The 144179-nt window shown below is 46.0% G+C and overlaps 5 protein-coding genes across 10 annotated transcripts; 4 read left to right on the forward strand and 1 right to left on the reverse strand.

Annotated features, from left to right (window-relative positions):
- Nucleotides 1-46453: 46453 nt before the first annotated feature.
- LOC142921690 (uncharacterized) lies at nucleotides 46454-55525 on the reverse strand. 5 transcript variants are annotated; one of them, XM_076062994.1, is made up of 8 exons: nucleotides 55317-55525; nucleotides 52699-52843; nucleotides 52478-52555; nucleotides 50723-50815; nucleotides 50444-50549; nucleotides 49410-49576; nucleotides 48710-48958; nucleotides 46454-47211 (listed from the first exon to the last, which is right to left on the reverse strand). In XM_076062994.1, exons 1-8 carry the CDS (start codon nucleotides 55449-55451, stop codon nucleotides 47051-47053), a joined length of 1134 nt encoding a protein of 377 aa, XP_075919109.1. In that variant the 5' UTR covers nucleotides 55452-55525; the 3' UTR covers nucleotides 46454-47050. The 5 variants fall into 5 exon arrangements, with proteins under 5 accessions (XP_075919109.1, XP_075919111.1, XP_075919110.1 ...); XM_076062996.1 differs by lacking the exon at nucleotides 52699-52843 and having other exon boundaries at nucleotides 55317-55524; XM_076062995.1 differs by lacking the exon at nucleotides 52478-52555 and having other exon boundaries at nucleotides 55317-55524.
- A 2776-nt stretch (nucleotides 55526-58301) lies between these two features.
- LOC142921691 (uncharacterized) lies at nucleotides 58302-63191 on the forward strand. 2 transcript variants are annotated; one of them, XR_012939620.1, is made up of 3 exons: nucleotides 58302-59104; nucleotides 59715-61292; nucleotides 61789-63191. XR_012939620.1 is itself a non-coding variant. In XM_076062999.1 (2 exons), exons 1-2 carry the CDS (start codon nucleotides 58326-58328, stop codon nucleotides 60658-60660), a joined length of 1725 nt encoding a protein of 574 aa, XP_075919114.1. In that variant the 5' UTR covers nucleotides 58302-58325; the 3' UTR covers nucleotides 60661-61545. The 2 variants fall into 2 exon arrangements, 1 of the variants encoding a protein (XP_075919114.1); XM_076062999.1 differs by lacking the exon at nucleotides 61789-63191 and having other exon boundaries at nucleotides 59715-61545.
- A 2012-nt stretch (nucleotides 63192-65203) lies between these two features.
- LOC142921693 (uncharacterized) lies at nucleotides 65204-84596 on the forward strand. The gene is made up of 7 exons (XM_076063001.1): nucleotides 65204-65238; nucleotides 73543-73782; nucleotides 78572-79063; nucleotides 80198-80389; nucleotides 81233-81314; nucleotides 81424-81498; nucleotides 84494-84596. The coding sequence occupies exons 2-7, from the start codon at nucleotides 73623-73625 to the stop codon at nucleotides 84558-84560; spliced, it is 1068 nt and encodes a 355-aa protein (XP_075919116.1). The 5' UTR covers nucleotides 65204-65238; nucleotides 73543-73622; the 3' UTR covers nucleotides 84561-84596.
- On the forward strand, nucleotides 84586-101914 carry LOC142921692 (hydroxylysine kinase-like). The gene is made up of 7 exons (XM_076063000.1): nucleotides 84586-84728; nucleotides 88200-88297; nucleotides 90811-91138; nucleotides 94130-94272; nucleotides 97925-98105; nucleotides 99252-99561; nucleotides 100229-101914. Exons 1-7 carry the CDS (start codon nucleotides 84668-84670, stop codon nucleotides 100401-100403), a joined length of 1296 nt encoding a protein of 431 aa, XP_075919115.1. The 5' UTR covers nucleotides 84586-84667; the 3' UTR covers nucleotides 100404-101914.
- Nucleotides 101915-120286: 18372 nt separating this feature from the next.
- On the forward strand, nucleotides 120287-135096 carry LOC142921681 (hydroxylysine kinase-like; the record flags this gene model as incomplete). Its single annotated transcript, XM_076062986.1, has 5 exons — nucleotides 120287-120360; nucleotides 124074-124401; nucleotides 127424-127566; nucleotides 133478-133658; nucleotides 134784-135096. Coding segments are annotated over exons 2-5 (962 nt in total), but the record flags the coding sequence as incomplete, so codon positions are not given.
- Nucleotides 135097-144179: the final 9083 nt, after the last annotated feature.

The raw sequence follows: 144179 nt of genomic DNA on the forward strand, positions 1-144179 counted from the left end.
TATTATTTGTAGCGTAATGTTTTGAATTTGCTACATTTTGACCCAGACGCCAGCATGCAACGGCCTACTCGTTTTGAATGACGCAACAATAGTACGGTGTACATACACTGTTAAGCAGACGGTGCGTATTTGTAAAATAACTTCTTGTTAATACGATGTAACGTGATGCAGTCAATTTCGCTGCAGTAATTCAATGTTAATATTCCCGTCAATGATTTAGAATGAATACCGTGTCTGATTGTGTGCGTGCATGTAACATTTTGTATGAGGAACAAACATTGAATAAGTGATGTTAGGACAAAGTGTGTGTGTGTTTTGGAAGTAACCTGTACAGAGAACTCGGGTGAGACCCGTTGTTCTTGTGATACAGGTCAAAGGGTACTTTTGTGTTTCACGAAGCGTCTGCCTCTGGAGCAACTCATTGTCTTTGAAATAGGGAGCACGCTCGGATCATTCATCAGTTACAAGGCATACCGCTTAAAAGTTACACGTATAGGAGGAGGTACATTCTCTACAACACGAATTGTACTTTTGTCTTACGTGTTGACGTAGATTTTGTCTAACTGGGACTAGAAATACTCCTTGCTGATTCACGTCGGGATGTTCGTACCTATCGGTTGAAGCAAACCCCACTGCTGTTGTTGAGACGCTGTGCACCAATAAGGGTCCAACACATTGACGGCCTTCAGGCCAGGAAAGTCACAACATTTGCACACGAAGGACGCATTCACGCAAGTACCCCATGCTCCGTTTTGAAGTTTTAAAATGAAACATCTTTGAATTGTGTTGTGTTTTGAATTAGATGATTTTATTTCCTCATTAAAAGCTTGTATCAACTTACATCTGGAAGACTTCATTGAAAAGGACATTTCGTGTGAATTTTCTCTCGTCATTAAGTAGATGGCCTTGCCGGGAGTTCGGTTCGATGCGGACACAAACAGTGAACACACAATGTACACACACAGTGTATACACAGTGTACACACACACAGTGTACACACACAGGGTACACACACACAGTGACACACAGTGTATACACATAGTGTACACACACAGTGTACACACACAATGTATACACACAGTGTACACACAGTATACACACAGTGTACACACATAGCATACACACAGTGTATACACAATAATGTCCACGTTGTTGTTGCTGAGCTCACACACCCAAGGGAGGGAGCAATGGAAAATGAATCTAAATCAACTTAAACTCCAACTCTGTGACGTCACCACTCTTAATTACCTCATTGGCGTGAAACGCCAGGGTGAGGTGTACCTCGCTAGTGACGGCATGTCACCAAGGTATTCATCCTTCCCCCGTCCACCGTGCTTTTGTGCGTGACGTCACCTCCGCTTGGGTCACTGCCGATATCGTTCCAGTGGCAATCCTTATTTGGGCAAAGCTACGCCCAGTGACCGGTTGCTCATTAACATAATGTGTCCTTTAAAGCCGTCGCGAGTTTATTGCGACGGGTTCAGCGCCCACGCCCCCATCACTCGACATATGGGCCGGCGTCATTAACATAATTTATTAAATTTTTTGATTTAAAGCTTTCGTGACTGCAGTAATTCATATTCTTAGTTTTTTCGGTAAAGTCACGTTGAAGAGAAACAACAAAATAACAAAATATATATAAAACAATAAAAAATTCTCACGACGTTTCGACCATAACTCAAACGGTCATCATCAGGTGTGTCGGTTTGCATAAATTTATTTTGAAAACGGCATATTTATTTATTTATATATAAAAAAATTACGTTTGCGTCACGCGCAGCGATTGGCAGTTTGCCCAGGACTAGTCCATCTATTTTTTGAAAAGAGGAGGGGGGAGACGAAATTTGTTTTTATGTATGCTGTCTGAAAGCCACTGTAAGCGTGAACAATCAATCAAGAACTGAAATGATTTATCAAATCTTTCCAATGATTGCTAAGATAGAATCCATCTTCTCGGTTGAAATTGTCTCTGTGCTTGTATATGTGGATAGCCTCATGAACGAATCTCTCATGGAAGCCAGATGGCTTACAAAGAACCTCCGTCTTGGAAAAGTCAATGGCATGTGAGCCTACTGAATTAGAACAATGATCTGCTACGGCCGAGGTGTTGGTCCTACCGTGTTTAAGGTCTGCTTTATGTTCACGAATGCGGTCCGAGATATGGCGTTTGGTTTCTCCAATGTAACTACTACCACAGAGGCAACTTAGTTTGTAGACACCAGGGTATTGTATGTCCGGAATCACATCTTTTACAGACGGAACCAGATCACGGATTTTATGTAATGTGTTGAAACGGACCTGGATCTTGTGTTTATTCAAGATTTTGGAGATCTTTTTTTGTGATCCCAGCAATGTAGGGTAAAGTGATGGTTTTGAAAGGCTCCTCAAGAGGGTTCTTCTTCATGGTTTGAGTGATAGCTTTGCGGATTGTATAGTCGGAGTAACCATTAGCCCTAAGAGCTTGGTGTACGTGCTTGAGTTCACTGCTTATGTGTTCCTGGTCGGATATGCATTGGGCTCTATGATACAGAGTCTTGATGAGAGAATTCTTCTGTGATGGATGGTGGTGGGAATCCGGTTTCAGATAAGCATCCGTATGGGTAGCTTTCCTGTAGACAGAGTGGCTCATTGAACCATCAGGTCTCTTTTTAATTAGGACATCCAAAAAAGGTATCTTGCCATCTATTTCGACTTCCATGGTAAATCTGATGGCTGGGTGTATGGAATTGATGTGGTCGAAGAATTGGTCTAGAGCAGGCCGGCCATGTGGCCAGATGACAAAAGTGTCATCCACGTACCTCTTCCATAAGGTTGGGCGCAGAGTGGCAGTCTGGATGGCGTCAGTCTCAAATTTCTCCATGAAAATGTTAGCTATAACTGGAGAAAGGGGGGAGCCCATTGGGGTGCCCTCAGTTTGTTTGTAGAAAGTTCCATTCCAAGTGAAGTATGTATTGGTTAAACAGTGTCTCACCAGGGGGGGTACCTCAGTGTTTAGTCCTTGATGAACCAAGTCTTCAATGATTGCAATGGTGTCAGGTACAGGAACCTTGGTGAATAAGGAAACTACATCAAAACTGACAAGCAGGTCGTCTGGGGACAGGGAAATACCCTTGATTGTTGATACCAGGTGAGTAGAATTTTGTACCGCAGAGGTGGTCTTTCCAGTGAAAGGACGCAGGATTTCAGACAAAAAACGAGCTAGTTTGTAGGTGGGGGAGCTGATAGTAGAGACTATGGGACGAAGAGGTGTATCAACTTTATGTATTTTTGGTAAGCCGTATAATCTTGGTGGCCTGGCAGCAGAAGGTTTCAACGAAAACTGTTTAGATTGATCAATTAATGCGGTTGAATCAGAAATTATTTTGTTGGTTTGTGTGACGAGGCTGTTGGTGGGATCTCTTTTTATTTTTGTATAACTACCATCGTCGAGTAATTCTTTAATTTTGTTGTTGTATTCTATTTTATCCATGATGACAGTAGCATTGCCTTTGTCAGCTGAGAGAACTACAATATCATTCCTCTTTTTTAATTTATATAATTCAAAACGCTCATCTTTGCTGAGGTTGCTAGCTGGCATCTTAGCGTTTTTGAGGGTTGCAGCGATTTCAGATCTTGCTACGTCTGCAGCGATGTGACCCAGGCCCCTGAGAGCAACGTCTACTTGGGCAATTATATCATTAACTGGTATGTGTTTAGGTGTGACTGCAAAGTTTAGACCTTTAGCTAAAACGGATTTCAGACCATCGGAAATAGAACTGTTACTGCGATTAATTACGACTTTATTAACGTCTAACTTTTTGGTGTGTGGGTCCGGTCTTTTGTTGAAGAGGAGGTTAAATTTGGAAATCAGGTTTTCCTTACATTTGGTCGACATAGTAGCAGCTGAAGAGGCAGTCATATTGTCTACATGTTCCCAATCCGATGTGGACATTATTGCCGTCAATGATAAGTGTGATTTGTAGAGTGTCTTGTCTAACTGATCTAGTTCTGTGCGTATAAGTCTGATTTTTTCTGAGATAAGAGCTAAGCTAGTTTTGAAAAGAATTCGTTTCGCATTAGAAGAAGTTACAGTAGCAGAGGTGAGTGTAAATGCGATTGGGGTAATACCAATCGCATTTACACTCACCTCTGCTACTGTAACTTCTTCTAATGCGAAACGAATTCTTTTCAAAACTAGCTTAGCTCTTATCTCAGAAAAAATCAGACTTATACGCACAGAACTAGATCAGTTAGACAAGACACTCTACAAATCACACTTATCATTGACGGCAATAATGTCCACATCGGATTGGGAACATGTAGACAATATGACTGCCTCTTCAGCTGCTACTATGTCGACCAAATGTAAGGAAAACCTGATTTCAAAATTTAACCTCCTCTTCAACAAAAGACCGGACCCACACACCAAAAAGTTAGACGTTAATAAAGTCGTAATTAATCGCAGTAACAGTTCTATTTCCGATGGTCTGAAATCCGTTTTAGCTAAAGGTCTAAACTTTGCAGTCACACCTAAACACATACCAGTTAATGATATAATTGCCCAAGTAGACGTTGCTCTCAGGGGCCTGGGTCACATCGCTGCAGACGTAGCAAGATCTGAAATCGCTGCAACCCTCAAAAAAGCTAAGATGCCAGCTAGCAACCTCAGCAAAGATGAGCGTTTTGAATTATATAAATTAAAAAAGAGGAATGATATTGTAGTTCTCTCAGCTGACAAAGGCAATGCTACTGTCATCATGGATAAAATAGAATACAACAACAAAATTAAAGAATTACTCGACGATGGTAGTTATACAAAAATAAAAAGAGATCCCACCAACAGCCTCGTCACACAAACCAACAAAATAATTTCTGCAACCGCATTAATTGATCAATCTAAACAGTTTTCGTTGAAACCTTCTGCTGCCAGGCCACCAAGATTATACGGCTTACCAAAAATACATAAAGTTGATACACCTCTTCGTCCCATAGTCTCTACTATCAGCTCCCCCACCTACAAACTAGCTCGTTTTTTGTCTGAAATCCTGCGTCCTTTCACTGGAAAGACCACCTCTGCGGTACAAAATTCTACTCACCTGGTATCAACAATCAAGGGTATTTCCCTGTCCCCAGACGACCTGCTTGTCAGTTTTGATGTAGTTTCCTTATTCACCAAGGTTCCTGTACCTGACACCATTGCAATCATTGAAGACTTGGTTCATCAAGGACTAAACACTGAGGTACCCCCCCTGGTGAGACACTGTTTAACCAATACATACTTCACTTGGAATGGAACTTTCTACAAACAAACTGAGGGCACCCCAATGGGCTCCCCCCTTTCTCCAGTTATAGCTAACATTTTCATGGAGAAATTTGAGACTGACGCCATCCAGACTGCCACTCTGCGCCCAACCTTATGGAAGAGGTACGTGGATGACACTTTTGTCATCTGGCCACATGGCCGGCCTGCTCTAGACCAATTCTTCGACCACATCAATTCCATACACCCAGCCATCAGATTTACCATGGAAGTCGAAATAGATGGCAAGATACCTTTTTTGGATGTCCTAATTAAAAAGAGACCTGATGGTTCAATGAGCCACTCTGTCTACAGGAAAGCTACCCATACGGATGCTTATCTGAAACCGGATTCCCACCACCATCCATCACAGAAGAATTCTCTCATCAAGACTCTGTATCATAGAGCCCAATGCATATCCGACCAGGAACACATAAGCAGTGAACTCAAGCACGTACACCAAGCTCTTAGGGCTAATGGTTACTCCGACTATACAATCCGCAAAGCTATCACTCAAACCATGAAGAAGAACCCTCTTGAGGAGCCTTTCAAAACCATCACTTTACCCTACATTGCTGGGATCACAAAACAGATCTCCAAAATCTTGAATAAACACAAGATCCAGGTCCGTTTCAACACATTACATAAAATCCGTGATCTGGTTCCGTCTGTAAAAGATGTGATTCCGGACATACAATACCCTGGTGTCTACAAACTAAGTTGCCTCTGTGGTAGTAGTTACATTGGAGAAACCAAACGCCATATCTCGGACCGCATTCGTGAACATAAAGCAGACCTTAAACACGGTAGGACCAACACCTCGGCTGTAGCAGATCATTGTTCTAATTCAGTAGGCTCACATGCCATTGACTTTTCCAAGACGGAGGTTCTTTGTAAGCCATCTGGCTTCCATGAGAGATTCGTTCATGAGGCTATCCACATATACAAGCACAGAGACAATTTCAACCGAGAAGATGGATTCTATCTTAGCAATCATTGGAAAGATTTGATAAATCATTTCAGTTCTTGATTGATTGTTCACACTTACAGTGGCTTTCAGACAGCATACATAAAAACAAATTTCGTCTCCCCCCTCCTCTTTTCAAAAAATAGATGGACTAGTCCTGGGCAAACTGGCAATCGCTGCGCGTGACGCAAACGTTATTTTTTTTATATAAATAAATAAATATGCCGTTTTCAAAATAAATTTATGCAAACCGACACACCTGATGATGACCGTTTGAGTTATGGTCGAAACGTCGTGAGAATTTTTTATTGTTTTATATATATTTTGTTGTTTCTCTTCAACGTGACTTTACCGAAAAAACTAAGAATATAATTTATTCAGTTACATAGCCGCTCGTGGGAGGGAAGTGACGTCATACTACTTCCTGCTGTCTCGAGGTAACATGAAGCTGCCGTGTGGGCGCTTGCACTGAAATCCGAGGTGAGAAATTCTCATCGTTGTGGTGGTGGTCGTGGTGATGGTGGTGGTTCTTGTTGTTGTTTACCAAGGTAGAGCCTCTCTCTCTCGTAGGGATGTCAGTTGAGTAGCAGCGAGCATGGGAATCGATGTCCAGGTTGGAACTTTACAACGCGGGGCCTAGCCACGCGGGGCCTTGCCTCCTGCCCTCGCCTGATTGCGTTTACTTTAATTATCTCGCTTAAGTTTAATTTGTCTTCACCCGGCTCGCCACTTTGTAACTTTGTTTTATTGTCAATATTCACGCGGTTTTTATTTTCTTTTGTTACCAGGCCAAGCCCGCTTGAGCTGCTATACCGCTCTTGTTATCAGAAGCGACCTGCCCACAGCAACACAAGGTGAGGCTTTGTCAACGTGTGTGAATGTTTTGACTTAAAACTTTGGTGACTGCAGGAATTAATATTCTTGCTTCTTTCGGTAAAGTCACGTAGATAGAAAATAAGATAAAAATAACGGATACTAAATTAAATGAAAAATCATTTTTTTTTAAATTAAGCAAAAACCCACGAGGTTTCGATCGCAACACAAGTGGTCTTTATCTTATTAAATTTAATCTGTTATTTTTATTTTCTATCTACGTGACTTTACCGAAAAAACCAACAATACGTGCGTCAATGTATCTATCGGTCAAAGACGCTAAGCGCGTGCCGCTGTTGACTCTGAAGTGTGGAGGGGAACACCTTCACAGGGAGAGAGAGAGACAGAGACACGGATAGCCTCGGCTATGTTGATGATCCTCGATTCATTACTTGGTGGAGTGAGGAAGAATTAATGCTGAGCAGATGAAGGTGGCCAGGTATGGTTCTGGTCACACCACCACCTGATTACTCATGGCAGTGTGTGACAGTGTCAAGTTTGTGTTTGCAGTAAAGTCTATTAACTCTGTTGAACACGGAGGTTATATCAAAACAATAGTTTATTGTTGTTTTCCTCTGGAACTCTTACTAAGAATGGAAACAGGAGGTGAACACAGCACACACATGCAGCTGAATTCGGAACTGTTCATCCCAGCATTCAAGGACATCTGAGCCTGGATTCACACCTCTAAGTTGTGATTGAACATTAATTCATGCATTTCTGCAAAACACAAATAGTATTGTTTTCAACACCCTTTGCTATGTCAGCTGAATTTAGCTTTCATAAATATTTATTTTGTAGTCAGACAGCCAAATTTGTGTGCTGAGAGTTTTGGGTTAACATTCATCTTGGAATATATGAAGGCTTCCAGGCATATTAATGACATTTTCCCTCTCATTGTGTGCCATAGCAGCCCGTGGAGAGAAACCCTTCAGGTGCACTCTCTACGTGAAGGCGTTTGCACGTTCATCAAATCTGATGAATTTGGGAAACTTTTTCACTACATCATGAATATATTAATAAGTATAGACGTGTAAGTCACGTGTGCATTCCTCTGTACCTGACGTGTAGATGGTGTGGATATTCTTTTTTTCTGTCTGCAGCTGACGCTTCCTCTGCAGAATTGGTCTGATGGAGCAAAGGCACTCAGCGCAGCTCGGTATGACAAGTCAACAATGCGACCAGCGTGCATACAGCACGGACCGGACTGGAAATCTGACACGACACCAGAGAAGTCACACAGGAGAGAAACCCTTCAAATGTACTGTGTGTAACAAGGCATTTGCATGGCCATCAGTTTTTCAGAACCACCAGAGAACACACACGGGAGAGAAACCCTTCAGGTGCACGATGTGCGGGATGGCGTTTACACAGTCATGTAATCTTGTAACACACCAGAGAACACACACGGGAGAGAAACCCTTCAAGTGCAGTGTTTGTGGGAAGGCATTTTCACGGTCATCTGCTCTTGTAAAACACCAGAGAACACACACGGGAGAGAAACCCTTCAAGTGTACTCTGTGCGGCAAGGCGTTTTCAGATTCATGTTATCTTGTAACACACCAGAGAACACACACGGGAGAGAAACCCTTCAAGTGCACTGTGTGCAGGAAGGCGTTTGCACAGTCACCACATCTTCAAGTACACCAGAGAACACACACGGGAGAGAAACCCTTCAAGTGCAGTGTGTGCGTGAAGGCATTTGCACAGTCATCTGCTCTTGTAAAACACCAGAGAACACACACGGGAGAGAAACCCTTCAGGTGCACTCTGTGCGGGAAGGCGTTTGCAGATTCATCACATCTTCAAGTACACCAAAGAACACACATGGGAGAGAAACCCTTCAGGTGCACTCTGTGCGGGCAGGCGTTTGCACGTTCATCAAATCTTGAAGTACACCAGATAACACACATGAGAGAGAAACCTTTCAAGTGCAGTGTGTGCGTGAAGGCGTTTGCACAGTCATCTGCTCTTGTAAAACACCAGAGAACACACACGGGAGAGAAACCCTTCAAGTGCAGTGTGTGCGTGAAGGCGTTTGCACATTCATCTGATCTTGTAAAACACCAGAGAACACACACAGGAGAGACACCCTTCAAGTGTGCTCTGTGCGGGAAGCCGTTTTCAGATTCATCAAATCTTCGAAGACACCAGAGAACACAAAATCATCGGAAGATCCACAAGGAGCGGAGTCGGAGTCTGAAATCAGCTTGTGAAAGTCAAAGTGCCGCAATGAGCCCATCCCTCATGAAACAAGAACCGGACGAAAATCCCAGCTTGGACACTTTTAAAGGTATCGAGGTGAAATATGAAGAGGTGATGGTGAAATGTGAAGAAGTGATGAGCGAAGAAGTGAAGGTAAAATGTGAAGATGAAGATTCAACTCCAAAATGGGACCTTCACATCGTCAAGCAGGAGGAGAATTCTGACTGAGGCAGAGCGAAGCAACTCCCAGCAGTTTGTGGAAGTGGAGGTGTGGGTGGACTTGCTCCTAGACAATACAAAGTCTAGTGGAGACCCTGTAGATGTGTAAGCCAGACACGATGTCGCTACAATAGATGCACCTTTGTCACAGGCCTTTAATGACAAGAATGTGAAGCTGAACACTTTGTGGACCCGTGGGTTGGGTAGATCTCTAACCAGGAGCAAGAGCCAATAAGCTCCCAAGCATTCACTATGTTATAATAATTGCTTTTACATGGTGCTTGGTTAATCGCCTCAGCAACTCGGAGTTTCGTGTCGTACCTCGCCTGAAACACTCGAAGAGTATCCCCAAATAGCAGCTGCCCCTGTGTGGCACAAGGTGGTGGCCCTGCACCGGCCTGCATGTGGACAAGAGCCTGTCCGTAAGGGGCGATGATTTATGTGTAATCTCAGTTGTGTAGTTTGTAGGTAATGTTTAGAATTTGCTACATTTTCACTCAGACGCCAGCATGCAATGACCTACTACAAATTGAGTTGTACCTGCAGTGATTGTTATATCGGGGAGACGAAGCGACATGTCTCTGACCGAATTCGCGAGCACAAATCAGATTTGAAACACGGCAGAACGAATTCTTCTGCCGTAGCTGATCACTGTTACAACGCTGTGGGTGATCACGATATAATTTTCTCTGATACCAAGGTTCTTTGCAAACCCACGGGTGTTTATCAGAGATTTGTTCACGAGGCAATTCAGATTTACAAACACGAACACAATTTCAACCGAGAAGATGGTTTCAAATTAAGCAACCATTCGAAAGATGTTCTAAATCGAACCAAACATTAAACTAATTTTCAATGGTACAGTATATTTTTTCGAGTAGTGGTACCCCAAACTTTCGCAGCTTCTTAAAATTCCCTTTTCACACCATCATTATGTAAACTCCCCCTCCCCCCCCCCCCCTTGCCGGCCTGCACATGTTCACCCCCTCTACACCGTTCATCATGCTAAGTCCGCCAATTAAATGCTAATTTTTATGCTAATTACTTTGTCAAGGCACCTTAATTCCTCTCACACAGCTTAAAGGTCGCGGTCTGAGCTTGGCTGTGTTCACTCCAGTGCTGTCCTCGAGACAGTCTGGTCCCTTCACCTGATGAAGGCCACTTGTGTTGTGGCCGAAACGTCTTGATTTTTGTTTTATTTTTTACCTACGTGGTGACTTTACCGAATAGAACCAAAGAGAATGGCCTCGTTTTGAATGACACAATATAGTATGTTTTACATACACTGTGAAGCAGACTGTGCAACTTTTTTTTAAAAGCTTCTTGTTAATACGATGTAACGTGATGCAGTATATTTCACTGCAGTAATCCAATTTTGTTAATATACCTGTCAATAATTTAGAATGTATACTTGTCTGGTTTTGTGCATATCTGTAACATTTGATCTCTAAGGGTCAAACATTGAATAAGTGATGTTAGGACAAAGTGTGTGTTTGAAAGTAACCTGTACAGAGAACTCAGGTAAGACCCATTGTTCTTGTGATACAGGTCAAACGGTATGTTTTTGTTCCACGAATCATCTGGAGCAACTCATTGTCTTTGAAATAGGTGGCACACTCGGATCATTCATTAGTTACAAGGCATACCACTTAAAAGTTACACGTATAGGAGGAGGTACATTCTCTACAACACGAATTATAGTTTTGTCTTACGTGTTGAGGCCACGTGATGTGTCGAAGGCTCTCTGCCAGCTCACAGGACAGACCCATGTGCCGTGTGCTCAATAAGATGACTGACAGAGGCACCACTGCACCGACTTGGTGTGGCCGGCGCTCCGCTGGTTGTCGTGAGCGTCGCTCATCCGCCCTCCGTTGTTACTGGAGGGCGACTGCCTCCAACTGCCCAGCAGCATGCTTCACGAGCCTCCTTCACAGAGGCCGATCTTGACACCGCTGGTACCGGTCATCGGCAAGCCCACTCAGCTCCACATCCTTCTTGTACAGCATCAGTCCATACATCTTTAAGAGGGTTATCGAAATGCCATGCTACAGACAGATGGGCAGTTATGAACGAACAGAGCTAATGCATTAACATCTCAAACTTGGTTGGAAAGCGTTAAAAAGGAATGTCTTATTTGACCTGAACTGCATATTTATTGATTTGCATGTAATTTCTGAGACAATGCAAATTTGGCCCAATATGTACAAATCTTTTCCACTAAGCATACATGTTCCAGGCAACGGTTATTCACCGTGAAACGCGATGCAGTGAAGGACAATAAAAACAACTGTAATACAGAAATCGTGCACTCACATCAGTCTGGGTTAGCGCGTGAGAGGACCTGTAATACTATGATCTTTCCAGATACGGAGACATTGGCTTTAATGCAGATTTGAGGCTATGCGGATGACTTTGAACCCAATGCACCCTTCAATGGTAATGCACATAATAGAGACATGCTTTTTTCACTTTTCTAAACCCATGCTTTTAAAATAATCTCAAGCAAGTTTCTCTGCCAGTCATGTTGCCTGATCTTATTGCACTCACACACACACAAAGATCCCCCATATAGCCTTAACAGACTGTAGGGGCAAGTGCTGTTAGCAAGCACCTATGAAGGCCGGAACGGTACACGAGGGAGTGGGTGGCCAGCACCACGCCCGACTGCCTTTGTCTCCCTAGTGGCAATGTTTACACACCAGGTACTCACACACACACAAAGATCCCCCGTACAGCCTTCAACAGACTGCTGGGGCAAGTGCTGTTGGTGAGCTCCTATAAACGCCGGCACGCACGGCACTCAAGGGGGAGAGTGGCCAACACCGCACCGGGCCGCCTTTGTCTCCCCTGGTATTTACCACACTAGGAAGTCATTCAAGACTACATCGGTGTAGGGAAAACCCAGGACTGGTTTAAATATCTGCCACTGTTGTGTGTCATGAGCAGGAATCCAATTTGGGTCACCGGGTTACGGAGTGCAGTGCGATAGCCACTAAATTACCGCTCCCCACTCGTACACAACGACAAGAACAAAGATCCCCAGTAGAGCATTAACAGACTCTAGGGGCAAGTGCTGTTAGCGAGCACCTATGAAGGCTGGCACGGCACACGAGGGGGGTGGGTAGCCAGCACCGCGCCCGGCCGCCTTTGTATCCCGAGTGGCGATGCTCACATCACACTGGGTACTCATTTTTAGGCTGAGTCGACCTAGGGAAGGCCCAGGACCGGTTCAGATAATCGTCACTGGCGGTGTTGGCCGTGAGCGGGAAACGAACCCGGGTCTCTGGGTTCGTAGCGCAGCGTAGCGCTAACCGCTGCCCTACCGCTCGTACAAAGATACGTTTAAACACGTGCACGCAAATACACATTCTGTTTGACTAACACTTCTTTCAAACCGTACGTAGCCAAACATTTCCGTTGTAGAGTTTCTGGACAATGTTTGGAATTAACCACAATTTTTGACCGTGACACCAGCATGCAATGACCTGTGCGTTGTGAGTGACACAATACTCTGTTTTACATCCGCCGTGATGCAGAACAGCGCATATTGTGGTGATTGTTACTGGGGTAGCCAGGTGTGCCTGTCGGATTTGAACTTTGAACCTCTGCAACAAATAGAGAATGCGCTACCATATTCCTGGTTCTTTCGGTAAAGTCACGTAAATAGAATACAAAAAAATAAACTAAATTAAAGATTAAAAAATATACAAATAAATAAAATCAAAAATTTCAAAATTAATTGATGATAAGATGTCATGGGTCGACTGACTGAGATGACTGGCCAATGCACCGCCTTTGCCCCCCACTACACACACACAGTGTACAAACACACAGTGTACACATACAGAGTGTGTACGTACACACACACAGTGTATACGTGTACACAGTGTGTACACACACAGTGTATACACATAGTGTACATACACACACAGTGTACACACACACACAGTGTATACACAATAATGTCCACGTTGTTGTTGCTGAGTTCACGCACTCAAGGGAGGGGGCAATGAAAAATGAAGCTAAATCAACTTATGTTGCATCCCCGCTCTGTGACGTCACCACTCAGCATGACCTCATCGGCATGAAGTGCCAGCGGGAGGTGTACCTCGCTAGTAACGTCATGTCACCAAGGTATTCACACTCCCCCAACCTGCTTCCGCGTGACGTCGCGAGGTAACAGGAGGCTGCCGATCCACGCTTGCGCTGAAATCCGAGGTGGGAAATTCTCATGGTGGTTGTTGTTGTTGTTTACCAAGGTAGAGCCTCTCTCTCTCGTAGGGATGTCAGTTGAGTAGCAGCGAGCATGGGAATCGATGTCCAGGTTGGAACTTTACAACGCGGGGCCTAGCCACGCGGGGCCTTGCCTCCTGCCCTCGCCTGATTGCATTCACTTTAATAATCTCGCTTAAGTTTAATTTGTCTTCACCCGGCTCGCCACTTTGTAACTTTGTTTTATTGTAAATATTTTCTCTTGTTAGCAGGCCAAGCCCGCTTGAGCTGCTATACCGCTCTTGTTATCAGAAGCGACCTGCCCACAACAACACAAGGTGAGGCTTTGTCAACGTGTGTGAATGTTTTGACTTAAAACTTTGGTGACTGCAGGAATTAATATTCTTGGTTCTTTCGGTAAAGTCACGTAGATAGAAATAAAATTAAAATAACATAATGAACATAAATAAAGATAAATTGTAAATAAAGCAAAAAAACTCACGTTTTGAACACAAGCAGCCTTTATTTAATGTAATTGTATTAGTTATTGTTATTTTCTATCTACGTAACTTTACCGAAATCAACAAGAATACGTGTGTCAATATCTTATCGGTCAAAGACGCTAAACGGAGAGACGCGCAAACTCCAAATATACAGCAGGCGTCAGGGTTGAGATCGAACCCACGACTTCCTGTATACCAGGTGAGGTAGTTAACATCTCACCACGGAGAGCGACACGCAAACTCCAGTTAGCCTCGGATATGTCCGTTGATCCTCAATTAATTACTTGGTGGAGTGAGGAACTATTCATGCCAAGCAGATGAAGGTGGCCAGGCATGATTCTAGACACGCCACCGCCTGTTTACTCAGTGACAGTGTACAGTTTGTGTTTGCAGTAAAGTCTATTAACTCTGTTGAACACGGAGGTTATATCATAACAGTAGTTTACTTTTGTTTTCTTCTGGAACTCTTTATAAGAATGGAAACAGGAAGTGAACACAGCACACACGTGCAGCTTAAGTCGGAACTGTTCATCCCAGCATTTAAGGACATCTTAGCCTGGATTCACACCTCTAAGTTGCGATTGAACTTTTATTCATGCATTTCTGCATAACACAAATAGTATTGTTTTCAACACCCTTTGCTATGTCAGCCGAATTTAGCTTTCATAAATATTCCTTTTGCAGTCAGACAGCCGAAATTGTGTGCTCGGAGTTTTGGGTTAACATTCATTTTGAAGATATGAAGGCTTCCAGGCATATTCATGACATTTGCCCTCTCATTGTGATGAATTTGGGAAACGTTTTCACTACGTCATGAATATAGTATAGACGTGTAAGTCACGTGTTACTGTGTATATGTAGTGATGGTAGCATCACTACTGTGTACACACGCACAACTATGCGGGGGAGCGTCATGACCACGCGGGTCTACACACACGCATGACGTCATCCCGGCTGGAGGCGGGAATGACGTCAGGGCCGGTGCTGGGCTCGGGAGGCCACGAGGGTGGTGGGAGGCCGTGGCACTCTGTGACCCCGGCTGGACACGTGACTGGACCCCAGTGGGGGCCGGGGGCCTAGGGGGCACCTTGGAGGGCACGTGGACAGCAGGGGGGCTTCGAGAGGGTTCTCGAAGGGAGGTGTGGCCGGGGCGGGGCCCGGGCACGCCGAGGCCCATATAAGCAGCCTCCTCACGAGGTTCGAGGCTGCCCGTATCAAGAACGAAGATGCATCGTGAAGACGCCAAGAAGAATCAAGCCTCCAGTCAGCGGACCTGGCAGTAGCCCACCTGGCTGGGTCACGCTAGAGTATTTGAGAAGTATGTGTTAGCTAGAGTAGGTCGGTGGTCACCACCTAATGTGCAGTGTTATATTACTTACCGTTCTAATAAATCAGCGTTGCCTCCCAAGGAGTCGTGTGTGCACCTAATTCGAACCCACTACGTTTGGTGTCAGAAGTTGCGGAAAAATAAATAACGTTAGGTGTTATCCTAGTCAGTATAATATGTGCACGATTACTACAACTTACCTACTCGCTTTCACACGACGAGGAGGCGAGACGATCATCTTCGGGGCAGCCCCGGGGTTCTGCAGCCTCGGTGAAGGAGGGAGATGGCGCTGCAGGCGGGGCAGCAGCACGCACATCACGTCGCTGCTTCGCCGCCATCGAGAGAGAGAGCGACGGAGCTGGAGGAGAGAGGACGCCGCCGCTGCTGCTGCTGCGGGTGCCTGGGCGGGAAATTCGCGCGCGCATGGTGCACGCACGGCCACCATCTTGGCGGGCGGTCGGGACGCGGTTCCCGCCAAAACGCCGTTCCCGCCATTCTCAACGCCTGTGGAGGGAGATCTTGGGCCGTCTTGGTGGTATCCTGTGCTCCCCATCCAAGAGTCTTCAAGTTCCACAGTGCAGCCTCCGTTCCTCACAGCCTCTCAGGCGAGTCGTGACACAATGCACCCGGCCCTAAAACACACTTCACCCATCTTGCGTGCGCCGGGTTGCGATTAGGTGTTTTTTTTTACTCGCTGGGTTGCGAAGCGTGTTAGTTGGGTTGGGTGCGTGGCAGATTGATGCGGCGCCCGTGCGTGTGTCTGCTTTGTAACAGTGTTGTTAAGTACGGCGTCGGGATTGTTATCTTAAGGAGCCAGTTAATGATTAATTCGGCTATGTGGGGGGTCTCGGGCTCCGTTAAGATCCAGTGAATTGCCGGGTTAATGATTTGTTGACACTTTATTTGATTGCCGTTGCGGAGTCGCGATTGTTTTTCGGTAAACAGTATGGAGCTTCGCTCGTGAATGTTGTCAATGTGACTGTGCGAAACTTTGCTTGTGAGTGTTAACAATGTATAACACGTAGGCTTTCGCGACCAATATTATTCATAATAACGTTTTTTGGGTTAGATCGCGTTTATTTATAAATGTGTCGTAACCCTCCACCACCCGACACGGCCAATCAGCAAAAAAAAAGTGTCACGTTGACAAAAGACAAATAATTCACTACTTTAGCCCACCGGTGTGTTGAAGAGTGAATCCACATTTACAGTTTGAGTACGACGTTTCGCTGGTAAATACATCCAGCATCATCGGGCAATTCGCCAGAATGGTAAAGCCCTCGCTTGCTCCCGGTTTTATATAGAGCAGCAGGGTGACGTCATCACTTAACTCATATCAGGTGCAGTGATTAGAGGCGGAGGGGGGGGTATTGTAATTATATAATCGATTAGTAATCAGTCATTGGTTATGATTAGTAATGAGTTGTAGATTAGTAATTCTTTAAATCAAAATGTAATGTGTATTATTTAATAATACGCTTCCAGGCCGCACTAAGCCGGTAGCTGTCAGAGTGATTAAAGTTATTCTTGTTCCTCTCAATTTCAATGGATTCTCTAATTAGTCTTTGCCAGTAATAATTAGTTTTACACACCACTGCAACATTGTCAAAATCAATTGAGTGTCCTTGTTGACAAGCATGTTCTGCCACTGCCGACAGTTGTGTTTGAGATAATTTAATATTTCTCTGATGTTCTTTTAGTCTTACGCTGATGTTACGTCCCGACTGCCCAATGTAGCAGCTGCCACATGAACAATTAATCCGATATACACCTTCTGTTGATAGTTTAGGTAATGCGTCTTTAGTGCAAGATACTAGTTTTTGAATTTTGTGTACTGTACCAAATCTTACTGTAATGTTTTGCTTTTGCAAAACACGGGCTAATTTTCGATTTAAAGCTTTCGTGACTGCAATGATTCATCTTCTTTGGTTCTTTCGGTAAAGTCACGTAGAATGAGAATAAAATAATAAATTGATAAAATAAAATAACACAATAATATTCTCACGACGTTTTGGCCACAACACAAGCGGCCTTCATCAGGTGAAGGGACGAGGCTGTCTGGTAGGGTTGGCCTTCAAGGGAGGGCTTCTGAGTTGTGCGAGCGCGGAAAACGCGCGTGGGGCCGCCATTTTGTGTGAGCGCGGGAAACCGCAGGGGATGCGGGTCGTGCATGCGGCCGCCATTTTGTACGTGCATGGGTATTTGTGTGAACCATTTCTGGGCAAGAGCAGGCATTTTTTTGTCATGTCGATTTAACATTTTTTTACAAAAAATGTAGATACTGAGGCAACGCTGAAGTGCGACTTCTTTGCCCAGTACATGGGTCAACCTGGAAGCATGACTTCCTTGACCCGGGATGTTGTACAACATCCAACGGTTGTACCTTTGGTTGCAGCATACAGGCTCGACCTTGAAGAGTGACTTCCTTGAGCCAGTACATGGGTCGACCCTGAAGTGTGACTTCTTGACCTGGGACTTAGGGAGACGTCCGGAATGTTAAGTGGTGTTTGTAGGTGGGTGTTAGACTTTCGGTCTTCGCCCTATTGCCACCTGTGGGGTGGAACGGTAACAGGGCGGTGTGAGACCCTGCCATCTATGGGATGGTTGTGTGGTTTTGGTTTGATTTACCGGTGTTGGTTGTGCATCCAACGCGTCGGAATCTATGTATTTTTGTTTTTATTTCTTCCGCCGGGCGGAATACGATCATCTCCACTTCCCTGGGCCGGGTGGCTGTCGTGTCCGATGAGCTGAGGCGTGGGCTTGTGGTACTGTGCCTCAGGAGGTGGTTTCTTCTTGTCACAGGATTCATGCACCTGCCGCCCTTGGAGTCGCCGGTTGTGCTGACCGGATGTGGACTTGAAGGGGAGAGTGGAGCGCCCGTACGTCACTCCTGCTCATCCTGTTGCCCAACTCCTGGGGAGGGGCCGTGCCCTTTTTGGGCCTTTTTCAAGTTCCCCCAGGACCTCCAGGGAGAGCGTGCTCGCCTCCCCTGGAGGCTCGGCCACGCGAATTCGTTTGAAGACTGGCCGCTGTCCATGACTCTCACACCTTGTTGATTGCCTACACCGTTGTCAAGCAGCCACATTCATATGTCGGTGCATGCGTACAAATTCACACGGATGGGCTGTGCTGAGGGATAAGTGGGTTGACCAGTTCTTTTGGTGTACATGTGGTTGTTGTTGGTTCCCCTCATTCCATACATTCTTCCCTTCCGCCCCTCTCGGTGTGTGTACATATGTTTCTCGGGGTGATTATTGTCGGTCGCCGGTTGTTTGTTGACGTTGTTGTTGGAGGCACACTGTTTTTTTTCTGTATTGTCACAGCCGAGACGGCTGTTTTTTTACATGGGGGAGGGTGATGTAGTGATGGTAGCATCACTACTGTGTACACACGCACAAGCGTGACGTCACTATGCGGGGGAGCGTCATGACCACGCGGGTCTACACACACGCATGACGTCATCCCGGCTGGAGGCGGGAATGACGTCAGGGCCGGTTCTGGGCTCCGGGAGGCCACGAGGGTGGTGTGAGGCCGTGGCACTCTCTGTGACCCCGGCTGGACACGTGACTGGGGGCCTAGGAGGCACCTCGGAGGGCACGTGGACAGCAGGGGGGCTTCGAGAGGGTTCTCGAAGGGAGGCGTGGCCGGGGTGGGGCCCGGGCACGCCGAGGCCCATATAAGCAGCCTCCTCACGAGGTTCGAGGCTGCCCGTATCAAGAACGAAGATGCATCGTGAAGACGCCAAGAGGAGTCAAGCCTCCAGTCAGCGGACCTGGCAGTAGCCCACCTCGCTGGGTCACGCTAGAGTATTTGAGAAGTATGTGTTAGCTAGAGTAGGTTGGTGGTCACCACCTTATGTGCAGTGTTATATTACTTACCGTTCTAATAAATCAGCGTTGCCTCCCAAGGAGTCGTGTGTGCACCTAATTCGAACCCACTACACCTGTATCAAAATCGGCATCAATTAATTAATTCGCTACTTTAAAGAGATTTACATTTTGTATGGACGCCTTATTATTCATATATATTTGTGTGTAGGTCAAAAACGTCGCGGTCCCTAAACTGTGGAATCGCCTCGCCTGCTCCGTGTGAACGAGTTACGGGCACCCTCACTCCACACAAACAAAAGTTGTACATTGAAGATTGATTTATAAAATAACCAATTAATTCAAGTAAGCGTTGATGTGTGAGCAGGCGTACTTCTCGACGGTCAGTTGAACAAAGTTGTGACAAAAAACGTTATTAAACTTCATTCCTCTGTTTGATGTCGTGGTCAAATCTTGTACTCAAGATGTCGTCCACTTCCCGTTATCCAATCGAGTTCTTTACTTTTTAGTGCACTTTAAAATAAAACCGTTTTTAAAAGGAGTTTTTCACTATTCAAAAGCCACCACAACCATTTCACTGCTTCGACGTTTGGGCAATTATAATTGAGTTAATAAACATTCTTGTCATAACCATTTTTGTATTACTATCCGAGTGTCTACCCTTAATTAACTCCCGTCTGGTTCTCATGAATTAACCAAAGCAGCATTACATTTTTGTGAACAGGGCTGAGGGTTCAGAGCATATACATTCTAATCTCAAATCATCAGTGACGTCGATAACTGGAACAGATGAGTATTCTTGATTTTTTCGGTAAAGTCACCTCGTAGAAGGGAAACAATAAAATAATAGAAATATAAAACAATAAAATTCTCACGACGTTTCGACTGCAACACAAGAAGCAATCATCATCAGGTGTGAAAACCACAGCAATAATTTTTTTCATATTTTCTTGCTGTGGTTTTCACACCTGATGATGATTGCTTGTGTTGCAGTCGAAACGTCGTGAGAATTTTATTGTTTATTTTTTTTATTGTTTCCCTTCTACGTGGTGGTGACTTTACCGAAAGAACCAAGAATATGAATCCCTGCAGTCACGAAAGCTTTAAATCAAAAAATGGAACAGACGTGTTATATTATCTTGGCTTTGTGAAACAGATAAAAAGAGGCCTTCAACATTGATTGTGCCTTGTACCGACAGTTGCTGAGTGGTCCAGTTCCATCACCATCAGAATCCATGGTCAATCCACTGCTGGATGAGGTTCTCAAAAAGCTCTCACCATCTCCCGAGATCCCGAAAAGTATTAATCCACCCAGTACCTGCAGGTGATACTCATCAGCTGATATCATCCCGTCATCTCGATGGGCATCCTATTGGCCGCATTCCATTCCTTGGCTGTCATTCCATCACTATCCTCAACCAACCATCGACCAACATTCCATAACAGAATTCAACTAAGGGGAGAGTATTTGAAAGGATGTGATTAATTCACCCACCCATGGGATACGGGTCCATAATAGCAAATCATTACAGTCGCAGGCGCACGGCGAATTGTAACGATGGAGACACTACAGCACACTGTCGATTTGCGGTGCGACGAAATTAACTGAGCTCGATTTTTCGATTTGAAGCTTTCGTGACTGCAAGGATTCATCTTCTTTGGTTCTTTCGGTAAAGTCACCACGTAGGATGAGAATAAAATAATAAAATAACACAATAAAATTCTCACGACGTTTCGGCCACAACACAAGTGGCCTTCTTCAGGTGAAAGGAACAAACCTGTCGGCACGACAGAGCTTCAATGAACATTGTGTTATTTTATTGTTTTATTTTATTATTTTATTCTCATTCTACGTGGTGACTTTACCGAAAGAACCAAAGAAGATGAATGCTTGAGGTCACGAAAGCTTTAAAATCGAAACTCTTCTAGGCTTCACGCGGGCCGGACGAGCGGCATGCAGGAAAAAAAAAACCCATCACAACCATTATTAGCGCGGACGTCCAGAATAAAAAAAACTCGTTCAAAAACCCCAAAACACGGCAACCTCCCTGGCTTTGGCGTTCCTCGGAAGACACCTGTTTCATCGACAACCGCATCAGAACACCACCAGGCCGATGCGCACCCGAATTGATCCATCAGCGACTGACACGGGGACTGCGTCGCGATCGTCACGTGGACGGTTCAATCGTCGCGGGCAGCCATCGCCTCGGCGCGTCGTCTCCGCGGCGTCGATACAAAAAAAAACGACTTGGCGAGAGGTCAACGGCGTTTGTCCTTTTTGAAACACTCGTCCCTGCCGCGCGAGTGTGGAATTTCCACTTAGGTGTGAGAGGGTGCACCGACTGCCTGCCAGTGGTTTCACATTCAGTCCGCCAGGGGGCGAAAACGAATTGGGAATCAGACAAAGCGGTGCCTTCAATAGTAGGTTCGGTTCATATTCTTAGCTCTTTCGGTAAAGTCACCACGTTGAAGGGAAACAATAAAATAATAAAATATATAAAAACCAATAAAAATTCTCACGACGTTTCGACCATAACACAAACGGTCGTCATCAGTTCAGTTTTATTCAGTTTCAGTTTATTTTTATATAGCCCTGTGAATTCTAGATTTGAAGCTTTCGTAAGGATCCATACTCTTTGGTTCTATTCGGTAAAGTCACGTAGGTAAAAAATAAAACAACAAAAATCACGACGTTTCGGCCACACCTGATGAAGGCCGCTTGTGTTGTGGCCGAAACGTCGTGATTTTTGTTGTTTTATTTTTTACCTACGTGATGACTTTACCGAATAGAACCAAAGAGTATAGCCCTGTGAGCCATCCGGCTCTTGAATCGGAGTGCAACCACAACAAACACAAAAACTAAAACACGAACAAGAAAAACATCTTACAGTGACTACTTTGTGTTGACTGTGCAAAACAGAAAATCCATAGGAAAAAAAAACAGCAAAAATATTCCTGAAAAAAAATCACCGTACACCACCAACGCTGTGTGCAAAAACTCCCAGTGGGATGTAAGTCAAACAACAACAACGACCACGAGAACTTAGATTAAGGCCATCAGTACTACAACAAAAACACACATGTCCAACGAGGTTGTTGTTGTGTGTGTGTGTATGCAGGGGTGTATTACCACACGGGAGACAAAGGTGGCCGGGCGTGGTGCTGGCCACCCACCCCCTCGTGTGATGTGCCGGCCTTCATCGGCGCCACTCGATAACGGCACTTCCCCCTAAAGTGTATCAATGCTGTACAAGGGATACTTGTGTGTATCTATTATGGGGGGAGTAGTGGGTGCAGTAGCGAGACAACATCACGCTGTACCCCAGCGACCCCAGTTCCATTCCCGACCACGGCTACCACGAGTGAGGGATTCTGGTCCTGGGTCTCCCCTGGGTCTACTCGGCATGGGGAGACAAAGGCGGCAACCGGGAATGGAGTTGGCCACGCCACCCTTCCGTGTGCCGCGTGGGCCTTGAGATTCGCCGCCCACCCAGCAGCACGTCCCACCGGCCAATCGAGTCTGGGCCTGCAGGCGGGGGAGACGCGGTGGCTGTGGTAAGGGCTGACCCCGGTGTCTTGTGCGCATGGCCAAGATTTGCATATACCACGATCCAGAGGCGGAGCCGGGGGGGGTGACAGGGGTGACATTCTGCGTGTAAGTGCACGACACTCGGTCTGGCAAACTGTGCAACTGCAATGTCAGAGCGTGTCGCCAACCGATGGTGTCTAGCTCAACAGCCTGACTCTCTCTAAATCATTCTTGAAATTAACATTTGTTGAATGTCACCCCGGGCAAAAAATCCTGGCTCCGCCCCTGCCACGATCGCCACCCGCCGAGCTTAAAGGTCGAGAAGGAATTGGCTGGAGGCCCTGTCAGGACGGGCAGATTGTGTAGTACGACGGGAGGGTGGGGTGGCTGTGGGGGATGACAGGGTGCAAGTGGTCGCGTCACCGCCCCCGTTGGGTCGTCAAAGACATAATCACGTGACATTCTCTCCTGGTTTGTTTTAGTTTTAGTTTCATTTATTTTGGTTATAGCCCTGTGAGTCATTCGGCTCTTGAATCGGGTGCAACCGCAACAAACAAACAAAACTAAAACACGAACAAGAAAAACATCTTAAAGTGACTTTGTGTGACTGTGCAAACAGAAAATCCAGGAAAAAAACATTAAAATATTCCTGAAATAGCACCGTACACCACCAACGCTGTGTGCAAAAATCCCAGCAGGATGCAAGTCAAACAACAACAACAACAACCACAATAAAACTTAGATTAAGGCCATCACTCTAACAAGGCCCGTGTGTCATTGGAACACACGGGCTGCCGCGGATACACGATTGTGTTGCCGTCACGTGACACGTCCCAGCACAGTCACGTTGCAGCCCCGTGTCGAGCCATTAACAAGAAAGCAACACGTCACACGATTGTGTCACTACCACACTGCCGATGCAGCGTCACCAAATAACGAGCAATTACATGTCGTAGAATCCATTGTTGTAGCGTGATCCCTTATTTTTGTTGTTTGTTGTGGTTGCACCCGATTCAAGAGCCGGATGGCTCACAGGGCTATACCAAAATAAACTGAACTTAACTGAACCCACGTCTATGCTCCTGGCCTTCAACACAGCGACACGAACCCTACAAGTCTTGTGGGGGGGGGGGGAGACCTCCCTTGCAGTTTGCAGCGGCACGGCTGAAACGCTTTACTGAGAGGTACTCACTTGATGACTCCCACTAGCAAAGAAACCTCGTGTGCAATGTCTCTGAAGCATCAGGAATTAACGTAGCATTAGCCCGGTCAACAAAAGACGCAGATCCCCCCCGTGGTAACCTTTAACAGACTGTTGGGGCAAGTGTGTGTGCGTACGTACACACACAGTGTACGTACACACACAGTGTATACACAATAATGTCCACGTTTTTGTTGCTGAGTTCACGCACCCAAGGGAGGGGGCAATGAAAAATGAATCTAAATCAACTTAGACTCCATCCCCGCTCTGTGACGTCACCACTCAGCATGACCTCATCGGCATGAAGTGCCAGCGGAGGTGTACCTCGCTAGTGACGTCATGTCACCAAGGTATTCACACTCCCCCAACCCCGTCCACGGCGCTCTTGAGCGTGACGTCACCTCCGCTTGGGTCACTGCCGATATCAATCCAGTGGCAATCCTTATTTGGACAAAGCTACGTCCAGTGACTGCGGTTCATTAACATAATGTTTCCGTTGAAGCCGTCGGTTCAGCAGCCACGCCCATACCTCGTCATGTGGCCAGTTAACATTAACATAATTTATTCAGTTACAAAGCCGCTCCTTTTGGGAGGGGCGTGTCTCTTACCCCGGAAGTGACGTCATGTTACCTGCTTTCCCGCGTGACGTTGTCAGGTAACAGGAGGCTGCCGATCCGAGGCTGCACTGAAATCCGAGGTGAGAAATTATCATGGTGGTGGTGGTGGTTGTTGTTTACCAAGGTAGAGCCTCTCTCTCGTAGGGATGTCAGTTGAGTAGCAGCGAGCATGGGAATCGATGTCCAGGTTGGAACTTTACAACGCGGGGCCTAGCCTTGCCTCCTGCCCTCACCTGATTGCGTTTACTTTAATTATCTCGCTTAAGTTTAATTTGTCTTCACCCGGCTCGCCACTTTGTAACTTTGTTTTATTGTAAATATTCACGCAGTTTTTATTTTTTTCACCAGGCCAAGCCCGCTTGAGCTGCTATACCGCTCTTGTTATCAGAAGCGACCTGCCCACAACAACACAAGGTGAGGCTTTGTCAACGTGTGTGAATGTTTTGACTTAAAACTTTGGTGACTGCAGGAATTAATATTCTTGGTTCTTTCGGTAAAGTCACGTAGATAGAAAATGAAATAAAAATAGCAATTAAATAAATAAACGCTAATAAAGCTAAACAAAATTCATATTCTTAGTTTTTTCGGTAAAGTCACGTTGAAGAGAAACAACAAAATAATATAATATATTATATTGTTTTATAATAATATAATATATTATATTGTTTTATATATTATATTATTTTGTTGTTTCTCTTCAACGTGACTTTACCGAAAAAACCAAGAATATGAATTACTGCAGTCACGAAAGCTTTAAATCAAAAGCTAAACAACTCACGTTTTGATCGCAACACAAGTGGTCTTTATTTAATGTAATTGTATTATCTGTTATTGTTATTTTCTATCTACGTAACTTTACTGAAAGAAACAAGAATACGTGTCAATGTCTATCGGTCAAAGACACTAAACGGAGAGACGCGCAAACTCCAAATATACAGCAGGTGTCAGGGTCGGGATCGAACCCACGACTTCCTGTATACCAGGTGAGGTAGTTAACATCTCACCACGGAGAGAGACACGCAAACTCCAGTGTGCCTCGGCTATGTTCGTTGATCCTCAATTAATTACTTGGTGGAGTGAGGAAGCATTCATGCCAAGCAGATGAAGGTGGCCAGGCGTGATTCTAGACACGCCACCGCCTGTTTACCCAGTGACAGTGTACAGTTTGTGTTTGCAGTAACGTCTATTAAGTCTGTTGAACACGACAGGTTATATCATAACAATAGTTTATTTTTGCTTTCCTCTGGAACTCTTTATAAGAATGGAAACAGGAGGTGAACACAGCACACGCATGCAGCTGAAGTCGGAACTGTTCATCCCAGCGTTTAAGGACATCTGAGCCTGGATTCACACCTCTAAGTTGCGATTGAACATTAATTTATGCATTTCTGCCTAATACAAATAGTATTGTTTTCAACACCCTTTGCTATGTCAGCTGAATTTAGCTCTCATAAATATTCCTTTTGTAGCCAGACAGCTGAAATTGTGTGCTCGGAGTTTTGGGTGAACATTCATTTTGAAGATACGAGGGCTTCCAGGCATGTTTATAACCATTTGCCCTCTCATTGTGTGCCATAACAGCCCGTTTGATGAATTTGGGACACTTTTACACTATATCATGAATATATGAATAAGTATAGACGTGTAAGTCACGTGTTACTGTGTATATATGCTTTCCTTTGTGCCTCGATACTGACGTGTAGATGGTGTGGATATTATTTTTTTCTCTCTGCAGCTGACGCTTCCCCTGACGCTTCCTCCGCAGAATTGGTCTGATGGAGCAAATGCGCTCAGCGCAGCTCGGTAGGACAAGGCTCCAATGCGACCGGTGTGCATACAGCACGGATCGGACTGGAAATTTCACACGGCACGAGAGAACTCACACAGGAGAGAAACCCTTCAAGTGCAGTGTGTGTGGGAAGGCGTTTGCACATTCATATACTCTTGTAGATCACCAGAGAACACACACGGGAGAGAAACCCTTCAAGTGCAGTGTGTGTGGGAAGGCGTTTGCACGTTCATCAAATCTTGAAGTACACCAGAGAACACACACGGGAGAGAAACCCTTCAAGTGTACTCTGTGTGGGAAGGCGTTTGCACATTCATCTACTCTTGTAGAACACCAGAGAACACACACGGGAGAGAAACCCTTCAAGTGCAGTGTGTGTGGGAAGGCGTTTCCACGTTCATCTGCTCTTGTAGAACACCAGAGAACACACACAGGAGATAAACCCTTCAAATGCAGTGTGTGTGGAAAGGCGTTTGCACATTCATGTACTCTTGTAATACACCAGAGGACTCACACAGGAGAGAAACCCTTCAAGTGCAGTGTGTGCGTGAAGGCGTTTGCACGTTCATCTCTTCTTGTAGAACACCAGAGAACACACACAGGAGAGAAACCCTTCAAGTGCAGTGTGTGCGTGAAGGCGTTTGCACGTTCATCTCTTCTTGTAGAACACCAGAGAACACACACGGGAGAGAAACCCTTCAAGTGCAGTGTGTGCGTGAAGGCATTTGCACATTCATCAAATCTTCAAGTACACCAGAGAATACAAAAGCATCAGAAGATCCACAAGGAGTGGAGTCTGAAATCAGCTTGTGAAAGTCAAAGGACCACAATAAGCCCATCCCTCATGAAACAAGAACCGGAAGAAAATCCCAGCTTGGACACTTTTCAAGATATCGAGGTGAAATATGAAGAGGTGATGGTGAAGAGGGAAGAAGTGATGGTGAAGAGTGAAGAAGTGAAGGTGAAATGTGAAGAAGTGATGGTGAAGAGCGAAGAAGTGAAGGTGAAATGTGAAGATGAAGATTCAACTCCAAAATGGGACCTTCACATTAATGGAGGCAACGTGAAGCAGGAGGAGAATTCTGACTGTGAGGCAGAGCGAGGAAACTCCCAGCAGTTTGTGGAAGTGGAGGTGTGGGTGGACTTCCTCCGAGACAATCCAAAGTCAAGTGGAGACCCGGTAGATGTGTAAGCCAGAGACGATGTCGCTACAATAGATGCACCTTTGTCACAGGCCTTTAATGACAAGAATGTGAAGTTGAACACTCAGCTCCTAGGTTCAACCTGCAGAGTAAGGACGGCCAGTCTTTGTGGACCTGTGGGTTGGGTTGATCTCTAACCAGGAGCGAGAGCCAATAAGCTCCCAAACATTCACTATTTTATCAATTGCATTTATATGGTGCCTGCTTAATCGCCTCTACGTGACTTTACCGAAAGAACCAAGGAGTATGGATCCCTGCAGTCACAAACTTCAAATCTAGATTGTCTCAGCAATTCGAAGTTTTGTATCCCGTTTCAAACACTCGAAGAGCATCCCCAAGTAGCAGCTGCCCCTGTGTGGCACAAGGTGGTGACCCTGCACCGGCCTGCATGTTGGCAAGAGCCTGTCAGTAGGGGGCATTGGTTGATGTGGCATCTTAGTTGTGGAGTTTGTAGGTAATTTTTCGATTTAAAGCTTTCGTGACTGCAGGGATTCATCTTCTTGGTTCTTTCGGTAACGTCACGTAGAAGGGAAATAATAAGGTAATAAAAATAAAACATGAAATAAAATTCTCACGACGTTTTGGCTACTTGCGAACGTCGTGATAATTTATTTGATTATTATTCTCTTATTATTTCCCTTCTACGTGACTTTGTAGGTAATGTTTAGAATGTTATTAATTTTGACCGAGACGCCAGCGTGCAAATGGCAATAGTACGTTGTACATACACTGTTAAGTAGACGGTGCATATTTTTTAAAAATAGCTTATTGTTAATACGACGTAACCTGATGCAGTATATTTCACTGCAGTAATTAAATTTTGTTAAAATGCCTGTCAATAATTTAGAATGAATGCTTGTCTGATTGTGCGTGTGCATGTAACATTTTGTCTGAGGGCTAAACATTGAATAAGTGATGTTAGGACAAAGTGTGTCTGTTTGGAAGTAACCTGTACAGAGAACTCAGGTGAGACCCGTTGTTCTTGTGATACGGGTCAAAGGGTACTTTTGTGTTTCACGAAGCGTCGGCCTCTGAAGCAACTCATCGTCTTTGCAATAGGGAGCACGCTCGGATCATTCATCAGTTACAAGGCATACCACTTAAAAGTTACACGTATAGGAGGAGGTACATTCTCTACAACACGAATTGTAGTTTTGTTACGTGTTGACGTAGATTTTGTCTAACTAGGACTAGAAATGCCCTTTGCTGATTCACGTCTGGATGTTCGTACCTATCGGTTGAAGCAAGCCCCACTGCTGCTGCTGCTGAGACGCTGTGCACCAATGAGGGTCCAAGCATTTTAGGGCCTTCGGCCAGGAAAGTCACAACATTTACGGCACACGAAGGACGCATTCACGCAAGCGGCCCATGCTCCGTTTTCAAGTTTTAAAATGAAACATCTTTGAATCGTGTTGTGTTTTGAATTAGATGATTGTTATTTCTTCATTAAAAGCTTCTTTCAAGCATATTTCGTCTCTAACAGCGACTACAGGGACCACGTGATTGTTAAAAAAAATTTCTTTGATTATAACTATATTTGCCTACAATTCCTATTGTGTAGCTTATTTAGACTATAATTTATTCACTACCCAAACTGTATTGACTTGAAAACATAGGAGCTGATATTTGTAAGCAATGTCTTTGTTATTTATACGTTTGACAAAAAAATATTTGCACAAATTGAACTTGTTCAGATACAAGGTGAATTCACAAGGCTTTGTAAAAAATCCAATATTTCAGAATTTTGCCTTAACGGAGAATATTTTTTTAAAATGTTGGTAAAAATAAAGATTCAGAAATATATATTGTGCCGTGTCTACAATTTTATTGTAAAGTGGAATTGGTAAAAAAAATTGTATTTGTACATGTAGAGGCGTTGTGGTCCATAAGTCTGGTGACACAGAAGTTTAATTTATTAGGTATAGCCCTGTGAGCCATGCGGCTCATAAGTCGGGTGCAACCGCAACAAACATAAGTCTGGTGACACAGAGACGTTGTGGTCCATAAGTCTGGTGACACAGAGACGTTGTGGTCCATAAGTCTGGTGACACAGAGGCGTTGTGGTCCATAAGTCTGGTGACACAGAGGCGTTGTGGTCCATAAGTCTGGTGACAGAGGCATTGTGGTCCATAAGTCTATGGGCTGTGTTGAGTCTATGGCAGTGTTGAGTCTATGGTAGTGTTGAGTCTATGGTAGTGTTGCGTCTGTGGGTGGTAGTGTTGAGTCTATGGGTGGTAGTGTTGAGTCTATGGTAGTGTTGTGTCTATGGTAGTGTTGAGTCTATGGGTGGTAGTATTGAGTCTATGGTAGTGTTGAGTCTATGGTAGTGTTGAGTCTATGGTAGTGTTGAGTCTATGGGTGGTAGTGTTGTGTCTATGGTAGTGTTGAGTCTACAGTGAGGGAAAAAAGTATTTGATCCCCTGCTGATTTTGTACGTTAGCCCCATGACAAAGAAATGATCAGTCTATAATTTTAATGGTAGGTTTATTTGAACAGTGAGAGACACAATAAAAACAACAAAATCCAGAAAAACGCTTCGCTACGTGGCCACGAGTGACGGTGAAATATGAAGAAGGGGCGACCTTGAAGCGTGAAGGTCAGGAATCTTCTCCGGGTGCTCCTCCTCCCACGTTTGCAGGCGCCCATCAACGTCATCACAGCATCCCAATGGCAGTATTCTCGACACGAATATCTCGAGACTCAAGGAGGCTATTCTGGACAAAAATCATTCGCGTTATTCTTATGATTATTGTAATCCTCATGTGTGTATGTTGAACTTATTTCGCACAGTACGTAGCCAACCTTGCTATACTTCCTAAATAGAATAGGATAGTCATCCTATGCAGAGACCGGTGCCTGCCAATAAATGTGTAATTTTCCACCCTCGAGCTCAGATAAGAGCCGTCAAATGTATATTTGACAATGGTGACACTTTGATTTGTGTTTCTGGATAAGGTTAACATATAGGTTGCATTTTGCATTCAAACAGATGACTATACAGGAATACAGCTTCTGACCTTCAAGTGTGCATAACGTTCATTTTATTTAAGCCGAGATGCCATTCATTAATGTGAATGTAAATGAGCTTAAATAAATGTTTTATGAAAGTATACCACATTGATGAAATTTATGGTGTGCATTATTGAAGGTCTGTGAACTTTCTCACAGTCTTCCCAGGGAGTGAAGAAATTTGTCAAGAATTTATAAAACACTTTATATAAACAAGGTTAATGTTTTAATGGTATCTGTGAAAGCAGAGGATGGAGCTCTTTTTTTATCAGCGGAGTACGGTGCCCACACTCCTCTTACACAGCAACTCTTTGAGTTCATGGATCACGCAGAGATCGTAAAACTCTGCACGCCCGACTTGCAGGGCAGCACTGTGGTGTCTGTAAGAGCGTTCATTTTGATCTATGCACGTAGTCTTCAGTCTCGGTGGTGCTTTCCTGGGTAAATATTCTAATGAAATATGGATGATGAATGTTAGCAACTGCTCAATCTGCTGTGTGTGTATATATTTACATTTCTGCTCTAATTTGATGCGTGAGAAGGGGAGATCCATTTTTCACTTAATGGGAACCAGTCTTCCCGAAAAAAGACTGCAGTATAGTGGCTGTACAAATATACTTACAGCTTTGTTGAACAGCACTTTAAAATAAAACCGTTTTTAAAAGGAGTTTTTCACTATTCAAAAGCCACCACAACCATTTCACTGCTTCGACGTTTGGGCAATTATAATTGAGTTAATAAACATTCTTGTCATAACCATTTTTGTATTACTATCCGAGTGTCTACCCTTAATTAACTCCCGTCTGGTTCTCATGAATTAACCAAAGCAGCATTACATTTTTGTGAACAGGGCTGAGGGTTCAGAGCATATACATTCTAATCTCAAATCATCAGTGACGTCGATAACTGGAACAGATGAGTATTCTTGATTTTTTCGGTAAAGTCACCTCGTAGAAGGGAAACAATAAAATAATAGAAATATAAAACAATAAAATTCTCACGACGTTTCGACTGCAACACAAGAAGCAATCATCATCAGGTGTGAAAACCACAGCAATAATTTTTTTCATATTTTCTTGCTGTGGTTTTCACACCTGATGATGATTGCTTGTGTTGCAGTCGAAACGTCGTGAGAATTTTATTGTTTATTATTTTTTTATTTTATTGTTTCCCTTCTACGTGGTGGTGACTTTACCGAAAGAACCAAGAATATGAATCCCTGCAGTCACGAAAGCTTTAAATCAAAAAATGGAACAGACGTGTTATATTATCTTGGCTTTGTGAAACAGATAAAAAGAGGCCTTCAACATTGATTGTGCCTTGTACCGACAGTTGCTGAGTGGTCCAGTGCCATCACCATCAGAATCCATGGTCAATCCACTGCTGGATGAGGTTCTCAAAAAGCTCTCACCATCTCCCGAGATCCCGAAAAGTATTAATCCACCCAGTACCTGCAGGTGATACTCATCAGCTGATATCATCCCGTCATCTCGATGGGCATCCTATTGGCCGCATTCCATTCCTTGGCTGTCATTCCATCACTATCCTCAACCAACCATCGACCAACATTCCATAACAGAATTCAACTAAGGGGAGAGTATTTGAAAGGATGTGATTAATTCACCCACCCATGGGATACGGGTCCATAATAGCAAATCATTACAGTCGCAGGCGCACGGCGAATTGTAACGATGGAGACACTACAGCACACTGTCGATTTGCGGTGCGACGAAATTAACTGAGCTCGATTTTTCGATTTGAAGCTTTCGTGACTGCAAGGATTCATCTTCTTTGGTTCTTTCGGTAAAGTCACCACGTAGGATGAGAATAAAATAATAAAATAACACAATAAAATTCTCACGACGTTTCGGCCACAACACAAGTGGCCTTCTTCAGGTGAAAGGAACAAACCTGTCGGCACGACAGAGCTTCAATGAACATTGTGTTATTTTATTGTTTTATTTTATTATTTTATTCTCATTCTATGTGGTGACTTTACCGACAACCGCATCAGAACACCACCAGGCCGATGCGCACCCGAATTGATCCATCAGCGACTGACACGGGGACTGCGTCGCGATCGTCACGTGGACGGTTCAATCGTCGCGGGCAGCCATCGCCTCGGCGCGTCGTCTCCGCGGCGTCGATACAAAAAAAAACGACTTGGCGAGAGGTCAACGGCGTTTGTCCTTTTTGAAACACTCGTCCCTGCCGCGCGAGTGTGGAATTTCCACTTAGGTGTGAGAGGGTGCACCGACTGCCTGCCAGTGGTTTCACATTCAGTCCGCCAGGGGGCGAAAACGAATTGGGAATCAGACAAAGCGGTGCCTTCAATAGTAGGTTCGGTTCATATTCTTAGCTCTTTCGGTAAAGTCACCACGTTGAAGGGAAACAATAAAATAATAAAATATATAAAAACCAATAAAAATTCTCACGACGTTTCGACCATAACACAAACGGTCGTCATCAGTTCAGTTTTATTCAGTTTCAGTTTATTTTGATATAGCCCTGTGAATTCTAGATTTGAAGCTTTCGTAAGGATCCATACTCTTTGGTTCTATTCGGTAAAGTCACGTAGGTAAAAAATAAAACAACAAAAATCACGACGTTTCGGCCACACCTGATGAAGGCCGCTTGTGTTGTGGCCGAAACGTCGTGATTTTTGTTGTTTTATTTTTTACCTACGTGATGACTTTACCGAATAGAACCAAAGAGTATAGCCCTGTGAGCCATCCGGCTCTTGAATCGGAGTGCAACCACAACAAACACAAAAACTAAAACACGAACAAGAAAAACATCTTACAGTGACTACTTTGTGTTGACTGTGCAAAACAGAAAATCCATAGGAAAAAAAAACAGCAAAAATATTCCTGAAAAAAAATCACCGTACACCACCAACGCTGTGTGCAAAAACTCCCAGTGGGATGTAAGTCAAACAACAACAACGACCACGAGAACTTAGATTAAGGCCATCAGTACTACAACAAAAACACACATGTCCAACGAGGTTGTTGTTGTGTGTGTGTGTATGCAGGGGTGTATTACCACACGGGAGACAAAGGTGGCCGGGCGTGGTGCTGGCCACCCACCCCCTCGTGTGATGTGCCGGCCTTCATCGGCGCCACTCGATAACGGCACTTCCCCCTAAAGTGTATCAATGCTGTACAAGGGATACTTGTGTGTATCTATTATGGGGGGAGTAGTGGGTGCAGTAGCGAGACAACATCACGCTGTACCCCAGCGACCCCAGTTCCATTCCCGACCACGGCTACCACGAGTGAGGGATTCTGGTCCTGGGTCTCCCCTGGGTCTACTCGGCATGGGGAGACAAAGGCGGCAACCGGGAATGGAGTTGGCCACGCCACCCTTCCGTGTGCCGCGTGGGCCTTGAGATTCGCCGCCCACCCAGCAGCACGTCCCACCGGCCAATCGAGTCTGGGCCTGCAGGCGGGGGAGACGCGGTGGCTGTGGTAAGGGCTGACCCCGGTGTCTTGTGCGCATGGCCAAGATTTGCATATACCACGATCCAGAGGCGGAGCCGGGGGGGGTGACAGGGGTGACATTCTGCGTGTAAGTGCACGACACTCGGTCTGGCAAACTGTGCAACTGCAATGTCAGAGCGTGTCGCCAACCGATGGTGTCTAGCTCAACAGCCTGACTCTCTCTAAATCATTCTTGAAATTAACATTTGTTGAATGTCACCCCGGGCAAAAAATCCTGGCTCCGCCCCTGCCACGATCGCCACCCGCCGAGCTTAAAGGTCGAGAAGGAATTGGCTGGAGGCCCTGTCAGGACGGGCAGATTGTGTAGTACGACGGGAGGGTGGGGTGGCTGTGGGGGATGACAGGGTGCAAGTGGTCGCGTCACCGCCCCCGTTGGGTCGTCAAAGACATAATCACGTGACATTCTCTCCTGGTTTGTTTTAGTTTTAGTTTCATTTATTTTGGTTATAGCCCTGTGAGTCATTCGGCTCTTGAATCGGGTGCAACCGCAACAAACAAACAAAACTAAAACACGAACAAGAAAAACATCTTAAAGTGACTTTGTGTGACTGTGCAAACAGAAAATCCAGGAAAAAAACATTAAAATATTCCTGAAATAGCACCGTACACCACCAACGCTGTGTGCAAAAATCCCAGCAGGATGCAAGTCAAACAACAACAACAACAACAACCACAATAAAACTTAGATTAAGGCCATCACTCTAACAAGGCCCGTGTGTCATTGGAACACACGGGCTGCCGCGGATACACGATTGTGTTGCCGTCACGTGACACGTCCCAGCACAGTCACGTTGCAGCCCCGTGTCGAGCCATTAACAAGAAAGCAACACGTCACACGATTGTGTCACTACCACACTGCCGATGCAGCGTCACCAAATAACGAGCAATTACATGTCGTAGAATCCATTGTTGTAGCGTGATCCCTTATTTTTGTTGTTTGTTGTGGTTGCACCCGATTCAAGAGCCGGATGGCTCACAGGGCTATACCAAAATAAACTGAACTTAACTGAACCCACGTCTATGCTCCTGGCCTTCAACACAGCGACACGAACCCTACAAGTCTTGTGGGGGGGGGGGGAGACCTCCCTTGCAGTTTGCAGCGGCACGGCTGAAACGCTTTACTGAGAGGTACTCACTTGATGACTCCCACTAGCAAAGAAACCTCGTGTGCAATGTCTCTGAAGCATCAGGAATTAACGTAGCATTAGCCCGGTCAACAAAAGACGCAGATCCCCCCCGTGGTAACCTTTAACAGACTGTTGGGGCAAGTGTGTGTGTGTACGTACACACACAGTGTGTACACACACAGTGTATACACAATAATGTCCACGTTGTTGTTGCTGAGTTCACGCACCCAAGGGAGGGGGCAATGAAAAATGAATCTAAATCAACTTAGACTCCATCCCCGCTCTGTGACGTCACCACTCAGCATGACCTCATCGGCATGAAGTGCCAGCGGAGGTGTACCTCGCTAGTGACGTCATGCCACCAAGGTATTCACACTCCCCCAACCCCGTCCACGGCGCTCTTGAGCGTGACGTCACCTCCGCTTGGGTCACTGCCGATATCAATCCAGTGGCAATCCTTATTTGGACAAAGCTACGTCCAGTGACTGCGGTTCATTAACATAATGTTTCCGTTGAAGCCGTCGGTTCAGCAGCCACGCCCATCCCTCGTCATGTGGCCAGTTAACATTAACATAATTTATTCAGTTACAAAGCCGCTCCTTTTGGGAGGGGCGTGTCTCTTACCCCGGAAGTGACGTCATGTTACCTGCTTTCCCGCGTGACGCTGCCGATCCGAGGCTGCACTGAAATCCGAGGTGAGAAATTATCATGGTGGTGGTTGTTGTTTACCAAGGTAGAGCCTCTCTCTCGTAGGGATGTCAGTTGAGTAGCAGCGAGCATGGGAATCGATGTCCAGGTTGGAACTTTACAACGCGGGGCCTAGCCACGCGGGGCCTTGCCTCCTGCCCTCGCCTGATTGCATTCACTTTAATTATCTCGCTTAAGTTTAATTTGTCTTCACCCGGCTCGCCACTTTGTAACTTTGTTTTATTGTAAATATTCACGCAGTTTTTATTTTTTCCACCAGGCCAAGCCCGCTTGAGCTGCTATACCGCTCTTGTTATCAGAAGCGACCTGCCCACAACAACACAAGGTGAGGCTTTGTCAACGTGTGTGAATGTTTTGACTTAAAACTTTGGTGACTGCAGGAATTAATATTCTTGGTTCTTTCGGTAAAGTCACGTAGATAGAAAATGAAATAAAAATAGCAATTAAATAAATAAACGCTAATAAAGCTAAACAAAATTCATATTCTTAGTTTTTTCGGTAAAGTCACGTTGAAGAGAAACAACAAAATAATATAATATATAAAACAATATAATATATTATATTATTTTGTTGTTTCTCTTCAACGTGACTTTACCGAAAAAACCAAGAATATGAATTACTGCAGTCATGAAAGCTTTAAATCAAAAGCTAAACAACTCACGTTTTGATCGCAACACAAGTGGTCTTTATTTAATGTAATTGTATTATCTGTTATTGTTATTTTCTATCTACGTAACTTTACTGAAAGAAACAAGAATACGTGTCAATGTCTATCGGTCAAAGACACTAAACGGAGAGACGCGCAAACTCCAAATATACAGCAGGTGTCAGGGTCGGGATCGAACCCACGACTTCCTGTATACCAGGTGAGGTAGTTAACATCTCACCACGGAGAGAGACACGCAAACTCCAGTGTGCCTCGGCTATGTTCGTTGATCCTCAATTAATTACTTGGTGGAGTGAGGAAGCATTCATGCCAAGCAGATGAAGGTGGCCAGGCGTGATTCTAGACACGCCACCGCCTGTTTACCCAGTGACAGTGTACAGTTTGTGTTTGCAGTAACGTCTATTAAGTCTGTTGAACACGACAGGTTATATCATAACAATAGTTTATTTTTGTTTTCCTCTGGAACTCTTTATAAGAATGGAAACAGGAGGTGAACACAGCACACACATGCAGCTGAAGTCGGAACTGTTCATCCCAGCGTTTAAGGACATCTGAGCCTGGATTCACACCTCTAAGTTGCGATTGAACATTAATTTATGCATTTCTGCCTAACACAAATAGTATTGTTTTCAACACCCTTTGCTATGTCAGCTGAATTTAGCTCTCATAAATATTCCTTTTGTAGCCAGACAGCTGAAATTGTGTGCTCGGAGTTTTGGGTGAACATTCATTTTGAAGATACGAGGGCTTCCAGGCATGTTTATAACCATTTGCCCTCTCATTGTGTGCTATAACAGCCCGTTTGATGAATTTGGGACACTTTTCCACTATATCATGAATATATGAATAAGTATAGACGTGTAAGTCACGTGTTACTGTGTATATATGCTTTCCTTTGTGCCTCGATACTGACGTGTAGATGGTGTGGATATTATTTTTTTCTCTCTGCAGCTGACGCTTCCCCTGACGCTTCCTCCGCAGAATTGGTCTGATGGAGCAAATGCGCTCAGCGCAGCTCGGTAGGACAAGGCTCCAATGCGACCGGTGTGCATACAGCACGGATCGGACTGGAAATTTCACACGGCACGAGAGAACTCACACAGGAGAGAAACCCTTCAAGTGCAGTGTGTGTGGGAAGGCGTTTGCACATTCATATACTCTTGTAGATCACCAGAGAACACACACGGGAGAGAAACCCTTCAAGTGCAGTGTGTGTGGGAAGGTGTTTGCACGTTCATCAAATCTTGAAGTACACCAGAGAACACACACGGGAGAGAAACCCTTCAAGTGTACTCTGTGTGGGAAGGCGTTTGCACATTCATCTACTCTTGTAGAACACCAGAGAACACACACGGGAGAGAAACCCTTCAAGTGCAGTGTGTGTGGGAAGGCGTTTCCACGTTCATCTGCTCTTGTAGAACACCAGAGAACACACACAGGAGATAAACCCTTCAAATGCAGTGTGTGTGGAAAGGCGTTTGCACATTCATGTACTCTTGTAATACACCAGAGGACTCACACAGGAGAGAAACCCTTCAAGTGCAGTGTGTGTGGGAAGGCGTTTGCACGTTCATCTGCTCTTGTAGAACACGAGAGAACTCACACAGGAGAGAAACCCTTCAAGTGCAGTGTGTGTGGGAAGGCGTTTGCACATTCATATACTCTTGTAGATCACCAGAGAACACACACGGGAGAGAAACCCTTCAAGTGCAGTGTGTGTGGGAAGGCGTTTGCACGTTCATCAAATCTTGAAGTACACCAGAGAACACACACGGGAGAGAAACCCTTCAAGTGTACTCTGTGTGGGAAGGCGTTTGCACATTCATCTACTCTTGTAGAACACCAGAGAACACACACGGGAGAGAAACCCTTCAAGTGCAGTGTGTGTGGGAAGGCGTTTCCACGTTCATCTGCTCTTGTAGAACACCAGAGAACACACACAGGAGATAAACCCTTCAAATGCAGTGTGTGTGGAAAGGCGTTTGCACATTCATGTACTCTTGTAATACACCAGAGGACTCACACAGGAGAGAAACCCTTCAAGTGCAGTGTGTGCGTGAAGGCGTTTGCACGTTCATCTCTTCTTGTAGAACACCAGAGAACACACACAGGAGAGAAACCCTTCAAGTGCAGTGTGTGCGTGAAGGCGTTTGCACGTTCATCTCTTCTTGTAGAACACCAGAGAACACACACGGGAGAGAAACCCTTCAAGTGCAGTGTGTGCGTGAAGGCATTTGCACATTCATCAAATCTTCAAGTACACCAGAGAATACAAAAGCATCAGAAGATCCACAAGGAGTGGAGTCTGAAATCAGCTTGTGAAAGTCAAAGGACCACAATAAGCCCATCCCTCATGAAACAAGAACCGGAAGAAAATCCCAGCTTGGACACTTTTCAAGATATCGAGGTGAAATATGAAGAGGTGATGGTGAAGAGGGAAGAAGTGATGGTGAAGAGTGAAGAAGTGAAGGTGAAATGTGAAGAAGTGATGGTGAAGAGCGAAGAAGTGAAGGTGAAATGTGAAGATGAAGATTCAACTCCAAAATGGGACCTTCACATTAATGGAGGCAACGTGAAGCAGGAGGAGAATTCTGACTGTGAGGCAGAGCGAGGAAACTCCCAGCAGTTTGTGGAAGTGGAGGTGTGGGTGGACTTCCTCCGAGACAATCCAAAGTCAAGTGGAGACCCGGTAGATGTGTAAGCCAGAGACGATGTCGCTACAATAGATGCACCTTTGTCACAGGCCTTTAATGACAAGAATGTGAAGTTGAACACTCAGCTCCTAGGTTCAACCTGCAGAGTAAGGACGGCCAGTCTTTGTGGACCTGTGGGTTGGGTTGATCTCTAACCAGGAGCGAGAGCCAATAAGCTCCCAAACATTCACTATTTTATCAATTGCATTTATATGGTGCCTGCTTAATCGCCTCTACGTGACTTTACCGAAAGAACCAAGGAGTATGGATCCCTGCAGTCACAAACTTCAAATCTAGATTGTCTCAGCAATTCGAAGTTTTGTATCCCGTTTCAAACACTCGAAGAGCATCCCCAAGTAGCAGCTGCCCCTGTGTGGCACAAGGTGGTGACCCTGCACCGGCCTGCATGTTGGCAAGAGCCTGTCAGTAGGGGGCATTGGTTGATGTGGCATCTTAGTTGTGGAGTTTGTAGGTAATTTTTCGATTTAAAGCTTTCGTGACTGCAGGGATTCATCTTCTTGGTTCTTTCGGTAACGTCACGTAGAAGGGAAATAATAAGGTAATAAAAATAAAACATGAAATAAAATTCTCACGACGTTTTGGCTACTTGCGAACGTCGTGATAATTTATTTGATTATTATTCTCTTATTATTTCCCTTCTACGTGACTTTGTAGGTAATGTTTAGAATGTTATTAATTTTGACCGAGACGCCAGCGTGCAAATGGCAATAGTACGTTGTACATACACTGTTAAGTAGACGGTGCATATTTTTTAAAAATAGCTTATTGTTAATACGACGTAACCTGATGCAGTATATTTCACTGCAGTAATTAAATTTTGTTAAAATGCCTGTCAATAATTTAGAATGAATGCTTGTCTGATTGTGCGTGTGCATGTAACATTTTGTCTGAGGGCTAAACATTGAATAAGTGATGTTAGGACAAAGTGTGTCTGTTTGGAAGTAACCTGTACAGAGAACTCAGGTGAGACCCGTTGTTCTTGTGATACGGGTCAAAGGGTACTTTTGTGTTTCACGAAGCGTCGGCCTCTGAAGCAACTCATCGTCTTTGCAATAGGGAGCACGCTCGGATCATTCATCAGTTACAAGGCATACCACTTAAAAGTTACACGTATAGGAGGAGGTACATTCTCTACAACACGAATTGTAGTTTTGTTACGTGTTGACGTAGATTTTGTCTAACTAGGACTAGAAATGCCCTTTGCTGATTCACGTCTGGATGTTCGTACCTATCGGTTGAAGCAAGCCCCACTGCTGCTGCTGCTGAGACGCTGTGCACCAATGAGGGTCCAAGCATTTTAGGGCCTTCGGCCAGGAAAGTCACAACATTTACGGCACACGAAGGACGCATTCACGCAAGCGGCCCATGCTCCGTTTTCAAGTTTTAAAATGAAACATCTTTGAATCGTGTTGTGTTTTGAATTAGATGATTGTTATTTCTTCATTAAAAGCTTCTTTCAAGCATATTTCGTCTCTAACAGCGACTACAGGGACCACGTGATTGTTAAAAAAAATTTCTTTGATTATAACTATATTTGCCTACAATTCCTATTGTGTAGCTTATTTTGACTATAATTTATTCACTACCCAAACTGTATTGACTTGAAAACATAGGAGCTGATATTTGTAAGCAATGTCTTTGTTATTTATACGTTTGACAAAAAAATATTTGCACAAATTGAACTTGTTCAGATACAAGGTGAATTCACAAGGCTTTGTAAAAAATCCAATATTTCAGAATTTTGCCTTAACGGAGAATATTTTTTTAAAATGTTGGTAAAAATAAAGATTCAGAAATATATATTGTGCCGTGTCTACAATTTTATTGTAAAGTGGAATTGGTAAAAAATATATATATATTTGTACACGTAGAGGCGTTGTGGGCCATAAGTCTGGTGACACAGAAGTTTAATTTATTAGGTATAGCCCTGTGAGCCATGCGGCTCATAAGTCGGGTACAACCGCAACAAACATAAGTCTGGTGACACAGAGACGTTGTGGTCCATAAGTCTGGTGACACAGAGACGTTGTGGTCCATAAGTCTGGTGACACAGAGGCGTTGTGGTCCATAAGTCTGGTGACAGAGACGTTGTGGTCCATAAGTCTGGTGACAGAGGCGTTGTGGTCCATAAGTCTGGTGACACAGAGGCGTTGTGGTCCATAAGTCTGGTGATACAGAGGCGTTGAGGTCCATAAGTCTGGTGACAGAGGCGTTGTGGTCCATAAGTCTATGGGCTGTGTTGAGTCTATGGCAGTGTTGAGTCCATGGGTAGTGCTGAATCTATTGGCAGTGTTGAGTCTATGGGCAATGTTGAGTCTATGGTAGTGTTGAGTCTATGGTAGTGTTGAGTCTGTGGGTGGTAGTGTTGAGTCTATGGGTGGTAGTGTTGAGTCTATGGTAGTGTTGTGTCTATGGTAGTGTTGAGTCTATGGGTGGTAGTGTTGTGTCTATGGTAGTGTTGAGTCTATGGGTAGTGTTGAGTCTATGGTAGTGTTGAGTCTATGGTAGTGTTGAGTCTATGGTAGTGTTGAGTCTATGGGTGGTAGTGTTGTGTCTATGGTAGTGTTGAGTCTACAGTGAGGGAAAAAAGTATTTGATCCCCTGCTGATTTTGTACGTTAGCCCCATGACAAAGAAATGATCAGTCTATAATTTTAATTGTAGGTTTATTTGAACAGTGAGAGACAGAATAACAACAAAATCCAGAAAAACGCTTCGCTACGTGGCCACGAGTGACGGTGAAATATGAAGAAGGGGCGACCCTGAAGCGTGAAGGTCAGGAATCTTCTCCGGGTGCTCCTCCTCCCACGTTTGCAGGCGCCTATCACCGTCATCACAGCATCCCAATGGCAGTATTCTCGACACGAATATCTCGAGACTCAAGGAGGCTATTCTGGACAAATTCATTCGCGTTATTCTTATTATTATTGTAATCCTCATGTGTGTATGTTGAACTTCTTTCGCACAGTACGTAGCAAACCTTGCTATACATCCTAAATAGAAGAGTCATCCTATGCAGAGGCCGGTGCCTGCCAATAAATGTATAATTTCCACCCTCAAGCTCAGATGAGAGCCGTCAAATGTATATTTGACAATGGTGACACTTTGATTTGTGTTTCTGGATAAGGTTAACATATAGGTTGCATTTTGCATTCAAACAGATGCTTATACAGGAATACAGCTTCTGACCTTCAAGTGTGCATAGCGTTAATTTTATTTAAGCCGAGATGCCATTCATTAATGTGAATGGAAATAAGCTCAAATATATGTTTTATGAAAGTATACCACATTGATGAAATGTATGGTGTGCATTATTGAAGGTCTGTGAACTTTCTAACAGTTTTCCCAGGAAGTGAAGAAACTTGTCAAGCATTTCTAAAACACTTTATATAAACAAGGTTAATGTTTTAATGGTATCTGTGAAAGCAGAGGATGGAGCTCTTTTTTCATCAGCGGAGTACGGTGCCCACACTCCTCTTACACAGCAACTCTTTGAGTTATGGATCACGCAGAGATCGTAAAACTCTGCACGCCCGACTTGCAGGGCAGCACTGTGGTGTCTGTAAGAGCATTCATTTTTATCTATGCACGTAGTCTTCAGTCTCGGTGGTGCTTTCCTGGGTAAATATTCTAATGAAATATGGATGATGAACGTTAGCAACTGCTCAATCTGCTGTGTGTGTATATTTACATTTCTGCTCTAATTTGATGCGTGAGAAGGGGAGATCCATTTTTCACTTAATGGGAACCAGTCTCCCCGAAAAAAGACTGCAGTATAGTGGTTGTACAAATATACTTACAGCTTTGTTGAACAGCACCACTCACCTTCATTACAGTGGAGATAACCCATGTATATCAGTTCACCAACATTGATCTGTTGTTCACACATTACTAAGGTTGTGGTTATGGTGGTGGAAACAGAAAAATGCATTTGTGGGGGCTACCGTCCCCCGCCATCACCGAATTGTCGGGGCCGTTGGCTCCCGACTCCCCCGTTAAATTCATACCACTACCACAACTGCAACACCCGTTATATGATTATGCCCGTGGGTACCCGTGTACCTCACGGCGCAGCTCTACTCACGCGGTAACCACCGCCAGCAGCATCGCGTGCTTGAATTGTGTAATCTTGTTTCATTTACCTTCGCAGCCGGTCGAAAGCAACTAATTAGGTCGCGCTGCGCAATTCCCGGCACGCGCGGCGCGTGCCGTGAGCGCCGCTGCTCCTGCACGTCCCCGTACTGGCGCGGGCGAAGTGCAACCAGTACCACACAATGCAGAGGCTCACCACACCACGCACGAGCGCATTTAATGATCGAAGGACCCGTACTTTTATTCCCAGGGCGATAGCACGTTGCTGCTGCCCCGGCATGCGCGTCAAGCCCCGAGTGGACTCACCCGTGCGAGCGTAAACACGTGGGTAAAATTAATCACTCACGCGCAAACAAAAGAATCACCGCGGGCAGGCTCGCCACACCACGCACCGCCCCTCCGTACTCACAGAGACAACACGATGCGGTTTATACCCTACGGACGGTTTATTCCCCACGAATAAACGAACTAGACTGTGCGTGTCAGTACGGACCAGCAGGACAGGTCTAACCTATCTCGCTACTGCCTGATACTTAATCGACCTGTCTGCCCTCTATTTTCTCTCCCCGTGCTTCCCCAAAGCGTCCCTTTTTATCCTCCTTTCAAAGCCCTCGCACCGCCCATCCGCGGTGCATCACGGGTCAGGCCGTTAATCCGCGGTGCATCATGGGTAGGGCCGTTAATCCGCGGTGCATCATGGGTAGGGCCGTTAATTCGCGGTGCATCATAGGTAGGGCCGTTAATCCACGGTGCATCATGGGTAGAGACGCTAACCCGCGGTGCACCATGGGTAGAGACGCTTAACCCGCGCTGCCCCGCTCCCCACCTGTCTGCTGGTCCGCGTGTGTCCTAGGCATCTCCTCACTGCAGTTCTCAGCGAGTTCTCCATGGTCATTTAATTCTAAGTTAAGCCACGGCGCCGCAGTGCCATTTGGCCTGGGGGGGGGGGTGCCTGCCAATTCCCTAACCCTGAGAAACCGTGGAGCACCCCCACGAGGGGGCCTCTCGGGTAACAACTCAGGGCAGGTGCCCCCCCCCCTCCCCATGAGGCCCTACTTGAGTGTGTGTGTGTTTAGGTGGGGGGGGGCAGGGGAAGTGCTGTGATGGGAGCCAGGTGGCTTCTCGGTCGCAGCAGCACAGCGACTGCCCCGGTTTCGACGGAGCGGCTTCTCTGTTGTGGCACCACAATGGCAATTGTCATCCCGGCCGAGGGCCGCCTGACAGCGAGGGACATCCGTCGCTTCATTACTGAGAACTTCCCCTTCTATCAGAACAATGACAAGAAGCGGGGAAACTCTGTCCGTCGCTGCCTCACGTTTGAAGACTGCTTCGTTAAAGTGCCCAGAAGGCCGGGCCGGCCGGGCAGAAGCAATCACTGGGTCGTGGACCCGGCGGCTGCGAACATCTTTGATGACGGCTCGTATCAGCGCAGGAGGAAGAGGTTCAAACGGTGTGGTGTGGTGTGGGGTGAGTGGGCGAATGACTGGATGGGTAGGTGAGTGGGTGGGTAGGTGAGTGGGTAGGTGAGTGGGTGGGTGAGTGGGTGGGTAGGTGAGTGGATGGGTAGGTGTGTGGGCGAATGACAGGGTGGGTAGGTGAGTGGATGGGTAGGTGAGTGGGCGAATGACTGGGTAGGTAGGTGAGTGGATGGGTAGGTGAGTGGGTGGGTAGGTGAGTGGGTGGGTAGGTGAGTGAGTGGGTAGGTGAGTGGGTAGGTGAGTGGGTAGGTAGGTGAGTGGGTGGGTAGATGAGTGGGTGGGTAGGTGAGTGAGTGGGCGAATGACTGGATGGGTAGATGAGTGGGTGGGTTGGTAGGTGAGTAGGTGGGTAGGTGAGTGGGTGGGTAGGTGAGTGGGTGGGTAGGTGAGTGGGCGAATGACTGGATGGGTAGATGAGTGGCTGGGTAGGTGAGTGGGTAAGTGAGTGAAAGGGTGGGTGAATCGGTTGGTGGGTGAGTGGGAGGGTGGGTGTGGATGTGTACTGTGATGCATCTGCCAATTGCCTCAAGTCAGTCAACCCATGGCATCTGGGTCTGTCCCGTGACCTGTCAGCGAACTTGGCCTAAGCTCCGTGGTGATCTCACGGGTGGTCGGGGCATTTAAACTGGAGCATGATGTGTTTATTTTGCTCCCCATAGAATGTGGAGATTTTACGTGGTAACAACTTCTTTAAACACCACCGAGGCGTCGTTAAGCGTCTCTTTCAAACCGTGATAGTTTGCGAACGGTAGTTTCCCTTATCTCCAGATATATAAAAGGCAAAGTTGTGATTATGTGTGTCTGTTCAAAATGTTTAGCGTACTTCCCGACATGCAACAAACTATAAATTTGCCATGTGGGTACTTTCCAGACTGTACACCGTGCAAACATTATAAAAATACACTTTTAGCTTCTATTTTAGGGGGGGGGGGGGAGCTCAATAATGCATTTATTTTTTGCACGGCAAGTGAGCTGTGACATCAAATCTGTCACGTGACCCGCGCACGTGGAAGCGTAACGCATTGTAGTGTAGCGGTTAGCGTTGTCTGTGTCTGTCTGTGTGTGTGTCTGTGTGTGTCTGTGTGTGTCTGTGTGTGTCTGTGTGTGTCTGTGTGTGTCTGTGTGTGTGTCTGTGTGTGGCTGTGTGTGTGTCTGTGTGTCTGTGTGTGGGGGGGGGAGCGGTAGTGTAGTGGTTAGCGCTACGCTGCGCTACGAACCCGGCGACCCGAGTTCGATTCCCGCTCACGGCCACCACCGGTGACGATTATTTCAACCGGTCCTGGGCCTCCCCTAGGTCGACTCAGCCTCAAACGTGTAAATGTTGTGGTGTGAACATCGGGAGACAAAGGCGGCCGGACGTGGTGAATCCAAGTCCCGGGCGAAGCCGGGTAGTTAAAGCTCGTGCTGTTATATTCACAATCAGATGTTTTTATTTCGACTCGAGGAAAATCGGTGAAATCAGAAGCCAACGATAGGCCCCAGTTGTGGGCCCTTCTTAACCTGGTAACAAAATAATATTCTTAATCAGTGATGTCCTCACCTAAGCGTGTGAGACGAGACGGACGCACAAGACTCTAGTCTCCCTTTGCTGTACATCACTCACAGAGCACCACAGCGCCCCCCCCCCCCACCAGATCCACAACAGCGTTCGCCCCGCAAGACTAAGGCAGCTTCTCCCTGCCTCAGCTGGACCATCAACAACGGCAACATTTGTGTCAACAACAGCAGCAACAGCTAACTTGGCGCCTTTATCATTACGTCTTCAGCACGGCAGCAGCAGCAGCACGGAACAACTTCAGGGCATGACTCAGTCGCAACTCGCGTTTAAAATCGTCACGCAAGACGGCTCTCCGCGAGACGTCGCGGGCACACGGCGAGTTACTTTTTTCCCCGAATAAAACTCGGGACAACGTGAATGCGTGGAAACGAGAAACGATGTCGGAACGCAACGGGGCATCGCAAATCGTAAAGATTTTTGCGAGAGCGAGAAAGAAAAGCTTCCTTCTAGACGTCGCCGCCGCGCGCCAACGACGGCACCAGCGCGAGCAGAAGCGCCGTGGGCCAAGCGGCACCGGGGCAGCAAGACGCCTTGCTGGTGGCGGACGCCCGCCCCGCTGACGTCGTCACCACTGACGTCGTCGCCGCTGCTGATGATGCCATCGCCGCTGCAAAGGGGCAAGCGGAGAAACGAGACGTCAGTCGCCATCGCTACGATGAGAGCGATGTACGAGTACCGGGGGGGCCTCCTATAACCCTCCGCCTCCTCCTCCATTTCCACCACCACCAACAACACCAACACCACCAACACCACCAACACCAACACCACCACCAACATCACCACCAACACCACCACCAACATCACCACCAACACCACCAACATCACCACCAACACCACCAACACCACCACCAACATCACCACCAACACCACCAACACCACCAACATCACCACCAACACCACCACCAACACCACCAACACCACCACCAACACCACCACCAACACCACCAACACCACCAACACCAACACCACCAACACCAACACCACCAACACCACTAACACCACCACCGCCACCACCTCCTAGGGGATGGAAGATTTGTTGGAGGTTGTTGGTAGTTGAGACTGAAACCTCTTCCTCACTTGTTCACTCAGCCACTCACCCACCCACCCAATCACTCATTCAGAGAGACGATCCATCACACTACGTTTAAAACTATTTGGTAAATTAAAACGCCGACTGTCACATCATTGACGTCAGGTGCCCGATTGTAACTCCTCTGCGGTGAGCGGTGGACCACCACCACCACCACCGCCACCCGCGTGTCAACAACGCTCTTTGCCAAAACAGCAAACCCCTGCCCAGAGTTGCGATGCTGAGAATCGTTTTATTGTCAAAGCGTTATTTTATCTCCGTTTGACCGCAAATTGGTTGACTGCCCTCGATGTGTGCACCTCCATGAGTCCATGGGAGCCTTTAACATTTAAGTCTATGGGAGCCTTTAACATAGAAGTCTATGGGAGCCATTTAACATTGAAGTCTATGGGAGCCTTTAACATTGAAGTCTATGGGAGACTTTAACATTGAAGTCTATGGGAGCCTTTAACATTGAAGTCTATGGGAGCCTTTAACAGTGAAGTCTATGGGAGCCTTTAACATTGAAGTCTATGGGAGCCTTTAACATTGAAGTCTATGGGAGCCTTTAACATTGAAGTCTATGGAAGCCTTTAACATTGAAGTCTACGGGAGCCTTTAACATTGAAGTCTACGGGAGCCTTTAACATTGAAGTCTACGGGAGCCTTTAACATTGAAGTCTACGGGAGCCTTTAACATTGAAGTCTGTGGGAACCTTTAACATTGAAGTCTGTGGGAGCCTTTAACATTGAAGTCTATGGGAGCCTGTAACATTGAAGTCTATGGGAGCCTTTAACATTGAAGTCTATGGGAGCCTTTAACATTGAAGTCTATGGGAGCCTTTAACATTGAATCCAAGCATGAATGGAGCAAGCACTTGGGAACCCGAGCAGCCAATGGAGATTCACGGGGTGGCCAGAAACCAAGTTTTTTTAAAACCCAGGACTTTCCGCGCCGCCGATCTCATTGGGCTGACCACGGCCATTTGCATCGTCAGGGTGGTCAGACGATCCAAGCCGCCGCCCTCCCGCGTACCTGGCGAGGTAGCTAACAGCTCGTCGTCGTCATCCTCGCCCTCATCAGCACCGCCGTCACGGCCGCTACCGGCGTTGGGGGCCGATGGCGAGGACGTAGAGGCCTCCTTGCCATCGTCCTGGCCCTCCTCCTCGTCCTCCTCCTTCTCGTCCTCCTCCTCGTCCTCCTCCTCGTCTCCCTCCTCGTCCTCCTCCTCGTCCTCCTCGTCCTCGTCCTCCTCCTCGTCCTCCTCCTCACCGCCCGGCGCCACTGTGGGGGTGGTTGTGGGGGTGATGGTGGTGGTAGTTAATGGTGGCGGTGGCGGGTGTAGCGGTCTACACCGCGCTACACCGCGCTACGAACCCTGCGAACCCGAGTTCGATTCCCGCTCACGGCCACCAACACGCGGTGACGATTATCTGAACCGGTCTTGGGCCTCCCCTAAGTCGACTCGGCCTCAAACGAGCACCCGGCGCGGTGTGTGGCGAACATCGCCAGCACCGGGGAGACAAAGGCGGTCGGGCGTGGCGCCGGCCACCCGCCCCCTCGTGCGCCGTGCCGGCCTTCACAGGCGCCGCTCGCTAACGGCGCTCGCCCCCGCGGCCTGTTGAGGCTACACGGCGGGGGATCTTCGTCTTCGACGGCGGCGGTTAATGGCTCGGCGCCGGATCGGAGAGGGATTCCGGCCGGCGGGTTTGTTGCCGGCGGCGACTTTGCTCACCTTCGACGGAGAGGTGCGCCCGCAGCTGGTCGCTGTTCAGGTTGTTGGTGGCGAAGCAGGTGTAAGTGTCCGTGTCCTCGCGCCGCAAGTCCAGGATGCGAAGGGTGCCGTTCTCGAAGATCTGGAAGCGCTCGCCCTTAACTTTCAAGCTCCGGTAGTTCCTGAACCTGGCGGTGCGCGGGAAGGCGTGGGGGGGGCAGGCGGGGGGCAGGTGGGGGGCGTGAACCGTTGCGGTTTGACGGCGATGCCGTCGGGGGTTTTGAGATCCGGGGTCGGCGGCTTCGGGAGACGCGGAGGCGAACGTCCCGGGGGACGTTGGAGCGGCGAGGTTCACGCGGCCCTCCGCCGCGTTGAGTGCCCTTCTCTCGCTCTCTCGCTCTGAGCCACATCCGCGTGGCGGCCATCGACAGTCGCCCAACCCCGCCCCCGCACGCGCGAAATTATAAATGTTAGCCTATGGGAGCCTTTAACATTGAAGCCTATTGGAGTCTTTAACATTAATGTCTATGGGAACCTTTAACATTGAAGTCTATGGGAGTCTTTAACATTGAAGTCTATGGGAGTCTTTAACATTGAAGTCTATGGGAGTCTTTAACATTAATGTCTATGGGAGCCTTTAACATTGAAGTATATGGGAGCCTTTAACATTGAAGTCTATGGGAGTGTTCTATGTTGAACTTTTTTCGCTCCGTACGTGGCCAGCCATGCAAACCCGCTGGCGGCATTCACAAAACAGACTCAGCTCCCGTACCTCTTATTAGCACGGTTGGCCATGTAGGGTGCGAAAGAAGTTCAGGGCACGTACAGCCCTCGCGACAGGGAGCGTCGAGGCGCGATGACGGCATGCCGAATGAACGAGGAGCCTCTTCGTCGTCAGGGCTGTCGTTTGCGACATGGCCGGGTAGCTTCTGAAAAACAGCTGCACGGCTCGGTGGGCATCAGGCGGTGAAATAAACAAAAAGAGTCTCCAGCGAACGGAGAGCGAGAGGAGAGGCGGAGCGGGATGGACGCTCAGGCGCGGCGTTCGGTCTCACCACAGGATGGTGGCGGGCGGCCACACCGAGCACTCCATGTACACCGCCTCTCCCTCTCTCGCCCTGTACATCCTGTCTGGCTCCGTCAGCATCGACGGGGGGCTGGCTGTGTGAGGCGGTGGTGGGGGGGGCAGAGACAGCGAGCGGGCAGAGGTCGCTCCCGAGGGTGGTGGGGGGGGTCGCTCCGGGCCGAGCAAGTACTTGCAGTGCTGCACCTTAACAAACTGCGTACTCAACTGGGCCCTGTACGTGTGTGTGTGTGATGTCGCAACCGTGCACCTTTCCGTCGTGTGTCCGGAGGTTGCTGCTTTGCTGCATACACCTGATGTGAGCTTCTTTGGTACCGTACGTGGCCAGAGATGATAACCGCAGCTGCGGGCGAAAATACAGCAGAGTGTTAGTAGGGTCTCTGTGTGAGTAGTGTGTGGGTCTCTGTGTGAGTAGTGTGTGTGTCTCTCTGTGTGAGTAGTCTGTGGGTCTCTCTGTGAGTAGTGTGTGGGTCTCTCTGTGAGTAGTCTGTGGGTCTCTATGTGAGTAGTGTCTGGGTCTCTATGTGAGTAGTGTGTGGGTCTCTGTGTGAGTAGTGTGTGGGTCTCTCTGTGTGAGTAGTGTGTGGGTCTCTCTGTGTGAGTAGTGTGTGGGTCTCTGTGTGAGTAGTGTGTGGGTCTCTGTGTGAGTAGTCTGTGGGTCTCTGTGTGAGTAGTCTGTGGTTCTCTGTGTGAGTAGTGTGTGGGTCTCTCTGTGTGAGTAGTGTGTGGGTCTCTGTGTGAGTAGTGTGTGGGTCTCTGTGTGTGAGTAGTGTATGGGTCTCTGAGTGAGTAGTGTGTGAGTCTCTGTATGAGTAGTGTGTGGGTCTCTGTGTGAGTAGTCTGTGTGTCTCTGTGTGAGTAGTGTGTGAGTCTCTCTCTGAGTAGTGTGTGGGTCTCTCTGTGAGTAGTGTGTGGGTCTCTGTGTGAGTAGTGTGTGGGTCTCTGAGTGAGTAGTCTGTGGGTCTCTGTGTGAGTAGTGTGTGGGTCTCTGAGTGAGTAGTGTCTGGGTCTCTCTGTGAGTAGTGTGTGTGTCTCTGTGTGAGTAGTGTGTGGGTATCTCTGTGAGTAGTGTGTGGGTCTCTCTGTGAGTAGTGTGTGGGTCTCTGAGTGAGTAGTCTGTGGGTCTCTGTGTGAGTAGTGTGTGGGTCTCTGAGTGAGTAGTGTCTGGGTCTCTATGTGAGTAGTGTGAGGGTCTCTGTGTGAGTAGTGTGTGGGTCTCTGAGTGAGTAGTGTGTGGGTCTCTGTGTGAGTAGTCTGTGGGTCTCTGTGTGAGTAGTCTGTGGGTCTCTGTGTGAGTAGTGTATTGGGTCTCTGTGTGAGTAGTGTGTGGGTCTCTGTGTGAGTAGTGTGTGGGTCTCTGTGTGAATAGTGTGTGGGTCTCTGTGTGTGAGTAGTGTGTGGGTCTCTGAGTGAGTAGTGTGTGAGTCTCTGTGTGAGTAGTCTGTGTGTCTCTGTGTGAGTAGTGTGTGGGTCTTTGTGTGAGTAGTCTGTGTGTCTCTGTGTGAGTAGTGTGTGAGTCTCTGAGTGAGTAGTGTGTGGGTCTCTCTGTGAGTAGTGTGTGGGTCTCTGTGTGAGTAGTGTGTGGGTCTCTGAGTGAGTAGTCTGTGGGTCTCTGTGTGAGTAGTGTGTGGGTCTCTGAGTGAGTAGTGTCTGGGTCTCTCTATGAGTAGTGTGTGTGTCTCTGTGTGAGTAGTGTGTGGGTATCTCTGTGAGTAGTGTGTGGGTCTCTCTGTGAGTAGTGTGTGGGTCTCTCTGTGAGTAGTCTGTGGGTCTCTGAGTGAGTAGTGTATGGGTCTCTGTGTGAGTAGTGTGTGGGTCTCTGTGTGAGACCCACAGATACCCACACACTACTCACAGAGAGACCCACACACTACTCACACAGAGACCCACACACTACTCACACAGATACCCACACACTACTCACACAGAGACCCACACACTACTCACACAGATACCCACACACTACTCACACAGAGACCCACACACTACTCAAACAAATACCCACAAGTGTTTCGAGTACTCGGCCCCGCTTGAACGTCGAAGTGCTTCGTTGAAGCTATCATTTGCAAGAGCCGGGGCGCTTCTGAAAAAAAAAAGAGCCACGAAGCTCAGTGGGCATTGCCTGGTGAAGTCAAAAGAGTCGAGTTTAGTCAATGGCCTTTAGTGGGAGTAGCGTTGAGAGGGGGCATCGTCTCAAGTGGGGTAGCGGCGCTGTTTGCTACTCACGGTCAAGGGGCAGGGCGAAGGGGTTGTGACGGTCGCCCAGCACAACGACCAGCAAGGCCACTAAACGGGTGGTGGTGTGGAAAGTCTCCATGGGGGGGGGGGGGGGGGGTGGCAGATGGTCGGCCTGGCGGCTTCCTTCACTTGGCTAGGAGGGGTGAAGGGGAGGGAGTAGGAGGAGCAGTGGGAATGATATTTATTTAGACTGCAAGAGGAGGAATCCAAAGCGCTATGAAGCTCTTTTTTCACAGATGTCCAGCTGTGGCGCTGGGTCAGAAACATGACAACAAACACAAAACAAAAACACGGCGTGAGTGCAGAGTTACAGGAAGAGTAAAACAAATCACTTTAAAAAAATATATACTAATAAAACGAGAAACGTCAACTCCAAAGATAGAGCAGGGAGTGTCAGGGTCGGTATCAAACCCCACGACCTCCTGTACACCAGGTGACAACCATGCCGGGTTAAAGACCTCCTCCTTCACAACGGGACAATTGGATGCATGCCTAAGGCTCCCTCACTGATGGACACGTTCCTCCTGTGTTGAGCAAAATGTTTAGGTTCTCATCGTTTCGCAGAGGCTGCATTTTTTGCCACCGCAGAAAACGAACGTTGGGGGAAACGCCTCCTCGCATCGGACTCTTTGTTTTTTTTTGCTGAAGTCACGTAGGTAAAAAAAATCTATAAAATAAATAAATGAAAAAAACAACTCAATTAAAATCACGACGTTTCGGAGGCAGCAGCACAAGCTTCCGTCTTGAGGTGGAAACCGTCACAGCAAAATTGCTGCATCAGGTGAAGAGAACTCTAAGACACCCGAGATTGTATACAGGTTAAGGGGGGGGGGATAAGAAGGGCCGTGGGGGGGGGGCTAAGTTAAGCCACCTTCTGTTATGCTGCAGGGGGTTGGGGACGGAGAGATGGCCGTGTGCAGGTTGAAGAGCGTTACACACGTGAACCAGAGGCAGGAGGCAGTAGTTAAGCTGACAAACTGGTTGCCTTGCAGAGTATACTGCTGTAAACTATAAGGCTGCTAAAGTTTAACTTGGGTTTAACTTGATTTTTTTTTACCTCCGCGGCTTTACCGAAAAAAATCCAAAGAGTATGAATCCTTGCACATCACGAAAGCTTCAAATCTAGCGCCTCACATCGTGTTAGTTTGGCACCGATGTTCGTGCTGATGTTTTAAACTAGATCAATAAAACAACATTGATTACAGCCCCAGCTCAGGTTTTTTCCCATCAATGAAACAGCCCCTGAAGTGAGAGCACCTCCCAGGGTATAAACCAACACTGCCGCACATCTGTCCAAGAGCTGTGTAATAAAAACAATTGAGTTGAAAAAAATGTCAAACCGACAGGGAAAGGGGCTCCTGGCAAGTGTGACCGCCAGCCAGGTTGATGTATTGGTAATGAGAATGTGCAATTTTTTTTGTCCTTGGAAACACGGACTATGAATAAAACGAGATATTCTTAGCTCTTTCAGTAAAGTCACGTTGAAGGGAAACAATAAAATAATAAAATATATAAAACAATAAAAATTCTCACGACGTTTCGACCATAACACACCGGTCGTCATCAGGTCGAAACGTCGTGAGAATTTTTTTTGTTTTATATATATTTTATTGTTTTATTGTTTCCCTTCAACTCTGACTTTACCGAAAGAGCTAAGAATATGAATTACCGCAGTCACGAAAGCTTCAAATCAAAATTTAAAACGAGATACTCGCAGAGTTTACGCTTCTGAATGTGCACTTGTTCAAGCAATTCACTCGGCCTAAGAGGCAGACGCACGGTAAATTATTGGGCGGCACTTTGTAAGCTCCTAAGGTAGACAAAGCGAGCTTGAACGCGACGCGCTCTAGTGAAGTCTTTCGAGCGACGCATAGTTCATAGTTGATTTATTTGGTATAGCCCTGTGAGCCATTCGGCTCTTGAATCGGGTGCAACCGCAACAAACAAAAAACATGAACAAGAAAACATCTTAAAGTGATTATGTGACTGTGCAAACAGAAAATACAGGAAAAAATATCAAAATATCCCTGAAATAGCACCGTACACCAACGCTGTGTGCAAAAATCCCAGTGGGATACAAGTCAAATAACAACAACCACAAGACAACTAAGATTAAAGCCATCAGTCTAACTCCGTACTACAATAAACAAAAACATGGCCAAAACAAAAAAACTTTTCGAAATCACCAAAATAAAAGCCATAAATCCAATGTAACAGTGATCATAGGGACTGTGACCGAATTTTTAACAATAAACTACATAAATAAATTATAACACCAAAATCTAGAGCCATAATTTAGGCCACTGAATAGCAGTGGCAGCTAGGGTTGTACAACTCCTCTAGAGCACATTGACACGCGTGCATTGCAAATAATTCAAGTTTAAAACACGCAGCAAAGATTCGTTACAGAAGCCTAGCGGCAGCCTTCAGGCATCCTTTGGAAGCTTGCTAACCCACAACATAACCTAGAGACCATCTTCCAGGTCTCTATGGAGACCATCCCATGACAGCGGCATCTGTAGCCGGCCAAAGTGCCGCCTCGGCCGGCTGGGCAATCTAGCCGAGACCGGTGACACTCCCGGAATAGGCCTCAACGCGGCACTCACCAGCGCAACGCTGCGTAGGTGTCTGGGGAGGGGGTCTTGAGCTATATCCTCCTTCGTGGTGAGGTTACAAACAAAACAATGTCCTCGTGTGGTCGTGGTGGAGGAGGAGATTCGACGTTCCGTGCCTCGAATCATGGGCAGGCGACTCGGCGGGGCTGTTATCACGTGAGGCCTTAGCAGGGTGCTTTTATAAATCGTAGTGCGGATAGGCGAACACGCAGTGCGAGCGAGGCTCAGATTCTGTAGAATTGATAAACACTGCCCATAGACTCAGCACTGCCCATAGACTCAACACTGCCCATAGACTCAGCACTGCCCATAGACTCAACACTGCCCATAGACTCAGCACTGCCCGTAGACTCAACACTGCCCATAGCCTCAACACTGCCCATAGACTCAACACTGCCCCATAGACTCACCACTGTGATCTCTACATTGGGTCAAACTTAACATCTCTTAATGTTCGACAGCTTGTGCACCAGATCTTATTTATTCACGATGTACTTACAAAAAATTCCGCAGACTACCTACTGGATCTCCTCTCTGTTTCAAAGAACAAATTTGACCTCAGGTATTCGCTCATTTACCAGCTTCACATTCCCATTGCCGTACAAAAACTGGAGGAAGGGCCTTTGCTATTCATGACCCCAGGGTCTGGAATGCTATTGCCAATAAACTGCAACTTGAATCACTACCTATGAGATCTTCACTCAAAACTGCTCTAGAGGAGTTGTACACCCCTAGCTGCCACTGCAATTCAGTGGCCTAAAATATGGCTCTAGATTTTGGTGTTATAATTTATTTATGTAGTTTATTGTAAAAAAAATCGGTCACACTCCCTATGATCACTGTTACATTGCATTTATGGCTTTTATTTTCGTGATTTCGAAAAGTTTTTTTTGGTTTTGGCCATGTTAATGTTTATTGTAGTACGGAGTTAGACTGACGGCCTTAATCTTAGTTGTATTGTGGTTGTTGTTGTTATTTAACTTGCATCCCACTGGGATTTTTGCACACAGAGTTGGTGTACGGTGCTATTTCAGGAATATTTTGATATTTTTTTCCTGTATTTTCTGTTTGCACAGTCACATAATCACTTTAAGATGTGTTCTTGTTCATGTTTTTTGTTTGTTGCGGTTGCACCCGATTCAAGAGCCGAATGGCTCACAGGGCTATACCAAATAAATGAACAAATGAACTAAAATGAACTAATATCGAAAGGTACATTAACATAATTTGTTCATACTCTAATTTATTTATTTACGGAGAAGCTCATTGTGGGAGGAGCGTGTCCCGTTCCCCGGAAGTGACGTCATGTCACCTGCTGCCGCTTGACGTCACGAGGTAACAACAGGAAGCTATCGCTTCCTGCACTGAAATCCGAGGTGAGAAATTCTCATTGTGGTTGTGGTTGTTGTGGTGGTGGTTGTGGTGGTTGTTGTTGTTTACCAAGGTAGAGCCTCGCTCTCTCTCGTAGGGATGTCAGTTGAGTAGCAGCGAGCAGGGGAATCGATGTCCAGGTTGGAACTTTACAACGCGGGGCCTAGCCACGCGGGGCCTTGCCTCCTGCCCTCGCCTGATTGCGTTTACTTTAATTATCTTGCTTAAGTTTAATTTGTCTTCACCCGGCTCGCCACTTTGTAACTTTGTTTTATTGTCAATATTCACGCAGTTTTTATTTTCTTTTGTTAGCAGGCCAAGCCCGCTTGAGCTGCTATACCGCTCTTGTTATCAGAAGCGACCTGCCCACAACAACACAAGGTGAGGCTTTGTCAACGTGTGTGAATGTTTTGACTTAAAACTTTGGTGACTGCAGGAATTAATATTCTTGGTTCTTTCGGTAAAGTCACGTAGATAGAAAATAAAATTAAAATAAATAAAAATAAATTGTAAATAAAGCAAAAAAACTCACGTTTTGATCGCAACACAAGTGCTCTTTATTTAATGTAATTGTATTATCTGTTATTGTTATTTTCTATCTACGTAACTTTACCGAAATCAACAAGAATACGTGTGTCAATGTCTATCGGTCAAAGACGCTAAACGGAGTGACGTGCAAACTCCAAATATACAGCAGGCGTCAGGGTCGGGATCGAACCCACGACTTCCTGTATACCAGGTGAGGTAGTTAACATCTCACCACGGAGAGAGACACGCAAACTCCAGTTAGCCTTGGCTATGTTCGTTGATCCTCAATTAATTACTTGGTGGAGTGAGAAAGCATTCATGCCAAGCAGATGAAGGTGGCCAGGCATGATTCTAGACACGCCACCGCCTGTTTACCCAGTGACAGCGTACAGTTTGTGTTTGCAGTAACGTCTATTAACTCTGTTGAACACGGAGGTTATATCATAACAGTAGTTTCGTTTTGTTTTCCTCTGCAACTCTTCATAAGAATGGAAACAGGAAGTTAACACAGCACACACATTCAGCTGAAGTCGGAACTGTTCATCCCAGCATTTAAGGACATCTTAGCCTAGATTCGCACCTCTAAGTTGCGATTGAACATTAATTTATGCATTTCTGCCGAACACAAATAGTATTGTTTTAAACACCCTTTGCTATGTCAGCTGAATTTAGCTTTCATAAATATTCATTTTTTTCGTTATTTTATTTTCACCTACGTGACTTTACCCAATAGAACCAAAGAGTATGGATCCTAGCAGTCACGAAAGCTTTAAATCTATAATTATTCATTTTGAAGCCAGACAGCTGAAATTGTGTGCTCGGAGTTTTGGGTGAACATTCATTTTGAAGATACGAATGCTTCCAGGCATGTTTATAACCATTTGCCCTCTCATTGTGTGCCATAACAGCCTGTGTGATGAATTTGGGACACTTTTCACTATATCATGAATATATGAATAAGTATAGATGTGTAAGTCACGTGTTACTGTGTATATATGCTTTCCTCTGTGCATCGATACTGACGTGTAGATGGTGTGGATATTATTTTTTTCTGTCTGCAGCTGACGCTTCCTCTGATGCTTCCTCTGCAGAATTGGTCTGATGGAGCAAAGGCGCTCGGCGCAGCTCGGTATGACGAGTCAACAATGCGACCGGTGTGCATACAGCACGGATCGTACTGGAGATTTCACACGGCACCAGAGAACTCACACGAGAGAGAAACCCTTCAAGTGCAGTGTGTGTGGGAAGGCGTTTGCACATTCATCTGCTCTTGTAGCACACCAGAGAACACACACGGGAGAGAAACCCTTCAGGTGCAGTGTGTGTGGGAAGGCGTTTGCACGTTCATCAAATCTTGAAGTACACCACAGAACGCACACGGGAGAGAAACCCTTCAAGTGCAGTGTGTGTGGAAAGGCATTTGCACAGTCATCTGCTCTTGTAATACACCAGAGGACACACACAGGAGAGAAACCCTTCAAGTGCAGTGTTTGCGTGAAGGCGTTTGCACATTCATCTGATCTTGTAAAACACCAGAGAACACACACGGGAGAGAAACCCTTCTGGTGCACTCCGTGCGGGAAGGCGTTTTCACAGCAACAACATCTTCAAGTACACCAAAGAACACAGAAGCATCAGAAGATCCACAAGGAGTGGAGTCTGAAATCGGCTTGTGAAAGTCAAAGTGCCACAATGAGCCCATCCCTCATGAAACAAGAACCGGAAGAAAATCCCAGCTTGGACACTTTTAAAGGTATCGAGGTGAAATGTGAAGAGGTGATGGTGAAGAGGGAAGAGGTGAAGGTGAAATGTGAAGAAGTGATGGTGAAGAGCGAAGAAGTGAAGGTGAAATGTGAAGATGTTTTCCTCTGCAACTCTTTGTAAGAATGGAGTCAGGAAGTTAACACAGCACACACGTGCAGCTGAAGTCGGATCTGTTCATCCCAGCATTCAAGGACTTCTGTGCCTGGCTTCACATCTCTTAAGTTGCGATTGAACATTAATTTATGCATTTCTGCCGAACACAAATAGTATTGTTTTAAACACCCTTTGCTATGTCAGCTGAATTTAGCTTTCATAAATATTCATTTTTTTTGTTATTTTATTTTCACCTACGTGACTTTACCCAATAGAACCAAAGAGTATGGATCCTAGCAGTCACGAAAGCTTTAAATCTATAATTATTCATTTTGAAGCCAGACAGCTGAAATTGTGTGCTCGGAGTTTTGGGTGAACATTCATTTTGAAGATACGAATGCTTCCAGGCATGTTTATAACCATTTGCCCTCTCATTGTGTGCCATAACAGCCTGTGTGATGAATTTGGGACACTTTTCACTATATCATGAATATATGAATAAGTATAGATGTGTAAGTCACGTGTTACTGTGTATATATGCTTTCCTCTGTGCATCGATACTGACGTGTAGATGGTGTGGATATTATTTTTTTCTGTCTGCAGCTGACGCTTCCTCTGATGCTTCCTCTGCAGAATTGGTCTGATGGAGCAAAGGCGCTCGGCGCAGCTCGGTATGACGAGTCAACAATGCGACCGGTGTGCATACAGCACGGATCGTACTGGAGATTTCACACGGCACCAGAGAACTCACACGGGAGACAAACCCTTCAAGTGCAGTGTGTGTGGGAAGGCGTTTGCACATTCATCTGCTCTTGTAGCACACCAGAGAACACACACGGGAGAGAAACCCTTCAGGTGCAGTGTGTGTGGGAAGGCGTTTGCACGTTCATCAAATCTTGAAGTACACCACAGAACGCACACGGGAGAGAAACCCTTCAAGTGCAGTGTGTGTGGAAAGGCATTTGCACAGTCATCTGCTCTTGTAATACACCAGAGGACACACACAGGAGAGAAACCCTTCAAGTGCAGTGTTTGCGTGAAGGCGTTTGCACATTCATCTGATCTTGTAAAACACCAGAGAATACACACGGGAGAGAAACCCTTCTGGTGCACTCCGTGCGGGAAGGCGTTTTCACAGCAACAACATCTTCAAGTACACCAAAGAACACAGAAGCATCAGAAGATCCACAAGGAGTGGAGTCTGAAATCGGCTTGTGAAAGTCAAAGTGCCACAATGAGCCCATCCCTCATGAAACAAGAACCGGAAGAAAATCCCAGCTTGGACACTTTTAAAGGTATCGAGGTGAAATGTGAAGAAGTGATGGTGAAGAGGGAAGAGGTGAAGGTGAAATGTGAAGAAGTGATGGTGAAGAGCGAAGAAGTGAAGGTGAAATGTGAAGATGGATATTCAACTCCAAAATGGGCAAACCTTCACATTGATGGAGGCAACGTGAAGCAGGAGGAGAATTCTGACTGTGAGGCAGAGCGAGGCAACTCCCAGCAGTTTGTGGAAGTGGAGGTGTGGGTGGACTTCCTCCGAGACAATACAAAGTCAAATGGAGACCCGGTAGATGTGTAAACTTCACGTTTTAATAATTGTGTTATTTTATTTTGGGCACCTTTATAATATATGCCACAGGACCCGCACGAGCTTAATCCGGCACTGTCCGGGATACCGTTCCAGTGCCCAACCAGGCTGTTGAAAACACCGTGAGTGGATATTCTTAGCTCTTTCGGTAAAGTCACGTTGAAGGGAAACAATAAAATAATAAAATATATATAAAACAATAAAAATTCTCACGACGTTTCGACCATAACACAAACGGTCGTCATCAGGTGTGTCGAAACGTCGTGAGAATTTTTATTGTTTTATATATATTTTATTGTTTCCCTTCAACGTGACTTTACCGAAAGAGCTGCAGTCACAAAAGCTTTAAATCAAAATTTAACCGCGAGTGGAATTGAGGGTGACGGTGGAGGGCGCGAAGGGGGCGAGTGATGCCGATGGGCGGCGAGGAGGTCATCCGAGAGGATGCCCAGTGGGGAGATTAAGCAATGAAATCGCTCCACGTGTCAGGCGCTGGGTGGATCACCGCACAGCGGCATCGTGGGAGGTGGCGACGGCTCAGGGAGGTCTCTACCCGCCAGTGGATTGACGGTGGCTGATGGTGACGACGACGACGATGGATGTTGCTCACTCAACTCTGCGAGGTACGAAACGCCGGAGACGCACGGCGATGTGCGGGGTGTCCAGCGGCACGGTAGAGCCGATGGCCTCCTTGCTGCCGCTGTACAGCTGACGCACGACGTGGAGCAGGGCAGGGAGCACGCTGTCCACTATGTCCTGGCAGCCACTGCACAGCTGACCCATAGCCTGCGGTAGGGCAGGGAGCACGCTGTCCACTATGTCCTCACTGTGGCTACTGCACAGCTGACCCATAGCCTGCACTAGGGCAGGGAGCACGCTGTCCACTATGTCCTCACTGTGGCTACTGCACAGCTGACCCATAGCCTGCACTAGGGCAGGGAGCACGCTGTCCACTATGTCCTCACTGTGGCTACTGCACAGCTGACCCATAGCCTGCAGTAGGGCAGGGAGCTAGCTGTCCACAATGTCCTCACTGTGGCTACTGCACAGCTGACCCATAGCCTGCACTAGGGCAGGGAGCACGCTGTCCACTATGTCCTCACTGTGGCTACTGCACAGCTGACCCGCAGGCTGCAGGAGAGGAGTCGGCGCGCTGTCCATGAGCCAGGACATCCCAGGGGGCCAGGCTGGGCCGTCCCTCTCCTGTCCGTCTGCGTGGCCGCTGGTGAACATCGGTCCCCAGGTGGCGACCGCTGCCGGTGGAGAGACGTTCTTCACGAGTCCCGAGTAGTTGTTGATCGTGGTGGTGGTGGTGGTGGTGATGGCGTTGGAGCCGTTGATGTTCGAACCCCCACGCCGAGATCCTCCGAGGAGTTCCACCATCGGCTGCGTGAGCAGCAGAACCACAGTGAGCACAGCCGTGAAGATCGCCACGCTGGTGGTGGTGGTGGTGGCGAAGTTCTCCGCAGACCTCGAAGTGGAGGAGCGGCGTGGGGCGAAGTGGTTGCCTCTCCCGGAGCCGACTCCACTCTGGTCGCTCCAATGGATACACCTTAGTCACAGGCCTTTAATGACAAGAATGTGAAGTTGAACACTCAGTTCCTAGGTTAAACCTGCATGGTGAGAGTGGCCAGTCTTTGTGGACCTGTGGGTTGGGTAGATCTCTAACCAGGAGCGAGAGCCAATAAGCTCCCAAGCATTCACTCGGTTTTAATAATTCCATTCTAGATTTGAAGCTTTCGTGACTGCAAGGATCCATACTCTTTGGTTCTATTCGGTAAAGTCACGTAGGTAAAAAGATAAAATAACAAAAATCACGACGTTTCAGCCACAACACAAGTGGCCTTCATCATGACAGCACGGTCCCTTCACCTGATGAAGGCCACTTGTGTTGTGGCCGAAACGTCGTGATTTTTGTTATTTAATTATTCCACTTATATGGTGCTTGCTTAATCGCCTCTGGCAATTCGGACTTTTGTATCTCGTCTCAGACACACGAAGAGCATCCCCAAGTAGCAGCTGCCCCTGTGTGGCACAAGGTGGTGGCCCTGCACCGGCCTGCATGTGGACAAGAGCCTGTCAGTAGGGGGCGATGGTTGATGTGGCATCTTAGCTGTGGAGTTTGTAGGCAATGTTTAGAATTTGATCAATTTTGACCCACACGCCAGCATGCAATGGCCTACTCGTTTTGAATGACACTACAATAGTTTGTTGTACATACACTGTTAAGCAGACGGTGCATATTTTTAAAAATAGCTTTTTGTTAATACGATGTAACCTGATGCAGTCTATTTCACTGCAGTAATTCAATTTTGTTAAAATGCCTGTCAATAATTTAGAATGAATACTTGTCTGATTGTGCGTGTGCATGTAACATTTTGTCTGAGGGTCAAACATTGAATAAGTGATGTTAGGACAAAGTGTGTGTGTGTTTGGAAGTAACCTGTACAGAGAACTCGGGTGAGACCCGTTGTTCTTGTGATACAGGTCAAAGGGTACTTTTGTGTTTCACGAAGCGTCTGCCTCTGGAGCAACTCATCGTCTTTGAAATAGGGAGCACGCTCGGATCATTCATCAGTTACAAGGCATACCACTTGAAAGTTACACGTATAGGAGGAGGTACATTCTCTACAACACGAATTGTAGTTTTGTCTTACATGTTGACGTAGATTTTGTCTAACTGGGACTAGAAATGGTCCTTGCTGATTGACGTGTGGATGTTCGTACCTATCGGTTGAAGCAAACCCCACTGCTGTTGTTGAGACGCTGTGCACCAATAATAGTCCAACACATTGACGGCCTTCAGGCCAGGAAAGTCACAACATTTGCACACGAAGGACGCATTCACGCAAGCACCCGGTGCTCTGTTTTGAAGTTTTAAAATGAAACATCTTTGAATCGTGTTGTGTTTTGAATTAGATGATTGTTATTTCTTCATTAAAAGCTTATTTCATTTTACATCCGGAAGGCTTCATTGAAAAGGACATTTCGTGTGAATTTTCTCTCGTCGTTAAGTAGACGGCCTTGCCGGGGGTTCGGTTCGATGCGGACTTTCACCTGGTAGGGGATCGCGGGATCGAGATGAGGCGACACGGAGCGGCTGGCCGTCTGCAGATCGATTCCAACGTAATCGAGCGTCTGTCCCTGCGCCTCCGTAGTTGGTACAGGGGGTGCTGGATAATGTTTGGAATTACCCCAATTTTGACCGTGACACCAACATGCGTTGTGAATGACGCAACGTTATGTTTTACATCCGCCGTTTAGCAGACTGCGCATATTGTGGTGAATGTTACTGGGGTAGCCAGGTGTGCCTGTCCGTCGTTCGCATGTAGGGGGTGCGTGTAGGTTTACAGCGCCCCCTGCGTGAAAACGACGGAAAGGGCAGCGTTCATCACGGATAAAGTTGTGCGCTTTTATTTTAAATGTTATTCTTTTATAAGGTGATGTTGATATCGAAAACTGACACATAGCTGGCATGCCATAAATTGGAAATTAACTCTGCTTATTCGAATCAATGTATTCATATATGTTGATGAACTGTTTTCAAGCAGGTTTTGTGTCTTTAACGGCGACTACAGGGACCACGTGATTGTTTAAAAATATCTTTGATTATAACTATAATTGCCTACAATTCGTCATGTGTAGCTTATTTAGACTATAATGTATTCACTACCCAAAATGTATTTACTTGAAAACATAGAGCTGATATTTATTCTTGGTTCTTTCGGTAAAGTCACGTAGAAGGGAAACAATAAAATAACACAAATATAAAACAATTACATTCTCACGACATTCCGACTGCAACACAAGCAATCATCATCAGGTGTCACACAGGCACACACACAGAGACTCAGGCACACACAGAGATACAGACACACACAGTGTGTACACACACACAGTGTACACACACAGTGTACATACATAGTGTACACACACACAGTGTAGACACTGTATACACACAGTGTACACACAGTGTACACACACACAGTGTATACACAGTGTACACACACACACAGTGTGTACACACAGAAACAGTGTGTACACACAGTAATGTCCACGTTGTAGTTGCTGAGCTCACGCATCCAAGGGGTCTCTGTTCAAGAGATGGAGCAATGGAAAATGAATCTAAATCAACTTAAACTCCATTCCCGCTCTGTGACGTCACTACTCAGCATGACCTCATCGGTGTGAAACGCCAGGGGGAGGTGTGCTTCGCTAGTGACGTTATGTCACCAAGGTATTCACCCCACCCCCGTCCACCGCTCTCTTGAGCGTGACGTCACCTCTGCTTGGTCACTGCCGATATCTGTTCCGGTACAATCCTTATTTGGGCAAAGCTACGCCCAGTGACTGGTGGCTCATTAACATAATGTGTCCGTTAAAGCCGTCGCGAGTTTATTGCGACGGGTTCAGCGCCCACGCCCCCATCCCTCCACATATGGGCCGGCCTCATTAACATAATTTATTCAGTTACAGAGCCGCTCGGGGGAGGGAAGTGACGTTATACTACTTCCTGCTGTCGCTAGGTAACAGGAAGCTGCCGTGTGCGCGCTTGCACTGAAATCCGAGGTGAGAAATTCTCATCGTGGTGGTGGTGGTGGTTGTTGTGGTGGTGGTTGTTGTTTACCAAGGTAGAGCCTCTCTCTCGTAGGGATGTCAGTTGAGTAGCAGCGAGCATGGGAATCGATGTCCAGGTTGGAACTTTACAGCGCGGGGCCTAGCCACGCGGGGCCTTGCCTCCTGCCCTCGCCTGATTGCGTTTACTTTAATTATCTCTCTTAAGTTTAATTTGTCTTCACCCGGCTCGCCACTTTGTAACTTTGTTTTATTGTCAATATTCACGCAGTTTTTATTTTCTTTTGTTAGCAGGCCAAGCCCGCTTGAGCTGCTATACCGCTCTTGTTATCAGAAGCGACCAAGCCCGCTTGAGCTGCTATACCGCTCTTGTTATCAGAAGCGACCTGCCCACAACAACACAAGGTGAGGCTTTGTCAACGTGTGTGAATGTTTTGACTTAAAACTTTGGTGACTGCAGGAATTAATATTCTTGGTTCTTTCGGTAAAGTCACGTAGATAGAAAATACAATTAAAATAACATAATAAACATAAAAAATAGTAAATAAAGCAAAAAACCCCACGTTTTGATTGCAACACAAGTGGTCTTTATTTAATGTAATTGTATTATCTGTTATTGTTATTTTCTGTCTACGTAACTTTACAGAAAGAACCAAGAATACGTGTGTCAATGTCTATCGGTCAAAGACGCGCAAACTCCAAATATACAGCAGGCGTCAGGGTCGGGATCGAACCCACGACTTCCTGTATACCAGGTGAGGTAGTTAACATCTCACCACGGAGAGAGACACGCAAACTCCAGTTAGCCTCGGATATGTTCGTTGATCCTCAATTAATTACTTTGTGGAGTGAGAAAGCAATCATGCCGTGCAAATGAAGGTGGCCAGGCGTGATTCTAGACACGCCACGGCCTGTTTACCCAGTGACAGTGTACAGTTTGTGTTTGCAGTAACGTCTATTAACTCTGTTGAACACGGAGGTTATAGCGTAACAATAGTTAACTTTTGCTTTCCTCTGGAACTCTTTATAAGAATGGAAACAGGAAGTTAACACAGCACGCACATGCAGCTGAAATCGGAACTGTTCATCCCAGCATTTAAGGAAATGTGAGCCTGGATTCATTAATTTAGTATTGTTTTAAACACCCTTTGCTATGTCAGCTGAATTTAGCTCTCGTAAATATTTCTTTTGTAGCCAGACCGCCGAAATTGTGTGCTTGGAGTTTTGGGTGAACATTCATTTTGAAGATACGAGGGCTTCCAGGCATGTTTACGACCATTTGCCCTCTCATTGTGTGCCATAACAGCCCTGTGATGAATTTGGGAAACGTTTTTACATCCTGAATATATGAATAAGTATAGACGTGTAAGTCACATGTGACTATATATGCATTCCTCTGTGCCTCGATACTGACGTGTAGATGGTGTGGATATTATTTTTTTCTGTCTGCAGCTGACGCTTCCTCTGACGCTTCCTCCGCAGAATTGGTCTGATGGAGCAAATGCGCTCAGCGCAGCTCGGTAGGACAAGGCTCCAATGCGACCGGTGTGCATACAGCACGGATCGTACTGGAGATTTCACACGGCACGAGAGAACTCACACAGGAGAGAAACCCCTCAAGTGCAGTGTGTGTGGGAAGGCGTTTTCACGGTCATCTGTTCTTAAAGAACACCAGAGAACACACACGGGAGAGAAACCCTTCAATTGCAGTGTGTGTGGGAAGGCGTTTGCACGTTCATCTGCTCTTGTAGAACACCAGAGAACACACACGGGAGAGAAACCCTTCAAGTGCAGTGTGTGTGGGAAGGCATTTGCACGTTCATCTGCTCTTGTAATACACCAGAGAACACACACGGGAGAGAAACCCTTCAAGTGCAGTGTGTGTGGGAAGGCGTTTCCACGTTCATCTGCTCTTGTAGAACACCAGAGAACATACAGGAGAGAAACCCTTCAAGTGCAGTGTGTGCGTGAAGGCGTTTGCACATTCATCTCTTCTTGTAGAACACCAGAGAACACACACGGGAGATAAACCCTTCAAGAGCAGTGTGTGTGGGAAGGCGTTTGTAGATTCATCTGTTCTTGTAGAACACCAGAGAACACACACGGGAGAGAAACCCTTCAAGTGAAGTGTGTGTGGGAAGGCGTTTGTAGATTCATCACATCTTCAAGTACACCAGAGAACACACACGGGAGAGAAACCCTTCAGGTGTACTCTGTGCGGGATAGCGTTTGCACATTCACAACATCTTCAAGTACACCAGAGAACACAAAAGCATCAGAAGATCCACAAGGAGTGGAGTCTGAAATCGGCTTGTGAAAGTCAAAGTGTCACAATGAGCCCATCCCTCATGAAACAAGAACCGGAAGAAAATCCCAGCTTGGACACTTTTAAAGGTATCGAGGTGAAATATGAAGAGGTGATGGTGAAGAGGGAAGAAGTGATGGTGAAGAGGGAAGAAGTTATGGTGAAGAGGGAAGAAGTGATGGTGAATAGTGAAGAAGTGAAGGTGAAATGTGAAGAATATTCAACTCCAAAATGGGACCTTCACATTGATGGAGGCAACGTGAAGCAGGAGGTGAATTCTGACTGTGAGGCAGAGCGAGGCAACTCCCAGCAATTCGTGGAAGTGGAGGTGTGGGTGGACTTCCTAGACAATACAAAGTCAAGTGGAGACCCGGTAGATGTGTAAGCCAGAGACAATGTCGCTACAGTAGATGCACCTTTGTCACAGGCCTTTAATGAAAAGTATGTGAAGTTGAACACTCAGCTCCTAGGTTCAACCTGCAGAGTAAGAGCGGCCAGTCTTTGTGGACCTGTGGGTTGGGTTGATCTCTAACCAGGAGCGAGAGCCAATAAGCTCCCAAGCATTCACTATTTTATCAATTGCATTTATATGGTGCCTGCTTAATCGCCCCCACGTGACTTTACCGAAAGAACCAAGAAGTATGGATCCCTGCAGTCACAAACTTCAAATCAAGATTGCATCAGCAACTCGAAGTTTTGTATCCCGTTTCAGACACTCGAAGAGCATCCCCAAGTAGCAGCTGCCCCTGTGTGGTACAAGGTAGTTGCCCTGCACCGGCATACATGTGGACAAGAGCCTGTCAGTAGGGGGCGTTGGTTGATGTGGCATCTTAGTTGTGTAGTTTGTAGGTAATGTTTCGATTTAAAGCTTTCGTGACTGCAGGGATTCATCTTCTTGGTTCTTTCGGTAACGTCACGTAGAAGGGAAATAATAAGATAATAAAAATGAAACGAAATAAAATCCTCACGACGTTCGCAAGAAGCCGAAACGTCGTGAGAATTTTATTTGATTATTTTATTATCTTATTATTTCCCTTCTACGTGACTTTGTAGGTAATGTTTAGAATGTTATCAATTTTGACCGAGACACCAGCGTGCAAATGGCAATAGTACGTTGTACATACACTGTTAAGTAGACGGCGCATATTTTTTTTTAAATAGCTTCTTGTTAATACGATGTAACCTGATGCAGTCTATTTCACTGCAGTAATTAAATTTTGTTAAAATGCCTGTCAATAATTTAGAATGAATACTTGTCTGATTGTGCGTTTGCATGTAACATTTTGTCTGAGGGTCACACATTGAATAAGTGATGTTAGGACAAAGTGTGTCTGTTTGGAAGTAACCTGTACAGAGAACTCGGGTGAGACCCGTTGTTCTTGTGATACAGGTCAAAGAGTACTTTTGTGTTTCACGAAGCGTCTGCCTCTGAAGCAACTCATCGTCTTTGAAATAGGGAGCACGCTCGGATCATTCATCAGTTACAAGGCATACCACTTAAAAGTTACACGTATAGGAGGAGGTACATTCTCTACAACACGAATTGTAGTTTTGTCTTACGTGTTGACGTAGATTTTGTCTAACTGGGACTAGAAATGCACCTTGCTGATTCACGTCTGGATGTTCGTAACCATCGGTTGAAGCAAGCCCCACTGTTGCAGTTGAGACGCTGTGCACCAATAAGGGTGCAAGCATTTTAGGGCCTTCGGCCAGGAAAGTCACAACATTTACGGCACACAAAGGACGCATTTACGCAAGCGCCCCATGCTCCGTTTTGAAGTTTTAAAATGAAACATCTTTGAATCGTGTTGTGTTTTGAATTAGATGATTGTTATTTCTTCATTAAAAACTTATTTCATTTTACATCCGGAAGACTTCGTTGAGAAGGACATTTCGTGTGAATGTTCTCTCGTCGTTAAGTTAGACGGCCTTGCCGGGGGTTCGGTTCGATGCGGACTTTCACCTGGTTGGGATTGCGGGATCGAGATAAGGCGACACAGAGTGGCTGGCTGTCTGCAGATCGATTCCAACATAATCGAACGTCTGTCCCTGCGCCTCCGTCGTTGGTACAGGGGGTGCGTGTCTCCGTTGTGGAGTTTCTGGATAATGTTTGGAATTACCCCAATTTTGACCGTGACACCAACATGCAATGACCTGTGCGTTGTGAATGACGCAACGTTATGTTTTACATCTGCCGTTTAGCAGACTGCGCATATTGTGGTGAATGTTGCTGGGGTAGCCAGGTGTGCCTGTCGGATTTTAACCTTGAACCTCTGCAATAAATAGAGAATGTGCTACAACATTCTTGATTCTTTCGGTAAAGTCACGTAAAACAAAAATAAATTTAAAAAATGCGTTTATTTTTATTATTTAATTCGTCATTTTTTTCTTCAATGTAACATTTTTTTAAATTTACGTGACTTGACGGAAAGAACCAAGAACGTTAATTCCTGCGGTCGCGAACGTTTTGAGTCAAAATAGAATGCGCCACCACTCGGCTCGCCTCAATCTGCGTGGAGGCGTGGGGGTGGGGGTCAGCCTGAGAGAGTTTCTCACCGGCGCAGAACTTCCACGCAGAGGCTCCACGCAGCTTCGTGCGGAGCGACAGGCCAGGCAGCTCCCACACAGCATGGTTTAGCTCGTTAACATTTATAGTCTTGCTTTCGGTAAGTCACGTAGATAGAAAGTAACAAAAACAAGAAAATTGGAAAATAATAAATTGATGAAAAGATGCCCATTGGTCGACTGAGATTACTGTGCCCCCCACAGTGTACACACACACACATTGTGTACACACAGTGTACACACACACTGTACAGACAGTGTACACACACAGTGTACACACACACAGTGTACACACACACACACAGTGTACACACAGTGCACACACACACAAAGTACACACACAGTGTACACACACAATGTACACACACAGTGTAGACACACAGTGTACACACACACAGTGTACACACACAGTGTATATACACAGTGTACACACAGTGTACACACACACAGTGTACACATACAGTGTACACAGTGTGTACGTGTGTACACACACACAGTGTACACACACAGTGTACGTACACACACAGAGTGTACACAATAATTTCAGTTTATATATTTTGGTATACCCCTGTGAGCCATTCGGCTCTTGAATCTAGTGCAACCACAACAAACACAAACACGAACAAGAAACACATCTTAAAGTGACTACTTTGTGTGACTCTGCAAACAGATAATCCATGAAAAAAACATCAAAATATTCCTGAAAAAAGCACCGTACACCAACGCTGTGTGCTAAACATCCCAGTGGGATGTGATGTCCCAGTTGTTGTTGCTGAGTTCAAGGGAGGGAGCAATGGAAAATGAATCTAAATCAACTTAAACTCCAATCCCGCTCTGTGACGTCACCACTCAGCATTACTTCATCAGCGTGAAACGCCAGGGGGAAGTGTCCCTCGCTAGTGACGTCATGTCACCAAGGTATTCACCCCACCCCGTCTACAGCGCCCTTGAGCGTGACGTCACCTCTGCCTGGGTCAACTTCCGTTATCTGTTCAAGTACAATCCTTATTTGGGCAAAGCTACGCCCGGTGACTGGCGGCTCATTAACATAATGTGTTCGTGAAGGCCGTCGCGAGTTTATTGCGACGGGTTTCAGCACCCACGCCCCATCCCTCCACGTATGGGCCGGGCTCATTAACATAATTTATTTAAATTAAGAACCGCTCGTTGCGGGAGGGGAGTGTCTTGTACCACTCAAGTGACGTCACCTCCTGTTGCCGCGTGACGTCACGAGGTAACAGGAAGCTATCGCTTCCTGCACTGAATTCCGAGGTGAGAAATTCTCATTGCGATTGTGTTGGTGGTTGTGGTGGTGGTTGTTGTTGTTTACCGAGGTAAAGCCTCTCTCTCTCGTAGGGATGTCAGTTGAGTAGTAGCGAGCATTGGAATCGATGTCCAGGTTGGAACTTTACAACGCGGGGCCTAGCCACGCGGGGCCTTGACTCCTGCCCTCGCCTGATCGCGTTTGCTTCAATTATCTCGCTTAGTTGAGTAATCTTTGTAAGAAAGTAATCTACCAGGCTATGCGTTCATTGTGTGTTAATCGACTCTCTGTGTTGCATTGCATTACATTTCAAAAATTGTACTCAGTTTATTTGATTTAGTGTGCTTTTGATTTAAAGCTTTATTGACTGCAGGGATTCATATTCTTGGTTCTTTCGGTAAAGTCACCTGCACGTAGAAGGGAAACAATAAAATAATAAAAATATATAAAACAATAAAATTCTCACGACGTTTCGACTGCAACACAAGAAGCAATCATCATCAGGTGTGAAAACCATCAGCAAGAAAATGTTCTTGTGTTGCTGTGGTTTTCACACCTGATGATGATTGCGCGTCTTGCAGTCGAAACGTCATGAGAATTTTATTGTTTTATATTTTTATTATTTTATTGTTTCCCTTCTACGTGGTGACTTTACCGACAGAACCAAGAATATAAGTGTGCTTTCTCTCTCTCTCTGCGTGTCCTCGTGTTATTATTATTTCCTGCAGTCACCAAAGTTCCAAATCTCTCATTGACACAAGGCCGTAATTATAATATATTACAATAATTATAATATGTTATAATAATTATAATATATATTGGTGGGGGACATATCCCCCCACAATAATCAAATATGCTCAAAATATCCCCCCCAATATATTGCTATAAAAATATTTTTTTAAAATAATAATTGCTATGCTATGTTAATAAAAACAATTTCGCTAAACCTTGGCCACAAAACCAGGACGTGTCTTCATATAGCAATGCGTAGATTTGTGTTTATATGATTGCGTTATACTTTATGAATCCCTAATCTCTGCCATTACATACTATGAAACAAGAAAAGTTAAAAAAGAAACAACACAGAGCAATGTCATACAATACAATATTATACAATATTGTATCAAATAATACAAATTCCATCCCATGTGTTAGTGAAATTTTTCAATATTTTAGGAAATGTCAGGAAATTAGTTTAAAAAATTAGATTTTTTCTTTCTGGGGGGCGGACCCCAGACCCCCTGGTAGATTTGGTCCCCCCCAATGTTGACTCCATGGCTACGGCCTTGTTATTCTGTCTCTCACTGTTCAAATAAACCTACCGTTAACATTATAGACTGATCATTTCTTTGTCAGTGGGCAAACGTACAAAATCAGCTGGGGATCAAATACTTTTTTCCCTCACTGTATGTGTGTATCTCTCTCTGTGTGTCTCTGTGTTATATCTCTCTCTGTCTGTGTGTCTCCGTGTCTGTGTTTTGTCTCTCTTTCAAATTGATCAACCTTTGGAAGAACGTGATCAACCAGGTGGGGTGTTGACTGTTATGTTGGCCGACTCTCTGTGTTGTATTGCATTACATTTCTAAGTTCACTAGGTTTGTTTTCTCTTGAATTTGTACCTAATGATGATTGCTTGTGTTGCAATTGAAACGTCGCATGCTATGTGCACACAGCGTTGGTGTACGGTGCTTTTTGTGGAATATTTTGCTGTTTTTCCCTGGATTTTCTGTTTGCACAGTGACACAAAGTCACTTCAAGATGTTTTCTTGTTCATGTTTTAGCTTTTTTGTTTGTTGCGGTTGCACCCGATTCAAGAGCCGAATGGCTCACAGGGATATACCAAATAACTGAACTATGAACTATGACCTATCCCCCACCTCCCCAAGCCTGTTAGCCACGCCCCATCACCCTCCCCCCCACACACGTCACTCCCCCCCCCACACCCTCCTCCCCAAGGCTGTTAGCCACGCCCCATCACCCTACCCCACACACACGTCACCCCCCCCTCCCCTAGCCTTGTTAGCCACGCCCCATCACCCTCCCCCCCACACACGTCACTCTCCCCCCCACACCCTCCTCCCCAAGCCTTGTTAGCCACGCCCCATCACCCTCCCCCCCACACGTCACTCCCCCACCTCACCCCCCCCCTCCCCGTGTCTGCTAGCGAGCCACGTGACAGGCAACGAGGAGACAGAGCGAGGCCTCGTGGCGAGGCTCACTGAGGAGGAGGATTTGACGAGGACGATGATGGCGGAGCTGCGGGGATCGTCGTCGTTGTTGGTGCCCGTGGGGCTCTGTGTCGCGTGCTGTGTCGGTCTCGTCGCCTGTGCCGGTGTAGAGACCGACGCCACGGGTACAGCAGCAGCAGCAGGAGCAGCAGCAGGAGCAACAGCAGCAGGAGGAGGTGAGTGATATTTTTGTAATTTATATATTCTCACAATAAGGAAAGGCGGTGTCTATTTGTGTCATCCCTTCACGTGAAGTCCTCGTCACAACAGCAACGTTTTGAGGCATAAGCAATTATAAAATAACATTTAGACTTAAAGCTTTCGTGACTGTGCAAGGATTCATCTTCTCGGTTGTTTCGGTAAAGTCACCACGTAGAAGGGAAACAAAATAATAAAACAAAACAAAATTCTCGCCTATTGTGTTTTTATTATTTTATTATTTCCCTTCTACGTGGTGACTTAACCGAAAGAACCAAGTATAATAAAACTCTTACTACATAGGATCACAAAGTGGCGTCACACACTGAGTTACTCGTTAGCTCATCAAGTTGTGTTATGGGTGGGGGAGGGGCGTCAGTGCGTTGATTGGTAATCGATGCTTGCCAATGCGTTGATTGGTAATCGATGTGTGTCAGTGCGTTGATTGGTAATCGATGCTTGTCAATGCGTTGATTGATAATCGATGTGTGTCAGTGCGTTGATTGGTAATCGATGTGTGTCAGTGCGTTGATTGGTAATCGATGTGTGTCAGTGCGTTGATTGGTAATCGATGTGTGTCAGTGCGTTGATTGGTAATCGATGCTCGTCAATGCGTTGATTGGTAATCGATGTTTGCCAATGCGTTGATTGGTAATCGATGTGTGTCAATGCGTTGATTGGTAATCGATGTGTGTCAATGTGTTGATTGGTAATCGATGTGTGTCAATGCGTTGATTGGTAATCGATGCTCGTCAATGCGTTGATTGGTAATCGATGTGTGTCAGTGCGTTGATTGGTAATCGATGTGTGTCAGTACGTTGATTGGTAATCGATGTGTGTCAATGCATTGATTGGTAATCGATGCTCGCCAATGCGTTGATAGGTAATCGATGCTCGTCAATGCGTTGATTGGTAATCGATGCTTGTCAATGCGTTGATTGGTAATCGATGTGTGTCAATGCGTTGATTGGTAATCGATGTGTGTCAGTACGTTGATTGGTAATCGATGTGTGTCAATGCGTTGATTGGTAATCGATGTGTGTCAGTACGTTGATTGGTAATCGATGTGTGTCAATGCGTTGATTGGTAATCGATGCTTGTCAATGCGTTGATTGGTAATCGATGTGTGTCAATGCGTTGATTGGTAATCGATGTGTGTCAGTGCGTTGATTGGTAATCGATGTGTGTCAATGCGTTGATTGGTAATCGATGTGTGTCAGTGCGTTGATTGGTAATCGATGTGTGTCAGTGCGTTGATTGGTAATCGATGCTCGTCAGTGCGTTGATTGGTAATCGATGTGTGTCAGTACGTTGATTGGTAATCGATGTGTGTCAATGCGTTGATTGGTAATCGATGCTTGCCAATGCGTTGATTGGTAATCGATGTGTGTCAGTGCGTTGATTGGTAATCGATGCTTGCCAATGCGTTGATTGGTAATCGATGCTTGTCAATGCGTTGATTGGTAATCGATGCTTGCCAATGCGTTGATTGGTAATCGATGCTTGTCAATGCGTTGATTGGTAATCGATGTGTGTCAGTACGTTGATTGGTAATCGATGCTCGTCAATGCGTTGATTGGTAATCGATGCTCTTCAATGCGTTGATTGGTAATCGATGTTTGTCAGTGTATTGATTGGTAATCGATGTGTGTCAGTGCGTTGATTGGTAATCGATGTGTGTCAGTGCGTTGATTGGTAATCGATGTGTGTCAGTGCGTTGATTGGTAATCGATGTGTGTCAGTGCGTTGATTAGTAATCGATGTGTGTCAGTGCGTTGATTGGTAATCGATGCTCGTCAATGCGTTGATTGGTAATCGATGTGTGTCAGTGCGTTGATTGGTAATCGATGTGTGTCAGTACGTTGATTGGTAATCGATGTGTGTCAGTGCGTTGATTAGTAATCGATGTGTGTCAGTGTGTTGATTGGTAATCGATGTGTGTCAATGCGTTGATTGGTAATCGATGTGTGTCAGTGCATTGATTGGTAATCGATTTGTGTCAATGCGTTGATTGGTAATCGATGTGTGTCAGTGCGTTGATTGGTAATCGATGTGTGTCAGTACGTTGATTGGTAATCGATGTGTGTCAATGCGTTGATTGGTAATCGATGTGTGTCAGTGCGTTGATTGGTAATCGATGTGTGTCAGTGCGTTGATTGGTAATCGATGTGTGTCAATGCGTTGATTGGTAATCGATTTGTGTCAGTGCGTTGATTGGTAATCGATGTGTGTCAATGCGTTGATTGGTAATCGATGTGTGTCAGTGCGTTGATTGGTAATCGATGTGTGTCAGTGCGTTGATTGGTAATCGATGCTCGTCAATGCGTTGATTGGTAATCGATGTGTGTCAGTGCGTTGATTGGTAATCGATGTGTGTCAGTACGTTGATTGGTAATCGATGTGTGTCAGTGCGTTGATTGGTAATCGATGCTCGTCAATGCGTTGATTGGTAATCGATGTGTGTCAGTGCGTTGATTGGTAATCGATGTGTGTCAGTACGTTGATTGGTAATCGATGTGTGTCAATGCGTTGATTGGTAATCGATGCTTGCCAATGCGTTGATTGGTAATCGATGTGTGTCAGTGCGTTGATTGGTAATCGATGCTTGCCAATGCGTTGATTGGTAATCGATGCTTGTCAATGCGTTGATTGGTAATCGATGCTTGCCAATGCATTGATTGGTAATCGATGCTTGTCAATGCGTTGATTGGTAATCGATGTGTGTCAGTACGTTGATTGGTAATCGATGCTCGTCAATGCGTTGATTGGTAATCGATGCTCTTCAATGCGTTGATTGGTAATCGATGTTTGTCAGTGTATTGATTGGTAATCGATGCTTGTCAATGCGTGATTGGTAATCGATGCTTGTCAGTGCGTTGATTGGTAATCGATGCTCGTCAATGCGTTGATTGGTAATCGATGTGTGTCAGTGCGTTGATTGGTAATCGATGCTTGTCAATGCGTTGATTGGTAATCGATGTTTGTCAATGCGTTGATTGGTAATCGATGTGTGTCAATGCGTTGATTGGTAATCGATGCTTGTCAATGCGTTGATTGGTAATCGATGCTTGTCAATGCGTTGATCTGCTTGCGTTGTGATCGAAACGTCGTGATTGTGATTTGTTTTAATATAATTTTATTGTACTTCTACACACGTGACTTTACCGACAAAAACACCACAACGAGTAATTTTATCGCGGTCACGATAGCTTTAATACCTCATTAACAGAAAGAGTTTTGTTTACTCATTTTGTTGTGTTCGTCAGCCCCAGTGTTCTGTTTCGATTTAAAGCTTTCGTGACTGCAAGGATTCATCTTCTTTGGTTCTTTCGGTATAGTCACCACCACGTAGAATGAGAATAAAATAATAAATTGATAAAATAAAATAACACAGTAAAATTCTCACGACGTTTCGGCCACAACACAAGCGGCCTTCATCAGGTGAAGGGACGAGACTGTCTGGAGGACAGCGCTGATGAAGGCCACTTGTGTTGTAGCCGAAACGTCGTGAGAATTTTACTGTGTTATTTTATTTGATCAATTTATTATTTTATTCTCATTCTACGTGGTGACTTTACCAAAAGAACCAAAAAAGAGAGTTTTGTTTCTTCATTTTGTTGTGTTCGTCAGCCCCAGTAAGCCACATCGTGACGCTACAGAACTTTAAACGAACACACCGCACTAACACGTACACAACAAGTACCAGCACTGTGTGTGACACTCATTACTCCTATTGATTCGTCTGTGTGGGGGGATGTGTGTGTGTGTGGTGTGTGGGGGAGGGGATGTGTGTGTGTGTGTGGGGGGATGTGTGTGTGTGTGGGGATGTGTGTGTGTATGGGGAGGGGATGTGTGTGTGTGTGTGTGGGGGGGGATGTGTGTGGGGGGGGAGGGGATGTGTGTGTGTGTGGGGAGGGGATGTGTGTGTGTGGGGGGGGATGTGTGTGTGGGGGGGGTGTGTGTGGGGATGTGTGTGTGGGGGGAGGGGATGTGGTGAGTGGGGGGAGGGGATGTGTGTGTGTGGGGGGAGGGGAGAGAGATCCATTGTCATTGTTACAGGATCCAATTATTATTGTGTGGTGACGTGCCCTGTTGATTGTTAATTGTGTCTGTGTAGTTAACTGCAGGGCACGCGGCCTCTGTGGGACTGTTAGAGGGATGTGAATGTCACGGCTACCCTGCCAGCTGAATGTATTTGTGTCATTCACGGTACTTCACAGATAACCGGAAGGTTTTAATGATGATGGCATTTTACTTGGAATTTTCATTGAGCTTTCAAGGAACTTTTTTTCACCACTAATTTATTAACGTCCCTAACGAGAGTTGTTGTTGTCACCACGCCTACGGTGGTGTTAATGTGTTTGTGTTTTCACATCGTTGGAATTGTAAAGCTCCCGCTTTTGCTCTTTTGTTAGGTCGTGGGGAATCCAATGGCGGTGCTAATTGAATGTTCGCAGTCACTAATTCAAGGCGTCTCCTTAACAACAACAACAAAGTTGAGCACCACCCTCCCCCCCAGACCTGCAAGTTAGTCATTGTTAGTCATTGAAGTTAGTCATTGAAGTCATTAAAGTTAGTCATTGACTAGCTTGCAGGTCTGGGGGGGTTCAGCCATTGACTAACTTGAATTTTTCACCCCCTGCGTCATTCTCATCGTTTTCACAAGTTGCGGTGGTTTCTGATGTTTCTCTCAATTACCACGACTCACGGTGACCCCCCCACCCCCCCACTCCGTCACCTCCACTGCAATCCCAACCCGACCCACAGCCCCCTCCGCGCCCCCACAGAACATCACGTGCGTGGCCCTCAACTCCAGCAGCCTGCTGGTCAGCTGGGAGCCGCCACCCGCTCACGGCCAGCAAGACGGCGGCGGCGGCGGCGTCACGGGGTACATGGTGGCCTACAGGGAGCTGCCCAGCCAAGGCGTGGCGCACGCAGCAGACGCAGACGACGGCTCGGGGGATGGGGACGACGACGACGACGACGAGGAAGAAGAAGGGGACGACGAGGAAGAAGGGGACCACCAAGGGGAACACCAAGGGGACCACCACCAAGGGGACGAGGAAGGGGACGGCACGGGAGGGCGGCCGAGCCGGGGGGGCGGCTGGCGCCGGACGCCGCGTCAGCCCGCGTACCGGAGGAGCGTGACGCTGCACGGGCTGACCAGGTGGGCCCCCTACGAGGTGACGGTGCGGGCCTACACGGGGGCCGGCCCGGGGCCCTCGTCGCCGCCCGTCCAGGCTCGCACGCGCGACGATGGTACGTCAGGGGGGGGGGCGCCGTGTTCCCGGCCGGCCGCACCGTAGCCGTGCCGGCCGCGCCGTAGCCGTGCCGGCCGCGCCGATGCTCCGACGTGGCTCCCGAGTGTTTTCCCTCCTGATCTTGGCGTCTTCGCAGCTAACGGTCGCGTCTGGCCCGAATCCTTCCCTGTCGGCTTGCTGCACCGCTCCTCTCTCTCGTGTCATGCCAAATGATAATTGACGCGGCTCTGGGATGAACACCCACGCCAACTTGGGCCGTGAAATCATTTTCGTCTCCATCTGGTTAATTTTCCCCGTCTGCATTTTTAGCAGTCGCCCTTTGCTTGAGTGCCCCCCCTTCCCCCCCCCCGCGTGCCGCCCAAAGTTCCCACCGCGGAGCTCCGCAAGGGGTCGTGGACTGCACGCCCATCAACCATTTTAGTGTCCGTCCCTTGGGGTGCACGGCTGAGACCAGGCCACTTTAGGTTGGAATGGGCTCCTGGGTGTACACCCACCGCCGGAGTGGAAGAATGGCAGGCACATCTTACAGATGACTAGCCGATGGTCATTGTCCAGATCGGCTCCACGGCAGGTTCTGGTCTCAAGGGCACGGGCTCACATCCGCTGTTGCATCCACTACGTAGTCCGGCAGATGGTTCTTGCTTGGACTCGGCATCCATCCGTGATGTTGTGCGGATGCGCCGATGCCGGAACAGCGTGTTGGTAATTACAAGCCCATGGGCTGCACAAAAATCTAGCGGCCTCCTGCCGTTGTTATTGAGCTGATCTGGCCCACGCCTTCCAATTACTCCAGACCAGGTGCCTCGCGCATTGAAGTCGCCCAACGGGATGACTCTATCCCGAGTGGCCACTTTTGCTAGCACCTGTGACAGGAGGTCATAAAAGCCATAGACAGACACAGATACACAAAGACATAGACACAGACAGACACAGAATTGATGAAGACCAAATCCTCCTCCTCACGAACTTCATCCAACAACACCGCTCAGCTATGCAATCTGTCTGTGTTTGTCTGTCTGTGTCTCGCTGTCTGTATCTGTCTCACTTTTTCTCTCTGTTTCCCCGTGTCTCTACGTCTCCCCATTTCTACCCGTGTCTCCCCGTATCTCCCCGTGCCTCCCCAATCTCGTAGCCACCACCACCACTACCACCTCCCGCTCCTCCCCACCCTCGTCCGGGGTGTCTACGGGAGACAAGGCGACGCTCCCCTCCAGCGGCAGTAGCAGCGCCTCCATCAGCTTCCTGTCGGTCATAACGGTGCTGGCGATCCTCCCCTTCCTGATGTGCACCGTGTGGGGCAGAGGGAGCGCCGGCAAGCGTCCCGGTGAGCGGCGGTGGCGTTGCGGTGGCTACGGAGATGTTGACTGCCTCGCTTCGTGCTTGGGAGGTCGTGGGTTGGATCCAGACTCTGACGACGCCTGCTGCTGCCGCTGTTTATTTAAAGTTTGCGGTGTCTCTCATGATCATCATCACAATGGCTGAGATGTTGACGACCTCGCCTGGTACACAGGAGTCCGTGGGTTACATCCCCGCCCCTGACACCTATATATTTGGAGTTTGCGGTGTCTCCCTCATCATCATCATCACGGTGGCTATGAGATGTTAACTACCTCGCCTGGTACGCAGGAGGTCATGGGTTCTATCCCGACCCTGACACTTCCTGCGTTTACGCATTCAGAGCCATTTGGCTGCTGCTCTTTATTTGCCACCCGATGACGACGATGATGACGATGACGATGATGACGACGATGACGATGACGATGACGACGAGGAAAATGACGATGATGACGACGATGATGACGATGATGACGATGATGACGACGGTGATGATGACGACAATGACGACGATGATGACAACGATGACGATGATGATGACGACGACGATGATGATGTCGTCGACGATGATAACGACGACGATGACGACGACGACAATAAGCCACTGAGTTCAGCTGTCACTTGTGATAGCCGGCGTAGCTTCTACTAAACAAGTCACGTAGTAGCACAGTGGGGGGCTTACCCGGTAAGATACACAAACAAGGTATTGGTGTTTGTTTCTATATACTTGTTATAGATTTGTTAACCGTTGCTCTACTTTGCACGTGCCAACGGCGGCGCATGTGTTTGTGTTCGTGTTCGCGTGTTCCATTTGTCGCAACGTTCCGCGTAGATTTTTCTCGTTCCCCAGCAGACGAGCGAGGAGGAAACGCCCCGAGCCTGGTCCCCGAGAAGGATACCGTCTCTGATTGCAGGTAGCCACCGCCAACACAGCTGCCGCCACCGTGGTGGAACAGAAACAATCTGAATTTTAAGACCTCGTCCCACCCCCCCCCCCCCCCGGTTGACACCGCCGGATGAAAGCCACTCCCCAAGTGGTCGCCACACCACGCGGGGCGACGCGACACAGCGCTCCGTACGTACACGCTCACGCGCTAGGTACGTACGTATCACTCTCACGCTAGGTTAGTACGTATCATTCTCACGCTAGGTAAGTACGTATCACTCTCACGCTAGGTAAGTACGTATCACTCTCACGCTAGGTTAGTACGTATCACTCTCGCGCTAGGTTAGTACGTATCACTCTCACGCTAGGTTAGTACGTATCACTCTCACGCTAGGTTAGTACGTATCACTCTCACGCTAGGTTAGTACGTATCACTCTCACGCTAGGTACGTACGTATCACTCTCACGCTAGGTTAGCACGTATCACTCTCACGCTAGGTTAGCACATATCATTCTCACGCTAGGTTAGTACGTATCACTCTCACGCTAGGTTAGTACGTATCACTCTCACGCTAGGTACGTACGTATCACTCTCACGCTAGGTTAGCACGTATCATTCTCACGCTAGGTAAGTACGTATCACTCTCACGCTAGGTAAGTACGTATCACTCTCACGCTAGGTTAGTACGTATCACTCTCGCGCTAGGTTAGTACGTATCACTCTCACGCTAGGTTAGTACGTATCACTCTCACGCTAGGTTAGTACGTATCACTCTCACGCTAGGTTAGTACGTATCATTCTCACGCTAGGTAAGTACGTATCACTCTCACGCTAGGTAAGTACGTATCACTCTCACGCTAGGTTAGTACGTATCACTCTCGCGCTAGGTTAGTACGTATCACTCTCACGCTAGGTTAGTACGTATCACTCTCACGCTAGGTTAGTACGTATCACTCTCACGCTAGGTACGTACGTATCACTCTCACGCTAGGTTAGCACGTATCACTCTCACGCTAGGTTAGCACATATCATTCTCACGCTAGGTTAGTACGTATCACTCTCACGCTAGGTTAGTACGTATCACTCTCACGCTAGGTACGTACGTATCACTCTCACGCTAGGTTAGCACGTATCATTCTCACGCTAGGTAAGTACGTATCACTCTCACGCTAGGTTAGCATGTATCATTCTCACGCTAGGTTAGTACGTATCACTCTCACGCTAGGTACGTACGTATCACTCTCGCGCTAGGTTAGTACGTATCACCCTCACACTAGGTTAGTGCGTATCACTCTCACGCTAGGTTAGTACGTATCACCCTCACGCTAGGTTAGCACGTATCACTCTTACTCTAGGTTAGCACGTATCACTCTCACGCTAGGTTAGCACGTATCACTCTCACGCTAGGTTAGCACGTATCATTCTCACGCTAGGTGCGTACATATCATTCTCACGCTAGGTTAGTACGTATCACTCTCACGCTAGGTTAGTACGTATCACCCTCACACTAGGTTAGTGCGTATCATTCTCACGCTAGGTTAGTACCTATCACTCTTACGCTAGGTTAGTACGTATCACCCTCACGCTAGGTTAGTGCGTATCATTCTCACGCTAGGTTAGTACGTATCACTCTCACGCTAGGTTAGTGCGTATCATTCTCACGCTAGGTTAGTATGTATCATTCTCACGCTAGGTACGTACGTATCACTCTCACGCTAGGTACGTACGTGTCACTCTCACGCTACGTTACTATGTACACGCTCACGCGCTAGGTACGTACGTATCACTCTCACGCTAGGTTAGCACGTATCATTCTCGCGCTAGGTAAGTACGTATCACTCTCACGCTAGGTTAGTACGTATCACTCTCACGCTAGGTTAGTACGTATCACTCTCACGCGCTAGGTACGTATGTATCACTCTCATGCTAAGTTAGTACGTATCACTCTCACACTAGGATAGTACCTATCACTCTCACACTAGGTTAGTACGTATCACTCTCACGCTAGGTTAGTACCTATCACTCTCACGCTAGGTTAGTACGTATCACTCTCACGCTAGGTACGTACGTATCACTCTCACGCGCTAGGTACGTACGTATCACTCTCACGCTAGGTTAGCACGTATCATTCTCACGCTAGGTAAGTACGTATCACTCTCACGCTAGGTTAAGTACGTATCACTCTCACGCTAGGTTAGTACGTATCACTCTCACGCGCTAGGTACGTACGTATCACTCTCACGCTAGGTTAGTACGTATCACTCTCACGCTAGGTTAGTACGTATCACTCTCACACTAGGTTAGTACGTATCACTCTCACGCTAGGTACGTAAATATCACTCTCACACTAGGTACGTACGTATCACTCTCACGCTAGGTTAGTACGTATCACTCTCACGCTAGGTACGTACGTATCACTCTCACGCTAGGTACGTACGTATCACTCTCACGCTAGGTTTGTACGTATCACCCTCACGCTAGGTGCGTACGTATCATTCTCACGCTAGGTTAGTATGTATCATTCTCACGCGCTAGGTACGTACGTACACACTCACGCGCTAGGTAAGTACGTATCATTCTCACGCTAGGTACGTACGTATCACTCTCACGCTAGGTTAGTACGTATCACTCTCACGCTAGGTTAGTACGTATCACCCTCACCCTAGGTTAGTGCGTATCACCCTCATGCTAAGTTAGTACGTATCATTCTCACGCTAGGTTAGTACGTATCATTCTCACGCTAGGTACGTACGTATCACTCTCACGCTAGGTTAGCATGTATCATTCTCACGCTAGGTTAGTACATATCACTCTCACGCTAGGTACTTACGTATCAGTCTCACGCTAGGTTAGTACGTATCATTCTCACGCTAGGTTAGTACATATCACTCTCACGCTAGGTACGTACGTATCACTCTCACGCTAGGTTAGTACATATCACTCTCACGCTAGGTACGTACGTATCACTCTCACGCTAGGTTAGTACATATCACTCTCACGCTAGGTACGTACGTATCACTCTCACGCTAGGTACATACGTATCACTCTCACGCTAGGTTAGTACTTATCACTCTCACGCTAGGTACGTACGTATCACTCTCACGCTAGGTACATACGTATCACTCTCATGCTAGGTTAGTACTTCTTATCACTCTCACGCTAGGTACGTACGTATCACCCTCGCCTACTTTCTCCGCTCCCTCCAGCGGCTACGGGAGCAACGTGCTGGCCGGTGACGGCGGAGACGGCAGCGACACCGTGGAGATGATGTAGCTGCACGTGGAGGTGGAGGAGGTGGTGGAGGTGGTGGAGGTGGAGGAGGTGGTGGAGGTGGTGGAGGTGTAAGGGGAGGAGGAGGCTGACGGTGACAAGCCCTGCCGATGGTTCTCTCCCGGCCTTCATTGGTGCACTGGCTACTGACACCGAGCCCCCAGCAGCCTAGTGAGGCTGTACGCGGCACGGGGAATCTTTGTGTTTGTGTGTGCAGCGTTTGCAAGTCCGCCACTGGAGTGTGGTATTGTTTTTGTTATTATCCTCACGTTGATTAAAAGTAATTTCCCCCCCCCCCCCGACTTGATTTTCAAGCTGTAAATCGTGGGGGGGGTGGCGCTCGCATCGTTCCCGGAACGATGCGAGCGTCGACAGAAAAGCGTCGTCCGTTCGACTCGCCCTTCCCCCCCCCCCGCGTCGCGGTTCTGTTTGACGTCGCTCCCGTGTCCCAGGGTTGGTTGTGGGTCACGTGGTCTGTCGTGGCCTCCTCCTCTCTCCCTGCCTGCCTGCCCTCAGAGTGAGGGCACTTGGCGGCTGTTTTGTTTGCTGGAGACATTGTAGTGGTGGTGGCGATGGTGATGGTGGTGATAATAAAGGTGCCAGGTTCAACACTCACCTGGGCTGGAACTCCTCTTAGCAGGAGGACACGTGATGTTGTTCGCGACGCCGTTTTGCAAGTCGTGCACGAGACTCGAACAAGAAACTAAACCACGTTTTATTTTTACCGGGTAAGGCCCCCCATTGAGATGCTGTGTAGCTCTCTCAGAACGGCCCTGACCTGGCCATTACAAATTAGAGCTCTACCAGTTAGATTTATCATCATCATCACGTGGACATTTACAGCAGTTGCCAAATACTCAAACTCACGTTTCTCAAATGTGGAAGGGGAAATCCGGAAGGACCTGGAAACAAAATCCACACCCTGGCCTGGGTCCTCGTCCGCGTGTTGGTGACTGCTTCTCCCGAACGTAGATCGTCGATCTTCAGATGACGAGAGTCAACGCAGAGCCCCGGTCCCTGGTGGGGAGCCCGGTTTACCGGCTCCTGGCCCGTGGCTAAGGCCCCGCCCTCGGCCACGACCACCGTCGAGAACGCCTCCTGGGCTTTCTCGACCCTTCCCGTGGGATCTCGCCCCCTGGCACGTGACCTACCCCCTAGCCCAATTCAGAGCGAATCCAAAAAGCTACGATCTGTTGTTTGCTGGCTGAATGCCTCCCTTCAATCGTGGCTACGGTGGCAAAAAGCCACCGAGCTTTTTCTGCCCGTGAGCTGTGATCTTACCGCCCCGTCTGCGTTCATCGGTTATCGCCCCCTTATCGCCGTGCCGCCCTGGCCAAACTCAACAGGACACCTCCACGGTAATATATTGTCCTGAGAGGCGTTACGGTCGTCCTGAAGCCAACTCTACCAGAGCGAGAGAGAGAGAGAGGAGGCAGTGTGCGTAGAGTTGTGGTGGGCCCCCGAAAGTTCACCGTGACAAGTCAGGGGCCCCGATGCTGATGGGAAGATCGCCAGTTGGGGTAGACACGTGGCTGCGCCTCACCACGCGATTCCCGCGCACGTGACCTCTTGACCCGCACGACCGAATTCCGCATTCCTAAGGCTACGCGAGCACCCCGCACCCTTCCCGTGCGCTTACAAGAACAGAACCCACACCCCCCAGTAGCCCCCCCCAGCCTTAACAGCGTGTTAGGGCAAATACTAATAGGAGTCCACTGGAGACAGAGCCGGGTTAAGATTGTGTAAGCCCCCTGGGCTACAGGTACTGTGAGGCCCCCTGATAAAAATGTTCAAAAGGAAAATTTTTTTATTTAAAGCTTTCGTGACTGCAGTAATTCATATTCTTAGCTCTTTCGGTAAAGTCACGTTGAAGGGAAACAATACATTTTTTTATTGTTTTATATATTTTTTATTATTTTATTGTTTCCCTTCAACGTGACTTTATATATTTATTATTTTATTGTTTCCCTTCAACGTGACTATATATTATTTTATTGTTTCCCTTCAACGTGACTTTATATATATTTTATTATTTTATTGTTTCCCTTCAACGTGACTTTACCGAAAGAGCTAAGAATAAGGAAAACAAAGTTAAAGAAAAATAAAATGTATATTTTTTGTTACAAGGCTAACGACGAATAAAATTCAGCATGCGCAACTGAAATCACTTTTCACTTCGCCTCTGGAGGCGCTTCAGCTGGACGAGGCCCCTGGGCTGCAGCCCCTGAAGCCCCCCGCCCCCACGCCCGAATCCGGCCCCGATGTTGGATGTTGGTGGATGAGTGAGCGAGTGAGGGAGAGTGTGAGAGAGAGAGGGGAGTGTGAGTGAGGACGAGTGAGTGATGTACGCGCATCGGTTCATCCGGCGGTTGTTTATTTTAGCGTTTCGGCGGTAAATGTGCGATCGGGGCGACAAGCTCGTACGCGCGGAACGTTGCAAATCACGCGGCTGTGGAAACTTTAGCTGACGTGGAAATAAGTCGATAATCCTTCGACGCGCCCGCGCGCACAAAACCAGAGCGCCGCGCAAATTCGAGAATGGTGTTGAAACCGCGTCAACGATTGGGGAAAAACAATAAATCTCGAGGCTCACTCAAACAACAAATATTAAGGAACGCGACCCTAAATAACAAACCGCGGGGCGGCGTGGCGCGCTCGCGAGTCCCGACGTACCGCGGCAACGGTGCCGAAGCAGACGAGCAAAAAAATTCTAGATTTGAAGATTTAGTGACCGCGAGGATCCACACACTCTTTGGTTCTATTCGGTAAAGTCACGCAGGTAAAAACAATAAAAAATCACGACGTTTCGGCCACAACACAAGCGGCCTTCATCAGGTGACTTATTGTCCCGTTGTCTGTTAAAAGCTCTAACAGGTGAAAACCCTCCCCGTAGAGGCTATCAATTCTAGATTTGAAGCTTTCGTGACTGCGAGGATCCACGCTCTTTGGTTCTATTCGGTAAAGTCACGCGGGTAAAAAAATAAAACAAAAATCACGACGTTTCGGCCACAGCACAAGCGGGCGTCAAAGGTCTCGCCACGGAGCCCACGCCACTGGGTGACGGGCCAAGTAGCTCGGGGAACGAGCGGCGAGGGTCGTCGAGCGTTCCGGCAAACTCGTAGCCACCTACCCGGCGGGTAACGGGGGCGGTTCCGTGTACACAACGCGTGTGCACATGGCATCGTGACGTGTACACAACGTGTGCACGTGGCATCATGACGTGTACACAACGTGTGCACGTGGCATCATGACGTGTACACGTGGCGTCGTGACGCGTACACGTGGCGTCGTGATGTGTACACGTGGCGTCGTGACGTGTGCACGTGGCGTCGTGACGTGTGCACGTGGCGTCGTGACGCGTACACAACGCTCACCACGGGAGCTGTGCACTTTGAAATGATCGTCTGACGTTGAAAACTAATTCACTTACAACTGATTTAAAGCTTTCGTGACTGCAGTAATTCATATTCTTAGCTCTTTCGGTAAAGTCACGTTGAAAGGAAACAATAAAATATTATTGTTTTATATATTTTATTATTTTATTGTTTTCCTTCAACGTGACTTTACTGAAAGAGCTAAGAATATAATATTACTTAGAACTGTTTTTGTCCTTCCCCCCCCCGCTCCCACATCTCCGACTAGCGCACGGTTGGCATCGTGCTCACGCGCACCTACGTGTACGCACCTGGCCGAGTCGGTGGGACGCCCTTCACCAAACACACACACTGCTGCATTCCGAGGTGGGTTGACCGCCGCTCCCCCCTCCCTCCCCGCGCTGTCACGCGCCACGCGGGGAGGAGCCGCGTGCCGCGGCGGTCTCCGCCAGCATGGCCTGCAGCAGGCCGATGTAGCGAACGGTCGCGCGCAGTGTCGCCGCCCGCGACGGCCGGAGGCGGTCCGGCGGCAGCAGGCGACGCAGGAGCAGGAACGCGCGGTTCAGGTTTCGCACCTGAGGGGACGGACACGCAGACGGACGGACGCGTCCGTGCCCGGGATGGACGCCGCTTGGCCCTTGAGCGACGGTGCTCGAGGGCCAAGCGGCGTCGAAGGCGATTGACGATCCGGTGAATCGCCGATTCGCTTCTGGTCGCTCGCTGGCGGTCAGTCGCCCTCCCTACCGCTCTTCTCTCGCCACCAGCACGGGATTTTTGTTCCCGTGAATTTAACTCGTTCCGCCACCCGTGGGCGAGGACTCGGTTCGACCAGACTTCAACCGTCTCGCGTCACCCCGTGCCGCGTTCCAACAACCGCACGGCAGGCCACGATAACGCGAAGTCATAGGAATAGGTTTTACCCTTTTAACTGGCACAAAAACTGACACCTTTATTCAAGGCATCATGTTTGCAATAACCACAACACAAGGAGTCAAAATGCAAACAAAAGAGACAACTCTGATAATAATATGCACTGTCCTTGAATTTGATTGGTCCACACCCGAGACGGCTTTTCTTAGAGCCTAGTCTCCACTGGTGTTGGACCAGATGACACACAGGACACAGACACAGAGAGACACACGCTGTACACACACAGACACAGCTATTTCAATTAGCCATTTCAATGCTAAATTATATGCGAATTCCTTTGTCAAGGCGCTTTGTGTTTTTCTTCTCACACAGCTTAAAGGTCGTGATCTAAGCGTGGCTTCTCTCACTCCAGCGCTGTCCTCCAGACAGTCTCGTCCCTTCACCTGATGAAGGCCGCTTGTGTTGTGGCCGAAACGTCGTGATTTTTTGTTATTTTATTTTCACCTACGTGATTTTACCCAATAGAACCAAAGAGTATATTTTATACTTTTTGCTTTGTTTACAGTCTGGAAGCTACCCACATGGCAAATTTAAAGTTGTTGCATGTCGGGAAGTATGCTAAACATTTCGAACAGACACACATAATCACAAATTTCCCTTTTATATATACAGACGAAGGGGTGGGTGACAGCACCACGCCCGGCCGCCTTTGTGTCCCCAGTGGCGATGTTCACACACCACAGCAATTACTCGTTTTAGGCTGAGTCGATCTAGGGGAGGCCCAGAAGCGGTTGAAATAATCGTCACCGGTGGTGGCAGTGAGCGGGAATTGAACTCGGGTTGCCGGGTTCGTAGCGCAGTGCGCTAACCACTACACTAATTCGTTACGCTTCCACATGCGTGGATCACGTGACAGCTCACTTGCCGTGCAAAAAAATGCATTATTGAGCTCCCCCCCCCCTCCTCCCCCCAGAAAAAACACAAAAGTGTATTTTAATAATTTTTGCGTGGTGTACAGTCTGGAAAGTACCCACATGGCAAATTTCAAGTTTGTTGCATGTCGGGAAGTACGCTAAACATTTTGAACAGACACACATAATCACAACTTTGCCTTTTACATATGTATGGAGATAATTTCGGCCAGGGCTGCCCTGTGTCAGCGACTCTGAAAAATCTGCTGACACCCGGCACACCACGTCCAGTGTGTACCTTTCGCTATCGCCGTGGCTACCGGGGCTGTGCTGCCCACTCCACTCCGCACCAGCGACCCGGAAAATATTCAGTGACAGATTAAGCCCTGATTATTATTCACACAATTACACATCCAGTGGAATTTGAACACGTGATTTCGTGCTTACGGGACAAGGTGTTTACTCGGTGGGCCATAGCTGCAGCTCCCCAATGCTGCATAAACCCATGGTTCTTGTTATAATTCCAGTTACAGTAATGCTAATTTATCAGGCACTGGCTGTATTTCCACTGAAATACACAAGGAGAATTCTCTGTTATTACGAATCTTATATCTGACATGTTTAAGTGGTGCTTTTCTGTTCGGTGAAATGTGTTGCTATTAAATGTGATGCGAGCAAAGAGACGTGTTTATTGATCGCTGATCGATCGATTGACTTCATGGCCGAGCGGTAGCACGTTGCAGATGTTTGTGGTACGAGTCCCACGACCGCCCCGGTTAACGCTGTGGGTGTATGAACTGTAAATATTGCGCACTGTCTGCTTCACAGTCGGATGCTAAAGATCTCGGAGATGTAATTTAAATAAGTAGTATGCCACGTGTGTCGGCACAACTCTGTAAATGCGACAACTACTGTGGGCTGTCCGTGAAGCGTAGCGCCTCCAGGGTGTAGCCTCGTGTGTACGCTGAGCTTGTTTCGCACCGTACGTAGCCAACCGTGCTCATCGGAGGCGCCTCGCGCTGCACGAATGGAGCGAACGCCAACGTGCACTTGCAAAACCCAAAAACTTTTCGATTGCCCTCGTTTTGTCCGTTGAAGACGATGCAAGTTGCGCCGCAGGACGATGGCCACGAGCACGAGAAGCCGTGCATCAGCGAGTCCCGCGCGGCGAAGCTGGTGGAGCGCCTCTACGGGGTGAGCGTGGCGGGGGTGAGCCCGCTGGCGAGCTACGTCGACCAGAACTACCACGTGCTGGCGCGCGACGGTCGCCAGTTCGTGCTCAAGGTCACCAACACGCGGGACAGCCAGCGGCCGCAGATGCTCGAGGTGCAGATGGCTATGATGAGGTTCCTGCGGGAGATGGGCTTCCCCATGCAGGAGGTGGTGGACAACGTCAGCGGGAAGATCATGTCGCTCGAGAGCATCGGTGAGCTGCGCCTGTGTGGGTCCCGGGAGCAGAGACATTGGAGAAGAGATGTACATAATACTAAATCTTGTTCTATTTGATGTGCTTGTCCATCTCTCTTTGTCTCCCCCTACATGCTAAGGCCTCGGCACAGAGACCCTATCTCTCTGTGCTCCGTACGTTGTGTCTCTCTTTGTGTCTGTGTGTGAACTCCCTCCACTTAGGTGTCTGTATATATATCTGCGGTTCTGTGTTTCCTCTCTCTCTCTTAAATTTAGCTCTTCTATGCCTGATGATTGCTTGCGTTGCAATCGAAACGTCGTATGCTATTATGTAATTTTATTATTTCTTATTTCTACGTAACTTTACCGAAAAAACCAAAGAGTAATTCCTGCAGTCACGAAAGCGACAAATCAAGTTTAATAGATGTACAGTGCAGTACAATTGATTTTGCTGCAACTGAACTCTGGCCCCCACAACATAGCACCACGCAGCAGCCTGTGATGCCTGTTTAATGCACGATTGTCACCCATAGAAGCCCTAATCCAGGCTCAACCTGCTAAGCTTTCAGATCTTATGATAGGGCACATTCCAGGTGATTTAGTCATAGGCTGATAGTAATCATACGAACACAGCATTGGTTTATACTTGCAAAGACAACGATCAATATCCGAGCATGAGGCGGTGGTATTATACTGGGTCGCACTCCACTGACGATAAGTGATGTAAAAGGATCATACTTTTTAGTTTTTGTGAGGTTGGTGGATGTAACGCACTGCTTGTTGGTACTGGCCCAAGGTCCACATTGTGATATTTTGTAAATTCTTCATGTATATAAAAAAACAATGTTTGGTGCGTGGGATGAAACTGGAATGACTGCTCACAGCAAAGCCACACGGACGAGACGATAACATCTGTGGTGAGAGATCAGAAGCACACTTGCTGTTTTCTCATCTACTGACCTGCAGGTTGGTAGATATAATGTTCGTACAGTTCACCGACGCCGCCATTCGCCAACTGCACAGTGTGTTCTACCTCCCCACACCTCCGATGAGCACGGTTGGCTACGTACGTATGGTGCGAAAGAATTTCAACATACTTACGAAACCTAAATCGTAATTTTGGTTTTTGCTTATCTTCCCACGAGACCCTGAGAAGCAAACGTCAAACTCTTTGCATCGAGTTCCGGATTGGCTGACAAGGGGAACACGTCAAACCAAAACCATGTATTACATGAACAAGCATAGACGGGAAAGATATGTCACAAGCGATATATTGTAGAGATATGAGAGAGATTTATTCATGATAAAGGTTTTTGGGTGAGATCGCGTTATTTATAAATGTGTCATAACCCTCCACCACCCGACACAGCCAAACAGTAAAAAAATGTGTCACATTGACAACAGACAAAATAGTTCACTACTTTAGCCCACCGGTGTGATGAAGAGTGAATCCACAACATTTACAATATTTGAATACGACGTTTCGCTGGTAATTACATCCAGCATCATCGGGCAATTCGCCAGAATGGTGAAGCCCTCACTTGCTCCCGGTCTTAAATAGAGCAGCAGGGTGATGTCATCATTTAACTCATTCAGAGAGAGATTTAATCAGAAATATGATATTTATATGGAAGAGATAGGAGAAAGATCTATCCGCAAGAGGAGAGATTTAGAGAAATGCAAACATGTCGATACAGAGCTTATCTCTCCCCCACACCCACTCCGACCTCCTGCATCGCATCACTTCTATTAATATTATTATTGTAATCATCATCGTTACACTTGTTTTCACAGCAGAGCCTCACTGAGTATCGGGAGGGTCTTGTCAAACTTTTCAGTTGGGGGGCGGGCGTGGGGGCGACGGTTGTCGTGTGTAATTTCAAGTGAGTATTGCTGACTGAGACATGTACTTAATTAGTTCTTGTAAGGCGTGGCGGGATAGTTGTCCTGTAGACCAGAATGAATTAATTTTGGTGGTTCGGGCTTGGCCCACAGGCTGTAGTTGGGACAACACTGGGCTGCTAAACATTTGTAAAGCAAAGTGCTTCATAGCTCATCGGATTCCTCCAGTAAAAGTACATATTCTGATTATAATGCCTGGGCTAGCAGCGCTCCTTTAAACCCAGGCTCGGGGTTCATCGCGTGAGCTGACATCACCGCCCAACGCCGTGTTTGGAATGCGAAGATCACGGAAAGCCGCTGACCCTTATATTTACGTGATGGAACGAGCGATAAAAGTCGCCTCCTGATGCAGATGGGCCCCCATTCACCCTGCTCCTAAGTAATTTGCTCAAGCTGAACCCAGGGAATTCAGCTAGACTCGTGTGCTGACGTATCCATTCTGGCCCGAACCTGGGCGAATTGCCCCCGGTTCCGGTCAGCGTGCGCTAAGGCACGAGGGTTGCGTGCCACGTTGCAACTTTGGCGCCTTACGCATGGGTGTGGCGAGGTATTATTCCTCTCAAATGCTTTATTTAGCTATAGCGGTTTAGACAACAAGGCCATATAGGAATGCGAATTTCGGAATGCGTTCGTGTTATTAATTTCTGCGTTAATAGTACCGTGAAAGAAAGTCATGAGAAAAAAATCACTCCAATTTACTATTTTTGGGGGGGGGGGGGGGAACAGAAATACTCGATTCAAGTTGCTTGAGAGATTGGCGTTTTAAAGACTACACGAATTTTATGTGCGTTATATATCGGACTTGGCACGTTCATTATTGTTATTAACCATTTAATGCTGAGCAGCAAATTGTCACTTAATTTCCTAAAAAAAGAATAGTAGCCTTGGCTATCAGTTGAGCAATTCATAAGAGACCCTGTGTAGTATAGCACGTGGGTAATGAACACAGGGCGCAAAGTGGTGAGTTGACACTTTGGCCAGACCTTGGAGGTTCCGATATCAGTTTCCGAACAGCTTTTTATGTTCCAGCAAAAGGAAGTGACGGTGAGATTTCACTAACCGTGGTGACCTCTTGACCTCGGTGGCGACTCCTGCTGTGAATTCTCAGACTGCGGCGAAGGAGAGAAGGAGTTCAACGTGCGGCTGCTCACGTACCTGCCCGGCGTGCCGCTGTCCAGGGTGCTGGCGGATGGCAGCCTGTACTACCAGGTGGGCAAGCTGGCAGCGAGCATCCACCAAGCCCTGCAGCAGGTACGAGCGCACGAGGGCCTCTTGACAGGTGACGTGAGACTGCAGGGATTCATATTCTTGTTGCTTTCGGTAAAGTCACCACGTAGAAGGGAAACAATAAAATAATAAAAAATATAAAACAATAAAATTCTCACGACGTTTCGACTGCAACACAAGCAATCGTCATCAGGTGTGATAACCACAACAAGGAATTTTGAAAAAAAATATATTGCTGTGGTTTTCACACCTGATGATGATTGCTTGTGTTGCAGTCGAAACGTCGTGAAAATTCTATTGTTTTATATTTTTATTATTTTATTGTTTCCCTTCTACGTGACTTTACCAAAAGAAACAAGAATATGAGAATATTCGCCAAAGTAAAAAGCCAAAAAAGAAATCTCGCAAATTACTTCATTGGGAAATGCGGAGCGATAGTTTCCCCAACTCCTTACTGCGACAATCTTAAAAAAAAAAACTCTTGAGTCTCGGCGAGCCTTTTCTCTCGGTAAGCAAGTGTAATGTGACGTAACGAGCCCACTCGCTCGGAACGTACGCAGCTGTTCATAATTAGCAACGTGAGAGTCCTTCCAAGTGATCGAATGGCTGGTTTTCAAGCGGCGTATTTTTGGTTTAACATGTAGGCTTTCGCGACCAATATTATTCATAATAAAGGTTTTTGGGTTAGATCGCGTTTATTTATAAATGTGTCGTAACCCTCCACCACCCGACACGGCCAATCAGCAAAAAAAGTGTCACGTTGACAAAAAGACAAATAATTCACTACTTTAGCCCACTGGTGTGTTGAAGAGTGAATCCACATTTACAGTTTGAGTACGACGTTTCACTGGTAATTACATCCAGCATCATCGGGCAGTTCGCCAGAATGGTAAAGCCCTCGCTTGCTCCCGGTTTTATATAGAGCAGCAGGGTGACATCATCACTTAACTCATATCAGGTTCAGTGATTAGAGGCGGAGGGGGGGGGTATTGTAATTATATAATCGATTAGTAATCAGTCATTGGTTATGATTAGTAATGAGTTGTAGATTATTAATTCTTTAAATCAAAATGTAATGTGTATTATTTAATAATATGCTTCCAGGCTGCACTAAGCCTGTAGCTGCCAGAGCGATTAAAGTTATTCTTGTTCCTCTCAATTTCAATGGATTCTCTAATTAGTCTTTGCCAGTAATAATTAGTTTTACACACCACTGCAACATTGTCAAAATCAATTGAGTGTCCTTGTTGACAAGCATGTTCTGCCACTGCCGACAGTTGTGTTTGAGATAATTTAATATTTCTCTGATGTTCTTTTAGTCTTACGCTGATGTTACGTCCCGTCTGTCCAATGTAGCAGCTGCCACATAAACAATTAATCCGATATACACCTTCTGTTGATAATTTAGGTAATGCGTCTTTAGTCCCAGATACTAGTTTTTTTATTTTGTGTACTGTACCAAATCTTACTGTAATGTTTTGCTTTTGCAAAACACGGGCTAATTTGTCAGTTACTCCTGAGATATATGGAATTTTTATTGTTTTAACAATCTGGTCGCTTTCAGCAGTATTGCTTTGCGATCGTGATTTGGCATTCAGTGCTCTGTTAATTTGAGCATTATTGTAGCCATTCTGTCGTAGTGCGTCTTTAACATGTTTAATCTCTCTCACTAGACTCTCACCATCTGACACTGTTTTAGCCCGATGTATAAAATAACACAGCGTTTACATAAATCAAATGCACACTGATGCCTATCTGAATGCAGAATCACATCATCATCCAGCTCAGATAAGATGCTTATACATCGGGCTAAAACAGTGTCAGATGGTGAGAGTCTAGTGAGAGAGATTAAACACGTTAAAGACGCACTAAGACAGAATGGCTACAATAATGCTCAAATTAACAGAGCACTAAATGCTAAATCACGATCGCAAAGCAATACTGCTGAAAGCGACCAGATTGTTAAAACAATAAAAATTCCATATATCTCAGGAGTAACTGACAAATTAGCCCGTGTTTTGCAAAAGCAAAACATTACAGTAAGATTTGGTACAGTACACAAAATTCAAAAACTAGTATCTTGCACTAAAGACGCATTACCTAACTATCAACAGAAGGTGTATATCGGATTAATTGTTTATGTGGCAGCTGCTACATTGGGCAGACGGGACGTAACATCAGCGTAAGACTAAAAGAACATCAGAGAAATATTAAATTATCTCAAACAACTGTCGGCAGTGGCAGAACATGCTTGTCAACAAGGACACTCAATTGATTTTGACAATGTTGCAGTGGTGTGTAAAACTAATTATTACTGGCAAAGACTAATTAGAGAATCCATTGAAATTGAGAGGAACAAGAATAACTTTAATCGCTCTGACAGCTACAGGCTTAGTGCGGCCTGGAAGCGTATTATTAAATAATACACATTACATTTTGATTTAAAGAATTACTAATCTACAACTCATTACTAATCATAACCAATGACTGATTACTAATCGATTATATAATTACAATACCCCCTCCCCTCCGCCTCTAATCACTGCACCTGATATGAGTTAAGTTATGACGTCACCCTGCTGCTCTATATAAAACCGGGAGCAAGCGAGGGCTTTACCATTCTGGCGAATTGCCCGATGATGCTGGATGTATTTACCAGCGAAACGTCGTACTCAAACTGTAAATGTGGATTCACTCTTCAACACACCGGTGGGCTAAAGTAGTGAATTATTTGTCTTTTTGTCAACGTGACACTTTTTTTTGCTGATTGGCCGTGTCGGGTGGTGGAGGGTTACGACACATTTATAAATAAACGCGATCTAACCCAAAAACCTTTATTATGAACAACGTATTTTTGTTGTTTCCACCCCCAAATTTTATTCCAAGCGTCGGGCTGGAGCGGTGGCGCAGTTGTGCGCACACTGCGCTACGAACCCGGCCACCTGAGTTTTATTTCCGGCCACGGCTAACATTCGTGGCAAGTGATATCTGAACCAGTCCTGCCCCCCCCCCCCACCCCCCCTTGTCCTCTATCCTTCACCAACCTACACTGACCAGTTTGGCGAAGTATGGTCAAACACCCTACATGACCAACGCTGAATACGGCAGTGCCTTGATAAGGGCTGTATGAGTTGTGCTAATTGGTGCCATGTCATGAGATGGAAAAAAACATCTCATTCTGTGCATCACCTCTGGTTAGAGAATGGCCCACAGAAGGTGATCTCACAAAACTACTTCTCAGATCCATTCAAGTGTCCTGTTATTCACAAATACCAATCAAACATTTGCCAGCCGCACGCAGGACTTGGGCAGCCCCACCCTCAGCTGCATAATAAGTCTATATTTTTAGCTTTCGTGACTGCAAGGATTCATACTCTTTAGTTTTTTCGGTAAAGTCACGTAGGTAAAACTATAAAATGATAGAATGAAAAAAAATGTAGTTGTTTTTTCATTTATTCTTTTATTTTATAGTTTTACCTACGTGACTTTACCGAAAAAAACCGAAGAGAAAATAATAAGTCAAGGAGAACATCTTTTCTGAAACGAAGACTATCCTTTGCTAGCTTGACGTTTTGCTGCCTTTAACTTACATGTGTACTCAACTGGCCAATGCGATGTTAATCTCGTATTGCATTTTTTGTCATCTTACCACCTTCGTTTTTAAACATCTGCATAGTTTGAGCACCCGTTCCTGCACTCCCTGCAACGAGACGATTTCATCTGGAACCTGTCAAACACCCACCTGCTCGAGCCCTACCTCTTCACTCTGGACGGCGACCCCAACCAGGGTCTGGTCAGGGAGGTCATCGCCAAGTTCCGCGAGGAGATCCAACCCAACCTGCACAAGTTTACCAGATGTACGCTCGCCTCGCAGCTTCACCCGGGACGTAGCTCCATGCCTCAGGGGGCGAGGGGCGCTTCAGGCCACCGACGAGGCCTTGAAGCCACGACGGGTGCCGCGTACGTGTGTACGTTGAACTTCTTTTGCACCGTACGTAGCCAACCGTGCTAATCGGAGGTGCGGGGAAAGGACAACAAACTAAACACAAAAAATAAGTTCAAAAATAAATTAGTGTTCAATCTAGGTTTAAAAGTACATAGCTCCAGTGCCTTCCTAATATCGGAAAGAAGAGCTTTTCAGACGGCCGCAGAAGTGCATCTGAAAGCGCGCGATGCGGTGACCGTCTTTGTTTGTTCGATGGTTAGCCAAAAGCCGCTGCGAGGATCACCCGAATTCGCGTGATGGTTTATGCTACTTGACGAGATCAGCAAGGTATTGTGATTCATTTGTGGCAAGCATTTTCTTTGCAATGTGCTTCACGTGATTACTTTTACCCAGCATACACAGATGCATTACAAGGCATGCATGTAATGGGGGACACTCGCACAGACACTGATCACAGGTGAAATCAAATGACAGGGTTATTACATTCAGACGCTACTGTATATAAATCATAATTGTAATTTCTACCAAATCATTTTTCAATGGATGCTAAATTGTGTTCAACAGTTTTTGTTACACATATACTCATAATAATAATGTACAGCCCTTTGTCAATGCACTATCTGGACGAAGGCATTCCCAGGCTGTGTAGGGTCATGGGGGTTGTTTTGCCACCTTCACCATGCTGGTCGGTGAGGAGGTAGGTAGGATCCCAGGACTGGTTCAGATATCAGTGATGTTCTCCATGGCCGGGAATCAAGGGCTCGTGATGTGGTGTGCAAACCACTACACACCGCTCCCTATCTCGCCCCCGTGCAGGGTTGTACGACGCTGGTGGGTTATTGTAATACTGTGCCTTTGAAGGCAGGAGAAGTCGGTGATTCACTGAGACTCTGCGGGGGCCGTTCTTAGACCCGCACACGCGGCATGCGCAACACCAATCGTGCGGCCGGAATAAAAACGGCACGGGCACGAACGATGACGACGGCGACGAGGGGAGGACGGTCAACAATAAAAGACAACGGACGAAATCAAATTCGACGTTTCCCCCTCGCCGCAGGCATAATCCACGGTGACTTCAATGACGACAACATCCTGGTGCAGGAGGTGGCCGCGGGAAGCGAGCAGCAGCAGCAGCAGGGGCCCAAGTCGGCGGAGGGAGCGCCGCGGCACCGCGTCTCCGGCATTGTGGACCTCAACTCGATGATGTTCGGCTACCACGTGTACGACCTGGCCATGGCCATCATGTACATGATGGTGGAGAGCGGAGAGGCGATGGAGGCCGGGGGTCACGTCCTGGCCGGCTACGAGAGCGTGCAGGCCCTCACCGAGGACGAGAGGAGGGCCGTTTACTTCCTGGTGGCGTGCAGGTGAGAGCGGAGGTGGGGAGGGGGGCCGGGGCAGGTCGGGTCGGGTCTGCCCGGATCGCCGTTTGCCGCATCGGGAAACGTTGGCTTCAAAAACCTGTGGCGGTTGCGTAACGAGAATTAATCTAGGTCTGGCGAGAATCCGATAAACTCGATGATTGTGCGGCAAAAAAGTGCTTTATTATTTATTTAAAGCTCTTCATCAGACCAATGATGAAGGTCTTGCCAATGCCATGTCGATCGTCGCGGTGGTTGACCATACTTCACCATGCTGGTTAATGTGTATTGGTGAACGGGGGGGATCAGTAACAGTTAAGACATAATAATGCTGATTACCATGATGTTGCTAACAGCACTTCTACGGATGCTGCTGATGACGGTGATGATGATTATAGAAAAGACACTCATAGCGATGTTGTTTACGATCATGTTGCTGATCACGCTGCTGCTACTGCTGCTGGAGACGAGGAAGATGAAGACGGCGACTTTCCTTCTGCTGGCACTTCTGCTGCTGACCACGAGACTTGATCCAACTATGGCTGCAATTCCTGAACGCTAAAATCCCAGCCGATCAACAAGTCGGCAGCAAAAACCCTCTTGAATAACAAACGATATTAACCGTCACGACAGCAACGGCGACAACAACAACATGGTCTACTTTTCCCCGCAGGTTCTGCCAGTCGCTGGTCATGGCCCGCTACACGATCCTGCGATACCCGCAGAACGCCGACTACCTGCTGATAACGGCGCGCACCGGCTGGGTGAAGCTACGCGAGCTCTGGACCAGGGGCCTGGAGGACATGCAGAGGCTGTGGTCCGATGTTGCGGCACGGTACAGAAACTAGAACCGCGGTGGAGATCGAGACGGACGGCGAGGAGAGAGAAGGGGGAGTTTGGGGTGGGGGGGGGCCCACCGTGAGACACGTCCTCCCACTCGCCCCACCGGTACCTCCCGAGGCTTCGCAAGGAACCGGTTTCAACTTGAACGTGGCGCTGTTGGTTTTGGACACGTGCGATCTTTGAATACGGAATCTGAAAAATGTGAATTGCTCATGCAGGCACTTAATGCATAGGGGAGGTTTTTCGTGGCTTCAGGTTAGGAACGTATTGTTGCTGCATCCAGCGCTGTTGACAAAACGGCGTTCACATGCGCATCCGTGGGTGATAATAATAATACTGTCAGAATATTTTTTTCCCGTTCATTTACTCAGGAAATCCTGACTGTTTCTGAGATTTTGTATTCATGAAGTTCCAGCGTTCAGATGTTCGACCAATTCCTTTGTAGCTTGTTTGGCTCGTGAGAGGAAACCGGAGTAACTCGGAGATTACCTGTGCATACGAAAGGTGGTGGGGGGGGGGGTAACACTCGACAACTGCATAGATGTTTTATATTTTTATTATTTTATTGTTTCCCTGCTACGTGACTTTACCGAAAGAACCAAGAATATAAAAAGCGTCACCGTACACCGACATCTGTTGGCCAACTTGCAGCGCAAGGCCTAAAACGTCTGCTTTTCCCAGACAGTCTTCAAATTAAGCACTAAACCCAGGCTCTTCCCCGGTTGAGCTTCAAAGATCTGACGAGATTTGGTGCATTCTGGGTTAATTTTGTTATTTTGTGAGTTGCAGTTGCATTCAGATATTTTTTAAATCTAAACTACAGTTGACCTTAGAACCCTCAGACATGGGCGTGGGGAGTCCTGGCCTCGTGAAAGATCAGTCGACTTTCTTCCGTTGCCATGACCTTCCACTCGGCGGACTTTGGGAACGGTAGTGTGGTGGGGGTGGTGGGTGTTTGATGATTTTGCTGTAAAGGTTTCCTCTACAAAAGTGGGACACTCCTGGGTTTTGCCACCAAGTACTAAGTCATGTTTTGCAGAGGGGTCAAATACTTATTTCCCTCATTAAAATGCAAATCAATTTATAACATTTTTGACATGCGTTTTTCTGGATTTTTGTTGTTGTTATTCTGTCTCTCACTGTTCAAATAAACCTACCATGAAAATTATAGACTGATCATTTCTTTGTCAGTGGGCAAACGTACAAAATCAGCAGGGGATCAAATACTTTTTTCCCTCACTGTAAGTCCGATTACAGGGAATGACTATAACATGAATTGGAAGTGATATCTGGACCTTTTCAAACAAACCGCATTGACCAGTGTGGTGCAGTATGGTCAAGCAACCCATATAATATGGGGAAAGGCATCATCCAGCAGTGGATTGATCTGAGGCTGTGAAAATTGGCTAAGCCTCGAACGCAGATGCACCACGTATACACTGCCGCCTCCTGTCTTATGCCATTGCCGACGAGAATGTTGCGTTCTCATACTAAATTAAAACTATTTTTTATTTTACCAGGGCCCACTGAGCTATAAAGCTCTTTTTTTTTCGAAGCGACCTGGCCACAAATGATAGCTCAACGAAGTGGCTTATCGTGTGAAAATTTCTAGCAGCCAAATACTCCAAACGCATGCTTCTGAATTGGGAGGGAAAAACCGGAGGACTCGGAGAAAAAGCCACACGATCAAGGGGAGAACATCCAAATATACAGCAGCAGGCGTCAGTCGAGATCGAACCAACGACCTCCTGTATACCAGGCGAGGTAGTTAACATCTGGCCACTGTGCTTGCAGCCCATCTTACCCGAGTGAATGTGAGCTTGCATTCTGTGCTCTGGAACACCCGAAAGTACACCGCCAGTTTTTCAGGTCGCCCTATCCGATGAGAGCGATCAAACACGAAGTGCGATTCTCAGAGACAGCAATAATATAATCCCATTCCTCTAGAATTACTGTCAGCTGTGCTCCTATGATAGGAAAGGTTATGCCACTCTTCAGAGGTATGGGGTGCTCTCCTTTCCTTCTCACCTCATCTATGCCAACCGTGTCACGATGTATTTATTTCAATTGTGCCTCTCGTTCGCCAGTCTGATTCTTCAGCTTGTGTACGTCTTGTATCGAGTAGGTGGTGTGGCCAACACCACGCCAAAGGGGCCGTCCATAAATGACGTCACGCACCTGGGGGGGGGGTCAGACATTTGTGACGATGCGTGACGAGGGGGGGGGGGTGAGAAATGTGACGTCACATCAAAATGCGCAACTTTAAATGAATATAGACAACACGCTCCACTTAATTAAATAGACTTGTTAATAAATGTTTTCTCCTACAACATCAGAGTGCAGCGGCACAATAAATACGCACTACAATGACAATAGTTTAAAGCGATTTGAAGCATGTTTTATCTTTCGATTTAAAGCTTTCGTGACTGCAATGATTCATCTTCTTTGGTTCTTTCGGTAAAGTCACGTAGAATGAGAATAAAATAATAAATTGATAAAATAAAATAACACAATAATATTCTCACGACGTTTCGGCCACAACACAAGCGGCCTTCATCAGGTGAAGGGACGAGACTGTCTGGTAGGACAGCGCTGGAGTGCTGTCCTACCAGACCAAAGAAGATGTTTTATCTCTTTTTTTTGGGGGGGGGTCAGACATTTGTGACAATGACGAGGGGGGGGAGTCAAAAATCGTCCAAAATCGCGTGACGTCATTTATGGACGGCCCCAAAGCCGCTTTTGTCGCCCCAATGCTGACGTTGTATCCACAGCACACCAGGTACTCATTTAAGTCTGAGCCGACATAATTGAGGCCCAGGAAGTCACCGTTGTGACCACATACACACGCACGAACATTCGCCAATGCGTCATCATCGCCACTCCGATCACTTGGCGGCCGACGACAACGACGACGACGATGTCTGGGGCCGCTCTACCCGATGCAAGGATTCTGCCGACGGCTAAAGGCTCCTCCTCCCGTGCGCCTCTGGCGATGCCCCCCGAACAGCGCTGTGCCGAGATGGCTGCGTCAACGGCGGGCGCTGCGCGGCTCCCTGGCGTGTGCACCTGCAGGGACGGCTACTCGGGGCTTCGCTGCCACAAGCGTACGGCCACCATCTGCTGCTGCTGCTGCCGCCTCTCAAATCCCCGCCGTCAACTCTTCGTAGAGACAGATTGGGGGGGGTATCCGATTGGGATTTCCTTGGCATTTTTCCCTCCAGTCCTCTGCATTCTCAAACTGAAATTTGTGGGCCAGTCTTCCACGGTCCATTCGCATCTCCCATTAGTCGCCATTGAAGTGTAAATTGGACCGTATCGCTGCATTGTATTGCAGGCTGATGATTTTGTGGGAAGTGAAAAGTGGGCCACATAAAGGTGTATCTACTGGCTTTACGAAACACCTGTTGTAGCCTATAGTTACCTGTGTACTAGAGGACAGCGAAAGAACGCGTCAACTCCTTGGTAGGTCGGTAAGCTGTACAATGTGGTTATTTATATAAGCATAGTGTCTATCTGTTGATTTGAGAGCTGGAATCGAGACATTCTTCCATATAAGCTGGTATGCTTGATTTGTCACATCGTGTTCCCTGAGATATCACAAATAGTGGCATCAAATGACTGCATCTAACAGAGAAATCCATGTTTAGAAGTCTGTCTCTTTCCTGTTTTATTTCCTCGTAATGATGAATATTTCAAATTTTCAGATTCAGGTTAATGTATCAAGATGCGTTAAAATTGTGGGGAAGATACGTGACCGTTAGTCATTATACCCTGGTCAATGCAGGTTGGTGAGGAAACTCACCCGACGTGGATAACCACACACCACTTGCACTCAGATGACCCCAACCACTCGGGACTCAAGCAGGTACACGGATAGCACCGGGAGGTCTTCATCCAGCTGTGGATTGATCGTGGTCAATGATGACATTCAATGTTTAAGGTGTAGTAGCGGTGCAATTGTTAGCGCAATGCACTATGAACCCAGCAGCGACTCAAGTTTGATTACTGATCACAGATGACATCAGTAGTGAGTGATATCTGAACTAATTCTGGGCACCTACCTGTCCTTCACCAATCCACACTGACCAATGTGGTGAATGATGGTCAAACAACCCCCATGGCAGAAACATCGTGGTGGAGGAATTTATCCAGCAGTGGATCGACAAAGGTCTTCACATTTAAATAAAATGTTTAGTGCCAAGTGATTGGACTACACATTTTAATTCTAGATTTAAAGATTTCGTGACTGCTAGGATCCATACTCTTTGGTTCTATTGGGTAAAGTCAGCGCTGTCCTCTAGACAGTCTCGTCCCTTCACCTGATGAAGGCCGCTTGTGTTGTGGCCGAAACGTCGTGATTTTTTGTTATGTTATTTTCACTTACGTGACTTTACCCAATAGAACCAAAGAGTACTACACATTTTACCCAGCAGAATGGCGGTAATTGTCGCACGCGCAAAACGAAATCGTCTCGCAAGTTCACAGTGTCATATTGTGCGTCTTCATTCTTTGTGCCGTCTGCCTTTTGCTCAGGCCAAGCGCGACATCCCGTGTAGTCACGGTGCTGTCACTGATCACCAATCGATTATATAATTACTGCACCTGAATGAGTTAAATGAAGACGTCACCCTGCTGCTGCTCTATTTAAGACCGGGAGCAAGTGAGGGCTTTACCATTCTGGCGAATTGCCCGATGATGCTGGATGTAATTACCAGCGAAACGTCGTATTCAAACTGTAAATGTTGTGGATTCACTCTTCAACACACCGGTGGGCTGATGTAGTGAAACTCTTTTGTCAACGTGACACTTTTTTTGCTGATTGGCCGTGTCGGGTGGTGGAGGGTTACGACACATTTATAAATAACGCGATCTAACCCAAAAACCTTTATTATGAATAACGACACTAATTACACAATAACTAGCTACGTGACCACCAGGCTAACTACACTAATTACACCGTAACTAGCTACATAACCACCAGGCTAACTACACTAATTAAACCGTAACTAGCTACATAACCACCAGGCTAACTACACTAATTACACTGTAACTAGCTACGTAACCACCAGGCTAACTACACTAATTACACCGTAACTAGCTACGTGACCACCAGGCTAACGACACTAATTACACAGTAACTAGCTACGGAACTACCAGGCTAACTACACTAATTACACCGTAACTAGCTACGTAACCACCAGGCTAACTACACTTATTACACCGTAACTAGCTACGTGACCACCAGGCTAACTACACTAATTACACCGTAACTAGCTACGTGACCACCAGGCTAACTACACTAATTACACCGTAACTAGCTACGTCACCACCAGGCTAACTACACTAATTACACTGTAACTAGCTACGTAACCACCAGGCTAACTACACTAATTACACCGTAACTAGCTACGTAACCACCAGGCTAACTACACTAATTACACCGTAACTAGCTACGTGACCACCAGGCTAACTACACTAATTACACCGTAACTAGCTACGTGACCACCAGGCTAACTACACTAATTACACCGTAACTACACTGGGAGTAGCTACAACGGACAGGACCCCAGCTTGGGTCCAGGTCCACGTGTTGGTGACTCTTCACGGACGTCGAATGTAGATCTTCAGGATGACAACAGCAACTCTGGGGACCCAGCTTATATCCTCCGTGGTCGTGGCTGGCCTCACCCTTGGCCACGACCACCTTCTAGAATCCCCAAGCAGGATCTCGCCCCGAGACGTGACCACCCCTAGCCCCCCACTTGGGGACCCTGTGTAGACTTTGCCAGTCACGTGTTCTCCGGGGTCAACCAGAGTGCCATGGCCTATAGTAACCCGATTCCATGGCTGACACTCTCACACCCCATCCTGTAGGAGTCGGCAATGCACACCTGAGCGTGGTGTCACTCAGCGCTATGACTCAGCGCTCACAGAGCCCCTCTAGGGCCAGCACGACACCCGCATACAAGTGGTGTCCGCGATGTGAGCACATCGCACTCCGTGCCTCTCTAGGGCCGGCATTACACAGTGACATCCACGATGTCACTATATACGTGGTGTCCACGATGTGAGTACATCGCACACCGTGCACCTCTAGCGCCGGCATTAAACAGCGACGTCTGCGATGTCAGTACATCTGCATTCCTCTTTCCATCCCAGAGTAACTCTCAGCATGCACCGCTCCACGCTTTTTTCCTAAATACTTTTCAGCTTTTGTTCCATGTTCTTGTTTGATAATTCTTATTTATCACCGGTGCTATGGTATAAGCCATTGTCCTTGTGTATTCTGTGCAACGGCATGGACCATAAATAGCTCGGCACACACCCGGCTTGTTGATGTCCAATTGAACAATGCAATGCGGTGGCACTTGAACCTTAAAGCAGGATCCAAAATCCTGGCTTCTCGAGTTGCCACGCATCACTTCCCCATCCATTTGCCTCAATACTGCAACTGTCCAGGAAGCACAGCAAATCGTGGAAAAACGAACGTCTCCCCATCCATTCGGATCTCAATACAGTCCCTCGCCAGCACTCGAGTCGCGCAAGCCTTTTTGGACCCACGCGCTTAACCTTCAACAATGTAACTTCAAACGTGATATTCTTGGGTCTTTCGGTAAAGTCACGTAGATAGGTTCAAAGAAAATAACAAAAAATAACAAAAAAAACTGCAACGTTTCGATCACAACACAAGCAATCGTCATCAGGAGAGCAATCTTATTATCTCTGAGATCAGGGCTAGGCCAGCCCTGAACAAGATCCGTCGACTCGATCAAGTCGCTCACATTTCTGAAGAGATGCCGCGACACTAAGGTAATACCGATCGCCTTCACACTGACATCTGCTGTTGTCACTTCTCCCAATGGTAAACGGATCTTGTTCAGGGCTGGCCTAGCCCTGATCTCAGGGATAATAAGATTGCTCTCCTGATGACGATTGCTTGTGCTGTGATCGAAACGTCGTAGGTTTTTTTGTTATTTTATTTAAACCTATCTACGTGACTTTACCGAAAGACCCAATAATGTGAATTCCTGCAGTCACGAAAGCTTTAAGGCAACATTCAAACGTGATTCTTGGAAATCCGAATGAAGTCCACAAGACACAAACACCTCATGAAAGACCCGATGTAAAAGGTACCTGGCTTCAATCTTCCGTAAAGCTTACGGGCTACCCTAAACAACATCCGGTCGATGCACAAAAAAGGAAAATAGAAAAAACTCTCCAGTGTGCGACTGGGCTCACCCAGAACCATGGAACATATAACAATTCAATGCCCGATTCACAAACATAATGGAGGCATTACAGTGATACAATCTGCTACAGCTGACGCAGTCATCCGGCTCTACCACCTCAAAGAAACATTATTGTAGTTGCTACACGTCTGCACATACGAATAAGATGTTTGTGAAACTTGAATCGATGTGGTCATGCTATATAAAGCTGCTGCACTGGCTGAAATTGTCAGTTTGTATTTATGCATGTTGTTGTTGCAACGCGTTTTCTCAGTGGTCCGTGAACAGTACACGTCGTGTTGAGTGACCAGAACGACACGTACTGCCCCTTCGAGCTTAGTTGTTCCCCTAACTGATAAATGGAGGCTAATGAAAACACTGTTCGTACAGACGTGTCTAATGCCATACAAGACATTGATGTATGGCACCAGTTACCGCAAATGCGAGCTGTTACCTGAGCAAAATGTAACCAAGCAAAAAGTACATTTAAAATGAATAAATCCAACACTCAGTTCAGCAGAAAATACTGAACGTATGATCACCAAAAATAGAATGCGACTTCTAGATTTGAAGCTTTCGTGACTGCAAGGATGAAATTGTCAGTTTGTATTTATGAATGTTGTTGTTGCAACGCAACAACAACATGCATAGTGGTATTCCAAACTCCCAGGGTGGTGTATTATCATCTTGTGCTAATTCCAAACTTTGTCAGTGGTGCGTTTCATGCTAATTTCCTTTGTCAGAGCGTTTGCTGTTTGCCCCCTCACAGCTTAAAGGGAGGCGACCAGCGCTTGGCTTTCTTCACTCCAACGCTGCCCGCTGGACAGGTTGGTCCCTTCACCTGATGAAGGCCGCTTGTGTTGTGGCCGAAACGTCGTGATTTTTGTTGTTTTAATTTTTTTACCTACGTGACTTTACCGAATAGAACCAAAGAGTAAGAATGCCACTTATAATTATACACATTAAACAGGATGTAATTGAATGGAGTGATGGCACTAGGAAACTGACGAAACAACCAGTTCAATTCCCAGCCACAGTTAACATCAGTGGGTGAAGAATGACCGACATGGTGTGGTGAGGCCTTCGTTTAAGCAGTGGGTTGACAAAACGCTGTAAATGATGAACAGTGAACACATTACAATTCTCCAGTGAACTGTTTATCAACACATGGTAAACATGCCTATAAAAGTGGCAAGGCTCCAAAATACAACTTGTTAAAATGTTGTTGTTGGGTGTCAATTGAAATTTGACATATCCACATATCTGTAACATTCCCAGAGTAAAGAACATGACAACTTAAACTGGACATATTTCCAGGTACATTCATGTTTTTTCAACTTTTAAATACACAGCAAAATAGATTCAAAGCTTTCGTGACTGCAGGAATGACTCTTTGGTTCTTTCGGGTAAAGTGTAGTAATTTCTTTCGACGAGACTTTACCGAAAATAAAAAGTGTAACACTGCAAAATGTCATGAATGAAAATATTAACATCAAAAACAATTTTAATGAAAAAAATGTGGAATAAGTGGTGCAGAGCTAAAAGCAGCTTTTTTTCTTATATCCAAATACTGATTTCTAGAAGAGATCAGATAACGGTAATATATTTACCACATGAAAAGGGTTTATATTGCCATTTATAATGCAAATCAATTTAGAAAACACGTAATATACAAGAATGGTTCAGTTTGCAATTCCAATCATCTGCTGACAATTCATTGTAAAAGGGCCTTACAAAACATTTATATTACATCCAAAACAGTATTATCTGTAATGGAAAAAGATAAAAAGGTCAAACATTGGGGCACTATAAAGCATTTCTAGCTTCAAGTTTATATTTTTGTATTACAATTGTAGCAAAAAAATTTAATTTAACCAATTAACATTTTTCATCTCTGAATATGCAAAAAAACTCGTGGGAAGAACCCAAAACTGTCTTGCATGCAATCACACTTTTTCAAAACGCACACTTTTTACAAAGACCATATTATTATTTCTGCAATTATATATATTTTTTGGCAGTTACAGTATATCCATTTTCCAATAAACATTTACATTTGGCGCAAAGTGTTTTCAATTTCGGAAGTCATACAAGGCAACAATTTGAAGAGTACATTATCGGTAACTGCCTGATACATTTCAGAGGTCAATTAGTCCACCGCACTGCACTGGCTGCACTCTGCTAAGCTTTTTTGTCACACTCACTTATGACAGCATAGACTTGCTGCAGATTAGAACCCCAATCAGATTTCAATGCTTTAACTCTCACCATGACAACAAATAACTTCCCCGAATCACCTAATCAGTGCAATGTACCATATACATCTTTAGCATCAAATATATATAAGGACGAAACTAAAATATTAAACAAATAACAAAATAAATAGACTGCTTACAACACTGGCTATCCTTAATTTTGCATGTATTATCCAACTTGTTTTGTACGTTTAACACGTAAAAAAACCTCCAACATTCTCGTCGTTTGCATTTGTTCATATCCCAACACATTGCATTAGATTGTAATATTCTTCAAATCGACTCAAATCCATGACACTGCTCATTTGTTGTACTTTCATATTATATCCTGCAGCTTTGAATATTATTTAAATCTGTGCTTCCAAATCTATGTGTGTAATCCTTCAAAGCTTATGCAATTTTATGTACAATTTAATTTTAAGTGAGAGGTTACGTAAAACAGCGCTGATGCAAAAATTATGGTCCTTCCAATCACGTAAAACTCTGGGTTGACATGATGCTACGAGTTGGTAATAGATGAAATTCATAATAAAAACAAATCATTACAATATAATACGAAACAAAACTTAGAAAACAGCACATCTTGTTTCCGTGAAAACAAACTACTAAATTGATGGAAGTAAGATTTACTTTTGTTGTAAGTCAAAAATCTTTGGGTCATACATGAAAGCCCATACAAGCAAAAAAGTGAAATGTTATCAACTGCGTAACATGGCCAAATTGATGCTGTGCCTTGCCTTTTCTTACACCGAGCACTCCATCCATGCTTTGTTATACGCAGGATACACGACTGCAATATTATCTTTGTCAGTCTTCAAACTCGGCAATCATAGTACTCCTGTTCTAGTCAATGCATAAGCTGTTTGTGCAATGAAAAATCAATCTGAAAAGTTTACCTCTTGAATTAAGGCCTTATATGGCTTGGCACATTCTTATCTTTCAGAACTGGTTGTTCCCTATACCACTATCTGTAACCTTGAGTACACAGACACTGGACGAATACTCATCCTTCATGTTAAGGTAGACATTGCAGGGTTTTAGACCATTCTGTTTTTGCTTAACTAAACAATTGAACCAAATTGTCCTACCACCTAGGGACAATCACATCGAACGTTTTATTTTACACTCTCTCAATTGGGATATGTCGTGGTGTTTATTAGGTTGTAGTTTTCCATTTTTTCTACATATGTACTTGTTTATAGAGTTGTAGATGTATAGATGTAGCACTATATTACATGGTAAAGTTAATTTGGCCACCTTTTTGTGAAAGTAAACATATTTGCTTAAATTAACATTATTTTCAAAGCAGAGGAAAGTTGGTAGTCTGATGCAAAGTCTTCACGGTTGTTTGCATGGAGGCCACAGGTAAATAACCGCACCGTGCAGCCCAAGTTTTCCTGGTCATAGATGTTCTTTGCCTGCCACCGTTAAGTCTGTTTGAGACGCTTGCATGGAGGTCCCAGCTGTGGAGACTGGGCCGTGGCCAAGGCACGGAAAGCATCCGCAACCAGGTGAGGGCGAGACAGAACCATGGACTTTCAGCCCGCCGTCTCCATTACATCCATCGCATGACTGAAGTACAAGTCAGGGTTAAGCGAGCTCCTAATAAGCAGTGTCTGTAAGGATTGGGGCAAACGGTTAGTCTCCATTAAAAGGGACTGTAATGCAAATTGCCATGTAAGCATCATCAATGTTACGCAGCTCAGTGACAGTCACACTCTCACTAGACTTGCCTGTTTATTATGAAGTCAATGGCCCGGGCCTTCAACTGCTCTGCACTGTGCAAATCGGCCAAGATCAAAGTCTCTGCAACATTTTCCACCGACAAGTTTGTGCATAGTGCCTCCTCGCACATCACCTTCAACCTCTCTAATGCATACTTGAGAAAAGTAAAAACAAAGTGCAATTTCAGTATTAAGAACACTATTTTCTCTACCTATTTCGCTTGTATAACATTCCCTCACCCCATGAACTACTTTATAAACGCAGTATACAGCAGTCAAATGTTTGAGAATTTTCTTAAAACATGGCATCAACCTTTCAGCATATTTATGTTTTAAGTCATGTATTTATTGATCTCTACTATAATTAGGGGTCCTTGTCCTAAACTTTATTATATTGGTTACAAAGTCATGCAAATTACAAAGGAGGTGAGATGTTGTTTTCCAAGAGCTTAAAGAGTTTGGTTGTTAAGCTGATAAACAATGCAACTGCAAGCCACCATATTTCAACTCTAGCAGAATATTAAACTTTAATGAACAAAGCTTGAACATGCGACTTTATACGATTTGTATTCTTATTTCATTACAATCGCTTTAGGAACTATTGAATATGATGTTCCAGAAGGGAGAGTAATGACTCTTAACTGATTATCTGGCAGATCTTCAGGAACAGCAGGATATCCGTTTCCTTAATAAAAGTATATTTGTTCCAATTTATTTCTATACAGCCATGCCACATCAAACAATCTTTTAAACCACTTCCCTTTATTTTATTACTAATTGTATCAATTGTTAATGTGATTAACAAAAAACCCTCAAAACAAGAACACACAGCCAAATGGTTGCACTTAGGATAAAAATGCTGCATGTGAATGCACTTCAATGCACACGTACTAGCCTCTAGCATGGACTAATACCAGTTTGACATTCAATTCAATTGTGAAATTGCATGACAATTTATATTTTTTGTTGAAAATTCAATCATCTCCCAGGACATCAATTCCAAAACCTGAAAGCACGAATGTGAACGTCTACATCATATACATTTGCTATTCATATTATTTGTGACACGGGCTTTAGAAAATACCTAAATGCTGTTTTAATTTCACTTGCGACCTACAACTGCATACCGATACATCACAAGGTGGTGCGATCTCATGTTAATATTTTAAGCGTGTAACCTTGTCAGCAGCGGCCAGCAGCTCATCAGCCATCTTCTCCAGGTTTGGAGCCCTTCCCGTATAGACAAAACTCATCATTTCCTTGAACACGTCAGGCTCCACATAATTAATCTCCACTCGATTCTGCAAGGTAGCAACACAATATATTCAAATTAACTTCGGCATATATTGAGAGACGAAAATATAGCATTAAATTAAATAAAATAAACATCCTTTATATCTACACAACACATGTAAAGTGGCTCCATTCAAGTTGTATTCAACTTGCCGATGACTATTTATTGCGCGTAATAAATCCATTCTTGACACACATGCAATGGCCTTCTGTGAAATGTTGAATAAAAAATAGCTATAAAATACAATCTAACATTCCCTCGTAATGAATACTTTTTGATAATAAATGTGCAATGCGCCAAAAGAGTTACTAGGGTAATAGTTCAACATTTGACAGCACTCTCAAGAGATACTTATCAACCGATCCATTGTGACAAATGCACCTTGGAAATGTATGATCACAGTATTAATGTGCTGTATTAAGATTGCATTTAAAGATACCTTTTTGCTCTCTTCCATTTCATGTTCAAACATAGCCTTAAAAACAAGTGACCGACCTGAAAAAGGTAAAGCAACTGTTAACAAATACAGTAAAACCTTGGATTGCGAGAATAATTTGTTCCGGAAACGTGTTTGTAATCCAAAGCACTCGTATATCAAAGTTGTATATCAGTTGTGATCACGTGACGCTCGGCAGACAAAGCGTATACGTACTACTCGTATTGCAAAACCTCACTCGTTTATCAAATTAATATTTATTTAAAAAATTTGCTCGTCTTGCAAAACACTTGCAGACCAAGTTACTCGCAATTCAAGGTTTTACTGTACAGTGAATTGGAAAAACACCGGAATGTGGTACAGACACATTTAGATGTCATATCTAGAGATCAAATAATCTAGATACAAAAGAGGTAAAATCCAGATCCATATTTTATTTCATATGGCATATCCATTACAGATTTGTCAAACATGGACGCAAATAAATGTCCAAATTAGAGGCTCAAAACCTACACCATAACTGCATTGTGAAAAATGAATTCCTGCACAACAACGATATAGTGAAGTAAATAAAAACGGAATAAAAACTTTAGCAACAGCCTAATTAAATATGTTTATCTCTCACACAATACAATATTACATTTATATATGTAGTGACATCGCGAATGTCACTGTGTAATGCCGGCTATAGAGAGGCACGGCGTGCGATGTATTAACATCGCGGGCACCACGTGGATGTGGGTGCAGTACCGGCCCGAGAGGGGCATGGTGAGCGCTGTCTGACAGTGCTGAGTGGCACCACGCTCTGCATGGGGTGCCGACCCCTACAGGATAGGGTGTGAGAGTGCTGGCCATGGGAATGGGGTTACCAAGGGCCATGGCACTTGACCACGAAGGACACGTGACCGGTAAAGTGTACACAGGGCCCCCAGGTGGGGGCTAGGGGTGGTCACGTGTCAGGGCCGGGAACCCGCTAGAGGATTCCAGAAGGTGGTCGTGGCCAAGGGCGGAGCCACCCCCGCCACAGAGGATAAAAGCCGGGTCCCTGAGAGGGACCGGCTGCTGTTGTTCATCCTGAAGAATCTACGTCCTACAAGAGTCACCAACACGTGGACCCGGACCCCGGCCAGGGTCCGGTCCGTCGTAGCTAATTCCTGTGTAATTAATGTAGATAGCCTGGTGGTCCACCAACATAGGTTGTTCATGTGTTACGGGGTAGTACCCCGTGTGTCGGTTGAAGAAGTGCGTCTGTGACTCAGTTGAATTCATTACACATATTTACTGATGTATCCTTTAACAAAAAGCATTACAAATTGACGTAAGCATTTGCCAGTGTTAGTTAATAAAATTCAGTGTAAAACAGGAAATGGCTGTAGTTGATTACCCCAAACTAATTACAGTATCATTAATTATATGGTTCTATTGTACACTAAACGACGCATGTGTTGCTTGTTGTGGCACAGACCTGCCAATACGGCCTTGTGTGCTTTAAACTCCTGGCCACCAACACGAAGCAGGCAGTCAGTGAAGCGGGAATTGTCCCAGATCTCCCCGAAGTCAACTGCCAGCCGGCAATCTGGCACTTTCAATGTACTCATGCTGGATTGACCAGAAATGTTCACGGAATCCTGCACCACACTAACCTGCATAGACATCAACCAGCTTTGAGAAGGCATTTGATGATTTTTTTTTACAAATCCTCACTTAACTACACATTTTGCATGAAGATGTAGGCTTTGGTTCAATCAAGCAAGCAAATCTGCACAGACATCCTATATCAGAACAAGTGTTGTGAATAATGCCAAAATAGAGGTCCGTGAAATGTTTTTCATTTTAATCAATTTTCATTCTATATTTTTGTCAAGTTATTTTACACTGTATAAACAGTTAAAACAGGTAGTGAGGCCCTTAATTATGGGTTCTGCACAACAACAGAGGAAGTGAACAGCCCTTCTTGATGTGCTTCCTTTCATTATCAAAATGCTTGTATTTTGTAAAGTATTTTAAAGGTAAAAAATATAAATCTGGCTGATTAAAAGGACCCCCCTAAGGACAAGAAACATTTACATCAAACTGGCTGATGTCCGAGAATAGGAAAAGGAATTCATGTGGCGACATTTAAACAAAACACTTTATGTAATACCTGACATTCTAGTTTATAAAAACGTCAAGGTTTAAATATAAACACTATCCAGAGGAAGAAAACCTAAAAAAAATTACGCTTGATTATTTAATTGTTGTGCTATGTTAACTCTAGCACCAGTGGAGGAAAAACGTGCTTGTAAAACTCATGTTAACAATTTCCTTGTATGGAACAGGGAAAGTAATTATTACAATCTTCAATTAAGTAGAATATTGACTCCAACTGTGCAATTGTAATGACTAAAATAGAAAATTACACATTAGCTGCAGCATGTCATACTTACTTCACCAAAGAGTGTCAGTTTGTTATCTGGAAGCAAGCTATTAGATTCATCAAGCAAAAAATCTCTTCGAATGAATTTTTTAAATCCCCAGTCTTTTCCTTGGAAAAAGCGGTATGCTCGCGGGCTCTCTGTAAAAAAATAGATTTCAAACAATACTCACCAGTTCTTACAATAAACGGTGGTAATTTCATGTAATGGGAAAAAAAAACCTTAATTCTATTTTCAAAGTGTAAAGACAGCAATGTATTCTAAAGCCCTGCGCCACGGTGGCAGTCAACTACCTCGCCTGGTATATAGGTCATGGGTTCGATCTCAACCCTGATGCCTGTATATTTGGAATCTGCATGTTCTCCTTGTGGTTGCATGTATTTTTATCCAGATCTTCCGGTTTTTCCCTCCATATTTATAAAAATCCAGAGTATTTGGCTGCTATACATTTCCACACAATAAGCCATCTCGTTAAGCTATCGTTTGTGGCCGGGGCACTTCTGAAAAAGAGCTATGTACAGTGAGGGAAAAAAGTATTTGATTCCCTGCTGATTTTGTACGTTTGCCCACTGACAAAGAAATGATCAGTCTATCATTTTAATGGTAGGTTTATTTGAACAGTGAGAGACAGAAAAACAACCAAATTCAGAAAAACGCATGTCAAAAATGTTATAAATTGATTTGCATTTTAATGAGGGAAATAAGTATTTGACCCCTCTGCAAAACATGACCTAGTACTTGGTGGCAAAACCCTTGTTGGCAATCACAGAGGTCAGACGTTTCTTGTAGTTGGCCACCTGGTTTGCACACATCTCAGGAGGGATTTTGTCCCACTCCTCTTTGCAAATCTTCTCCAACTCATTAAGGTTTCGAAGCTGATGTTTGGCAACTCGAACCTTCAGCTCCCTCCACATATTTTCTATGGGATTAAGGTCTGGAGACTGGCTAGGCCACTCCAGGACCTTAATGTGCTTTTTCTTGAGCCACTCCTTTGTTGCCTTGGCCGTGTGTTTTGGGTTATTGTCATGCTGGGATACCCATACAGGACCCATTTTCAATGCCCTGGCTGAGGGAAGGAGGTTCTCACCCAAGATTTGACGGTACATGGCCCCGTCCATTTTCCCTTTGATGCGGTGAAGTTGTCCCGTCCCCTTAGCAGAAAAACACCCCCAAAGCATAATGTTTACACCTCCATGTTTGACAGTGGGGATGGTGTTCTTGGGGTCATAGGCAGCATTCCTCCTCCTCCAAACACGGCGAGTTGAGTTGATGCTAAAGAGGTCCATTTTGGTCTCATCTGACCACAACACTTTCACCCAGTTGTCCTCTGCATCACTCAGATGTTCATTGGCAAGCTTCAGACAAGCATTTATATGTACTTTGTTTTGCAGGGGGACCTTGCGGGTGCTGCAGGATTTCAGTCCTTCACGGCGTAGTGTGTTACCAATTGTTTTCTTGGTGACTATGGTCCCAGCTGCCTTGAGATCATTGACAAGATCCTCCCGTGTAGTTCTGGGCTGATTCCTCACCGTTCTCATGATCATTGCAACCCCACGAGGTGAGATCTTGCATGGGGCCCAAGACCGAGGGAGATTGACAGTTCTTTTGTGTTTCTTCCATTTGCGAATAATCGCACCAACTGTTGTCACCTTCTCACCAAGCTGCTTGGCAATGGTCTTGTAGCCCATTCCAGCCTTGTGTAGGTCTACAATCTTGTCCCTGACATCCTTGGAGAGCTCTTTGGTCTTGGCCATGGTGGAGAGTTTGGAATCTGATTGATTGCTTCTGTGGAAAGGTGTCTGTTATACAGGTAAGCTGAGATTAGGAGCACTCCCTTTAAGAGTGTGCTCCTAATCTCAGCTCGTTACCTGTATAAACGACACCTGGGAGCCAGAAATCTTTCTGATTGAGAGGGAGTCAAATACTTATTTCCCTCATTAAAATGCCAACCAATTTATACAATTTTTGACATGCGTTTTTCTGGATTTTGTTGTTGTTATTCTGTCTCTCACTGTTGAAATAAACCTACCATTAAAATTATAGACTGATCATTTCTTTGTTAGTGGGCAAACGTACAAAATCAGCAGGGCATCCAATACTTTTTTCCCACACTGTAGCTCAATGGGCCTTGCCTGGTAAAATAAAAATAGTTCAGTTTAGCTTTTAACTTCAAGGTAGATGAAAATCAGACCTGGATTTAAGTGTATGAAGATATAGTTCATATGGATTAGTTGAATGTGTTTGTGTATTAATAATGCTTGTCTTTGTAAACATGGTTGTGTGACGTGAGTTACATGTTAACATTACCATAGCAAATATGAATTAGTGCAGTCACGAAAGCTTTAAATCAAGAGTCCATCTATGTTCTGAAAAGAGGAGGGGGGAGACGAAAAATTAATTTATGCTGTCTGAAAGCCACCGTAAGTGTGAACAATCAATTAAGACCTGAAATGGTGTATCAGATCCTTCCAATGATTGCTAAGCCAGAGTCCATCTTCTCGGTTGAAATTGTCTCTGTGTTTGTATATGTGGATAGCCTCATGAACAAATATCTCATGGTAGCCAGATGGATTGCAAAGAACCTCTGTCTTGGAGAAGTCAATGTCATGTGAGCCTACTGAATTATAACAGTGATCTGCCATGGCCGAGGTGTTGGTCCTACCGTGTTTAAGGTCTGCTTTGTGTTCACGAATGCGGTCCGAGACATGGCGTTTGGTTTCTCCAATGTAACTACTACCACAGAGGCAACTTAGTTTGTAGACACCAGGGTACTGTATGTCGTGATAGCGAACTAATGCGTATAATGCTCCCACGTTTATAATGAACTTAGGTGGGTGACCACTATTGATTCCCATGTCACAGGGCTATACCTAATACATGAAAACTTGAAATGAAACTTGAAATAACAGACTGTTGAGGCAATTGCTGTTGGCGAGTAGCAGCGTCTATGAAGGCTGGCACAGCACACGAGCAGTGGGTGGCCAACAGCAGGCTCGGCCACCAGAGACCCACAGAGACCCACAGGGACACACAGAGACCGACAGAGACACACAGAGACCCACAGAGACTCACAGAGACCGACAGAGACACACAGAGACCCACAGAGACACCCACAGAGACACACAGAGACATACAGAGACCAACAGACACACAGAGACTCACAGAGACCCACAGGGACACACAGAGACCCGTAGAGACCCGTAGAGACTCATAGAGACCCATATAGACCCAGAGTGACTGAGACTCGTAGACACCCATAGAGGCTCAGGGACTCACAGAGACCCATAGAGACACCATCACCACCACCATCATCACAACCATGATCATCACCACCATCACAACCACCACCACGATCACACTGCACCAGGTACTCATTTAAAGCCATGCCGACCCATGGAAAGCGGTTTAAATATTCGGCACCGTTATTGGTCGTGAGTGGGGAGGAATCGAACTCTGTTCACTGGGTTCGCAACACAGCGTTGCAAGCCACCACACTGCCGCTCCCCATTAGGACGACGCGCACGGCATTGACAACCTTGATGCTTCCGGTTGCTTGCGATGAAGTGACCGGTTGGCTCAGCCTGCCAAGAGCACCGAGCTGTACCGCTGAGACCATGGGTTTGAAATTCAGGCAACTTGCTTGTGATTTTAAACCAGGTTTCTCAAGCATATTGCATTTGGCTAAATTCCAGCTGAGAATGAAAATATCAGTTTCACTCTCGTACGTGAAACATTTTTCTCGGTGGCAGGGCGTGTGGGGAGGTGCTGCTCATGACTGTTTGGGGGGGGGGGGGGGGGTGGTGGCACGTGGCCCCCCAATGATCCGATCAAAATCCCTCATTTCGATCGGATCATTGGGGTTTACAGTGAGGGAAAAAAAGTATTTGATCCCCTGCTGATTTTGTACGTTTGCCCACTGACAAAGAAATATAATTTTAAGAAATATAATTTTAATGGTAGGTTTATTTGAACAGTGAGAGATAGAATAACAACAACAAAATCCAGAAAAATGCATGTCAAAAATGCTATAAATTGATTTGCATTTTAATGAGGGAAATAAGTATTTGACCCCCTCTCAATGAGAAAGATTTCTGGCTCCCAGGTGTCTTTTATACAGGTAACGAGCTGAGATTAGGAGCACACTCTTAGAGGGAGTGCTCCTAATCTCAGCTCGTTACCTGTATAAAAGACACTTGTCCACAGAAGCAATCAATCAATCAGATCCCAAACTCTCCACCAGTCAACGCCCTACATGGTTGATTGACGTTGAGAGACCACGCCCACACACGTGATCGTCTAACGTGGTCGATTCCCACGTCTACACAGTAGGAATCGATTAATGAAGGTTCATTTTAGACCACTGTTGATTCCCATGTTATCCCAATGCAAATCGATTTTATTAGCCTAAGCCACAAATAAATCGGTTCCCATGTTATCCCAATAGAAATCGACTCATACATCCGTAACTCTATTATAATCGATTCCTAATGTTATCCCATTAGGAATCGGCGCGAGTATAGGTAATCGAAATTTAAATCGATTTTCCCTGCAGGTGACTTGGCGCAGCAGCCACGGAAAGCCGAGCCGATCGATACATCATCGGGTGCCAGGTTGTGGTGGACGTGGGGAGCGGTGGTGCAGTGGTTAGCGCACTGTGTGTGTGTGGGGAGCGGTGGTGCAGTGGTTAGCGCACTGTGTGTGTGGGGAGCGGTGGTGCAGTGGTTAGCGCACTGTGTGTGTGTGGGGAGCGGTGGTGCAGTGGTTAGCACACTGTGTGTAGTGGGGAGCGGTGGTGCAGTGGTTAGCGCACTGTGTGAGTGTGTGTGCGTTGGGGTGGTAGCTGTGAACACAGTGGGTACTGTGGTTAGTAGTGACAAGTACATTATTATACAGCAGTGCCTTAAACTTGTTATTAGATTCAAGTATAACGTTGCAATGACTATTGTTTGCTAAACATAACTTAACATTTTTAATGACTGAGTTGAGTTTATGCTTGCGTTGGGGTGGTAGCTGTGAACACAGTGGGGACTGTCTGTGTACTCAGTAGTGAGTAGTACATTATTATACAGCAGTGCATCTCATGCACACACACACGCATCTCATACACACACACAAAGACAAAGATCCCCCATATAGCCTGTAACAGACTGTAGGGGCAAGTGCTGTTAGCGAGCACCTATGAAGGCCAGAACGGTACACGAGGGGGTGGGTGGCCAGCACCACGCCCGACCGCCTTTGTCTCCCTAGTGGCGATGTTTACACACCGCACCAGGTACTCATTTGAGGCTGAGTCGACCTAGGGGAGGCCCGGGACCGGTTCACATAATCGTCACTGGTGTTGGCCGTGAGCGGGAATCGAACCCGGGTCGCCAGGTTCATAGCGCAGCGCGCTAACCGCTACACTATCTCATACACACACACACATCTCATACACACACACACACATCTCATACACACACACATCTCATACACACACATCTCATACACACACACACATCTCATACACACACACACACATCTCATACACACACACATCTCATACATGCACATCTCATACACACACATCTCATACACACACACATCTCATACACACACATCTCATACACACCCATCTCATACACACACACACACACACGCATCTCATACACACACACATCTCATACACACACACACATCTCATACACACACACATCTCATACACACACACTCACATGCATCTCATACACACACATCTCATACACACATGCATCTCATACACACACACATCTCATACACACACACATCTCATACACACACACACATCTCATACACACACACACATCTCATACACACACACACATCTCATACACACACACATCTCATACACACACACATCTCATACACATACACACATCACATACACACATGCATCTCATACACACACACACACACTCGCATGCATCTCATACACACAAAGACAAAGACCCCCGTATAGCCTTAACAGACTCGGGGCAATCGCTGGGAGCCAACACCTATGAAGGCCGGCCCAGCACACGATGGGGTGGGTGGCCAAACACCACGCCCGGCCGCATTTGTCTCCCAAGTGGCGATGTTCACACCCTGCACCAAGTACTCATTTAAGGCTGAGTTGACTTCAAAGACGGAAACAGGAATACTTCTTCACAGTTATGGCAAATCGCCTGATGAAGCTGGTTGTAATAATCAGTGAAACGTCATTCTCTAATGGTAAATGTTCTGGGTTTACTATCCAATACACCAGTGTGCTGAACCAGTAACTAATTGGCACGTTTTGTTTACGTGAAATATGCTCTGACTTTAACATAGCTATTTCTGTGACGAGTTACAAGCTAACCACTCAGCTATTTCAATGCTAAATTCTATGCTAATTCCTTTGTCAAGGGGTACCTCTGCGGATGTGTATACTTTAACTTAGCTATTTCAATGAGCCATTTCAATGCTAAATTCTATGCTAATTCCTTTGTCAAGGGGTGCCTCTGCGGATGTGTACACTTTAACTTAGCTATTTCAATGAGCCATTTCAATGCTAAATTCTATGCTAATTCCTTTGTCAAGGGGTACCTCTGCGGATGTGTATGCTTTAACTTAGCTATTTAAATGAGCCATTTCAATGCTAAATTATATGATAATTCCTTTGTCAAGGCGCTTTGTGTTTTTCTTCTCACACAGCTTAAAGGTCGTGATCTAAGCGTGGCTTCTCTCACTCCAGCGCTGTCCTCCAGACAGTCTCGTCCCTTCACCTGATGAAGGCCGCTTGTGTTGTGGCCGAAACGTCGTGATTTTTTGTTATTTTATTTTCACCTACGTGACTTTACCCAATAGAACCAAAGAGTATATTTTATACTTTTTGCATTGTTTACACTCTGGAAGCTACCCACATGGCAAATTTCAAGTTTGTTGCATGTCGGGAAGTATGCTAAACATTTCGAACAGACACACATATTCACAAATTTCCCTTTTATCTATACAGACGAAGGGGTGGGTGACAGCACCACGCCCGGCCGCCTTTGTGTCCCCAGTGGCGATGTTCACACCACACCAGTTACTCGTTTGAGGCTGAGTCGATCTAGGGGAGGCCCAGGAGCGGTTGAAATAATCGTCACTGGTGGTGGCCGTGAGCGGGAATTGAACTCGGGTTGCCGGGTTCGTAGCGCAGTGCGCTAACCACTACACTACAATGCGTTACGCTTCCACATGCGTGGGTCACGTGACAGATTTGACGTTACAGCTCACTTGCCGTGCAAAAAAATAATGCATTATTGAGCTCCTCCCCCCTCCTCCCCCCCGAAAAAACACAAAAGTGTATTTTAATAATTTTTGTGTGGTGTACAGTCTGGAAAGTACCCACATGGCAAATTTCAAGCTTGTTGCATGTCGGGAAGTACGCTAAACATTTTGAACAGACACACATAATCACAACTTTGCCTTTTACATATATATGGAGATAATTTCGGCCAGGGCTGCCCTGTGTCAGCGACTCTGAAAAATATGCTGACACCCGGCACACCACGTCCCGTGTGTACCTTTCGCTATCGCCGTGGCTACCGGGGCTGTGCTGCCCACTCCACTCCGCACCAGCGACCCGGAAAATATTCAGTGACAGATTAAGCCCTGATTATTATTCACACAATTACACATCCAGTGGAATTTGAACACGTGATTTCGTGCTTACGGGACAAGGTGTTTACTCGGTGGGCCATAGCTGCAGCTCCCCAATGCTGCATAAACCCACGGTTCTTGTTATAATTCCAGTTACAGTAATGCTACTTTATCAGGCACTGGCTGTATTTCCACTGAAATACACAAGGAGAATTCTCTGTTATTACGAATCTTATATCTGACATGTTTAAGTGGTGCTTTTCTGTTCGGTGAAATGTGTTGCTATTAAATGTGATGCGAGCAAAGAGACTTGTTTATTGATCGCTGATCGATCGATTGACTTCATGGCCGAGCGGTAGCGCGTTGCAGATGTTTGTGGTACGAGCCCCACGACCACCCCGGTTAATACTGTGGGTGTATGAACTGTAAATATTGCGCACTGTCTGCTTCACAGTCGGATGCTCAAGATCTCGGAGATGTAATTTAAATAAGTAGTATGCCACGTGTGTCTGCACAACTTTGTAAATGCGAAAACTACTGTGGGCTGTCCGTGAAGCGTAGTGCCTCCAGGGTGTAGCCTCGTGTGTATGCTGAGCTTGTTTCGCACCGTACGTAGCCAACCATGCTCATCGAATGGAGCGGACGCCAACGTGCACTCGCAAAACCCCAAAAAGCTTTTTGATTGCCCTCGTTTTGTCCGTTGAAGACGATGCAAGCCGCGCCGCAGGACGATGGCCACGAGCACCAGAAGCCGTGCCTCAGCGAGTCCCGCGCGGCGGAGCTGGTGGAGCGCCTCTACGGGGTGAGCGTGGCGGGGGTGAGCCCGCTGGCGAGCTACGTCGACCAGAACTACCGCGTGCTGGCGCGCGCCGGTCGCCAGTTCGTGCTCAAGGTCACCAACACGCGGGACAGCCAGCGGCCGCAGATGCTCGAGGTGCAGATGGCCATGATGAGGTTCCTGCGGGAGAGGGGCTTCCCCATGCAGGAGGTGGTGGACAACGTCAGCGGGAAGATCATGTCGCTCGAGAGCATCGGTGAGCTGCGCCTGCGGGGGTCCCGGGAGCAGAGACATTGGAGAAGAGATGTACATAATACTAAATCTTGTTCTATTTGATGTGCTTCTCCATCTCTCTTTGTCTCCCCCTACATGCTAAGGCCTCGGCACAGAGACCCTATCTCTCTGTGCTCCGTACGTTGTGTCTCTCTTTGTGTCTGTGTGTGAACTCCCTCCACTTAGGTGTCTGTATATATCTCTGCGGTTCTGTGTTTCCTCTCTCTCTCTTAAATTTAGCTCTTCTATGCCTGATGATGATTGCTTGCGTTGCAATCGAAACGTCGTATGCTATTATGTAATTTTATTTTTTCTTATTTCTACGTGACTTTACCGAAAAAACCAAAGAGTAATTCCTGCAGTCACGAAAGCGACAAATCAAGTTTAATAGATGTACAGTGCAGTACAATTGATTTTGCTCCAACTGAACTCTGGCCCCCACAACATAGCACCACGCAGCAGCCTGTGATGCCTGTTTAATGCACGATTGTCACCCATAGAAGCCCTAATCCAGGCTCAACCTGCTTAGCTTTCAGATCTTACGATAGGGCACATTCCAGGTGATTTAGTCATAGGCTGATAGTAATCATACGAATACAGCATTGGTTTATACTTGCAAAGACAACGATCAATATCCGAGCATGAGGCGGTGGTACGATACTGGGTCGCACTCCACTGACGATAAGTGATGTAAAAGGATCATACTTTTTAGTTTTTGTGAGGTTGGTGGATGTAACGCACTGCTTGTTGGTACTGGCCCAAGGTCCACATTGTGATATTTTGTAAATTCTTCATATATATAAAAAAACAATGTTTGGTGTGTGGGATGAAACTGGAATGACTGCTCACAGCAAAGCCACACGGACGAGACGATAACATCTGTGGTGAGAGATCAGAAGCACACTTGCTGTTTTCTCATCTACTGACCTGCATGTTGGTAGATATAATGTTTTTACAGTTCACCGACGCCGCCATTCGCCAACTGCACAGTGTGTTCCACCTCCCCACACCTCCGATGAGCACGGTTGGCTACGTACGTATGGTGCGAAAGAATTTCAACATACTTACAAAACCTAAATCGTAATTTTTGTTTCTGCTTATCTTCCCACGAGACCCTGAGACGTTTTAATGGCACAGAGAAGCAAACGTCAAACTCTTTGCATCGAGTTCCGGATTGGCTGACAAGGGGAACACGTCAAACCAAAACCATGTATTACATGAACAAGCATAGACGGGAGAGAGATGTCACAAGCGATATATTGTAGAGATATGAGAGAGATTTATTCATGATAAAGGTTTTTTGGGTGAGATCGCGTTATTTATAAATGTGTCATAACCCTCCACCACCCGACACAGCCAAACAGTAAAAAATGAGTCACGTTGACAACAGACAAAATAGTTCACTACTTTAGCCCACCGGTGTGATGAAGAGTGAATCCACAACATTTACAATATTTGAGTACGACGTTTCGCTGGTAATTACATCCAGCATCATCGGGCAATTCACCAGAATGGTGAAGCCCTCACTTGCTCCTGGTCTTAAATAGAGCAGCAGGGTGATGTCATCATTTAACTCATTCATAGAGAGAGATTTAATCAGAAATATGATATTTATATGGAAGAGATAGGAGAAAGATCTATCCGCAAGAGGAGAGATTTAGAGAAATGCAAACATGTCGATACAGAGCTTATCTCTCCCCCACACCCACTCCGACCTCCTGCATCGCATCACTTCTATTAATATTATTATTATTGTAATCATCATCGTTACACTTGTTTTCACAGCAGAGCCTCACTGAGTATCGGGAGGGTCTTGTCAAACTTTTCAGTTGGGGGGCGGGCGTGGGAGCGACGGTTGTCGTGTGTAATTTCAAGTGAGTATTGCTGACTGAGACATGTACTTAATTAGTTCTTGTAAGGCGTGGCGGGATAGTTGTCCTGTAGACCAGAATGAATTAATTTTGGTGGTTCGGGCTTGGCCCACGGGCTGTAGTTGGGACAACCCTGGGCTGCTAAACATTTGTAAAGCAAAGTGCTTCATAGCTCATCGGATTCCTCCAGTAAAAGTACATATTCTGATTATAATGCCTGGGCTAGCAGCGCTCCTTTAAACCCAGGCTCGGGGTTCATCGCGTGAGCTGACATCACCGCCCAACGCCGTGTTTGGAATGCGAAGATCACGGAAAGCCGCTGACCCTTATATTTACGTGATGGAACGAGCGATAAAAGTCGCCTCCTGATGCAGATGGGCCCCCATTCACCCTGCTCCTAAGTAATTTGCTCAAGCTGAACCCAGGGAATTCAGCTAGACTCGTGTGCTGACGTATCCATTCTGGCCCGAATCTGGGTGAATTGCCCCCGGTTCCGGTCAGCGTGCGCTAAGGCACGAGGGTTGCGTGCCACGTTGCAACTTTGGCGGATGCCTTACGCATGGGTGTGGCGAGGTATTATTCCTCTCAAATGCTTTATTTAGCTATAGCGGTTTAGACAACAAGGCCATATAGGAATGCGAATTTCGGAATGCGTTCGTGTTATTAATTTCTGCGTTAATAGTACCGTGAAAGAAAGTCATGATGAAAAAATCACTCCAATTTACTATTTTGGGGGGGGGGGGGGGGGACAGAAATACTCGATTCAAGTTGCTTGAGAGATTGGCGTTTTAAAGACTACACAAATTTTACGTGCGTTATATATCGGACTTGGCACGTTCATTATTATTATTAACCATTTAATGCTGAGCAGCAAATTGTCGCTTAATTTCCTAAAAAAAGAATAGTAGCCTTGGCTATCAGTTGAGCAATTCATAAGAGACCCTGTGTAGTATAGCACGTGGGTAATGAACACAGGGCGCAAAGTGGTGAGTTGACACTTTGGCCAGACCTTGGAGGTTCCGATATCAGCTTCCGAACAGCTTTTTATGTTCCAGCAAAAGGAAGCGACGGTGAGATTTCACTAACCGTGGTGACCTCTTGACCTCGGTGGCGACTCCTGCTGTGAATTCTCAGACTGCGGCGAAGGAGAGAAGGAGTTCAACGTGCGGCTGCTCACGTACCTGCCCGGCGTGCCGCTGTCCAGGGTGCTGGCGGATGGCAGCCTGTACTACCAGGTGGGCAAGCTGGCAGCAAGCATCCACCAAGCCCTGCAGCAGGTACGAGAGCACGAGCGCCTCTTGACAGGTGACGTGAGACTGCAGGGATTCATATTCTTGTTGCTTTCGGTAAAGTCACCACGTAGAGGGGGAAACAATAAAATAATAAAAAATATAAAACAATAAAATTCTCACGACGTTTTGACTGCAACACAAGCAATCGTCATCAGGTGTGAAAACCACAACAAGGAAATTTGAAAAAAAAAAATATTGCTGTGGTTTTCACACTTGATGATGATTGCTTGTGTTGCAGTCGAAACGTCGTGAAAATTCTATTGTTTTATATTTTTATTATTTTATTGTTTTCCTTCTACATGACTTTACCGAAAGAAACAAGAATATGAGAATATTCGCCAAAGTAAAAAGCCAAAAAATAAATAACTCGCAAATTACTTCATTGGGAAATGCGGAGCGATAGTTTCCCCAACCCCTTACTGCGACAATCTTAAAAAAAAACTCTTGAGTCTCGGCGAGCCTTTTCTCTCGGTAAGCAAGTGTAATGTGACGTAACGAGCCCACTCGCTCGGAACGTACGCAGCTGTTCATAATTAGCAACGTGAGAGTCCTTCCAAGTGATCGAATGGCTGGTTTTCAAGCAGCGTATTTTTGGTTTAACATGTAGGCTTTCGCGACCAATATTATTCATAATAAAGGTTTTTGGGTTAGATCGCGTTTATTTATAAATGTGTCGTAACCCTCCACCACCCGACACGGCCAATCAGCAAAAAAAGTGTCACGTTGACAAAAAGACAAATAATTCACTACTTTAGCCCACCGGTGTGTTGAAGAGTGAATCCACATTTACAGTTTGAGTACGACGTTTCACTGGTAATTACATCCAGCATCATCGGGCAATTCGCCAGAATGGTAAAGCCCTCGCTTGCTCCCGGTTTTATATAGAGCAGCAGGGTGACGTCATCACTTAACTCATATCAGGTTCAGTGATTAGAGGCGGAGGGGGGGTATTGTAATTATATAATCGATTAGTAATCAGTCATTGTTTATGATTATTAATGAGTTGTAGATTAGTAATTCTTTAAATCAAAATGTAATGTGTATTATTTAATAATATGCTTCCAGGCCTCACTAAGCCTGTAGCTGTCAGAGCGATTAAAGTTATTCTTGTTCCTCTCAATTTCAATGGATTCTCTAATTAGTCTTTGCCAGTAATAATTAGTTTTACACACCACTGCAACATTGTCAAAATCAATTGAGTGTCCTTGTTGACAAGCATGTTCTGCCACTGCCGACAGTTGTGTTTGAGATAATTTAATATTTCTCTGATGTTCTTTTAGTCTTACGCTGATGTTACGTCCCGTCTGTCCAATGTAGCAGCTGCCACATAAACAATTAATCCAATATACACCTTCTGTTGATAATTTAGGTAATGCGTCTTTAGTCCCAGACACTAGTTTTTTAATTTTGTGTACTGTACCAAATCTTACTGTAATGTTTTGCTTTTGCAAAACACGGGCTAATTTGTCAGTTACTCCCGAGATATATGGAATTTTTATTGTTTTAACAATCTGGTCGCTTTCAGCAGTATTGCTTTGCAATCGTGATTTGGCATTCAGTGCTCTGTTAATTTGAGCATTATTGTAGCCATTCTGTCGTAGTGCGTCTTTAACGTGTTTGATCTCTCTCACTAGACTTTCACCATCTGACACTGTTTTAGCCCGATGTATGAGCGTCTTGATAAGAGAGGATTTCTGAGCTGGATGATGATGTGATTCTGCATTCAGATAGGTATCAGTGTGCGTTTGCTTTCTGTAAACGCTGTGTGTTATTTTACCGTTTAGGCCATGTCCAAGCAAAATATCTAGGAATGGGAGTGTGTTATTCACCTCCATTTCCATGGTGAACTGGATGGCCGGGTTTTGTGCATTGAGATGATTTAGAAAATCATTCAGTGTATCTTTACCATGTGGCCAGACAACCAAAGTGTCATCCACATATCTAAACCAAAAGGATGGTTTTAATGTGCTCGAGGCAAGTGCTCTTATTTCAAAGTTTTCCACGTACAAATTTGCTGTAGCAGGGGATAAAGAAGAACCCATTGCTGCTCATTCCTTTTGTTTAAAGAAATCCCCTCTCCATAAGAAGTAAGTGTTATTTAAACAATGGCCAGCAAGTTTCAGAATATATTTTGGTAAACCGGTATTCTTTACTAGTGTATCAAGTAATTTAAGCGATTCGTCCACTGGAACCTTAGTGAATAGAGAAATCACATCAAAACTTACCAGAATATCATCAGGAGTAAGTTTAATATCTTTAAGCACATTCACAAGATGTTCTGAATTTTTTTTTTATGAATGAAGATGTCCTACCGATGTAGGGCTGTATTTGTTAGGTTATATATTTTGCTAATTGATATGTGGCAGAGCCAATTGTACTGACTATGGGTCGTAATGGGATGCCGATTTTATGAATCTTTGGTAGCCCATAGAGTCTAGGTGGTTTTGAGGCCCTTGGCTTAATTTGGTATTGCTCATTTTTAGGGATTAATGAATTTGCAATTATTGCAGTGGTCTTACGTTCTAAAGTATTAGTTGGATCTCGTTTAATTTTAATGTAGGTGCTTTCCTCTAGTAAATTTCTAATTTTATTATCATAATCGGCTCGTGACATCACTACAGTAGTGTGGCCTTTATCAGCTGCTAGGATTTGGATATCCTTGTTTACACGCAGCTCTCTTAAGGCTTTTGCCTCATTAGAGCTAATATTTACTTTTGGAATTTTGCTATTCTCAATTATTTTAGCAACCTCATGTCTAGTCATCTCTGCCTCATTATGTGGAAGGAGTCTAACTGCTGATTCTACCTCAGCAATGATCTCATCCACTGGAATTGTGCGTGGGGTAACGGCAAAGTTAAGGCCTTTAGAAAGGATAGAGACCATGTCACCGGTTAATACAGTGTTAGTCAAGTTCAGTACGGTTTTGTTTTTAAATTTTTGGTTTTCAGTAGGGATTTGTTTATTATGTAGTCTAGAAAATTTATTAATTTGGTTAGTTTTTGTTAGTTTAAACACATTATGAGCCGATTGTTGTGTTATGTTATCGATTATATTCCAATAATGCATAGATACACTATTGCTTATATCTAAGTGTAACTGCTTTAGCGATTCCGAAATGTAAGATAGTTCACTCCTATTGTGCTGTATTCTCTCTATTAATAATAATTCGCTAGCTCTGTGTAGTATTTGGTTAGCTTTAGAAGACTTTATGTGATGTGTTATTTTAACTGCGTTTGGTATTACCTTTGAATCTCTGCACCTTTTGAGGAACGCCAGTGAAGATATCAATTTCATCCGCTTAATGCGGAGCTTCTCCAATTTTCTGGTTTTAAGAAAAGTATCCTCCCCATAGAAGTTAGGCAGTTTAACATGTAGGCTTTCGCGACCAATATTATTCATAATAAAGGTTTTTGGGTTAGATCGCGTTTATTTATAAATGTGTCGTAACCCTCCACCACCCGACACGGCCAATCAGCAAAAAAAGTGTCACGTTGACAAAAAGACAAATAATTCACTACTTTAGCCCACCAGTGTGTTGAAGAGTGAATCCACATTTACAGTTTGAGTACGACGTTTCACTGGTAAATACATCCAGCATCATCGGGCAATTCGCCAGAATGGTAAAGCCCTCGCTTGCTCCCGGTTTTATATAGAGCAGCAGGGTGACGTCATCACTTAACTCATATCAGGTTCAGTGATTAGAGGCGGAGGGGGGGTATTGTAATTATATAATCGATTAGTAATCAGTCATTGGTTATGATTAGTAATGAGTTGTAGATTAGTAATTCTTTAAATCAAAATGTAATGTGTATTATTTAATAATACGCTTCCAGGCCGCACTAAGCCTGTAGCTGTCAGAGCGATTAAAGTTATTCTTGTTCCTCTCAATTTCAATGGATTCTCTAATTAGTCTTTGCCAGTAATAATTAGTTTTACACACCACTGCAACATTGTCAAAATCAATTGAGTGTCCTTGTTGACAAGCATGTTCTGCCACTGCCGACAGTTGTGTTTGAGATAATTTAATATTTCTCTGATGTTCTTTTAGTCTTACGCTGATGTTACGTCCCATCTGTCCAATGTAGCAGCTGCCACATAAACAATTAATCCGATATACACCTTCAGTTGATAATTTAGGTAATGCATCTTTAGTGCAAGATACTAGTTTTGGAATTTTGTGTACTGTATCAAATCTTACTGTAATGTTTTGCTTTTGCAAAACACGGGCTAATTTGTCAGTTACTCCTGAGATATATGGAATTTTTATTGTTTTAACAATCTGGTCGCTTTCAGCAGTATTGCTTTGCGATCGTGATTTGGCATTCAGTGCTCTGTTAATTTGAGCATTATTGTAGCCATTCTGTCGTAGTGCGTCTTTAACGTGTTTAATCTCTCTCACTAGACTCTCACCATCTGACACTGTTTTAGCCCGATGTATAAAATAACACAGCGTTTACAGAAATCAAATGCACACTGATGCCTATCTGAATGCAGAATCACATCATCATCCAGCTCAGAAATCCTCTCTTATCAAGATGCTCATACATAATCCATTGAAATTGAGAGGAACAAGAATAACTTTAATCGCTCTGACAGCTACAGGCTTAGTGCGGCCTGGAAGCGTATTATTAAATAATACACGTTACATTTTGATTTAAAGAATTACTAATCTACAACTCATTACTAATCATAACCAATGACTGATTACTAATCGATTATATAATTACAATACCCCCTCCCCTCCGCCTCTAATCACTGCATCTGATATGAGTTAAGTGATGACGTCACCCTGCTGCTCTATATAAAACCGGGAGCAAGCGAGGGCTTTACCATTCTGGCGAATTGCCCGATGATGCTGGATGTATTTACCAGCGAAACGTCGTACTCAAACTGTAAATGTGGATTCACTCTTCAACACACCGGTGGGCTAAAGTAGTGAATTATTTGTCTTTTTGTCAACGTGACACTTTTTTTTGCTGATTGGCCGTGTCGGGTGGTGGAGGGTTACAACACATTTATAAATAAACGCGATCTAACCCAAAAACCTTTATTATGAACAACGTATTTTTGTTGTTTCCCCCCCCCCCCCCCCCCAAATTTTATTCCAAGCGTCGGGGTGGAGCGGTGGCGCAGTTGTGCGCACACTGCGCTACGAACCCGGCCACCTGAGTTTTATTTCCGGCCACGGCTAACATTCGTGGCAAGTGATATCTGAACCAGTCCTGCCCCCCCCACCCCCCCCTTGTCCTCTATCCTTCACCAACCTACACTGACCAGTTTGGCGAAGTATGGTCAAACACCCTACATGACCAACACTGAATACGGCAGTGCCTTGATAAGGGCTGTATGAGTTGTGCTAATTGGTGCCATGTCATGAGATGGAAAAAAACATCTCATTCTGTGCATCACCTCTGGTTAGAGAATGGCCCACAGAAGGTGATCTCACAAAACTACTTCTCAGATCCATTCAAGTGTCCTGTTATTCACAAATACCAATCAAACATTTGCCAGCCGCACGCAGGACTTGGGCAGCCCCACCCTCAGCTGCATAATAAGTCTAGATTTTTAGCTTTCGTGACTGCAAGGATTCATACTCTTTGGCTTTTTCGGTAAAGTCACGTAGGTAAAACTATAAAATGATAGAATGAAAAAAATGTAGTTGTTTTTTCATTTATTCTTTTATTTTATAGTTTTACCTACGTGACTTTACCGAAAAAAACCAAAGAGAAAATAATAAGTCAAGGAGAACATCTTTTCTGAAACGAAGACTATCCTTTGCTAAGCTTGACGTTTTGCTGCCTTTAACTTACATGTGTACTCAACTGGCCAATGCGATGTTAATCTCGTATTGCATTTTTTGTCATCTTACCGCCTTCGTTTTTAAACATCTGCATAGTTTGAGCACCCGTTCCTGCACTCCCTGCAACGAGACGATTTCATCTGGAACCTGTCAAACACCCACCTGCTCGAGTCCTACCTCTTCACTCTGGACGGCGACCCCAACCAGGGTCTGGTCAGGGAGGTCATCGCCAAGTTCCGCGAGGAGCTCCAACCCAACCTGCACAAGTTTACCAGATGTACGCTCGCCTCGCAGCTTCACCCGGGACGTAGCTCCATGCCTCAGGGGGCGAGGGGCGCTTCAGGCCACCGACGAGGCCTTGAAGCCACGACGGGTGCCACGTACGTGTGTACGTTGAACTTCTTTCGCACCGTACGTAGCCAACCGTGCTAATCGGAGGTGCGGGGGAAGGACAACAAACTAAACACAAAAAAATCAGTTCAAAAATAAATTAGTGTTCAATCTAGGTTTAAAAGTGCATAGCTCCAGTGCCTTCCTAATATCGGAAAGAAGAGCTTTTCAGACGGCCGCAGAAGTGCATCTGAAAGCGCGCGATGCGGTGACCGTCTTTCTTTGTTCGATGGTTAGCCAAAAGCCGCTGCGAGGATCACCCGAATTCGCGTGATGGTTTATGCTGCTTGACGAGATCAGCAAGGTATTGTGATTCATTTGTGGCAAGCATTTTCTTTGCAATGTGCTTCACGTGATTAATTTTACCCAGCATACACAGATGCATTACAAGGCATGCATGTAATGGGGGACACTCGCACAGACACTGATCACAGGTGAAATCAAATGACAGGGTTATTACATTCAGACGCTACTGTATATAAATCATAATTGTAATTTCTACCAAATCATTTTTCAATGGATGCTAAATTGTGTTCAACAGTTTTTGTTACACATATACTCATAATAATAATAATAATGTACAGCCCTTTGTCAATGCACTATCTGGACGAAGGCATTCCCAGGCTGTGTAGGGTCATGGGGGTTGTTTTGCCTCCTTCACCATGCTGGTCGGTGAGGAGGTAGGTAGGATCCCAGGACTGGTTCAGATATCAGTGATGTTCTCCATGGCCGGGAATCAAGGGCTCGTGATGCGGTGTGCATACCACTACACACCGCTCCATATCTCGCCCCTGTACAGGGTTGTACGACGCTGGTGGGTTATTGTAATTCTGTGCCTTTGAAGGCAGGAGAAGTCGGTGATTCACTGAGACTCTGCGGGGGCCGTTCTTAGACTCGCACACGCGGCTTGCGCAACACCAATCGTGCGGCCGGAATAAAAACGGCACGGGAGGACGGTCAACAATAAAAGACAACGGACGAAATCAAATTCGACGTTTCCCCCTCGCCGCAGGCATAATCCACGGTGACTTCAATGACGACAACATCCTGGTGCAGGAGGTGGCCGCGGGAAGCGAGCAGCAGCAGCAGCAGCAGGGGCCCAAGTCGGCGGAGGGAGCGCCGCGGCACCGCGTCTCCGGCATTGTGGACCTCAACTCGATGATGTTCGGCTACCACGTGTACGACCTGGCCATGGCCATCATGTACATGATGGTGGAGAGCGGAGAGGCGATGGAGGCCGGGGGTCACGTCCTGGCCGGCTACGAGAGCGTGCAGGCCCTCACCGAGGACGAGAGGAGGGCCGTTTACTTCCTGGTGGCGTGCAGGTGAGAGCGGAGGTGGGGACGGGGGCCGGGGCAGGTCGGGTCGGGTCTGCCCGGATCGCCGTTGGCCGCATCGGGAAACGTTGGCTTCAAAAACCTGTGGCGGTTACGTAACGAGAATTAATCCAGGTCTGGCGAGAATCCGATAAACTCGATGATTGTGCGGCAAAAAAAGTGCTTTATTATTTATTTAAAGCTCTTCATCAGACCAATGATGAAGGTCTTGCCAATGCCATGTCGATCGTCGCGGTGGTTGACCATACTTCACCATGCTGGTTAATGTGTATTGGTGAACGGGGGGGATCAGTAACAGTTAAGACATAATAATGCTGATTACCATGATGTTGCTAACAGCACTTCTACGGATGCTGCTGATGACGGTGATGATGATTATAGAAAAGACACTCATAGCGATGTTGTTTACGATCATGTTGCTGATCACGCTGCTGCTGCTGCTGGAGACGAGGAAGATGAAGACGGCGACTTTCCTTCTGCTGGCACTTCTGCTGCTGACCACGAGACTTGATCCAACTATGGCTGCGATTCCTGGACGCTAAAATCCCAGCCGATCAACAAGTCGGCAGCAAAAACCCTCTTGAATAACAAACGATATTAACCGTCATGACAGCAACGGCGACAACAACAACATGGTCTACTTTTCCCCGCAGGTTCTGCCAGTCGCTGGTCATGGCCCGCTACACGATCCTGCGATACCCGCAGAACGCCGACTACCTGCTGATAACGGCGCGCACCGGCTGGGTGAAGCTACGCGAGCTCTGGACCAGGGGCCTGGAGGACATGCAGAGGCTGTGGTCCGATGTTGCGGCACGGTACAGAAACTAGAACCGCGGTGGAGATCGAGCGGACGGCGAGGAGAGAGAAGGGGGAGTTTGGGGTGGGAGGGGGCCCACCGTGAGACACGTCCTCCCACTCGCCCCACCGGTACCTCCCGAGGCTTCGCAAGGAACCGGTTTCAACTTGAACGTGGCGCCGTTGGTTTTGGACACGTGCGATCTTTGAATACGGAATCTGAAAAATGTGAATTGCTCATGCCAGGCACTTAATGCATAGGGGAGGTTTTTCGTGGCTTCAGGTTAGGAACGTATTGTTGCTGCATCCAGCGCTGTTGACAAAACGGTGTTCATATGCGCATCCGTGGGTGATAATAATAATACTGTCAGAATATTTTTTTCCCGTTCATTTACTCAGGAAATCCTGACTTGTTTCTGAGATTTTGTATTCATGAAGTTCCAGCGTTCAGATGTTCGACTAATTCCTTTGTAGCTTGTTTGGCTCGTGAGAGGAAACCGGAGTAACTCGGAGATTACCTGTGCATACGAAAGGTGGTGGGGGGGGGTAACACTCGACAACTGCATAGATGTTTTATATTTTTATTATTTTATTGTTTCCCTGCTACGTGACTTTACCGAAAGAACCAAGAATATAAAAAGCGTCACCGTACACCGACATCTGTTGGCCAACTTGCAGCGCAAGGCCTAAAACGTCTGCTTTTCCCAGACAGTCTTCAAATTAAGCACTAAACCCAGGCTCTTCCCCGGCTGAGCTTCAAAGATCTGACGAGATTTGGTGCATTCTGGGTTAATTTTGTTATTTTGTGAGTTGTGGTTGCATTCAGATATTTTTGTTAATCTAAACTACAGTTGACCTTAGAACCCTCAGACACGGGCGTGGGGAGTCCTGGCCTCGTGAAAGATCAGTCGACTTTCTTGCGTTGCCATGACCTTCCACTCGGCGGACTTTGGGAACGGTAGTGGGGTGGGGGTGGTGGGTGTTTGATGATTTTGCTGTAAAGGTTTCCTCTACAAAAGTGGGACACTCCTGGGTTTTGCCACCAAGTACTAAGTCATGTTTTGCAGAGGGGTCAAATACTTATTTCCCTCATTAAAATGCAAATCAATTTATAAAATTTTTGACATGCGTTTTTCTGGATTTTTGTTGTTGTTATTCTGTCTCTCACTGTTCAAATAAACCTACCATGAAAATTATAGACTGATCATTTCTTTGTCAGTGGGCAAACGTACAAAATCAGCAGGGGATCAAATACTTTTTTCCCTCACTGTAAGTTCGATTACAGGGAATGACTATAACATGAATTGAAAGTGATATCTGGACCCCTTCAAACAAACCGCATTGACCAGTGTGGTGCAGTATGGTCAAGCAACCCATATAATATGGGGAAAGGCATCATCCAGCAGTGGATTGATCTGAGGCTGTGAAAATTGGCTAAGCCTCGAACGCAGATGCACCACGTATACACTGCCGCCTCCTGTCTTATGCCATTACCGACGAGAATGTTGCCCTCTCATACTAAATTAAAACTTTTTTATTTTACCAGGGCCCACTGAGCTGTAAAGCTCTTTTTTTTAGAAGCGACCTGGCCACAAATGATAGCTCAACGAAGTGGCTTATTGTGTGAAAATTTCTAGCAGCCAAATACTCCAAACGCATGCTTCTGAATTGGGAGGGAAAAACCGGAGGACTCGGAGAAAAAGCCACACGACCAAGGGGAGAACATCCAAATATACAGCAGCAGGCGTCAGGGTTTAACATCTGGCCACTGTGCTTGCAGCCCATCTTACCCGAGTGAATGTGAGCTTGCATTCTGTGCTCTGGTAACCCGTAATTGTACACAAGCGAGAGTGAGAAAGTACACCGCCAGTGTTTCAGGTCGCCCTATCCGATGAGAGAGATCAAACACGAAGTACGATTCTCAGAGACAGCAATAATATAATCCCATTCCTCTAGAATTACTGTCAGCTGTGCCCCTATGATGGGAAAGGTTATGCCACTCTTCAGAGGTATGGGGTGCTCTCCTTTCCTTCTCACCTCATCTATGCCAACCGTGTCACGATGTATTTATTTCAATTGTGCCTCTCGTTCGCCAGTCTGATTCTTCAGCTTGTGTACGTCTTGTATCGAGTAGGTGGTGTGGCCAACACCACGCCAAAGGGGCCATCCATAAATGACGTCACGCACCTGGGGGGGGGGGGTCAGACATTTGTGACGATGTGTGACGAGGGGGGGTGAGAAATGTGACGTCACATCAAAATGCGCAACTTTAAATAAATATAGACAACACGTTCCACTTAATTAAATAGACTTGTTAATAAATGTTTTCTCCTACAACATCAGATTGCAGCGGCACAATAAATACGCACTACAATGACAATCGTTTAAAGCGATTTGAAGCATGTTTTATCTTTTTTTTTGGGGGGGGGGGGTCAGACATTTGTGACAATGACGAGGGGGGGGGGTCAAAAATCGTCCAAAATCGCGTGACGTCATTTATGGACGGCCCCAAAGCCGCTTTTGTCGCCCCAATGCTGACGTATCCACAGCACACCAGGTACTCATTTAAGTCTGAGCCGACATAATTGAGGCCCAGGAAGTCACCGTTGTGACCACATACACACGCACGAACATTCGCCAATGCGTCATCATCGCCACTCCGATCACTTAGCGGCCGACGACAACGACAACGATGTCTGGGGCCGCTCTACCCGATGCAAGGATTCTGCCGACGGCTAAAGGCTCCTCCTCCCGTGCGCCTCTGGCGATGCCCCCCGAACAGCGCTGTGCCGAGATGGCTGCGTCAACGGCGGGCGCTGCGCGGCTCCCTGGCGTGTGCACCTGCAGGGACGGCTACTCGGGGCTTCGCTGCCACAAGCGTACGGCCACCATCTGCTGCTGCTGCTGCCGCCTCTCAAATCCCCGCCGTCAACTCTTCGTAGAGAGAGATTGGGGGGGGGGGGGGGTATCCGATCGGGATTTCCTTGGCATTTTTCACTCCAGTCCTCTGCATTCTCAAACTGAAGTTTGTGGGCCAGTCTTCCACGGTCCATTCGCATCTCCCATTAGTCGCCATTGAAGTGTAAATTGGACCGTATCGCTGCATTGTATTGCAGGCTGCTGATTTTGTGGGAAGTGAAAAGTGGGCCGCAGAAAGGTGTATCTACTGGCTTTACGAAACACCTGTTGTAGCCTATAGTTACCTGTGTACTAGAAGACAGCGAAAGAACGCGTCAACTCCTTGGTAGGTCGGTAAGCTGTACAATGTGGTTATTTATATAAGCATCGTGTCTATCTGTTGATTTGAGAGCTGGAATCGAGACATTCTTCCATATAAGCTGGTATGCTTGATTTGTCACATCGTGTTCCCTGAGACATCACAAATAGTGGCATCAAATGACTGCATCTAACAGAGAAATCCATGTTTAGAAGTCTGTCTCCTTCCTGTTTTATTTCCTCGTAATGATGAATATTTCAAATTTTCAGATTCAGGTTAATGTATCAAGATGCGTTAAAATTGTGGGGAAGATACGTGACCGTTAGTCATTATACCCTGGTCAATGCAGGTTGGTGAGGAAACTCACCCGACGTGGATAACCACACACCACTTGCACTCAGATGACCCCAACCACTCGGGACTCAAGCAGGTACACGGATAGCACCGGGAGGTCTTCATCCAGCTGTGGATTGATCGTGGTCAATGATGGCATTCAATGTTTAAGGTGTAATAGCGGTGCAATTGTTAGCGCAATGCACTATGAACCCAGCAGCGAGTCAGGTTTGATTACTGATCACGGATGACATCAGTAGCGAGTGATATCTGAACTAATTCCGGGCACCTACCTGTCCTTCACCAATCCACACTGACCAATGTGGTGAATGATGGTCAAACAACCCCCATGGCAGAAACATCGTGGTGGAGGAATTTATCCAGCAGTGGATCGACAAATGTCTTCACATTTAAATAAAATGTTTAGTGCCAAGCGATTGGACTACACATTTTAATTCTAGATTTAAAGCTTTCGTGACTGCTAGGATCCATACTCTTTGGTTCTATTGGGTAAAGTCAGCGCTGTCCTCCAGACAGTCTCGTCCCTTCACCTGATGAAGGCCGCTTGTGTTGTGGCCGAAACGTCGTGATTTTTTGTTATTTTATTTTCACCTACGTGACTTTACCCAATAGAACCAAAGAGTACTACACATTTTACCCAGCAGAATGGCGGTGATTGTTGCACGCGCAAAACGAAATCGTCTCGCAAGTTCACAGTGTCACATTGTGCGTCTTCATTCTTTGTGCCGTCTGCCTTTTGCTCAAGTCAAGCGCGACGTCCCGTGTAGTCACGGTGCTGTCACTGATCACCAATCGATTATATAATCACTGCACCTGAATGAGTTAAATGAAGACGTCACCCTGCTGCTGCTCTATTTAAGACCGGGAGTAAGTGAGGGCTTTACCATTCTGGCGAATTGCCCGATAATGCTGGATGTAATTACCAGCGAAACGTCGTATTCAAACTGTAAATGTTGTGGATTTACTCTTCAACACACCGGTGGGCTGATGTAGTGAAACTCTTTTGTCAATGTGACACTTTTTTTGCTGATTGGCCGTGTCGGGTGGTGGAGGGTTACGACACATTTATAAATAACGCTAGCTCCGTAACCACCAGGCTAACTACACTAATTACACTGTAACTAGCTACGTGACCACCAGGCTAACTACACTAATTACACCGTAACTAGCTACGTGACCACCAGGCTAACTACACTAATTACACCGTAACTAGCTACCTGACCACCAGGCTAACTACACTAATTACACCGTAACTAGCTACGTGACCACCAGGCTAACTACACTAATTACACCGTAACTAGCTACGTGACCACCAGGCTAACTACACTAATTACACTGTAACTAGCTACGTGACCACCAGGCTAACTACACTAATTACACCGTAACTAGCTACGTAACCACCAGGCTAACTACACTAATTACACCGTAACTAGCTACGTCACCACCAGGCTAACTACACTAATTACACCGTAACTAGCTACGTGACCACCAGGCTAACTACACTAATTACACCGTAACTAGCTACCTGACCACCAGGCTAACTACATTAATTACACCGTAACTAGCTACGTGACCATCAGGCTAACTACACTAATTACACCGTAACTAGCTACGTGACCACCAGGCTATCTACACTAATTACACTGTAACTAGCTACGTGACCACCAGGCTAACTACACTAATTACACCGTAACTAACTACGTAACCACCAGGCTAACTACACTAATTACACCGCAACTAGCTACGTCACCACCAGGCTAACTACACTAATTACACCGTAACTAGCTACGTAACCAGGCTAACTACACTAATTACACTGTAACTAGCTACGTCACCACCAGGCTAACTACACTAATTACACTGTAACTAGCTACGTAACCACCAGGCTAACTACACTAATTACACCGTAACTAGCTACGTGACCACCAGGCTAACTACACTAATTACACCGTAACTAGCTACGTGACCACCAGGCTAACTACACTAATTACACCGTAACTAGCTACCTGACCACCAGGCTAACTACACTAATTACACCGTAACTAGCTACGTGACCACCAGGCTAACTACACTAATTACACCGTAACTAGCTACGTGACCACCAGGCTAACTACACTAATTACACTGTAACTAGCTACGTGACCACCAGGCTAACTACACTAATTACACCGTAACTAGTTACGTAACCACCAGGCTAACTACACTAATTACACCGTAACTAGCTACGTCACCACCAGGCTAACTACACTAGTTACACCGTAACTAGCTACGTGACCACCAGGCTAACTACACTAATTACACCGTAACTAGCTACGTGACCACCAGGCTAACTACACTAATTACACTGTAACTAGCTACGTGACCACCAGGCTAACTACACTAATTACACCGTAACTAACTACGTAACCACCAGGCTAACTACACTAATTACACCGTAACTAGCTACGTCACCACCAGGCTAACTACACTAATTACACCGTAACTAGCTACGTAACCAGGCTAACTACACTAATTACACTGTAACTAGCTACGTCACCACCAGGCTAACTACACTAATTACACTGTAACTAGCTACGTAACCACCAGGCTAACTACACTAATTACACCGTAACTAGCTACGTGACCACCAGGCTAACTACACTAACTACACCGTAACTAGCTACGTCACCACCAGGCTAACTACACTAATTACACCGTAACTAGCTACGTAACCACCAGGCTAACTACACTAATTACACCGTAACTAGCTACGTGACCACCAGGCTAACTACACTAACTACACTGGGAGTAGCTACAACGGACAGAACCCCAGCTTGGGTCCAGGTCCACGTGTTGGTGACTCTTCACGGACGTCGAATGTAGATCTTCAGGATGACAACAGCAACTCTGGGGACCCAGCTTATATCCTCCGTGGTCGTGGCTGGCCTCACCCTTGGCCACGACCACCTTCTAGAATCCCCAAGCAGGATCTCGCCCCGAAACGTGACCACCCCTAGCCCCCCACTTGGGGACCCTGTGTAGACTTTACCAGTCACGCGTTCTCCGGGGTCAACCAGAGTGCCATGGCCTATAGTAACCCGATTCCATGGCTGACACTCTCACACCCCATCCTGTAGGAGTCGGCAATGCACACCTGAGCGTGGTGTCACTCAGCGCTATGACTCAGCGCTCACAGAGCCCCTCTAGGGCCAGCACGACACCCGCATACAAGTGGTGTCCGCGATGTGAGCACATCGCACTCCGTGCCTCTCTAGGGCCGGCATTACACAGTGACATCCACGATGTCACTATATACGTGGTGTCCACGATGTGAGTACATCGCACACCGTGCACCTCTAGCGCCGGCATTAAACAGCGACGTCTGCGATGTCAGTACATCTGCATTCCTCTTTCCATCCCAGAGTAACTCTCAGCATGCACCGCTCCACGCTTTTTTCCTAAATACTTTTCAGCTTTTGTTCCATGTTCTTGTTTGATAATTCTTATTTATCACCGGTGCTATGGTATAAGCCATGGTGCTTGTGTATTCTGTGCAACGGCATGGACCATAAATAGCTCGGCACACACCCGGCTTGTTGATGTCCAATTGAACGATGCAATGCGGTGGCACTGGAACCTTAAAGCAGGATCCAAAATCCTGGCTTCTCGAGTTGCCACGCATCACTTCCCCATCCATTTGCCTCAATACTGCAACTGTCCGGGAAGCACAGCAAATCGTGGAAAAACGAACGTCTCCCCATCCATTCGGATCTCAATACAGTCCCTCGCCAGCACTCGAGTCGCGCAAGCCTTTTTGGACCCACGCGCTTAACCTTCAACAATGTAACTTCAAACGTGATATTCTTGGGTCTTTCGGTAAAGTCACGTAGATAGGTTCAAAGAAAATAACAAAAATAACAAAAAAAACTGCAACGTTTCGATCACAACACAAGCAATCGTCATCAGGAGAGCAATCTTATTATCTCTGAGATCAGGGCTTGGCCAGCCCTGAACAAGATCCGTCGACTCGATCAAGTCACTCACATTTCTGAAGAGATGCCGCGACACTAAGGTAATACCGATCGCCTTCACACTGACATCTGCTGTTGTCACTTCTCCCAATGGTAAACGGATCTTGTTCAGGGCTGGCCTAGCCCTGATCTCAGGGATAATAAGATTGCTCTCCTGATGACGATTGCTTGTGCTGTGATCGAAACGTCGTAGTTTTTTTGTTATTTTCTTTGAACCTATCTACGTGACTTTACCGAAAGACCCAAGAATGTGAATTCCTGCAGTCACGAAAGCTTTAAGTCAACATTCAAACGTGATTCTTGGAAATCCGTATGAAGTCCACAAGACACAAACACCTCATGAAAGACCCGATGTAAAAGGTACCTGGCTTCGATCTTCCGTAAAGCTTACGGGCTACCCTAAACAACATCCGGTCGATGCACAAAAAAGGAAAACAGAAAAAACTCTCCAGTGTGCGACTGGGCTCACCCAGAACCATGGAACATATAACAATTAAATGCCCGATTCACAAACATAATGGAGGCATTACAGTGATACAATCTGCTACAGCTGACGCAGTCATCCGGCTCTACCACCTCAAATAAACATTATTGTAGTTGCTACACGTCTGCACATACGAATAAGAGGTTTGTGAAACTTGAATCGATGTGGTCATGCTATATAAAGCTGCTGCACTGGCTGAAATTGTCAGTTT

This window comes from Petromyzon marinus, unplaced genomic scaffold (assembly GCF_048934315.1).
Source record: "Petromyzon marinus isolate PM22_M1 ecotype Great Lakes invasive population unplaced genomic scaffold, UKy_Petmar_22M1.pri1.0 PM_G_Scaffold_84, whole genome shotgun sequence".
In the NCBI taxonomy this organism is placed as follows: domain Eukaryota; kingdom Metazoa; phylum Chordata; class Hyperoartia; order Petromyzontiformes; family Petromyzontidae; genus Petromyzon; species Petromyzon marinus.

What these genes read in the sequence shown, in the direction of transcription:
- LOC142921690 (XM_076062994.1), bottom strand. Translation starts at nt 55,451, where the DNA reads ATGATTCGAGGCACGGAACGTCGAATCTCCTCCTCCACCACGACCACA. An exon ending in CTTCGCCCTGCCCCTTGACC is followed by an intron (nt 52,556 to 52,698) that starts GTGAGTAGCAAA and finishes TTTTTTTTTCAG; the next exon opens with AAGCGCCCCGGCTCTTGCAA. An exon ending in GGCGCACCTCTCCGTCGAAG is followed by an intron (nt 48,959 to 49,409) that starts GTGAGCAAAGTC and finishes CCACCCCCACAG; the next exon opens with TGGCGCCGGGCGGTGAGGAG.
- LOC142921691 (XM_076062999.1), top strand. Translation starts at nt 58,326, where the DNA reads ATGGAGCAAAGGCGCTCGGCGCAGCTCGGTATGACGAGTCAACAATGC. An exon ending in GTTTTCCTCTGCAACTCTTT is followed by an intron (nt 59,105 to 59,714) that starts GTAAGAATGGAG and finishes CTTCCTCTGCAG; the next exon opens with AATTGGTCTGATGGAGCAAA.
- LOC142921693 (XM_076063001.1), top strand. Translation starts at nt 73,623, where the DNA reads ATGATGGCGGAGCTGCGGGGATCGTCGTCGTTGTTGGTGCCCGTGGGG. An exon ending in GAGCGCCGGCAAGCGTCCCG is followed by an intron (nt 80,390 to 81,232) that starts GTGAGCGGCGGT and finishes CGTTCCGCGTAG; the next exon opens with ATTTTTCTCGTTCCCCAGCA. An exon ending in CGTACACGCTCACGCGCTAG is followed by an intron (nt 81,499 to 84,493) that starts GTACGTACGTAT and finishes CGCTCCCTCCAG; the next exon opens with CGGCTACGGGAGCAACGTGC.
- LOC142921692 (XM_076063000.1), top strand. Translation starts at nt 84,668, where the DNA reads ATGGTTCTCTCCCGGCCTTCATTGGTGCACTGGCTACTGACACCGAGC. An exon ending in ACCGAGCCCCCAGCAGCCTA is followed by an intron (nt 84,729 to 88,199) that starts GTGAGGCTGTAC and finishes ATCTCCGACTAG; the next exon opens with CGCACGGTTGGCATCGTGCT. An exon ending in ACACACTGCTGCATTCCGAG is followed by an intron (nt 88,298 to 90,810) that starts GTGGGTTGACCG and finishes TGTCCGTTGAAG; the next exon opens with ACGATGCAAGTTGCGCCGCA.